Source organism: Octopus bimaculoides, chromosome 9, assembly GCF_046866305.1.
Source record: "Octopus bimaculoides isolate indiv1 chromosome 9, ASM4686630v1, whole genome shotgun sequence".
Taxonomy (NCBI): Eukaryota; Metazoa; Mollusca; class Cephalopoda; order Octopoda; family Octopodidae; genus Octopus; species Octopus bimaculoides.
In genome coordinates, this window is record NC_142936.1 from 17138323 (window position 1) to 17244233 (window position 105911).

The 105911-nt window shown below is 35.5% G+C and overlaps 8 protein-coding genes across 13 annotated transcripts in view; 4 read left to right on the forward strand and 4 right to left on the reverse strand.

The window, feature by feature from the left end:
• Positions 1–2580: 2580 nt before the first annotated feature.
• Positions 2581–22972, forward strand: LOC106881703 (uncharacterized). The gene is made up of 5 exons (XM_089358101.1): positions 2581–3172; positions 3895–4986; positions 7144–7147; positions 18532–18585; positions 20937–22972. The coding sequence occupies exons 2-5, from the start codon at positions 4226–4228 to the stop codon at positions 22464–22466; spliced, it is 2349 nt and encodes a 782-aa protein (XP_089214227.1). The 5' UTR covers positions 2581–3172; positions 3895–4225; the 3' UTR covers positions 22467–22972.
• On the reverse strand, positions 14401–18678 carry LOC106881702 (uncharacterized). The gene is given in 2 exon segments (XM_089357198.1): positions 14401–16154; positions 16156–18678. Coding segments are annotated over 2 exon segments (1785 nt in total). The 5' UTR covers positions 17845–18678; the 3' UTR covers positions 14401–16058.
• Positions 22973–24983: 2011 nt separating the features above from the next.
• Positions 24984–30249, forward strand: LOC106881704 (uncharacterized). Its single transcript, XM_052970324.2, has one exon. It carries the CDS (start codon positions 25271–25273, stop codon positions 26123–26125), a length of 855 nt encoding a protein of 284 aa, XP_052826284.2. The 5' UTR covers positions 24984–25270; the 3' UTR covers positions 26126–30249.
• Positions 30250–33452: 3203 nt separating this feature from the next.
• Positions 33453–37947, reverse strand: LOC106881701 (uncharacterized). Its single transcript, XM_089357199.1, has one exon. It carries the CDS (start codon positions 36807–36809, stop codon positions 35229–35231), a length of 1581 nt encoding a protein of 526 aa, XP_089213325.1. The 5' UTR covers positions 36810–37947; the 3' UTR covers positions 33453–35228.
• Positions 37948–38800: 853 nt separating this feature from the next.
• Positions 38801–61048, forward strand: LOC106881700 (cilia- and flagella-associated protein 119). Its single transcript, XM_089357201.1, has 11 exons — positions 38801–39127; positions 40271–40302; positions 41629–41694; positions 43468–43637; positions 46321–46391; positions 47663–47779; positions 50098–50155; positions 51270–51386; positions 54464–54712; positions 56790–56901; positions 60882–61048. Exons 1-9 carry the CDS (start codon positions 39089–39091, stop codon positions 54661–54663), a joined length of 870 nt encoding a protein of 289 aa, XP_089213327.1. The 5' UTR covers positions 38801–39088; the 3' UTR covers positions 54664–54712; positions 56790–56901; positions 60882–61048.
• Positions 58386–81969, reverse strand: LOC106881705 (cilia- and flagella-associated protein 119). 5 transcript variants are annotated; one of them, XM_052970450.2, is made up of 9 exons: positions 81712–81817; positions 79268–79299; positions 76923–76988; positions 73438–73607; positions 70697–70767; positions 65819–65935; positions 64407–64464; positions 62751–62840; positions 58386–60524 (listed from the first exon to the last, which is right to left on the reverse strand). In XM_052970450.2, exons 1-9 carry the CDS (start codon positions 81751–81753, stop codon positions 60370–60372), a joined length of 801 nt encoding a protein of 266 aa, XP_052826410.1. In that variant the 5' UTR covers positions 81754–81817; the 3' UTR covers positions 58386–60369. The 5 variants fall into 5 exon arrangements, with proteins under 5 accessions (XP_052826410.1, XP_089213328.1, XP_014787661.1 ...); XM_089357202.1 differs by lacking the exons at positions 58386–60524; positions 81712–81817 and adding exons at positions 60531–61254; positions 81857–81969; XM_014932175.3 differs by lacking the exon at positions 58386–60524 and adding an exon at positions 60531–61254 and having other exon boundaries at positions 81248–81871.
• Positions 81970–85952: 3983 nt separating this feature from the next.
• Positions 85953–104040, reverse strand: LOC106881707 (cilia- and flagella-associated protein 119). The gene is made up of 9 exons (XM_014932177.3): positions 103624–104040; positions 101008–101039; positions 98731–98796; positions 96727–96896; positions 95427–95497; positions 93879–93995; positions 92229–92286; positions 89775–89888; positions 85953–86565 (listed from the first exon to the last, which is right to left on the reverse strand). The coding sequence occupies exons 1-9, from the start codon at positions 103684–103686 to the stop codon at positions 86327–86329; spliced, it is 930 nt and encodes a 309-aa protein (XP_014787663.1). The 5' UTR covers positions 103687–104040; the 3' UTR covers positions 85953–86326.
• A 38-nt stretch (positions 104041–104078) lies between these two features.
• Positions 104079–105911, forward strand: part of LOC106881708 (cilia- and flagella-associated protein 119) — a 22222-nt gene continuing 20389 nt past the window's right edge. The window contains exon 1 of one of the 2 annotated variants that reach the window (XM_014932178.3): positions 104079–104200. In XM_014932178.3, coding sequence (XP_014787664.1) covers positions 104180–104200 — 21 coding nt within the window. In that variant the 5' untranslated portion in view covers positions 104079–104179. The remainder of the gene's footprint in view (positions 104201–105911) is intronic. The other variant, XM_014932179.3, reaches the window with a different exon arrangement.

Genomic DNA, 105911 nt, shown 5'->3' on the forward strand with positions numbered 1-105911 from the left:
TTTCATTTCTTCAACAACATCATTTAGTTAACTTATAAAGCTAGTAATGGTGAAAACGAATGTTAATCTGTTTTTTAAAAAACTCATTTCGAAGAGTAAACAATTTGATTATTTATTTGAAAGTTTTCAGAAGAGAAATTTATGAATGGGAATGCATGCCTTTCCAGATAAGAATTAAAAATATGTATTGACGTATAACAGTCACACCGATAGCCAAGTTATTTTTCTACATTCCTCATTATTGTTGGTTTCATGGTAATTGACGCTGCTTCGGTTAAAGATCACGCAGGAATTATAAATACAGTATCAATAAAGCAACTGGAAGAATGCCATATTCGCACCGTCTGTAGCTTTAATGAAGCGTGGGACTGACATACAGGAAGCTTTATTGATCGTGTTTACAAAGAACTCACCTCTAATCATTGGAAAGTGCTGCATAGTTTCCTGTTTAACCTCAGGTTAGTTTTGATTCAAATTGACAAATTAAAAATTTTAAAAAAATCGTTAGAAGGTAATTAATCTGTACTTGTAAAGAGTATGAGTAACAACCAGGTAAACAAAAAATCCATCTGCGAAGAAAACAAAGAGTTGAATTGGATATATTTCACGAAGTTTGGAGATTGGTAAGGTCCTTAAACCAGTATAGAGAATGGTTCGTTTGATTCATTGACTATATAACCTATCATATATATATATATATATATATACCTTATACAGAAATGTTGACATAGGTAATAGACTTTAATATAAATGGATATTAGCGTCAAAACTCTTGTTTAAATTTTTGATATATAACCAAGGAGATCGATCCATAAGGAGTCTACTATAGACCTTTGTGGACGAATTTTTGCTATTTTAGTAACGATTACATGTTTTATCTCACCAATACATTGTGGAGATATCATTATATGAACACACACACACACATATATGTCCAATGTAGTGATTATTTGTTATTCTATAAACATGTTGAGAAATAGAATTGCTTTGACTAGTAGTGTTCGAAAACAGTTCGTCGTAGCAGGCATGTTGAAGATTTTTTAAAAGATGTTTAAAACTTCAGAAAATCCATGACAGCGCTCGAAAACCATGTTAATCATAAGTTTGTAATACATAAGTGTGATAGCGTTAGTTGGTACTATGTTTGTTTAGATCTTGAAATTAAATGACTTGTGTATTTTTTCCTGGTTTCTACTAAATCAGTAAATATATTTTGATTATTGGTGTTACAAGCGAAAGGTTTTAAAACCAGTGTTTTGATATTAAATAATTCAGATACCGTCTGTATGAATCACTATAGTGTTAACATATTTAATAAATGAAGAAATAATTACAGTAGAATAAAGCATAGTTGCTTACTACACTTAAAGATACTTCACTTTATTGTATTGCTCTTAACTGAGAAAGTACAATAATTTATTTGCGTTTGAATCATGGAATTCACTTTGCAAAATCTTAATCATTTACAACAAATTATTATGGATTATATACATCAACGTTTGTTCAATAGAAATATAACAAAATTTATGTAGTTTAATAACGTTGATCACAATCCATTAGAAAAACAATATTCCTCAAATATAGTTGCTATATATTTATGTGTTAAAAAGAAAAACTCTTTAAACTTCACATTATGTATATATAAATTTTATTCTAATGAAAAAAAATTTATTCTCCTACCAACATTATTTTATTCTCCTATCAACATTATTTTAATCATCTCGAAAGTGATGCAATATAGCTGTAAAGAACCTCTTTTATTACCAATAGTGTGTGTCTGTGACCTGCACTACAATTTCTGTAGAAATAGATCTACCAAAGAAACGTCACACACTTCTGGTTTTATGTCTTTCCATAAAGTCTGGACTTAAAAACTTCCCGGCGAGGACATTGTTCCCGAACAGTGCGCCTTGGGAAATGAGTTGATAGAGACATTCATTGTATATCTGTTTAGCTAATTTCATTTGAATAGATGTATTGTGGAGGCGCAATGGCCCAGTGGTTAGGGCAGCGGACTCGCGGTTTCGATTCCCAGACCGGGTGTTGTGTGTGTTTATTGAGCGAAAACACCTAAAGCTCCACGAGGCTCTGGCAGGGGGTGGTGGCGACCCCTATTGTTCTCTTTCGCCGTAACTTTCTGTCACTCTTTCTTCCTGTTTATTGAGTAACCGTCCGGCTGGGGGAACACATACGCCATAGAAACCGGGGAACCGGGCCCATGAGCTAGGCTTGAAAAGGGCGCATAATTAAATAAAAAATTGAACTCTGCAAACTAACAAAACACTTCTTATTTCAACGCAGTTCTTTCTGAGTAGTACGTGTTTCACAAGTGAATAAAAATTTAGTTACTGCAGTTATAGTATCTAATACGGAAACACGTTCGTTGTTTTTAACACCTTTCTCTTAATCTCTGAGGTGAGAGTTAGTTCCCCTGAAAGTTTATTTTGGATTTTCATTACCACATCCGCACACATTATATATATATATATATATATATATATATATATATATGTGGCTGTGTGGTAAGTAGCTTGCTTACCAGCCACATGGTCCCAGGTTCAGTCTCACTGCGTGGCACCTTGGGCAAGTGTCTTCTACTATAGCCTCGGGCCGACCAAAACCTTGTGAGTGGATTTGGTAGACGGAAACTGAAAGAAGCCCGTCGTATATGTGTGTATATGTTTGTTTGTCCCCCTCCCCCCCCAGCATCGCTTGACAACCGTAACTTAGCGGTTCGGCAAAAGAGACAGATAGAAGATCCACTAGGCTTACAAAAGAATAAGCTCTGGGGTCGATTTGATCGACTATAAAGGCGGTGCTCCAGCATGGACGCAGTCAGATGACTGAAACGAGAAAAGAGAATATATACACACACACATACATACATACATACACACACGCGGAGAAACATTTGATTACACGGTGCAGTTTTCTATTCTATGAAACATCATCGCATATGCTTACTGCTCTCCCCCCCACCTCAACACTTTATCACCTGACCAAAATCGACCAATGAAAATCCAATAATTCGATTTCCGTTCTCTCTTTATTCAAAAAGTACCTGTTTCGCCATTTTACTGTCTCTTGGAACCGAGAAGGTTGTCAATAATAATAATTTATTACATACGACTTACTTCTGCACAGTTTTTGTCTACCAAATTCAATTCTCGAGGTATTTAGCTTTAATACTTTATCTTGACATCTACCTGTAACAGCTGCAATTGTCAGGTGATAACCGATAGACGTCAAGTACTTTCCACCGAATTCAACAGTCACCACTTCCTGAAACATATTTTATTCGAGATCCTTTTTGCCGATATTTCTTTCTTTCAATTGTCTTTTCTTCATTCACGAATGTAATGTTTCTTTTTGTTTAATCTGTCGTAAAATGCGTAACCTAACAACTTGCTTTTGATCATAGGGTTGATTTGGGGCTTAAACAACAACCTAACTCTTAAGAAGTCTCTACATTATTATCGTTCAGCTTGCAAGAAATAGCAATCCAATTGTATCAGAACGTCTTGAATATGTACGGACACATTAAATAATGTAGTCTTTGACATGCATTGTCTGAAAGGGTGGGATGGCATTGGCAGGAATACCTTAGGTTTACTTGTCAGAACTGACTTTGGTTACACAACATTTAACGCATCAACAATGACGAATGACATTTCTGGAGAAATTAGCAATTTTATTGCCTACTATTCTGCTGTTTGGTATCATGTTACACAATCCAAAGATGTAGCTTATGCTTGTATGATGTAATTTCGTAAATTAAGTTCAGTTCAGGTAAATGTTTATATTTACATTTTATCAATAGAGAAATATTTCCTTCGTTGAATCTGTATTTTTTACGTATTCTGAATATTTTACACTGTTTCTCTACTTTTTCAGGAATACCAGATCTTATTAAAAAGGAATTTCTAACTTCAGATATATTACCAATATTTTTCATCTTTTAAAGACTAAAGAAAGATATGTGGAGTCGATACAACTAGTTTATATAAATCTATGGTAGAGATTTACTGTGAAATATTTCCTCAGAGTAAAATTTGAAAAGAAGTTTCTCTGTTTCACTGTCTTGAATGTGTACCAGATCTTGAATTCTAATTAAGGAGTTTGCAGCATCTTCAAATATTGACCAGGATTACACTTAGAAGAAATATTCCTGTAAAAACATTTACTCCAAGGAACATAACTCCCTTGTAGTGAGATAGGAAAAAATATGGAAAATGAATTACGTGAGAAAGCGGTTAAACGTAAAACTGAGAATAAAAAGACTCATTTTCCAAAAGTGATTCTAAAAGGAGTAGGAAAAGCATCATATCACTGCGATGTCTGTAACAAAACATTCTCTCTAAAAGGTAACCTCACTACTCACAAACGTATTCATACAGGTGAAAAACCATATCACTGTTCTATCTGTGCTAAATCATTCTCTCAAAGATCCAGCTTAACTACTCATAGACGCATTCATACAGGAGAAAAACCGTATCACTGTGATATCTGTGATAAATCATTTTCTGTAATAGGTAACCTTACTACTCATATACGTAGTCATACAGGAGAGAAACCATATCACTGTGTTATCTGTGGTAAATCTTTCTCTGGAAGTAGTGATTTAACTATTCATAAACGCATTCATACTGGAGAGAAGCCATATCGCTGTTATGTCTGTGGTAAATCTTTTGCTGGAAATCGTGACTTAACAACTCACAAGCGTATTCACACAGGAGAAAAACCATATCACTGTGATATCTGTGGTAACTTATTTACGCAAAGATCTAGTTTAAATACTCACTTACATATTCATTCAGGAGTAAAGCCATACCATTGTGATACATGTGGTAAATCATTCTCTGCACCAGGTAACTTAACTACTCATAAACGTACTCATACAGGAAACAAACCATTTAATTGTGATATCTGTGGGAGATCATTCTCTAGAAATAGTGACTTAACTACCCATATACGCATTCATACTGGGTAGAAACCATATACTTGATATGTGGTAAATCATTCTCTTGAAATAAGGTGTCTATCAGTCAAAGTTGACCATATATCTGCACATGTATGTTGAGGCATGGGCATGTTTTCCTGTTTTTTAAGTAAGACTGGCTAATTGCTCATGTTTGTAAGTCCTCTCTCACTATGATTCTGATGGTACTTTTTGGTTTTCTCCCCCAACTAAAAAAATTGTTTAACCCTCAATAAAACAAAAAGAAAAAAATTAATAACCGCAGGAGTGGCTGTGTGGTAAGTAGCTTGCTTACCAACCACATGGTTCCGGGTTCAGTCCCACTGCGTGGCATCTTGGGCAAGTGTCTTCTACTATAGCCTCAGGCTGACCAAAGCCTTGTGAGTGGATTTGGTAGACGGAAACTGAAAGAAGCCCGTCGTATATATGTATATGTGTTTGTGTGTCTGTGTTTGTCCCCCTAGCTTTGCTTGACAACCGATGCTGGTGTGTTTATGTCCCCGTCACTTAGCGGTTCGGCAAAAGAGACCGATAGAATAAGTACTAGGCTTATAAAGAATAAGTCCCAGGGTCGATTTGCTCGACTAAAGGCGGTGCTCCAGCATGGCCGCAGTCAAATGACTGAAACAAGTAAAAGAGTAAACATGAAAAGTGAAAAGATTAAACGTCTTATTGAATCTGATAATATTTTTATAACAAATCATACGAAACTGAAAAAAATTAAACATCTTATTGAATCTAATAACATTTTTATAAGAAATCATACCATGCCTATTGAGGAAGCCAAGCCTCAATATGTTGAAGTACTGAATCAAAAGGATCTAACGCTTTTAATCCAAATTTCTCATCACCACATAAACTCGATATTTTAGTGGGGAGATAACCCAATTTTTTAATGGGGGTGAGATAACCAAAATGTACCTTGTGATGTTATTTAAAATAAAGGCTGCTGATATGGGTTAATACAGCTTGGCGTTGCTGTCAGAATGCTGAGAAGTGGAGCAAATATTGCAAAGCATCTCACCCAACCCTGTAACAGTTTTGCCAACCCACTGTCCTGGATTGATACATAATTTATTGACCTTGAAGGGATGGAAGACAACATTAACCACAGCAGGATTTGAACTGATTGCAGAGTTTTGGAACAAATACCACAAGGCATTGTATCAAGCACCATAGTGACATTGCCAATTTGCTGCATTTCTCTATAGAAATGACTTAACATTCTTACAAAGTAGAAATCATATCACTAATATCTGTGGTAAATCATTCTCTAGAAATAATGACTGAGCTCTGTTTCTCATAGAAGAAAGGAACTGTGATTGAAAAGGAGGTGGATTAATTGGCATTTCATAAAATCAAGATGTTTTTTATTGCCATAATTCTGAGTAATCAGGGATTTGTAGAAAGAGGCATTATACAGATGAAAACTGTTTTAGTAAAGAAAGGAGAATCAGAAAATTTCATTAATATTGGATGGTTTGGCTGGTGATGGACAGTTTGAAACTTAGTTATGGAAGCACATACCTACAGGAAAAAAAAAATTTTAAAAAGCCCATATCACTATGATATCTGATAAATCATTCTCTCAAACGTCTAGTTTATGTAAACAAGTATTTTCATACGAGAAAAACTCATAATATTTCTCCTAAAAGTATTCACTTATCTATGCATGTATTTATTGATACAGAAGAGTAACCATATGAATGTTGAGCTATTCTATGAAGCAAAAAAATAGCCTATTTAATTGTAAACTTATACCCACTGGAATGAAGATATAACAGTGTAATAAGATCCTCTCAACACTATATTTTACATGATCGCTAATATATATTGGTGAACTAACTTCCCACTGTGATATTTTTAATAACAATCTTCCAGAATTTTCTTCATGTATTTTCCACTTAATTTATTTCCAAAGAGAAGAAAAAGTACTATTGATTTATTTTGACCTTGTGAATAATTTGCTGAGAAATATATTCTCAGAAATCAGGGATAACACTACTACAATTGTTTTACAAACAAATGTACAAACCATAATGAGAAATATAGCCCCACACTGTAATAGGATAAATGCATGACATTTTATGTATTCAAAATTTTATATATGCAACATTTTGTGTATATTCTTTATATTCTTGGTTAAACTTTTGTTCTTGTGGTAGGAAGGTTATACAATGATTAAATTTAAAAAAACCATAACTAAATCATGTATTAATTTCATTAATATTGCTGTTTTTGATTTATATAATTTTATCTTTCTGTTGCATCATTATCATCATAGTTTAACGTCTGCCTTCCATGCTAGCATGGGTTGGGCGATTTGACTGAGGACTGGTGAACCAGATGGCTGCACCAGGTTCCAATCTGATCTGGCAGAATTTCTACAGCTGGATGCCCTTCCTAACGCCAACCATTCCAAGAGTATAGTGGGTGCTTTTACGTGCCAGTGGCATGAGGGCCAGTCACACGGTACTGGCAACGGCCATGCTCAAAAAGGTGTTTTTTACATGCCACCTGTGCAGGAGCCAGTTCAGCGGTACTGGCAACGACCTCGCTTGAATGTTTTTACACATACCAGTAAGGCGATGCTGGTAATGATCACGCTCAAATGGTGCTATTTACGTGCTACTAGCATGGAAGCCAGACAGCTGCTCTGGCAATGATCATGCTCGGATGTGCTGTTAGTGCTCCACTAGCACAGGTGCCAGTCATTGAGTTTGGTTCAATCACGATTTCGATTTTACTTGCCCCAACAGGTCTTCGCAAGCTAAGTTTAGTGTCCAATGAAGGAGAGGTTGGCATAGGTACCAGTAATCGAATTTGGTTCGATTTCAATTTCATTTGCTTCAACAGGTCTTCGCAGTGTGTGTATGTATATATGAGGTGGTATCAAAATGTTCCTGGACTAGTTCTGTAGCGTGCCAACAGATGACAGCACTTGGTTGCATGTGCAGTGAAAGATAGCTGTGACCTTCATGAGGCAGTGTGCCAAGTGACATTGCTGTGTTTACTTTGTAGTCTGTGATTTTGTCATGGACGGGGTTTTGGAACACAGAGCCAATGTGAAATTTTGTATTAAACTTGGGAAGTCTGCTACAGAAACATTGAATATGCTTCAGCAAGCTTGCTGCAATGAGGTAGCAGCAGTCACAATGGAAGAGACCTTCATCTTCACAACTGAAGGAGGCATGACAGAGCTACAGCTCAAGAGCATGCTCATTGTAGGGAATTTGTCCTCCTGGGTCAGACTGTCAATCAAGAGTTCTACTGCAACATTTTGAAGCATTCTGAAGGAGGACATTTTGTGAAAGTGACCGAATTTGTGGAATATGATTGGATTCTTCATGACAACAATGCACTGTCACTTAGCTCTTCCTGTAAGTTTTTCACCAGAAACTACATGGTATTGTTTCCGTACCCACTCTATTTACCAGATTTAGCACCTACGAATTTCCATCTCTTCCCCAAGATGAAAAAGCAGCTCAAAGGTCACCGTTTTAACACTGTTGTTGAGATCACGAGCAAGTCAGAAGGTCCTCAATTTGCTTACAGAAAGCAACTTCCAGGTTGTATTTCAAAAGTGGTAGGAATGCTGTGACCGGGGTATTGCTTTGCAAGGTGACTTTAGGAGATGGTGTTAGAACCTAAGTAAATAAGTTATGTTTTATTAAATATAGCTAGTCTGGGAACCTTTTTATACCACCTTGTGTATGTGTGTATATATATATATATATAATATACACAAAATGTGTTGTATAATTTGTAAATCATCCTCATCAATGTTACATTCATTTTTCCATGTTGGTATGAGTTGGACTTGTTACACAAAGTTTGACTGCTTTTTTTTTTTTTTTTTTTTTTTTCAATGTTTTGTCATCCTAGCTGTGAGGCCCATAATTAGATCTTACCTCACCAATTTTTGTGAATATTCTTAAAAATTGAAAGTTTTAATAAAACTGATTTATTATTAGTCTTTTTATCATTTCGTGTTCAGAACAAAATCTAACCTCAACTTGTATTGATACAACTTTTAAATTATAGAATTCACAAGCTAGATTAATAATGGATTAAATTTGCAAATTCCTCTGAAGTTAATAATATTTGTATTAAAGAACTCATGAGTCTTCAAACTATTATGTTTATGAGGTGCAACTACTTGTCACTTACATAAACAGCATCATTGCTTGACAGTCTGCAGACCTACTAGCTACAAACTTGTCTCTTTCAGATATGGCTACATTAAGATATTTCTATACATAGGTTTCTAAAACTACACCATTTTCTAACACATCATGCCTGCCTTGACCAACTACATGTAATTAATCATAGAACTTTGCTATATCATCTGATGGTCATTCTTTTTCATGCAAGTTTATCCCATATACCGTAAATCCTCGAGTATAATCCGCACTTTTTTCCCAAAATTTAAAGGTCAAAATTTCTAGTGCGTACTATATACGAGGTTAAAAACGAAAAATATTTTCTAAGTGATAAATATGTAAAGGCAATTTACTTAATATTTATTTTTCACTGACTTTATCAGTGTTATTTCTTTATTTTCTGCAAACAAAGTGCACAAAAAAGCTAAGTTTGCATTATGTTATATATACAATAATAATAAAGGACGTTACCGTATATATGTTTACAAACCAAGGACGTTATATAGACCTCCTTGACTCAAGTTAGAGAAGGGGTGCGTATTATACACAAGGTTTAGGGTTTTCAGAGGTACAGCCTCCTAAAAATCCCCTGCGTATTATACTCAAGGATTTACGGTATATATTATCCCATTTATTGCATATAAGCACTACTCTCTATTTAAATGGTAATGACTCGAATATGTTTCCATGAAGAGAAGGATTATTGTGTCAAATGTAGTGCATTTTTCATATGGTTTTGAATTAATTGAATTATCTCATAGCTTTGAGGTTTCAATGATGTGATTGTTTATTTTGAGACTGGTAGTGTGAGGCCAGCTTGAATATAAAGCAGGAAGAATATTTGAGCCAGATCAGGTCAGTTTAAATGCTAAAGGGTTAATGAAGATATATTTTCTTTCTGATCTGTATACTCATCTCATCCTTTATTAATTTTTATGGGAGGACTAAGATGTTTGTTTATTGATTTCTTTTTTTTTGGAATGAATATATTTTGCCACATATACTAAACTTATATATGCATTCATATATTTAAGGTAGGTAGTCTCCATCATCATCATCGTTTAACGTCCGCTTTCCATGCTAGCATGGGTTGGACGATTTGACTGAGGACTGGTGAAACCATATGGCTACACCAGGCTCCAATCTGTTTTGGCAGAGTTTCTACAGCTGGATGCCCTTCCTAATGCCAACCACTCCGAGAGTGTAGTGGGTGCTTTTATGTGCCACCGGCACGAATGCCAGTCAGGCGGTACTGGCAACGACCACGTTCAAAATGGTGTATTTTACGTGCCACCTGCACAAGAGCCAGTCCAGCAGCACTGGCAACGATCTTGCTCGAAAGTCTTTACACGTACCACTGGCACAAGTGCCAGAAAGGCGACGCTGGGCACAGGTGCCATCACGTTTTCGCTTTCCAGAATTTAAAATTGAATATCTTTTCTTTCAAGTCATGATTAAAGTTGCTTTAACACTTCCAGAAATATTTCTTTCAGCAGAAACAGTATCCAAAGCCTTTAAAGGGAAAAATCTAGTTATTTAATGTATGCAAATTGGCAATTGTTGTGTGTGAAAATTTAATCATCATTTCTTTTGCATCATTTTGAGGAGTGTTTGGAGCAATAAAGTACTAAATTCAGGAGTAATGCCCTAACATCCTGGATTCTACAGTCTAAAGATGGCTTGGTTTGGGTTACATCTCTAAATGAGCTTGGAAGCTAATCAATTCCTTGTCAGCATGCATTTGAAATGTATACCAACAGTAAAATACATAATGAAAAGTGGGGTCATAGCATTCATATTGTAGTATTGCATGTTTTATGTTTTACATGCTATTTCACATGATTTAACCTCATGGCTATGGCATATTAAATATGGTTTTTATATTGATCTTTTGGAAGTAAGAAATCGCTTGAGCCCACACCTTAGGATAAATACTTTATTATATGTCTTGAACCATATCAGGACAATTCCCCCTGGCAACAACTAGCCCCTAGGACAATTACCCCCTCTGCAATATATTATGAAGTTTTAAATAATCTGTTGTCCTTGGTGGGTAGACTCATCTTAGTACAAGTACTCAAGAGATTCTTTACACTGCTATTTATTCACAAAGCAATAATAGGACATTGAGTACAATGAAAAGTAGGTTGGGAATAAATACCTCTATTGAGGTGTAAGTGATTGAGATATAACAGTTCTCTCTTATAAACTGATGTTTATCAGAGTGAACTGTTAGAGGAGGGTGCAAATTTAATTGTGACAGACTAATTCTATGCTACTATCAGTTAAGCATAAGGCATGCATTATATACAACAATGATCTATTTTAACCCACTCCTATTTCAGTACCTAGGGTGTTCAACTGATGTTAGTGCTTTATATATAGGGTGTCCACAAGGTCTGGGTACAGGGTGTAAATAAAATCATAATATAAACAATTAAATATAAGAAATAATAATTTCTTAATGAATGTATTAATCCCCATGTACCCAGACTTTGTGGACACCCTGTATGACATATATATTAGAGGAAAAAGGACAACAAAAACGAAGGCAGGATGAGTGTCTCAAGTAATTTAGAATATTTAATTAGAGTAAGGTGAATTTGAGGTAATTAATTCAATTATTGGATGTCTTACAGTTGTTTCTGGAATATCCCAAGTGATAGGTTAGCATCTCCATACACTGCGTATTCCATCATCAGAGACAAAGTGAGTATGTATGGATACCCAGTGTATGGAGATGCTAACCTATCACCTAGGATATCCCAGAAACAATTGTAATACATCCAATAATTAATTACCTCAAATTCACCTTACTTGAATTATTCTAAATGACTTGAGATACTTGTCCTGCCTTGGTTTTTATTGTCCTTTTCCCTTAATAAATACCTCTTAACAAGGAAGCCTGCTATGGATCCCCAGCTCCAACCTCAGCTGTGAACTTGGAACCTAACAAATGACCAATTATAGCATTTACACAGCGTACCTATTCGTTTAGATTACCAGTGAACTAAACCCCTCATTCTTTATATATATATATATATGTAATACAAATAATGTGAGTATATGCATATATACGTACATGTGTGTACATACCTACATCTACATGTATATATAGATGCATATCTGGGTACAGGACGTAACAAAATAACGTGGACAAAATGAAAAACAGAGTACAGAAAACACACATAACATAGAAAACATTTCATTCATCAGCTGCCACCATTCTAAAACTAAGTATTTCGAAGAGTTAGGGCAATACATGTGCACATACACACACTAGAGTGTTACCAGTCATATGGCAGGTAATTTTGCCACCATGGGTTGTATCAGGAAATATGGCATGCATACAATAGTCATTCTTTTCACTGTCTTTTTCTTGTGTTGATCTCAGTTATTTTCCTTGCTTAGTTTCATCCACTTTGTAGTTTTATGAAACAATCAGTTGAAATAAACTCTATACATATGCTTGAGTGATGTTCATTTCACTCAGTAATATGGTCCAAATGTTGTAATTATATAAGCTATATTCTTTACTCTTTTACTTGTTTCAGTCATTTGACTGCGGCCATGCTGGAGCACTGCCTTTTAGTCAAGTGAATCGACCCCAGGACTTATTCTTTGGAAGCCTAGTACTTATTATATCGGTCTGTTTTGCCGAACCGCTAAGTTACGGGGACGTAAACACACCAGCATCAGTTGTCAAGTGATGCTGGGGGTGACAAACACAGACACACAAACATACACACATATATATATATATATATATATATATATATATATACACATAGATATATACGACAGGCTTCTTTCAGTTTCCGTCTACCAAATCCACTCACAAGGCTTTGGTCGGCCCGAGAGTAGAGTAGAAGACACTTGCCCAAGGTGCCACGCAGTGGGACTGAACCCGGAACCACAGATTTTTTTTTTTATTAAAAGAGAAAAAATGAGCAAGGTAAAGGAAAAACTTTCAAAACAAGGTTAAAACGTTTGCTAGTGTTATTTTTGTTTTTTGCTGTTCAGATGCTGACACTACTGTCATCACTCTGTCACACTTTCTCCTAACCTCCAACTTCTCACAGATTTCTTCCTTCACCAAAACTCTCACATCTCCAGTCCCCTTGCTATTTCTCAACCACCACAACTTGTATCTTCTTCCCTTGACCCCCCACAAATCTTGCACCCTGGCCTCTCCACCTAGCCTCCTGCACACATCCACCCTCCTCTTCCTCAATTCTTCACATATCTCCATTCCCCTTTCGTGCAGACTGACTGCATTCCAACTTCCCAACCTCATCCCAAGCCTTTGGCCATCATATTGAACAAAGCCATTTCTCTAATGGAAACAGAATCCTGTATGCTCTCTTAGTTACCAAAACTTTGGTCTTTGCTCAGTTAATCTTGGGGGCTTCTGATTCTAAGTTTTGTTTCCATATTAGGAATTTCTTTTCTAATTGTACAACAGAATCAGCTATAAGAACGAGGTCATCAGCATATAGCAAATGGGTATTATTCAAGAAGAGTGGTCCCGGTGCATGCACTTGCACACTCACGCATCCGTGCTAGCGAGTCGTGACTAGTTAATCCTACGACTACCTAGCTCGAGTGCGCATCATGTGCAAAACATGTATGAGGGTTTTTTCTAAACAAAGTAAATAATTTTTTTACACAAAATAAATCATACACTACCTGTTTTTGGTAAAGAGTCCATTAAAAAGTCGGTCTTTCAAAATCTACTGTTGTTCAATGGTATCAATACAAGAAGGACATTACAAGTAATTATCTTTTGCGTAACCCCTACCAAATTGGTGGACTTGGGTACATCGTAGAAATAGATGAATCTATGATGTGCAAGCACAAATACAATGGAAGATGGGATAGAGAGGATAAAAATAGGTTTTTAGTCTTTGTACCTGACCGTTCTTCCAAAACTCTTCTACCACTTATTAAAAAATTTATCAAACCAGGGATGACTATATATTCTGATTGTTGGAGTGCATACAATGGGATTACTGAAATAGATGTGACACCAAAATACACCCTGGAAGAACGTAAAACGACGTTTTAAGAGTAAGATGGTGGAAGATTCAACAAAAGAAAATGATTTACTTTGTTTAAAAAAAATTATTTACTTTGCTTTAAAAAAAAAACCCTCATACATGTTTTGCGCATACGCACTAGATAGTCATTGTAGGATCAACTAGTCATGACCAGCTAGCGTGGATGGGCGAGTGTGCGCACCGGGACCACTCTTCTTGAATAGTACCAACAAGTGGTCTTAAACTCATTGTTATGACTTGAAGCATGTGTAAGTGGAGACTAAGAACCAAGCCTTGATGAAATCCTACCTGCATATTAAATTTTTCATTATATTCATTGTTGATTTGTACCTTACTTAACAGTACCTTAGTACATAGCTGGTACAGCTGTCACAAACCATTCATCCACTCCTAGCTTCCTCAGGGACTGCCAGATTACAGAGAAAGAAACTCAGTCAAAGGGTTTCTCCAGATCAACAAATAGTAACTACAGCAGCTTATTTTTAACTAAGTACTTCTACAGCTCCTCACTAGGAAGAAAGCATCAGTAATACTTTTTCTTGGCGCAGAACTAAACTGCATCTCCTGTAGTCTAACTCTGTAATTAATTGAGTTATGACTTTTTCTGTAATTATCATGACCTGGTCCACAAATTTGATACCTTGCAATTACCTCTTACCAAGGCATCTCTTTTACTATTTTAACAGCTGATTATAACTAAACAGTGCTATCAACATTGCTGAAAAGGTCCCAAACATGATATCTAAAATCATATCAGGAAAGAAAACTTGAAAAGTTTGACAAGATTTTTGCCATCTGATAACACAGTTTTATTTATCTAACAAGAAATTCAGCCTGGACAACAAGTGAACTTCCACAATTTGTAGTTGATACATAATATGGATCGGTTACAACTTGAGATTAAACAGTTATATAAATCTTTATAAAAGAAGACCTTCACACACCCCAAGGCAATGAAGGTGCTTCTACAAGGTTATTCAACTTGCTACTGTCTTGAAGTAAAGAATACATTTGACAATGTAATCCTAGATATACAAGAAGCTGGAACACCTATTGAATTATATCTAACCAATTTGATGACATACTCCAACAGATCATAAGTAAAAGAACAAACCAGTGTGATCTTCAAATAGTTAACTAATAAAGTGATATGATCAATATCATTAGAGACGACAGACCATTGACATCTTTAATCTGGTCAATCAATGACATCACTGTCACTAACAAGACAACAAACTAATGAGGTTTTCAACTAGTCAACCAAGTAGTTAGATTGTTCTGAATGTCATGTATATCAAGATATGGGAGTTACTATATTTAAGGTTGTGTTCATTATGTATAGAGATGTTATATATTTTACACTTGTGTTTTCAATGGTGAATTAACTTCGCAAATGATAATTTTGATTGTGCTAAAAACACAAAAACAAAAAAATATAAATATTATAGTTATTAAATTTTAATTGACATAAATGTGAATACTTTATCATAAATTTAAGTGATGAGAGTTTACATTAATATCTTTATGTTTCTAGAGGTTATTCTCAACAAATCAAGTCGATATTTTCTGGTGAATATATTTGCTTATGTTTAACAAAATATCTTTTAATTGGGAATAATTTTCCATAAATTTTATATCTAAAAGTTTTACCTTCGCATTTTCTCACTCATAACTAAGGAAGTTGTATCTGTAAGAAACTTAATTACAACAACAGACGTTTTTTTTACCAGGATGTATTTGTGGACTACAAGACTTATTAACTGAAAAAAATGATTTTGAACACATTCCACCATGATGAATGTTCTTCAATTTGTACTCAGTAGACTTATAATATTGGATTTGAAAGAGAAGGATTTTTCAAATTTCACATTTAAAAATCTTGCCTCTATTGTGTAGTTCTTTGTGTGTTTTCAAATCACTGCTATAGTCAAAATATTTCTGGCATATTTTACAGTCGAAAGGTTTTTTTGCCAGTGTGACACTGTTTGTGAACTACAAGATGAGAATTACCAGAGAACGGTTTCCTACATATTTCACAGTGGTGAGGTTTTTCTCCAGTATGAATTCTTTTATGAACTGCAAGACCAGAATTAACAGAAAATGATTTCCCACAAGTTTCACAGTGATAAGGTTTTTCTCCAGTGTGGCTACGTATGTGGATAACAAGATTTGAGTTATCAGTGAAAGATTTACCACATATTTCACAATGGTAAGGTTTTTCTCCAGTGTGACTACGTTTGTGGATAACAAGATTTGAATTATTAATGAAAGATTTCCCACATATTTCACAATGGTAAGGTTTTTCTCCAGTGTGACTACGTTTGTGAATAACAAGACTTGAATTATCGGTAAAAGATTTCTCACACATTTCACAATGAAACGGTTTTTCTCCAGTGTGTATTCTTCTGTGTTTTGTTAAATCACATCTAGAGATAAATGATTTTCCACATGTTTCACAGTGAAATGATTTTTCTCCTGTGTGTATCATTTTGTGTCTAGTTAGATTACTACTATCCACAAAAGACTTACCACATATTTCACAACGAAAGGACTTCACTCCAGTGTGTGTTGTCCTGTGCCTTGTTAAGTTACTATTAGTGATAAACGATTTCCCACATATCTCACAGTGAAATGGTTTTTCTCCAGTATGTATAGTTTTGTGTTTCGTTAAGACACTGTTAGAAACAAAAGATTTCCTACATATTTCACAATGATAAGGTTTTTCTCCACTGTGACTACGTTTGTGGATAACAAGACTAGAATTAGCAGAGAACGATTTCCCACATATTTCACAATTAAATGGGTTTTCTCCAGTGTGAATTCTTTTGTGGGTAGCTAAATTACTGTAAGAGACAAAAGATTTCTCACAGATTTCACAGTGATAAAGTTGTTCTCCAGTGTGTATCGTTCTGTGTGTTTTTAAATGACCATTAGTAATAAATGATTTGCCGCATATTTTACAGGGATAGGGTTTTTCTCCTGTGTGACTACGTTTGTGGATAGTAAGCTTTGAATTTTCAATGAAAGATTTCCCGCATATGTCACAACGATACGGCTTTTCCCCAGTGTGTATTGTCTTGTGAACTATAAGATGAGAATTTTGAATGAAAGATTTCCCACACGTTTCACACCGATAGGGTTTTTCTCCAGTATGTATTCTTTTGTGAACTACAAGACTAGAATTATCAGAGAAAGATTTTCCACATATTTTACAATGATACGGTTGTTCTCCAGTATGACTACGTACGTGAATAATAAGATTGGAATTCTTAGTAAATGATTTCCCACATATTTCACAGCAGAAAGGTTTTTCTCCAGTATGTATTCTTTGGTGAACTACAAGACTATAGTTATCAATGAATGATTTTCCACACAATCTACAGGAATACGGTTTTTCTCCAGTGTGTATTCTTTTATGTCTTGTTAAATTACTGTTACAGACAAAATATTTTCCACAAATTTCACAGTGATAGGGCCTTTCTCTCTTGTGTATTTCTTTATGCGTGGTAACACCGTGTTCTGGAGAGAATGTCTTCCTACAGATTTCACGGTGATATTTAGGAATGTTTCCATGGAATGATCTTTGTTTAGTAAATGTTTCACTATGTAAAGGTTTTTCATCAAAATGATTATCATTCTCCATATTCTCGATGATTTCTTCAAATCTGAAAAATGTATGAAAGGATAATGTATGATGGTTAAGTTTTTTGCCTTGAGTATCATGAGATCTTTTATATGTGTAGAAAATGTGCAATGTAGGAATACTCGTTAGAGACTTTGTTTTTTTTTTAAAAGTGCATATATGGTTAACTATGCAGGTGAGTTAAAGTGAGATTGTTCGTAAATTAGTAATCAGAAATGATATGATACTGTATAGTAAATTATAAATCGCGACTGTTCACCGGGGTTAGTAGAATAGTACACAGTGTCTACTGTGATGACAATATAAATATTATGTACTTTAGATTTGAAAGTCAACTATAAAACCATGAAAGGCCAGGAACATTGTCAGTGTTCGGTGATTAGAATCCATTTTCTCTCTCTAAAATGACTCAAGATACACGATGTAGAATTTAATTATACAGAGATGATGTAACACTGACTTTGGAACATGTAGGTCCACAGGCATTTATGTTCACCTTAACATGAAATAACCACAACATTAGACATAGTTAAATTAGTTGAACTAATTACGAATATACTTAAGCACCGGTGTCATTGGAAAATTTCGTCCGTCTGAATATCTCCGGTGGCATATGTTAAAAGTTCCTAACATAATTTAATACGTTCAAACATGTATTCCATTATGTATTTCAATTTGCTTTTTCAGTTCTATTTAACCGATGGTAAATCGAAAAACATCATCCAGCGAAATGATTATTCGGTATCAACGACGGTGTCTCAAGGGAAATTTGACTCTAAGAAACAACAGTCAAACTTTTACTTGAATTACACTTTAGAAAAATGAAGGTGTCAGTGAAACACTAAATCACGGATATACAAAAAATACGCGATGGCGTGCGGTCTACCACAGTATCCTGTCTACGCTGTGAAATTACTTTTAGCGTACGGTCTACCTTTTCTTACCTTATTACTCTTTAGCATGCGCTCTACCTCCACTATAAGAATTTTCGGCGATTTTACGTTATTAGTAATATTACTGTCACTTATAAACCACGTGGGTTTATTTATATTTCTGAAGAAGATCGTCGGTTTCCGTAAAAAATTATTTTTTTACATATGAGGTTGGGGGGAAACAAATACACGTGCATTTTTTTTGACAACTACGGTTCTCATATCGAAATTTAGCCAACATTTCATATGATGCACCGTACTATAAAATTTAAGCTAAACTTTAAAACTGAAAAAAAAAATTGTTATACTTGGGTTGGTTATCTTTCGCCGATTACATATAAAAAACAAACTTAGCTAGATTAGTTGTTGTTGGCACTCCGTTGTCTACGACGTCGAGGGTTCCAGTTGATCCGATCAACGGAACAGCCTGCTCGTGAAATTAACGTGCAAGTGGCTGAGCACTCCACAGACACGTGTACCCTTAACGTAGTTCTCGGGGATATTCAGCGAGACACAGAGTGTGACAAGGCTGGCCCTTTTGAAATACAGGTACAACAGAAACAGGAAGAAAGAGTGAAAACTTTAGGTGTTTTCACTCAATAAACACTCACAACGCCCGGTCTGGGAATCGAAACCGCGATCCTATGACCGCGAGTCCGCTGTCCTAACCACTGGGCCATTGCGCCTCCACAGCTAGATTAGCAAGATAACAGGAAAAGGGATGTTATGAAAGTTGTTTTTCCTTTGTATATATTTATGCGCATGCGTCATAGTAGTAATATCCGTTGATACTTTGAGACCGTCTTTTGTTCTCTGTTTAATTTCTTAATTAATACACAGGCGCACACAACTGTAAAATAATATCTTTTATGAAGCATTACAGTAAGTATTTAATAATGAAAGTATTACATTTAATCGTATTGTATATTTTCGTTGGTTCTGCAGTACCAGATTTTTGCAGTTATTTCTTCATTATTGCGATATTAAATGCTTTTTTTAAAAAATTTACTGAAAATTTCAAATGATGTTATTTAGAAGCGTATTGAATAAGCTCCCACTTACAAATGCGTTATAAAATGTCAAATACAGCAATTCCTTTATATCTCGCTGTCTTACGATCAAGAATTGGCTTAATAATGGTCTTGTGTGAAAGAGACATCTAAATATCGGATGAATGTACTGTAATTAATGTCATTTGGTGACATGTCTAAATTCTCATTTTTTTAAAATGAATTCCTTTGACTTTAAAAGGTCAAAAGTTGATTCAAACATTTATAAATGAGTCATTATATTGACCAACAACATTGGACTTGTGTATTCATTCTTTCGGCAGACTCAAACGCAAATGTGCTAATCGCTGTTGTGAATGTATTCGAAAGTATTAAGAATAAAAGATTATGTTGTATTCGAACAAAAGAATCTACAGCAAATATTTCTAATAACGAAATACAAAAAGATCTCCCATAAAACAAAGTAAAATAATTGAAAAAAATTAAAATTAAAACAAAATTAAGTTTGCAAGAAGATTTCAATTAAGAGGCGGAGGTAAAGAATACGCACACTATCCATTTTCGGCGTAACAAAAACCCTAACCAGCGGGTGTGTATATTCTTTACTTTCGCACAAGGTTGTATGGTTTCATTTTAATAGCATATTAAAAAGTAAAGTTCATTTGTTTAGATATTTACATTTACAATTTATGAATATCGACGTGTAGAAAGATTGTCACTGTTGAATCTCTGCTTTTTATGTGTCTTCTATATTTTATACTGTTCCTCTATGTCAAAATATCAGATGACATTAGCCTAGCTTTAAAGTATCATCTAATTTAGATGCAACATTAATATTTTTCATCTAATGAAAAATATTAGTGTTACATCTAAAACTAAAGGAATATGTTATACAGAACAAGTATAACTCTCTTTATATAAAGTTGTAGTAGAATTTCTATGAAAATATTCTCTAAGTCTTATTATTAGCAACATTTTTTCTACTTGATTGGAATGTATACCAGATTACATTCAGTTTAAACTTTGATTATAAAAAGGAATTTGTTGTATTTTCAGATTACAGTTGATAGAAATATCGCAGCAGAATTGTTGGTTAGAAATATATCACAAAATTGAAATCAAGAAAAAGCTTCATATGTTGCAATGAGAGATGAAAAAAATTATGGAAACTGAATTTCATGACAACCAAATTAAATGTAAAGAACAATCCGAAAGGATTAATTTTTCTGATGAGTTGATGAAAGAGAAAGAAAAAACATGTAATATCTTTAAAAAGTCATTCTCTCCAAAAACAAACCTCAGTAACAAAACTATTCATGCTAGAAAGAAACCATATCACTGTGATATCTGTGGTAAGTCATTCTCTCAAAATGATCACTTAACCACTCACAAACGTATTCATACAGGAGAGAAGCCATTTCTCTGTAATATTTGTGGTAGATCATTCTCTCAAATAAATCACTTAACTATACATAAACGCATTCATACAGGAGAGAAGCCATATCTGTGTGATATCTGTGGTAAATCATTCTCTGGAAGTGGTGAGTTAACTTGTCACAAACGTATTCATACTGGAGAGAAGCCATATCACTGCAATATCTGCAATAAATCATTCTCTCGAAGTGATCATTTATCTAAGCACAAACGAATTCATACAGGAGAGAAACCACATCATTGTGACATCTGTGGTAAATCATTCTGTCGAAGTGGTGAATTAACTTCTCACAAACGTGTTCATACAGGAGAGAAACCATATCACTGTGATATCTGTGGTAAGTCATTCTCTCATGGAAAAACTTTAACTAACCACAGACGCATTCATACTGGAGAGAAACCATATCACTGTGACATTTGTGGTGAGTCATTCTCTGAAAACGGTGACTTAACTAAACATAAACGCATTCATACAGGTGAGAAGCCATATAACTGTGATACCTGTGGTAAATCATTTTCTCAAATAAATCATTTAACTAAACACAAACGCATTCATACAGGAGAGAGACCATACCATTGTGATGTCTGTGGTAAATCATTCTCTCAAAATAGTGTATTAACTAAGCATAAGCGCATTCATACAGGAGAAAAGCCATATTGCTGTGAAATCTGTGGTAAATCATTTGCTGTAACAGGGAGTTTAGCTAATCACAAATACACCCATACAGGAGAGAAGCCATATCACTGTGATATCTGTGGCAAATCATTCTCTCATAGAAATACCTTAACTACTCACAAACGTATTCATACTGGAGAAGAGCCCTATGAGTGTAATATCTGTGGTAAATCATTCTCTGGAAATAGTAACTTAATTATTCACAAACGTATTCATACAGGTGAGAAACCATATCACTGTGATATCTGTGGTAAATCGTTTTCTCAGATAAATCATTTAACTAAGCACAAACGCATTCATACTGGAGAAAAACCATATCATTGTGATATTTGTGGTAAATCATTCCCTCGAAATGGTGACTTAACAATCCACATGCGTGTTCATACAGGAGAGAAACCATATCACTGCGATATTTGTGGAAAATCATTTTCTGGTAAAAGTGATTTAACTAAACACAAGAGGATTCATACAGGTGAAAAGCCATATCCCTGTGATATTTGTGGCAAATCATTTTCTAGAAATGGTTACCTAACTATTCATAAACGTAATCATATGCAAAATAAGTCGTGACTTATATATATGGTTAATCATTTTTATCACAAGTCTTATAACTGTACATGTATGCATTCATACAGAAAAGTATCTTTGTCAGTGCTGAAATTTTGCTGTGTTAGCTTTGTTCCTTATTCTAAATATTGATATCCATATGGGCATATATCACTATCCATAAATATCAACATAAATACTCTTCCTTGTGGAGGTTAGCACACAGCACAATCGAGTGTATTTTTTATTCATAAATTTTGTTGATTAAATTAATTTTTTTTCCTTTTCATTTTAAAATATCTAATAATTTTACAATTGATTAAGAACACATTTTTTGCTGTATTTACTGCAACTGTCACATTTATTCTGAGGAAAAAAATGTCTCCTTTAATAAATATAATCACACCAGGAAGGTGTGATTGTGCAGTAAACAATCCCAGAATTCAATGTCATATATAACATACTATATGTTCATTGATGAAATAACTTACCACTGTAATATTTTTAATAAAAGTATTATTGCAGATTCACACATGTTTTATGATTAACATATTTCCACCAGAGAGAAAAGGTACTGTTGATTTATTTGACATTCTTAGTAAATAGCTGAGAATTCTCATAAATCAGTGATAAAACATCATGCACAGCTTTTATGTTTGAAGTAAATACACAAACAATGACAGAATATTTTATCATATCAGAATAGGATATCTCTTTTGTCTGTACACATACCATTCAGAGAATGATATTGATGTTGGTCTAGATTTATATTTTCAGAAATAAATTTACCATTAATTCTGTGAAATATTCATGGGTCCCACTAGTTAATATAATTTAGCTATATGGTGAGGTGGGTGGGTAATGTTGTATATAGAAATATGCAAAGACAAAAAGTTGTATGCATTTTATTTTAAATTTGTATAACTTTTTCCATATTTGAATATGTAAGCTACATTTTGATGGAACTATTTATTCCATCTGCAAAAACAATGGGGCCTTGTACTAATAATATTACACCAAATGGAGAAAGAAAGGGTGAAATCCTTGAAAATGCAATTGTACATATACAGTATCTAATATTTAACTTGGATATATTTCACACAGTTTGAATGTATTATAAGTAAACTTTATAATCTTTTCATATGAAATGTCACCTGAACAAACAAAACTAAATGACATTGTCAAATTCATAAAATTACTGGACTGGACATATCTAGACTAACAACAAGCAGATGATATAACTCGCAGACTGAGTTCCAAGAAACCACAAAAGAGACAAGACTGCAATGACCAAGATGGAGATATGAAATATATATATTTTGACAAAAGCTGGGGATTAGACACTGAAAACTATAGTGAAATAAAGGGAAGGCCTTTATCCTGCAGTGTGAGAACAATGGCTGATTTCAGTGGTGTGTAAGTTTATATAAGATTTTGTAAAGATTTGTTGTAATAAAATAGTGTTAATTCAAGGTATTGCTGTCAATTCTATTATGCAGTTGTCTCAACCTTAGAAATACAAAACCAGTAAAAATCTATCATGAGCTAATGTCATTGAGCAGCACCAAATGTGAAAATCTAGGTTTAGTCAAATTTTTGTGTATGAACTTGAACTTGCAACAAACTAATATGTGAGAGACAAAAGAGACAGCTCCTAGAAGGTGTACGCCCTTAAAATAAAACAAATTTATTCTATCGTGAGATTACTACATAATCTTCCTGAAACCATTTTTTTGTTGAGGAAATACTATTAATAAACACAGCAGTATCATGTTTGAAGCAAAGCATTTATTTTAAAACTGTTCGTAATTTAGGCACTAATCCAATATTATTAGGCACTAATCCTATATTATTAGGCACTAATCCTATGGCAAGATTGAACCGACTTCAAATGAGAGTAGCCTGCCTTGCAAGGAATAAGTTTGAACAGAATGTGTTTGTAACACAGTAGTAGCTAGTCACAGTATCAATAGATAAAGCCAGTGGAGGACAAGTTAATCCATGGCCGTTCATGGGAACAACAGTTTTTCCGGTTCCAAGTACTGTTTAGCATCCAGTCACCACAGGAATTGGAAGGAAAACGAACATGACTCGTGTTTTCATGCAACGTTGAAGAAAATTGGGAATGCATAAATAACTTCCAACGCAGAGAAATATGTTTTCAAAGAGATAACGTTAAATTCCTGAATCAAATCCTTTCAAATGAGGAGATGAAGTCCAATCCATGTAAGAGAGGAGGAAGATCCCACTAATGTGAGCTACATAATTTCCTGGGGATAGTAAGAAAGTAGGTACATGCTGCCGCTAGCAGAAAAGAATAAACCCTAATTACTCTATAGAACTGATCTGGTCAAAACCTTCAGTAGCCTGAAGAGGGAGCTGTTACCTGTGTTTGATCCTATCAACGAGAAAGTGTCAGCAAGTGCATCTAGTTTTGGACTAAGGGTGATCCTACAACAGAAATAGAGTAGTTAAGGGGGCTTGTCTCCTGTCAATCAGAATTGTTGTTAGACAGTGCGCGCGCGTGCGTAGTCAATTTACCGGACATGCTCCTCAACCGAAATTTTGTCATGCGCATGTGCGAATAGATATTAATTACAATCCGAATGTGGAAGATTTTTGTTTACAGAGATTTGAATATAATCAACTTGAGCTACTTTCAGCTTCATTGTCTGGAATATATACAAGATGGTTTTGTATTGTAATTTAACTTGGATTACAAAGGTGTTTGCAGCATCGATAGACATCGACAAAGATCTTAGTCGATTCAAATATAACACAAGAAATATTTGTTAGATGTAAAATATACAAAAGAAAAGAAGAAAGTTATGGAAAATGAAGTATATGAATTAAGCAAGTATAAATGTAAAACATCGTCTAAAAGAATTGGTATTTCTCGTGATATAATGAAAGAGAAAAGAAAAACGTCTTATCTCTGTGATATTTGTGGCAAACCATTCTCTCAAAAAGGTAACCTCACCACTCACAAACGTATACATACAGGAGAAAAACCATTCCACTGTGATGTCTGTGGTAAATCATTCACTGCTGTAAGTCACTTAACTATTCACAAAAGCATTCATACAGGAGAAAAACCACATCACTGTGATATCTGTGGTGAATCATTCTCTCAAATAAATACCTTAACAATACACAAACGTATTCATACAGGAGAAAAGCCATATGACTGTGATATCTGTAATAAATCATTCTCTCAAAGTCATCACTTAACTAAACACAAACGTATTCATACAGGAGAGAAACCATATCACTGTGATATTTGTGATAAATCGTTTTCTGCTAGTAGTGATTTAACAATACATAAACGTATTCATACAGGGGAGAAACCATATCATTGTGATGTTTGCGGTAAGTCATTTTCTCGAAATGGTGTCTTAACTAAACACAGACGTATTCATACAGGAGAGAAACCATACCACTGTGATATCTGTGGTAAATCATTTTCTGGAGGAAGCACCTTAACTAAACATAGACGCGTTCATACAGGAGAGAAACCATATCTCTGTGATATCTGTGGTAGATCATTCTCTCAAAAATGTCACTTAACTACTCACAATTACATTCATACAGGAGAGAGACCATATCGTTGTGATATCTGTGGTAAATCATTCACCCACAGAAGTCATTTAGCTTCACATGTATGTATTGATGAAGAAGACTAATTGTTGTGTCGCATTCGCGTTGTGGTAAATTCAAAACAACACGCGCCCTACTTAATTTTTGATCATATGAATATTCACGTTGGGGATAACTAGTAATTTTATGAATCCTATAACTTTCATGTTGGGTAATCTGATAATTTTAGCAACGTGCAGCATACATACCCAACATCAGAAATTAATCGCAGAATCATAAAATGTACTCACAAAGGAATGAAGATAGAACTGTGGTCATAACTTCCCAACAGTATTTTATATAACGATAACTATACTTTGGCGTGGTGACTTCTTAATTCGATATTTTAAACAAAAACATTCTTTAAGAATACTCGTGTGTGTAGCATACTTCCAGAATAGAGAAAAAAATTTAATAAACCAAAATCCTTTCTGATTTGCGTCTCGCAAGTTATACGCAATAATGGAATGTCTCTAAGTATTTAGAAGGCAATGTTTATCTCCTGATATAATGTATATAATTCAAGGAGTGTGCATTTCCCCTATTTTCATTATTTATTTTCTGATTTCCTTCTTTTTTATCTGTAAATTCTTTTTTTTATATATATAGATGTATACGTAAGACTTCCACTAATAGTTTTATGCATGTCTGTATGTAAATGTTAGAGACTAGAAAATTAAACAGATAAATACATTCCCATAAATCAGATAACAGCATTGTGTTAGGAATAAATACACAAACCATAATAGAAAATATTTTATTTACTATATTAGCATATCTGTATTCTTTCACTATATTTGGGACGTTATGCATCCACTGCGTATATTTCGGTTTAGATTTTATCGTGAATGTATCCCGTTAACTGAATAATTTTGCTGTTACTTTATACTTTTATACTCTTTTACTTGTTTCAGTCATTTGACTGTGGCCATGCTGGAGCACCGCCTTTAGTCGAGCAAATCGACCCCAGGACTTATTCTTTGGAAGCCTAGTACTTATTATATCGATCTGGTTTGCCGAACCGCTAAGTCACGGGGACGCAAACACCAGCATCGGTTGTCAAGTGATGTTTGGGGGGGGGGCGTGGCAAACACAAACACAAACACACATATATACGACGGGCTTCTTTCAGTTTCCATCTACCAAATCCACTCACAAGGCTTTGGTCGGCCCGAGGCTATAGTTGAAGACACTTGCCCAAGATGCCACGCAGTGGGACTGAACCCAGAACCATATGATTTATTTCTGATTTAGTTGCATGTGTCATTATAACGGTAACCTTATAAAGTGGATGATATGATTTGTAAGTTATCCTTATTCAATGTCTCTGGCTCACCTCATCTCTATATTTTTAATTAACCTGTAGATGGTTTATTATTTAAGTGTAATCTTATCATTTTGTATATAGAATATCTCACTGAAACTTTTGCTGACAACCATAAACAACAGAATCCACAGTTCAACTACATGATAAAAGTTGCACATTTTCCAAACATCTTCAGTAACTATTTGCCGTGAAGCTATAAAATTTGTTGATATTATTTGACACTAAATAGAGGTAAGCTTGTGATGTAGCCGTTTGATGATACCCAAGCCAGAGTTTGAGGAAAGACATGTTTCCTGATCCCCAACAGCATCTATTTTTAATTTCTTTATATTGATTCTGGTATTTTCGCCTGGCAATGCATAAGCTGTATATAAGTTGTTTTTTATGGAATGGATAACTGAATTGTTGCCATTTTGTCTTGTTGACATTATGTAAAAGATAATTCCTGAAATGTTAGCCAGTACTTTTTGGTCCCCTGACTATTTGTAAGCATTTCCCTCTTGGAGTAACTTTCCACATTTTCTTTAACTCCACAAGGCATGTGTTCTTTAAAACTTTCCTTTTCAGCCAAGCATGAAAACACCTGCTCTAGAAATCATTCTTCCATTACCTTCAAACTATCCATTCCAGTCTAGCCTCTTAACTTCAGTAAACTCTTCTTTCTTCATGGTCATGGAAACGGGCAACAGTATGTCCCATTCTCAAGAAAGGCAATGTCTTTGACCTAAATAACTATCGGTCTATTGTTCTTCTGATATCTGAATATGATGCAAACTGTTGCAAATAATTAGATTCCCCAAGCCTTTCACTCTTTTTCCAGTTGCCAACAGTACAGATTTTGTAGGACTATGTCTACTCAGGACATGTATATTGCTACCTGCTTTTGTGTATCAGTTGCCAGAGGTCCCTAGTCCTTCAGCCATCTCTTTTAGATTATAAATATCTTGTCAGATCAAGTAATTTCAAAATGGCAGTGTGCACTGAGTTTTCTCAATGCACAGAAAGTTCAGAGAAAAACTCAGTGTGCACTTAGTTTTCTCTCCTACAACATCAACTCTTGTGAATCTGCTTGCTATTACCTCTTCAAATCTCTTTGATTTTCAGCACTCAAGCATCATCCATATCAACTTAAATCCATCCACCAGCACTGCCTAAACTAATACAAATAACCAACATGGATACATGATGAAAACATTTTTAAGTAAATCATCAACATATCCTAATCTCTACAGGTGTAAACAAAGTGAAGGACTTTATTATTTAACTATGTTAGGGTGAAACAAATATGAAATTGTACTGAGGTCAAATATATTGCATTTATTTCATTCCAATACATCATAACAAGATTATCATTGTAACTAGATAAAATAATTAGAGTCAGTTTTATTGTCATGTTAAAACAATGGAGAGGATTTGCATTATTGGTAGAAATTAATGAAATAACAAGTATTTAGGGCAGGGGTATGCAATAACCATAATACACTATTGGTACTTAAATCTCAGGTGAATAGAAGGCCAAGTTGACTATGGTGGAAAAATATTCTATGTAATATTATTATTCTTACTAAGGCAGCAAGCTAGCAGGATCATTAGCACGCCGAGCGAAATGCTTAGCAGCATTTTATCTGTCTTCATGTTCTGAGTTCAAATTCTGCCGAGGTTGACTTTGCCTCTCATCCTTTCAGGGTTGATAAAATAAATACCAGTTGATTACTGAGGTTGATGTAGTTGACTTGGCTCTTCCCCCAGAATTGTTGGCCTTGTGACAAAATATGAAACTAATATTACTATTCTTGCTTATTCCAATCAGATGAGGATCAATGATTATACCAAGCAATGTTATTTCATGAAGACAGTCTCAGTGATACGTAAATGGGTGTCTAAATTCTTGTATGTCTGTTGCTTAACATTTTTGTTTCCAATCTTCACCAAACTTTTAAAGATTGTTCTTTTTATGGGTATCTATTTTGGTCTATAGGAACAAGAAATCTCTGTTTCCATAAATCTCTTGATTCTGCTATACTATCACTATTGCCTTAAAAGTAAGCTGGAAACAACAACATGCTTCATCACCTGTAGTCTGTTTCTCTTCCCTGTGACCACCACTACAGTTTCTGCAGAGTTCAGTCTACCAGAAAATTACATTTCTAAACTCACTTGTAATCTCCCATCTTTCAATCAGTTCTGGCCTGAGAAATTTTGGTGAAGATCATCATCATTTTAACTTCCAACTTTTCCATGCTTGCAAGAATCAAACAGATTTGTTGAGGCAAATCTTCTGTAGCTGGATGGCATTTGCCTTCCTTTTGCTATGCCTTTCCTGTTTCCAAGTAAGGAAATATTTCCCCATGACCAGACATGTTTTCACAAGATTAGAATGTCAAGGCAAGGAGATAGTACCATACACATACACACACACATATATATATACATGTATGATGGACTTCTTTCAGTTTTCATCTACTAGATTCACTCAAGGCTTTAGTCAGCCAAGGGTTGTCCTATATTATGATGATGTGTATATGGATAGATGAAGAGGGAACTGCCGTGAAGCCAGTCCTTATAGCAGTATTTGTGAAAGACTTAAAGGAATTACAGATATGGAAGCAAAACCTAGAATTGAGATGCTTTGCGAGTAAACTTGGACACCAAAGTTTCTACTGAAGTACCAATGAAGACAAGATTTCACTGCCATCAGGGTAATGGTGGTGATCAATGTGCAGAAAAGTAGGAAGTTAATACTGTGTACACAATGTGAACTATGGTTCCACATATGGCAGATGTTCACAAGTAGTTTAGTAGTCAGCGACAATAGTAAAATAAATTTCTTTTAGTACTTGGAAAGACGTAGTTGATTGCTTTTGTTACATGGGCAACCTAATCAACAGTGGAGCAGGGTAGTCTGAGAGCATAGTAACTATAATAAGGACAGGGTGGAAAAAGCTCTGGAGGTTTTTACTTCTACTGGCAACAAAAGGATTCTCTTGACATCATACAGTCTACCCTTGCCTTTGAGTGAAAGGTACAGTGTATGCTTGTTTGAAGTGCAATGCTAGATGTTAGTTAGACAAAGACACTGAATGAAGAGGATGTGTAAAGGTTGAAAGAAAAGAAGCATGTTCTGCTTGATGTATAATGCTGGAGTGACGGCTGAGCTGAGAGATAAACTAGGTATAACAATCGGTTAGTGTACAAGAATGAAGACTGATCGTATGGATATGTGATGTATATGGAGGACAACAAGTGAGTGAAGAGTTGCCAGGATATCTAAGTGGAAGGAAACCATGGAAGGTGAGGACATGGGCAGAATTGGTAAAATCTGATCTCATGATGCTGAATCTTATAAAAGAGATGACAAGACGCCATTGAATAGGATCTGACCAATGCATGCAGGCAGAGAAAAACAGATGTAAAAAAATACATTTATGTGTATATATATATATATATATATATATATATATATATACATACATTTTTTTTCCCCTTGTTTCAGTCATTTGACTGTGGCCATGCTGGAGCACCACCTTTATAGTTGAGCAAATTGACCCCAGAGCTTATTCTTTGTAAGCCTAGTACTTATTCTATCGGTCTCTTTTACTGAACCGCTAAGTTATGGGGACGTAAACACACCAGCATCAGTTGTCAAGCGATGCTGGGGGGACAAACAAACACACACACATACATATATATATATATATATACATATATGATGGGCTTCTTCCAGTTCCGTCTACCAAATCCACTCACAAGGCTTTGGTCAGCCTGAGGCTATAGTAGAAGACACTTGCCCAAGGTGCCATGCAGTGGGACTGAACCTGGGACCATGTGGTTGGTAAGCAAGCTACTTACCACACAGCCACTCCTGCACCTATATATATATATATATATATATTTGATGGTTTCTCTCGTGAATGACAAATGAGGGTTCAGTAAAATAAAGTAATCATGTTCTATGGACATGAACGTATCTCTTGAGGCCTGCTGGTGCCTTGCAAATCTTTTGGTAAAGGAAACAAGTTGAGGACTTGGTTTGCTCAAGTGCTTGTGGATCATTTACTATGTGTTTTCTTGAGTGGACAGCAAGGACTGCTTTGCTTCATGCCACAAAGCCACAATTACAGGTGAGGTTTTCATTTAGAGGAGCAGCATTTTGCTAGCGTTTTCATTCTTGCACAAAGTTGGAGTCAACTTTGTTCAAATCTTTGATCTGAGGAGAAGCAGGACTGGTGCCAGGTCCTGCATTCTAATGCTTTGTTTCCCCAGAAATAAAATGGAATGTGTGTGTGTACACACACACACACAAATGTACTGCCATGCATGCATAGCTGTCTCATGCAAGCAAGTATAACTTAGTAGTAAGTACCATACTATCAATAATTGTTTTAGGTTCCAATGCAGACATAATTACTTTTTCAATCTACTCACCCTCAACACGTGGAACATTAGAGATGTGACAGCTATATATATATATAAAAATTAACAGAATGAGATAAAAAAAATCCAAAGCTGTGAATAGTTTTCAGAACATTTACAATGAGAAGATCTTGCAGCTGTTTCCAGGATATTTTAGATATCCCATCATCAGAGATGGTGCAAGAAAATGCTTAAGTAATAGTTATAGAGAAGAGATGAAATACAGAGTGAAGTGGAGGAGTGAAAACAGACGTGAGATACGCAAAGATATTGTATTTGCAGTTCCATTATTTAAGCAGAATCGCGTATATATAAGCTTCCTGTACTTTGTGTGTGAGTTCCAAAGAGAGAGGGAGTTGCATTAGCATTTGGTTGGTACACATTTTCAGCTGAGTAGACTGGAGTAGCAGGAAATTAAGTGTACTGCTCAAGGACACAATGCACCACCTAGTCCAGGAATTGAATCCATGACCTTATCAGCATGAGCTCACACACCTCACATTCATATATTGAAAGAGGTGTGTCTGTGTGTATTAGGTTAGAGTTCACAAAAATCACCTTAGCACCAGCATATGTTTGTTTGTTGGCACTCCGTTGCTTACAATAATGAGGGTGCCAGTTGATATATATATATATATATATATATATATATATATAGATAGATAGAAAGATATACATAAACTAAATCATTTATGCATAAATGCAGATGTGATGCTTTCAGAGGATAGCAGATGGATAAAGCAGTGTCAGGATATCCAGATGGAAAGAAACTGGGAGAGGAAGATATGGATAGACATATTAAAAGCTGATCTCGTGTTGGTGAACCTTACAAAAAAGATGACACATACTGTATTTTAACATGTATAAGGAATCCCTAATTTTTGGGGCTTAAAATTTGGAAAAAGGTTTTGTAAGGGATGATAATACTATCCATGTATACCATATTTTTTTAACCTAATTTTTGACAAAAAGTGGGTTCCTTAAACATGTTAAAATATGGTACTTTGATGGTAGAAATCATCAGGTCTTGACTCGAAGAATTCATTGAGGCACATTTTTAGTTTCATATTGTTGTTGAATGAAATACATTAGGCTGTTGGAGAGTGACTGTTAAAGTTAAAAATCCAAAGGTGCTATATCAAGAGAATATGGTAGGCACAGTAGAGCCTCCCAAATGAGGTCTTCAATAACATTTTTGGTCAAATTAGCAATGTGGGACAAGTGTTGTCTTATTTTACATGACTTCAAAGGTGCAAAGTGAGAGAATTATTTTTCCACAGTAGTGACAGCAACAACACTGCTTGTAACTAAGGATGTTTGTAGCATGCAAATGTAAACAAGCACACAGATACATACACACACAGGTATTCAACAGGCTTCTTTCAGTTTTCATCTGCCAAATTCATTCACAAAGCTTTAAACGGCCTTGCCCAAGGTACTATGTAGTGGAACTAAACCCAAAACCATGTGGTGGGGAAGTGAATCACTTAACCACATTGCTATACCTGCTCTTATATGTATATATATCTTCATCGTTTAATGTCCACTTTCCATACTGGCATGGGTTGGACAGTTTGACTATAAACAGGTCAGCTGCACCAGGTTCCAATCTGATTTGGCAAGGTTTTTATGGCTTGATTCCCTTCCTAACACCAACTGAGTGTAGTGGGTGTTTTTTACATGCCATTAACCTGACATGGGTTTGACAGGTTTACACAAGCACAGTATATCACCAAAGGTCTTGGTCACCTGTCACTGCCTCCATGAGACCCAACACTTGCATGGTGCTTTTTACATTCCAAGTGTACAGGTGCCAGTCATATGGTACTGGCATCAGCCATGACTACAATTTCACTTGACTCGACAGGTCTTCACAAGCACAGCATATCGCCCAGTGCTTGAAGGTTGCTTTTAACAGGCCAGTTATGCAACACTGGCATCGGCCACAACTATGATCTCAATATTGGCAGTGGCCACAACTACGATCTCATATATGTGTGTGTGAATATGACAATTGTATAAGAGTTACTCTGCAGTTAATACAAATCAAAAGTGTGCTGTCAGATATTCCTAAGTAATATGCATGTTATATGACCTCAAAGGTCATGTACAGAGCAAATTACAAGGTAGTAGTAATAGTAGTAGTATGAGGGCATGCACTATAACAATATGTTGCATCCACCATTTGTTGGTGATTCCTTACCCTTGGCAGATGATGCCTTTGTACTACTCAGTCCTCACTAAATTACAGCAGGGATAAACCTTTCTCTACTGCAATTCATAGCTTGCAATTAGGAATTGGTATCAAATTTTTACCTGTGATATTTCCATCTTGCAGATGCTTATTAATTCAGTAATGATGCATGTAGACTTGACCTTATCAGAAGCAAAGCAGTAAATAGAAAATGCGTTAATAGGCAATCTCCAAACTAACATGGATGTCATCATGTCAGAGTAACTAATGAAAATATTGAGTCGTCTGTGAACCCACTGAATTTAACCTAATTAATGAAGCAATATGACCTCCATTACAAAACCCAAAATGCTGGAGTGCTCTAACAGCATCAAATGTATCAAGATGCAGGACTCACTATCTGTATAATTGTGTAAGTTATACATGAAGATTATTTTCTTTAATATTTTATTATAGTGTTTTCATCAGTGAATCAAATTTAAAAAAAAAAATTCAATTCAACTGCCCTGAAGATATCCAACAAATATAAGATTTTTAATTTACACACAAATGTGAATGTTTTGTCACAAATTTCAGTAATAAAATTATACATAAATATCATTCATTTTTTGCCTTTTTACTTCTATGTAGAGAATATTTTTAAAAAATCATCTCAATATTTTCCTCGTTTATATTTATATATGTGGTTGGTGAATGAGAATAATTTCTCACATCTGCAAGGTTTTATTACTTTGTGTTACTACTAATAATTAATGAGTTCATGTGAATGACTTATAACATGAATAGGTTTTTCTCCAGGGTGTATTTGTGGATTATATGACAAGAATGATTACCAGCTGATAATTTTTGCCTCCAATCTACTTTCAGCTGTGAGTTACTGGTTACTCATATTTCACACTGATAAAAGTTATATTTTCTGCTCAACTGTGGATTACAAGAGAAGATTTACTTCACACTGAAAGATTCCCCATATATTTCACAGACATAGCTCTGTTTTTCTTTATTTTGTATGTGTTCATTTATTAACTACAAGTTAATAAATTCACAAATAAGAATTTCTTGAGGATTTTAGTGAAAGAATTTCTCTCAAATGAAAGCATATTTATAGACTACAAGATGAAAATTTGAAGAGAATGATTTCAAAAATATTTCACCAAGATGGTCTCCAATGCATACTTGATGGACTAAAAATTCAGATTTGTAAGAGAAAGATTTTTCACATTTCACAGTCAAAAGGTTCCTCTTCAGTATGTATTTTTTGGTGTGCTTTTAAGTAACCATTAGAAACAAAAGATTTCCCACACACTTCACAATAAAATGGTTTTTCTCCAGTGTGACTACGTATGTGGATAACAAGATTTGATTTATTAACAAACGACTTTCCACATATTTCACACTGATATGGTTTTTCTCCAGAGTGCATTCTTTTGTGTATTGTTAACTGACCATTAGTACTAAACGATTTCCCGCACATCGGACAGTGGAAGGGTTTCTCTCCAGTATGTGTTCTTTTATGTATTTGCAAGAGACCATTAGAGATAAAAGTTTTCCCGCATATTTCACAATGATAAGGTTTGTCTCCAGTGTGTGTCACTTTATGTGTTTTTAGGAGACCATTTGTCACAAAAGATTTACCACATATTTCACACCCAAAAGGTTTCTCTCCAGTATGTATTCTTCTGTGAGTTGCTAAATAACTACTAGAGACAAAAAATTTCCTACATATTTCACAATAATATGGCTTTTCACCAGTGTGTATTCTTTTGTGCCTTGTTAAATCACTACTGCTGATAAAAGATTTCCCACAAGTTTCACAGCACTGTAGTTGTTCCCCAGTGTGACTACGTGTGTGAACTGTAAGCTTAGAATTAGAGATAAAAGATCTCCCGCATATTTCACAGCGATATGGCTGTTCTCCTGTGTGACAGCGTATGTGCAATGTAAGCTTAGAATTCGTGACAAAAGATTTCCCACACACTTCACAGTGGTACGGTTTTTCTCCAGTGTGTAACCTTTTGTGAAGCACAAGACTAGATTTAACAGTAAATGATTTTCCGCATATTTCACAGCTGAAGGGATTTTCTCCAGTGTGTATTCTTCTGTGTATTTTTAAAAGATCGTTAGTAATAAACGATTTACCACATATTTCACAGTTGTAAGGTTTTTCTCCAGTGTGTCTACGTTTATGGATAACAAGATTCGAATTCTTAGCATAAAATTTCCCACATATTTCACAATGGTGTAGTTTTTCTCCAGTGTGTATTCTTACGTGTGTTGTTAACTTACAGTTAGTGGTAAATGATTTTCCACATATTTCGCAATTATAAGGTTTTTCTCCCGTGTGTATTTTTTTGTGCCTGGTTAAATCACTATTATTAGCAAAAGATTTCCCACATATTTCACAGGAATAAGGTCTTTCGCCAGTATGTATTCTTTTGTGAGTTGTTAAATTACTATTCTGGACAAAGGATCTCCCGCATATCCCACAGTGGAAAGGTTTCTCTCCAGTGTGTATCCGTTTGTGACTGGTTAAATTACTGCTATATAGAAACGATTTTCCACACATTTCACAGTGATAAGGTTTTTCTGTGTTATGTATTTCGTTGTGAGTAAAGGTTTCATGTTCTGAAGAGAACACTTTCTTACACATCTCAAAGTGATATTCAGCAGTATTTCTGCATAATGTTCTCTGTTTAGTAAATGTTGCACTACGTAAAGGTTTTTCATCCTTGTTTCTCTGTATAACTGTATCTATAATGGTAGAAACAGTTGTGTGATTAACATCTTCCATATTCATATCCTCTTAAGATCCAAGAGATGTATCAGTATATAATCGATTATGGTTCAGTTTTTTTTCTTGCATATCATGGGACTCTGTTAACATGTGTGGAAAAAATGAGGTTTAGATATTTTTTCTATTTTACCACCATAACGCTCGTTGCGGAATAGGTCCTCCCAAAGAGACGCACATCTTGTCATCGATAAAGATATTTCTAGTTTAATTTTAAGAGAGATAATTAGGACCAGGAAAGCTAATCGCTTAATTGTTGACAGTTTCAATCCAATTTTCCTTGTCCCATTAAAGCTGTTTCGGATGAAATCAAACAAGTGTGGAACACCGACTTTAAAACGTGTAGGTCACTGTATGTTATTCATAAATATTAGCGTTCATCCTAACATGAGATAATCGCTACACAAATATATACAGATCAGTTGAAGTTATAAAGATTAATAAATTACTGATGCGATAAAAGCATTTTGTTTCAATGCTATTTCATACTATAAGAGTACGAAGTAGGCGGTGTCATTGGCAATATGATACCGGTGACATAAGTTAAATGTACCTAATAAAAATACAACTTCTTGATAGGGCCAAATCGTAATCACCGCTGTTGAAAACATAGGAATCTGAAGAAATTCTTGGAAAAATAAAAATAACAGAGGTAGATGCTTTGTATTGTAGATAGTATCTGTACGTGACATATGGTGGAAGCAATAAAGTTTGACAAATGAAAGGTTTACGAAATCAAAAGGATGTATGAAGATATATTGTTGCGTAGTGGAGGTGCAATGGCCCAGTACTTAGGGCAGCGGACTCGCGGTCACAGGATCGCGGTTTCGATTCCCAGACCGGGCGTTGTGAGTGTTTATTGAGTGAAAACACCTAAAGCTCTACGAGGCTCCGGCCGGGGGTGATGGCGAACCCTGCTGTACTCTTTCACCATAAGTTTTCTCTCACTCTTTCTTCCTGTTTCTGTTGTGCCTGTATTTCAAAGGGCCAGCTTTGTCACACTCTGTGTCATGCTGAATCTCCCTGAGAACTACATTAAGGGTACACGTGTCTGTGGATTGCTCAGCCACTTGCACGTTAATTTCACGAGCACGCTGTTCCGTTGATCGGATCAACTGGAACCCTCGTCGTCGTAACCGACAGAGTGCGTAACAACAGATCACAATGAAAAGGTGGACGAGACAGGAACTCTTCGTGTATCATACGTGAAGTTACTTACTCCCACTAGGCTGGTGGAGCTAATAAGGGAAATATTACCTTTATATACTTGTTGCTTTGAGTTTAAATTCATTGGGTTCAAAGAAAAATGCTTCCAACCTCTAGGAGTGACATCACTAAACACAGTTGACTTTCCTTTCATCTATGTGTGTGTATTTTAAGTTTAGGGCGTATGATAATTTTAGACAAAAGATAGTCAATGTCAAAAGAAAAAGAAAATATACCAATGGCCACAGACGGCCGTACTTGATGTCCTAGAATGCCACATGCGGCCTTAAGGTTTAGACCTTGACTTTGGAAAAGATAGCAAGGACTCCACTAAGCATGCTTGTATTTATTTACTGATTGTTTTACTTGATTAACATCGTCTTTCACAGGCGCCTAAGAAGATAGAAGGTGATCGAATGATTTAGAGGTAACTCGTGAGGGTGCTTAGTTGTTCCAGCGCATCAGCCTCACCATCACCCGTGGCAACGCTGCAAGCGTGTTGGCGTGCCTCAAAAGTCATCCCCAAAATTTCCAACTTAAGGTGGTCAATTGTTTTTGTTTTTTCTTCTTCTCACTCTTATGTATATATTTAAGTATAAGTAAAACTTATAGACATAACTTAGGGTATAACTACAGCAATTCACAATGTAAGATAAATTAGTTTGTGGTAAAAAGAAAAGTCTGATGTTTTTAGCAGGCCCTTCCTTTCGCAGACAAAGGATCCCTTTCTCTTATTCATCGTAACAAAACTACGTGCTTCGTCGGATCCTGTAGTCTCGCGTTTAAATTAGAGCGTTTATTTGTTACCTCCCTTACATTTGTTGCCAATAACAACGAGGCGTTCTGTACTTTTTGGAGAAACAGTTTCTCTTCGCACTTCGCCACCACTGCCTCTACACAGTCTATACAGTGTCATTACACCGTCACTACCACCACCTCTATACAATCTCGGTCACTACCACTGCCATTACCTCTGTCGCTACACTATCGCACCGTCACCACTGCTACTACAGAGTACTGCACCAGTACTATCACCTACTCTGTACCGCCACTCTAATATTACATTAACTAAAGCTACAATGGAAACAGTTGGTATGTCGATGGGCAGTGTCCCTTTGGTAAGTCTTTTGGAAATAGTTCTTCTTTAAAATATATTTCTAGGCGCAGCTGTGTGGTAAGAATTTTGCTTCACAACCACATATTTCGAGGTTCAATCTCACTGCACGGCACCTTGGGCAAGTATCTTCTACTATAGCCTTGGGCCAAACAAACCCTTGTTAAGAAGCCGTCGTGTGTGTGTCCTCGCCACCGCTTGATAACTGGCCTTGGTTTTGTTACATTCCTGTAACTTAGCTGTTCGGCAAAAGAGACCGACAGAATAAGTACCTGGCTTTAAAATGTAAAGAAGTACTGAGGTCAATTCATTTAACTAAAAATACTTCAAGGTGGTGCCCCAGCATAACCGCAGTCTAATGACTAAAGTAAATAAAAGATAAAAGATAAACTGTAAAGAAATCACGGAGATGCACTTGCATAGCAAGTGACCTGATCTGAGATCGTGTGCTGGAACGAAAACAATTGCAGCGTGGAAGGTGTTTATAAGCCATTTAAAATAACACACAAAATCCGTTAGATTCACTTCAACATTTAAATTTAATTTGTCAAAATATTTTCGTCGCTTTGAGACCGCGACCTGTTCACTGACAAAATTCTGTGCTTCACATGGGAAAATCATCTAAAAATATATATATAGAACATATTAAAACAAGAGAAACAGTTATAGGTAATTATGAAAGATATGAATTCTGTTTCATCCACTGTTGAGGTAGCAGTTGTTTTATTTTAAGTCAACCCTTATAGAGAAGATCTATTATAAAGGCACTTCTTTTCTTTCTCAAGACAATAGAGTTTCATTTGGAAGAAGTTTGGCTGCTATTTCTAGCAGATCGTGCTGATATGCAATAACCATCACTGCAACATGCTAATAGTTAACATACAGAACTGTCAATGATTTGGCTTTTCTATGGTTTAGAAATGTCAATGATTTGGAAATGTTAATGGAAACAGTTTAAGTCTACCTTATTCATGCAAGCGTTTAAGCTAAACACAAACTATATCAATCAGAGAGAGCCTACAGCTTATACAGGTATTGTTTTTCTAACTATTATTAAATAAATAAAAAGTTATAATTTCTAATTATGTTTAAATTTTGAAATAAGTAACTATCTAGTTAAGTACATTACCATTTTAATTTTTTTCAGCCTCAATCTCACACTGCTACGATTGTTGTTTGGTAAGTTTGTTATAATCAGCATTTAATTTAAGTATGTTTTATCCAATTATTGCAACAGAACAGGCAGTGTCTGCAACATCCCCATAGACATTTAAATACATCAACAAAACCCCAGAATGTTACTGGAACACCAATATATACATCCATGCAACATTACTACGGACAGCCACTACATCATTGATACATACAATCACAACATCACCAACACATGATTAATATGCCATCAATATACCACTAGTACACAGCACTATACCACCTATAAACATCTACTACAATTAGATTACTACACCATCAAATCACAGCCATTACACCAACATACACAGAGCCATTACAAGACTAACACACTAGCATGCTACTACACCACCAATACACATATTCACTACAACACCCTACAAACATCCAGACATTACACTAGAACATTAAGAGCTAACATGTGAGCTTCTATGTGATTGCTCAACATGCTAGAAGTAGCGGCCATATTTCCCTCAAATCACAACTAATTTTCTTAAAAATGAAAGGGTACATTGAATAATGTAGTACTGAATAAATTGTCTGAAAACAATATGCGATGAAGGGCTGGAATGTCTTTGGTCAGAGTTGTGCTTGATCAGAGCTTATCTGTAATGAACAACAAGAAAACCAAGAAGATCACCTGCTATACTCTATAGCAGTCAAAGGCAAACTGTGTCCTGTGGGCTTGCCTCTCATGAATTTACCTTGAATTTTTTTATTAGTGTAGCCTGCCTGATGATGAGTCAGGTTTCATGTAGCCCACTTCTTGAAAAAGGTTGCCTGTGCCTATTCTACAGAATGACATCAAGTATTTGAGATCATACTCATTATCATTTTGCATCCAATTTCCTATAATGGGATGGATTGAATGAATTTTCTAAGGCAATCCTTTACAACCAAATGTTCTTGTCAACCCATTTAGTTGCCACCTACAATGTTCAGGGATGCAGTGTATTTAGTATGAAACTGGGATATACATGGTAACAAGTATTCAAAATACATCTGACAGATATAATCCCTGAAAATATTCATAGTGAATAAATAGACACCACAGCATCTTGTTTTCACTAAACAATAGATATCTCTGATCATGTAATATCAAATAGTTGACTCCATTTATGCATTTTACAATACAAAAGAAATGTCATTATATCTAGAGTTATAAAAACTTAACTTTTACAATTTATTTAAATTCTATTTTAGAAAAGTGTAATTATTTTTATAGAAATAATTCCACATGTGAGAGGAATGGTTAAAATTTGTTGAATAATATATTTAATTTTCCTATTGTTGTTTATATTAAAATAACCACAGGAATGATTTGGACTTAGAAAACTCTGAAAGTCTTTTGGAAGCCCCAACACTGAAAGATGTGAAAGAGTAAGTATCTATTGTTGAAAGTTGAATTTTATCATTCTGGCATTTCTGCAGATTCTTCTTTGGTAAAGGAACTAGACATATTGTTTGGTCACAGTGTTTCAAAGTGTTCACTTTAAAGTGGAATTGTTTTAGTATCTGTAAATAATTGTGGCTAGCGCAGGCATAAGGCCTTAAATTTGGGGAAAGGGTTTTAGTTGATACTGTTGATCCCAGTACTTGACTTTATTTTATCAACCTTGAAAAGATGTAAAGGCAAAGTCGACCCCAGCAGGATTTAAAATTAGAATGCAAAGAGATGGAAGAAAAACCATGAAGCATTTTGTCCAATGCTCTAATGATTCTGTCAATCTACCTCAGCTCTGAAAAAAAAAAAGTACAATCATTTTTAAATATAACAATATTTCTGATTCCATCATTGCTCTTTCTGTCTGTCTCTCTCTCCTTTTCTCTCTCTCTCTCTCCTTTTCTCTCTCTCTCTCCTTTTCTCTCTCTCTCTCTCTCCTTTTCTCTCTCTCTCTCTCCTTTTCTCTCTCTCTCTCTCACTTTTAAATCTACTGTAACAAACTATACTTTTCATGAACCAACAAATGAACATCTATGTGTAAGCTGATAAAGGAGCCTCTTTACATTTAGATGAATTGTTAGAAATAGTAGGCAAATCTTCCTCAAAGCACACCACACCTCAAATCTGAAATACTGAAGGATGCATTTGATAATTTAGTCATATATACACAACATCTGAATAAAAGCAGGATGCTCATAGTTAGTATATCTGTAACCATATGTCTCTGATGAAGGTTGATTAGAATTTAAATAAGAACATTAGTAGCTCTGGTCCAGTTAGCTGAATGAGACCTTAACTTAAGCACACTCATTGCACACAGTCATGTTACTTGTTGATCCTTCTCTGTTTCTCTTGTTAAACTGAACTATCCCCTCCATTACTAAACCTATGTCTGGAACATAGCAAAAGGTTATTACATAAAATAATGACAGAAGGATTTAATTTAGATATAAACCCTTTAAAACAGACAGTTTTGTATCATAACATCAGGAACAGACTCAAGTCCCAAACAGTTCCAAAACAGCTCCCAAGACTTTTTCCTGGTAAACTGAGTCTGTGACACCATTTTTGTACCCAGTCATACATTGCTTATAATTTATGTCATTTCAAATACTCATAAATATACTTGTAACTGTTGTTCTTTCTCTCATAAAACTCAATCTTTGTATCTTCTACCTTTTATCTTATACTTGCTTCCGTCATCAGACTGCGGCCATACTTTTGGATAAGATAGTATGTAGCTACGCTAAGTGGAGGCGCAATGGTCCAGTGGTTAGGGCAGCGGACCCGCGGTCGTGGGATCGCAGTTTTGATTCCCAGACCGAGTGTTGTGAGTGTTTATTGAGCGAAAACACCTAAAGCTCCACGAGGCTGTACTCTTCCACCACAACTTTCTCTCACTCTTACTTCCTGTTGTGCCTGTAATTCAAAGGGTCAGCCTTGTCACACTGTGTCACGCTGAATATCCCTGAGAACTACGTTAAGGGTACACGTGTCTGTGGAGTGCTCAGCCACTTGCACGTTAATTTCACGAGCAGGCTGTTCTGTTGATCGGATCAACTGGAACGCTTGACGTCGTAAGCCACAGAGTGCCAACAAACAACAGCTATGCTAAAGTATTATCCCAGAGACAATATAACAGTTTTTGCAAACTTTTTTTTGACAATGATCAGATATTTCTTTTCCTTTCTCCTCTGTTTGTCTTTTAGGATCCTTGCTGAAATTTTTAAACTTTATAATTATGCAACAGTACAAAAAGAAGGGATTCTTCTTAATCTTTACACATATGCTGTACAATTTGCAAGAGAAGAAGACTTCACAAATGAACAGTTATCTGCCTATTTTTCAATTGTGAAACGTGTTCATGAAGTCTGTGTAGGTAAGTTTATCAAAGCAGGATCCTTGTTACCTTTAGTTTTTAACTCCATTTATCTTTATTATTGATTTTGTTTTTGATGTTGTTACTGTTGCTATTAATTATCCTTGTTCACCATACAGGGATGGCAATGGCATGTATAAGGGAAACAACAGTCTCAGCATGACAGATATGTTCAGGACTGCCATATAGCCTCTGTATCACATATGTTGAGGAATGTCTCACACGCGCACACATGCAGTCCAAGTACCACTGATATATTTAGGACCATTACACACAGTCTGAGTAATAATGATATCTTAGGGCTCACACACAGTTCTAGTATCATAGATATGCTAGGGACCATAACCCACACAAAGTTTCAGTACACAAATAAATTAAGGACCCCTCACTCACATAGACATATTAGGAATCATCACACACACACACACACACACAAATACGGTGGTGCTCCAGCATGACAGCAGCCACAAGGCTGAAATGTGTAAAAAAAAAGCAAATAAAGTAATATATATATATATATATATATATATATATACACACAGGGTTGGCCAAAAGTCACCTGACAGTAAATCAAAACCCATCTAATTCCAAGATTAAAACAAAAAAATTATTTTATATAAGACTTCACTAATAAATAGATAAATGTTTAAAATAAAAAACAGTGATTTTAACTCACAGCATTCAATTATTAAACATTCATAATTGGAATGAATAAATAAAATTGAATGTTAAGTATTTCTGGAATTTTGATTTACTGACTGGTGACTTTTGGCCAACCCTGTATAACAACAGATGGATAATTGTTCATATTCACTACAGCTGTTTCCAATGAGTTTTTTTTATTGATGAATAGAGATATTACATCATGTGAAAAAAAAAGAAAAAAACGTTTTCAGCAGGTGAATATACACAAATTACCCATTTAGAACATTGCAAGAGTCATCAGTTTGTGACACTTTATGTTTACCTGACTAGTAATAGTCAAATGAATCAAATATATATATATATATCAGTGCCCTGGACTGGCTCTTGTGCGGGTGGCACATAAGATGTACCATCCTGAGCGTGACCATTGCCAGTACCGCCTGACTGGCCTTGTAGGATTTTCGAGCGAAATCGTTGCCAGTGCCCCTGGACTGGCTTTTGTGCGAGTGGCACATAAAAGACACCATTTCGAGCGTGGCCGTTTTCGTGCGGGTGACATGTAAAAGCACCCACTACACTCTCTGAGTGGTTGGCGTTAGGAAGGGCATCCAGCTGTAGAAACTCTGCCAAATTAGATTGGAGCCTGGTGTAGCCATCCGGTTGCACCAGTCCTCAGTCAAATCGTCCAACCCATGCTAGCATGGAAAGCGGACGTTAAACGATGATGATGATGATGATGATGATATAAATACATACAATATACATTTAAACACATACGAGAGATGTCCATAATAGGACATCTAACCCGCTAGAAGGAGCAGTCAAACTCCAAACCACAATTAGGGATAGTTTCGAAAGCTCCTTCTAGTGGGTTAGATGTCGTATTATGGACATCTCTCTTATGTGTTTAAATGTACACTATATGTATTTATATCAATAATATATAGTCTACTGACTAGTTTTTTTCTTCTCGCTAGACCACTGGTAGCAAATAGAATTTCTAAAATTTTTTGCTACCCTGAAATTTATTAATATATATATATAGTGGGCGTAAAAGCACCCACTACACTCTTGGAGTGGTTGGCGTTAGGAAGGGCATCCAGCTGTAGAAACTCTGCCAAATCAGATTGGAGCCTGGTGTAGCCATCTAGTTCACCAGTCCTCAGTCAAATAGTCCAACCCATGCTAGCATGGAAAGCGGACGTTAAACGATGATGATGATGATGATGATGATATATACACACACACACACATACACACAGTCCTAATACTAGAGATATGATAGCAACTACCAATATATAAAATCTCATCTTTACAGATATTTTAAGGACCACCACACACATAGTCTTAGCTACACAGATTTGTTAGAAGCCATCATACACAGTTCCTGTACTGCAGAAACGTTAGCACGCCGGGCAAAATGCTAAGCGGTATTTCGTCTGCCGTTACGTTCTGAGTTCAAATTCCGCCAAAGTCGACTTTGCCTTTCGTCCTTTCGGGGTCGATAAATTAAGTACCAGTTACGCACTGGGGGTCGATGTAATCGACTTAATCCCTTTGTCTGTCCTTGTTTGTCCCCTCTATGTTTAGCCCCCTGTGGGCAATAAAGAAATAAGAAATGTTAGGGACTACCACATTCAGCATCACAGGTATGTTAGGGAGTATACATACAGGTATATTAGGTATTACCAGACACATCTCAGAAAAGAAAGGTGTGTTGGATAATGTAAAATTAGATGCATTATGCTTAGTTAAAAGAGTGGTTAATTGTGATTGGAACATCTTTGGTCACAGGCCTTCTAGTCTGTTCTGAGGCTAAGCAACATCTAGTGTAGTTTAATCAAAACCAACTAACACTTAAATTTCCTTTGACCAGAGATATCCCAGCATCAATCTTACCTTTGTCACATTATTGACAATAATCACGACAACAACAATAATTACAACATTTATTATTCAATATACCTATGTAAATTTGTCCTTTTAGCTGCCAAAGCATTGTATTTCATACAAATTCTATTTATTCTATCCTTTTCAGAAAGCCCATTTGGTAACTTGGAAGAAACGTTCACATATTTTAAAGACCTCCTTGTATCTCACAGTGTCTGTGTAAGTTAAACTCCCACCACATGTATGTCACATGGTCTATGACACTTTTTCTAATATATCTTACACTGTATATCAGTGATACTGTAACATGTATTTTGAGGGAGTGTAAGTTACTTGTCTTCTAATATATGACATACTGTTTATGTTACTTTCTCTAATATAAATCATACTATGACACTCTGTAAGATATCCTTGCACAATTTTTGACATTCCCTCTGTTACACATATCACAGTATCTGTGGAAGCTACACTCCCACATACACATGTCACACTGTCTATAATTCTCCCTTTAATATGTCTTGCACCATGCATAGGTGACACCATGACATATATTAGAGGGAGTGTAATTTACATGCCCTTTCATGTATGTTATCCATTTGTAATGCTTCATCATGCTGACTCTCTCTCTCTCTCCATTTATTTAGTTGCTCTTCCATTGAACTGACGAGAACCATCTAATTGTCCTAGGATTGTCAAACTTTGTATGTATCTAGATGGCTAGTTAATCCTCTTCATACACAAAAATGTCTTTGGCAATGTAAGCAGGAAATGCAGGCAACAGCTGGAAGTCTGAAGGCATTTTTCTTTCTAGTTTGCCTGCATTATTCAGCTCCATTCATTCTGTTCGGACACACATATCTAGGAGCCCTTAGGAACTGTTGCATGCTGTTCACATCTATCCAATGCTACTATCTCCCACTATTTATGATTGATGTTGAAATTCTTCTGTGTATCCTTCTCACGAGTGTTTACTATGCTGGAGTCATTGAAGCCCAGTTTGTTTGAAAACCACTAGTCTGACATACAAGCTATATAACCTTCCCAGTGCATTTCTGACTGCATCAAAGGCATGTGGATGTTGGGCAGTTCAGCAAGAGTACCACTGTGTTAGAACTCTTGTCCTGTCACTTAAGGTTGTTTAACCCCAGGTAAATACTGATCCAGGACATATATGATCAAAGGTATTTCAATTAATAAGATATAAGGTATCTCTTACATTATCCAATGTGCTCTCCATTTTCTAAGATAGTAGGGTAAAATTTGAGTGACATTTAGTTTCTAATTCTAGCAGTTTTTGTAACCCTGTTGAGGCTGTCTTACTATCTTAATAAAGGCAGGACACATTGGCTAATGTAACTCTAGATACTTCTTGACTGGATAATGGACAGAATGGTCACAAATGAAACACCTTTGATCTCTACTGGATCACATCTGATCTGAACTAAACAACACCATCTGGTCACCACCCTTTAATTGGTTTCTATTTCTAGCGTCCACCATTCAGCATCGAACTGTTTTCATCAGAAGAAATAAAGAAGATCTCCGACCATGTGATTAAAACATATTTTAGACATTTTAAGCTCTATAAGTTTGCATTCACTCAACAGGTAAGTCTATCTCATCTATATATAAGCTGCTTTCTTTACTGTTCCCTTCTAAGATCTTCAGACTCCCTCCCTACCCTGTGTCCCTGTTTTATTTTGAATTAATTTGGATTTTGTGTTTGTCCCACCTATGCCAGCATGGAAGGCAGACATTAAATGGTCATGATGTTGTCACCTTTGTCATTCTTGACCAGAATTATTCATTGAAGTAATTAATATTTTCTTGTCTTTATGCGGTGAGCTGGCAGAAACGTTAGCACACCGGGCGAAATGCTTAGCGGTATTTCATCTGTCTTTACATTTTGAGTTCAAATTTTGTCAAGGTTGACTTTGCTTTTCATCCTTTCAGGGTCGATAAATTAAGTGCCAATTGCATACTGAGGTCAATCTAATTGACTAGCCCCCTCCCCTAAAATTTCGGGCCTTGTGCCTGGAGTAGAAAAGAATATTTTCTTGTCTTTCTTGAGATAATCTATTATTTAATTTTTTTAAATCAATACTTTAAATATGTTAACAAGATAGTACATGTAATATATTGTATATCTGTCACAGAGTATACATAGTAGAATAGATATCTACCGTAGTGTATGCCTAGTGTTGTGTATATGCAGTGTAGTGCATTGAAGTTTGTGAATATTCAGGTCAGTGTGTATTTAATGTAGTGTACAAAGACGTCTCAAAAATAAATAGACACTCCTCATTATGCCATTTGATTTGTGCAGACACCACCTGGTTCTTCAAACTTGTTAAATACATTATGCACAAATCATGTTTTCTAAATTTTAGATTAAGTATTTAAATGCATCAAATGACATTTTATTTCCAAAAGTGAACCCTTCAAAAATAATGGTGTCTATTTACTTATAAGATGTCTGTGTATATCTAGCAAAGTCTTTATCTAATGTAGAATATTTCTAACATTCATCTAAAGCAGTGTATGACTGCTGTAATGTATATCTGATGTAGTGTATATTTAGTGTAGTATAAATCTTTTTGCAGTATGCATCTAGAATAGTGTCTATCTAAATCTAGTGCATTTTTAGTGTACTGTATATTTATTATAGTATATATATATATATACACACTTCATTCCATAATGGCTACCTCTGAAGAGCGCAGGGTTACATAATCAGACTGATATCTAACACTTCTCGGAACTCCTAGCCTGAAACCAATTGGTAAGATCAGCCATAATGGACACACACACACACACACACACACACACACACACGCACACACACACACACACATGTATATACTACCTTTCTTATGTATTTAATATATCCTTGAAAGTAAGGTGGTGAGCTGGCAGAATCGTTAACAATGCTGGGCAAAATGCTTAGTGGCGTTTTGTTCATCTTCACATTCTGAGTTCAAATTCTACCAAGGTCAACTTTGCCTTTCATCTTTTCCAGAGCTAATTAAATAAGTACCAATTGAACACTAGGGCTGATCTAATTGACTTGCCTCCTCCTGCACAACTGCTGGTCTTGTAAGGTTGGTAGGGTGTCTTTTTTGTGTATCAGGAGATACACTGTCCAATGTGTCCGTTCATTTTTCTTATTGTTTTTTTTTTTTTAAAGCATTTGCTCATTACAAGGTCCTTAGATCACTGAAAACGTAAGAGCTACTAGAATAAAATGGACACTAGACAGAAGTCAATAGGTGATGATGTACATTATACTTAAAAGACTGGAGGTCACATTGAAGAGGAAAAAAAAATCTGGGGAAGGGAATTCCAAAGTTCAGAGGTGCGAGGGAAGAAACTGGTACTGTAAAGTGCTTTACGACACTTAGGAGGTTGCACAGTATATTGATGAGATTTGGTTACTATTTCTTGTGGCTTTAACGCTATGAAATGGATACTTTTTTTTCATAGAACAACTTAATTGTGGACTAAACTCTTTTTCGTTTCATTTTGTTATGGAATATGACCTTGACCTCTTTAAATTCACTTTAATATTTTTATTACTTTCTTTTTTACCATCTCATTTTATTCCATTTTAATAGCTCTTTTATTGTTAACACATTCAGTATATTTTATTGCCACCCTACTATCTTGTATTTCATTTAAATCTTTTATCAATTATTTTATTGCTGTTTTTTTAATTTTCAATCTTAAATATGTGTGTGTGTGTGTATTAAGTTTACATGGCATTAATGCCATTTCCTCTTTCCCTTAACTCTCCGCCAGTTGTGGTTTGTGGGTCCTGTTTGGGTTGATCTGGAGTAAAGGGAAATATATGTGTATTTCTTTATACATTAACCAATTAATCTATTTATTTATAATATGGACTGTCAAAAAACTTTACCAATGTCAGGTGCGGCTTGATTTAGTTTTGAACTACACTGGACCATCAGATTCCGATGCAAGCCAAGGTAAGTGATAATGGTGATGGCAATAATGTAATACTGGAGGGGTGATGGTGTTATGGTAGTAGTATAGCAAAGGTTTTCTTTTGGTCTGGAGATACTGTGATTGTTTCAATTTGTTGCTTAATGTACGATTTGATGGCATTTGTATACATTTTCACTGCTGTAAAATGATTCTACAGATCCATACATTTGCACAAATTATACTACGTTCACAATGCCTTGAAATTAATCATGAAATGATATTTTTCATACATTTATCTTTTATCTTTTACTTGTTTCAGTCATTAGACTGTGACTAAGTCTTGAAGAATTCATTTTTTAGTTGAATGAATCAACCACAATACTTTTTTCTTTAGCCTGGTATTTATTCTATTAGTTGTTTTTGCTGGACTGCTAAGTTGCAGGAACATAAACACACCAACACCGGTTGTCAAGCAGTGGTGGGGCACAAACAGACACAGACACACACACATATATATATATATATATCCAATTTCTCTCTACCAAGTCCACTCACAAGGCTTTGGTCAGTCTGAGGTTATAGTAGAAGACTCTTGCCCAAGGTGCCATGCAGTGGGACTGAGCCCAGAACCATGTGGTTTGGAAGCAACTGTGCCTATGGCCATGCTTACCATAAGCCTCAGAATTTATTTCACCTCATGACACACAGATTTATGTTATTTTATAAATTTCATTAATTCAGTTTTTTGCCAATGCAAATTATCAGTTTCCTTAGACTCTAGTTAATAATAGAAGTGGTTGTCATTGTGAAATGTATAAGAATTATATATACTTAAGAATGGTCAATGTTATGATTCTCTATTTTTTGAATGCTCACAAATACCATATCCTACTGTTTTGTGACCATGCAAGCAAGCAATACTATTCCTATAACTTCTTACAATGTCAAGTTATCTCTTTTGGCATATGATGATGAATGATGTCAAAAAGAAAACAAAAATAGGCATAACTAAAAATTTAATTGAGTGTAGGTTAAATAATATCTGTAAGGTGTTTCTTTGGAGGAAATAGAAGTGAATCAAATAAAAAGCTGCTGTCTTCCTGAAAAATTCTTTATTATTTTTTTTTCTTTTTCTTTTGTAAATTTCCAATGAAGAAATACAAATTGAGTCTGAGAAGGAGGAAAAAGAAAAATCTGAGTCTGAAGAATCTCAAGAAGAAATAATTATAAATGCTGAGAAAGAAGTAGAGATGCCCCCTGAATCTGTAAAAGGTTAGTTAGCAGATACCTTAAATCATCATCATCATCGTTTAACGTCCGCTTTCCATGCTAGCATGGGTTGGACGATTTGACTGAGGACTGGTGAAACCGGATGGCAACACCAGGCTCCAATCTGATTTGGCAGAGTTTCTACAGCTGGATGCCCTTCCTAACACCAACCACTCAGAGAGTGTAGAGGGTGCTTTTACGTGTCACCTGTACGAAGGCCAGTCAGGCGGTACTGGCAACGGCCACGCTCAAAATGGTGTATTTTATGTGCTACTCGCACAAGAGCCAGTCCAGGGGCACTGGCAACGATCTCGCTCGAAAATCCTACGAAGGCCAGTCAGGCGGTACTGGCAACGGCCACGCTCAAAATGGTGTATTTTATGTGCCACTCGCACAAGAGCCAGTCCAGGGGCACTGGCAACGATCTCACTCGAAAATCCTACGAAGGCCAGTCAGGCGGTACTGGCAACGGCCACGCTCAAAATGGTGTATTTTATATGCCACTCACACAAGAGCCAGTCCAGGGGCACTGGCAACGATCTCACTCGAAAATCCTACGAAGGCCAGTCAGGCGGTACTGGCAACAGATAAAGATAATAAATTTTCTAGGTTATTAACCTTATATCATCACAAATATGTATGATGTTTATACCTACTCTACATGTTCATTGGTTTAATTTCTGATGATCATCAGGTGTCTTATTCTTAATATACATTCAAGGTCCAAACTATGTTTGCACTGTAATAGGTACATTTTTATCCACTAAGCTACAACTATAACTTTATCAGCTGAAGCATCATTATCATCATAACATGGTATTATAGATGAAAATTCATGAAGAGACAGTCTAACTATTTTTTCTGCTTGTTCTTTTAAACCACATGTGGCTCTGCTACTATGTAGTACTCCTTATTCATATTGTTTCTTCATTGATAACCTTATATTGCTGAAGGAGTTTAAAGTGATTATAATTTGAGTTCCAACCTTTTATGGTAATTTGTGGTAACATTTAGTGCATCTGCATCTATCCGTCCCTTTATCTATCTTACATTTTATCTATCCACCTGCATGCATGCATGTATGTATGTATGTATGTACGTGCATGCATACATACACACACCAGACATGTACATACGTACGTATGTACATACATACATACATTGTTGTTGTTGGCACTCTGTCGCTTACAACGTCAAGGGTTCCAGTTGATCCGATCAACAGAACAGCCTGCTCGTGAAATTAATGTGCAAGTGACTGAACACTCCACAGACACGTGTACCCTTAACGTAGTTCTTGGGGATGTTCAGCGTGACACAGTGTGACAAGGCTGACCCTTTGAATTACAGGCACAACAGAAACAGGAAGTAAGAGTGAGAGAAAGCTGTGGTGAAAGAGTACAGCAGGGTTCACCACCATCCCCTGCTGGAACCTCGTGGAGCTTTTTAGGAGTTTTCGCTCAATAAACACTCACAACGCCCGGTCTGGGAATTGAAACCGCGATCTTATGACCGCGAGTCCACTGCCCTAACCAATGTGCCATTGCGCCTCCACACATACATACATACATATGTATCATGGATAGAAGTCTAATCAAAGCATGTTTCTGTTTTCCCCAGCTAGAAAGGAAAGAATATAAGGTGTTAGCAAATTTTGTGTGCAAGGGATGCATGAGGAAAATTCATCTTCATAGTATTCAGTCCTATTAAGTAAGAGTACTTAAAGTGAGAAGGGAGACAGAAATTGTCCAAATAAATTCATAGAGTTCTCGAGAAGGTCAATGCTTGCTGGAAAGCTTACAGTGTTTCAGCTTGACAACCTTTCAATGTAGTTCATATTACTAGAATCCATTCAGTCCATTCAGATAATACCTAAAAGACAACAGAATTCAACTTTTTTTTACTTGCCTTCTTTCCTCATCCAGTCTATATTCTCCCTTGTACCTTGTGAGTATACTGTAGCATCCTGTCACCAGCACCTTTATCTTCCTTCCAGTGACTCTCATTCACCCTTGCATAATGTAGGGGAAGCCATGTATCTCCTTTATAGTAAGACGCCTACACTTTTCCTTCTATCATATTTTAGCCTTGAACATCTTGCATAAAGCAGCCATCTATCCCTCTCTCAAATACATGCCCACTCAGATGAGCAAGTTTTTTTCATTCCCATTCTTTATTTTGTCTTATAAGTTATTTGGTGATCTCAGTAGTGCCAGTGTCATGAAAAAAAAAAAAATAGCACCCAGTACATACTGTAAAGTGGTTGGCGTTAGGAAAGGAATCCAGCCATAGAACCCATGCCAAAGCTGACATTGGGGTCTGCTGCAGTGCAATGGCATGTCAGAGCCTGTCAAACCATCCAACCCATGACAGCATGGAAAATAGACATTAAATGATGATGATGATGATGAAATTTGAGAGAAAATAAAGGTTTGAATCAGTATGTATAGACATCTTTTAGAATATAGAGACATGAACTTCTTTGATGTTGGCTGAGATAGCAAATGATTCTATAAGTTGTAATTATTTAACTAATCAGAACCAGTTTTAATCATGATGCTCACTGGGTTCTGACTCTGAATGCATGCTAGTGATAATATATATATATATATATATATATATATATATATATATATATATATATATATATATATATCTTTAGAATATTTTAAATTGAAAAAGATAATAATAAATACTTTTTAAATTATATCGACCTGAGAGTCAGATTAAACATTTCCACTGGCCACATCCATCCTATGGGCTGTATCTTTGACACCCCTAATTTATTCATTGACTGTGAATAAATTAGAAAAAAAAGTTATGGCTTTGTTAGGATGGAATAGTCACATGACCTTCAGCAAACTTTTGGATCCGCAGAGGTTGTGCAGTTAACAATCAGTTTAAATATTCAGGATATGATTGGATCATTTGATCATTTACCTCTCAAAGGTAACTACATAATTATTTCTTTTCTTGCTGTTTCATTATTAAAATTTTTTTTCTTTCTTAGTCAATTAGGCATTCTCTTATTCATTCATTCTCTCACACTCAAATTCAAATTCTCATTTTCTCTTACATTCTAGAAGAAGAGTTTAAAGCTGAAGTATACCTGAAAAAGCTGATCACAGAATTCTTACAAGTGGAAATTGATGAAATAAAATTATCAATTAAAGAGAAACTGAGAGAATCTGAACAAATGTTGAGCAATAAACTAGAAGAAATTAGCACTCAAGAAGAAGCTAAAAAGATAGTAAAAAAAATGAGCAAACATGGGAAGAAATAATTTAAGGATCTCCAAAAGGAAATAACCAGACATTGAAATATATTACAAGGTAATAGGCTTTTTGTTTATAATAATAATAATTATAACGGTTTCAAATTTTGGCACAAGGCCAGTAATTTTGGGGAAAGGGTGAGTCAATTACCCCCCCCCCCCCCCGTGCTCAACTGGTACTCACTTTATTGAGCCCCAGAAAGAAGAAAGGTAAAGTTGACTTTGGTAGAATTTGAACTCAGAATGTAAAGACAGATGAAATGCTGCTATGCATTTCGCCCAGCATACTAACAATAATAATAATAATAATAATCCATTCTACTAAAGGCACAAAGTCTGAAATTTCGGTGGAGGGGACTAGTCAATTACATTGACCCCCAGTGTTTTACTGGTATCTAATTTATTGACTCTGAAAGGATGAAAGGCAAAGTTGACCTTAGCGGAATTTGAACTCAAAATGTGAAGATGGATGAAATACCACAAACCATTTTGCCCAGCATACTAACAGTTCTGCCAGCTTGCTGGTCTACTCAACCTGAAGAAAATTCTAACTGGGTCCCACCGCAAGGCTATGTGCTGTTTATCTTGATATGAGATCACCATGTTGCACACATATAGTTGTGATACGCGTGCCTGGTGTACCCTTATCAGACAAGTATTCATGGTGGGTATATTGGGTTTCATTTGTACCCCATTGTCACTTTGATGGCATGCATTGCTCTCTCATTCAATAATACAATACTCTTTTACTCTTTTACTTGTTTCAGTCATTTGACTGTGGCCATACTGGAGCACCGCCTTTAGTCGAGCAAGTCGACCCCAGAACTTATTCTTTGTAAGCCTAGTACTTATTCTATCGGTCTCTTTTGCCGAACCGCTAAGTTACGGGGACATAAACACACCAGCATCGGTTGTCAAGCGATGTTGGGGGGACAAACACAGACACACAAACATATACACACACTTACATATATACAACGGGCTTCTTTCAGTTTCCGTCTACCAAATCCACTTACAAGGCTTTGGGTGGCCCGAGGCTATAGTAGAAGACACTTGCCCAAGGTGCCACGCAGTGGGACTAAACCCGGAACCATGTGGGTCATAAGCAAGCTACTTACCACACAGCCACGATAATAATAATAATAATAATAATAATAATAAACCTTTTTACTAAAGGCACAAGGCTTGAAATTTTGGGGAAGGGGACCAGTCGATTACATCGACCCCAGTGTTTCACTGGTGCTTAATTTATTGATTACGAAAGGATGAAAAGCAAAGTTGGCCTTGGCAGAATAATAATAATAATAATAATGACAGACTTTTCTTTATTAGCTGCAAGGGCTTGATAAGATACAAAAAATATAAAACTTTTACTTGAGGTTACAAAGTAAGTATAAAGTGAACTATAAAAACAAAAACAGTTACAAATTATGAAAGGGGAGTATGAGACATTGTACAATATATGGTAGGATATTTTAAGAATTTTAGAACTTAAAAGTACACACACACACACACACGTGCATATACATATAAATACACATATGCACAAATATATGAATACATGTACACATGTGTGCATATATATACATATTTACATAGAAAAAAATTAAAAGTGTACAATTAAAACAGAATAATTAAAACAAAGTATAATTAACAAAAATAAGCAATGAATGACTTTTTGGTTAGGTTGAATTGGGTACTCTATGATCCCGTTCACTTAAACACATTTCAGATTCTATTTGAGTGCAAACAAATGTATCACTAAGCATTTTTTTGTTTTTTTATATATATTTTGATACTGAAAAGCATCAGCATCTTGATGCTATTTTTGTAAAAGTTTGATATGATGTTTTTATTTTCTCTTTTGCATGATGTTTATATTCTCAACTTAACAGTTCTTGTGTCATTCCAACCCCTTCAGAAAGTCTGTAACTTCAGAATGTAAAAAAAAATGTTAAATATTAATTACTTTTGTCTTCTACATTTTCTTTGTTATTTTGCAGAGGAATGATTTTGCTGTCTTTAAAAAAAAAAAATTGTTTCTCATAAACATAGAACAAAGAAAATAGATTAGACTGTTTTGTGCCTTTTTTGTGATTTTTTCATCTATTCACTTTCATATTTTCTTACTACAGGTTGATACTGTTAGATGACAGGGTATTTTCCTCATCTATTTGTTATGCTGGGCTAAAAGATATTTGCTTTGCTATTCCCAGAATTTTGAATGGTGGTGCTTTGGAAACTGGGGTTTGTAGTTCTTTTGTTGTTGAGTTTCGTTATTTTCATTTTTTGTGTGTTTTTGTTTATTCCTCCCTATTCTTTGGGACATTCAGCTCTAATGTGTGTTTTACACTGAGAAATATAGCAACTGTGTTTTCTTAACTATATCATTAATCTTGTTGCCTTCTATTAGGCACAATTTCTGTATATCCCTGTGGCCTTCTGGGATCATTACAATGTACAAGTTCATTTTGACATCCACTGACCACAGGGTATTGGATTACCTTTCATCATCTTTAGATAAGTCTGCATTGATCATTCTCCTATACAGCTACACAAAAGTCACTACTAACTATGGGTCATATCTAATATCTCTTATTGTCACTCTCATGTCAGATTGACTCATGTACTGTAGCACAAATGTATAGTCAAAGATATATATGACAATTTTAGCCAGTGTTTTAGCTGCATTTTCAGTTTTAAAGGTACAACAAATAGTGCCATAACTTCTGCTTTCTCAATCAAGATAGCTTCTCCCAATATGTCTTTGGGGGACTGTTGTACTAATTGATATGTGGAGAATTTTCATCTGCTTGTGTCTTTTCATAAGTAGTAATATATAATTTTCTCTCTTTGCCTCTCCTGGATTATATCATGTGGCGAAAAAGGCTGTTTTGTTTTACAAAACTCCTCCATTTACATATTTTTTTTGTAATTGTGATGTAAACATTTTGTCTACTCATTTAGTGTTGAGAGAAAATTTGTTTCCACACAGCTGCAATATGAATGGACTATAATGTTTGAATTTGTTTAAGAGTTGCCAATGTTGTTGTTACTGTTGCTACGTTCCAAATAACTTATTTGAGTAATTGGGACATTTTTTTCATTCTTTGCGCTACTGTACATTTTTTCTTGCTTTTGTACACTTACTTGTATGTTTTGATTTTGTGTTGCTTTTTTTGTCATGTGACATAACTATGTATGGTAGCCGTTTTGGATTTGAAAATGTAATGTATGTAAATAAAATTCTAAAAGTTTGTGAGGAAATGCTCTTTTCTTTCTGAGATCACAATGCACTGCAGAAGACTGGAAGATTTTAAGAATTGGTAAGTGTGTGCAAAGTGGGTACCTTGGTAGTTGACTCTTGATTTGGAGAAGAGAAGAGTGGAAGCCTGCTTTGATCTACTGGAAACATTTGAAACCAACACAGGGGACTAAACATAATCCCATACATGGCTAGCCAACTTAGCAGCCTTATTTTTATGAATGTGTCAGGAAGAAGACTGGTGGTTTGCATAACAACTTTTAAAATTGCCTTGGCATAAACCTGTGTAATTTTTCTTCTCAATTATGTATCAATTAAGCTCTTTTGTTGCTTTTTGCAGCCTTTTCAATGATTTTTCTCTTAGCAACTGGTTTAAAAAATTTTCCTCAGATTTCTTGGTTTTCAACAACAGAGATTGCAACTTTTCACAAAAAGCACTCTTTCAAAATTTTAATTCCTACCCAAACTCAATTTCTTCATTTTTAAAATTTTATTTATTTATTTATTTATTTTTTGAAATCCTCATGATAAAATACAGAAATTATGATTCTGAAAATAATTTTTTTTAAAATTTCAGTTTTTTAAAATTTCCCACAATCTTGGCTTTCTGAACATCCACCCACTCCTCTTCATAACCATCCCAATATTCCAGATGTCTTTAAGAAATCATAGCTGTAGATGTCTACATGGTAATTTATGTGGACATAAGACTCATGCACAGAGGTGCATGTACACATAAACATACATATTTATAAATACTAACAGACTGATTTAAAGAACTTGTACTAATGTAAACAATGAAACAGTAATGCTGGGAGCTGGCAGAGAAAGAGACACAGTCTGATATAAATGGAAGATTTTACAATGAAAATTAGTGTATTGCTTCACTTAATGGAAAAACAAGACACTGTGACATATATAAATAGATAGGTAGTGTTCTCACTATATTAATTAACAAGTTCTGATTAGAAACATGGGAATTTCAAGTGCAGGTCTGTGAAAACAACACAATACAAACTTTATAAAGGACATATATATATATATATATATATATATATATATATATCATTTTCTGTTTTGGTAGTGTGTGTGTTTCCATTTCTTTCAACATATAGACAATACAACACAGACTTTCAAAAAAGACTTTCACTTTGAGCAATTTGTGAAGGTACGTGCATGACTAGCAAAAGTTTTTACTAGCGGCGAGAAAGAGAGAGAGAGAGAGACAGACAGACAGAGACAGACAGACTGACAAATAGGTTGACAAATCTTTCAAAAGAAACAGCTTATTGGGAAAAAAATAAGAATCTCTATTTTTTCCATCTGTTCTGTTTGTCTGTCTCCCTCTTTGTCTTTCTTTATATAATGACACAGGTATGTACTCACACACACAGGCATATTCTAACAACAGGACAATATTAAATGACTCTCTCTCAGCATGTATGAATGTATGTATAGAAAGATATAAATTTCTCAGTATGATCGTTAAAGGCATTTAATTAAATTATAAAGCTGACACTTTCAAAAATAAGAAATTCTTATTTTCAGTAGTTGTATCTTAATAAGAGTGAAGGTACATGGCTCAGTCGTTAGAGAGTCAGGCTCATGATTCCCAGACTGGGCTGTGTACTGTGTTCTTGAGCAAGACATTTTATTTCACATTGCTCCAGTTCACACAGCTGTAGAAATGAGTTGCGACATCACTGGTTGCCTTTCCCCTGGATAACATTGGTGGTGTGGAGAGGAGAGGCTGGTATGCATGGGCGACTGTTGGTCTTCCATAAACAACCTTGCCCGGACTTGTGCCTCGGAGGGTATCTTTTTAGGTGCAATCCCATGGTCATTCATGATTGAAGGGGTTTTTTACCCTACCATTTACCTTCATAAGTTAACTTAATTTTTTTAATGATCCTGTTGAGAAATATTCACTTGTGTACAAACATACGCACATACATACATACATGCATACAACCATACAGTCAGATAATATTGCTGTCGCATATGTATACATGTACCTGTGTGTGTGTAAACACGTCATACATACAAATAGAAAGAGAGAGGGGGAGAGAGGGAGAAAGAGATAAACAGAAAGATGCTGGCAAAATAGAGATAGATATTTTTGTTCTAATGTCTTTAGTGATAGTGTTGAGAGATATAGGTATGTGTCTGCATAAATTCATATATACATTCATACAAAGTGAGGGAGAGAGACCAAGAGAGAGAAAACAGAGTGAGAGAGAGAGATGGAGAAAGAGAGAGAGAGAAAGAGCAAGAGAGTGGGGGAGTTGTGAACTAAACCAGAAGTTATGTTACGGACAGAGTTCGCAAAAATTATAATAATAATTACTTTTTACCTTTGTATATATCTATATAGAACTTCATACACATGCTTTCGAGTTTATGCACTGTACTGAAGAACTGAGCCCCACTTCCATCAATATGTTATTAGATCATATTAATGGGCCGTTAAGCCTTCTGAGTCCTGGTGCTGCAGTTCCTGTAGCACCCACTTTAAGATAGTACTCAGCATGGCATATAGTATCTCTTAGTAATCTAAAACTTGTGGAGTCCATCCTTTTCCAGGTGTAACAGCAGTCAATTTTTTCTGAGAGAGAGAGAGAGAGAGAGAGAGAGAGAGAGAGAGAGAGTGGAGATATATGATGGTATCAAAAATATGTAAAATCTAAGGAATGTAAGTTCAATACATGGTTTGCATAAATAATGGAAACTGATTTAACCAAAGATTCAAAAGTTGATGACTCGGGGGAAAACATGAATTCATAAATTCCTAGTAATGATATTTAACATGAAGTTAGTATCAGTATAATAAATCATTTTATTATTGATATATTCATCATGAAACTAAGCATAAAAAATGTAAATTTATTTTATTTCTTTCTGTTACATTATATATTCTGACTTCAAATTCCATCAGAGTCAATTTTGTATTTCATCTTTCTAGGGTTGATAAACTAAGTTCACATCATTCATTGATGTTGGCGAATACCATGGAACAGAAGCTAAATTTCTCAGAAACTGAATTTCCATTCTTTGTTCTCACTATTTCTCTTATCATTTTATATAATTAGTTGCAGTAAAAAATAAATGTTGTCTTGTTGTATGAGTATATTTCTGTGTTTGGTCTTGTTATTTCCTGTGGTGTTTATTCATTTTTAATGACTTTTTCTTATCTTCATGATAGCCGGCATTCCCCAGTTTATTTTTCACCATCTGTTCAGAGTGTTTCAGCTTTTCATTAACTGACAATTTTATTTCCCTGATTTTTTCTTGTAACACTTCTGTGATAATCTTTCTCAAGTATTTCTTAGCTTCCTCTGCAATATGTGAGAGAAATTAAATGATGAAACAGTAAGAAAAGAAATAATTAATTAGTTAACTATGAGAGGTTATTGTGGGTACGGTGAACAATGTATGAAATTTCCTACAGGTATTTAAACTGATATCAGCTGTATCAATTTGTCTAGTTTCAGAGTTTATGGGAGCACTGCCCCTCCATCTTGGCAAAAACATAATAGTTAAAAGATACCACATTCAATAATTAGATGCTCAAATGACCTTAGTATTCTGACCAGTATGACATAATAAGTGGTTAAGTAATCTTAGTATTCTGACCAATAAAACAGTCAATAAATTGTCAAACATTCTCAGTATTGTGACTAATAAATCACAGACAAAATAAGTAAGAAATTCTTCTATTGATACAAGGCCTTGTGTTTAAATTCAATTACTCCCAGTAAATCTAGTTAATTTCAGTACATAGCTAGTACAGAGGTGAGATGGTTGAGTGAATGAACTATTGGCTTATCTATTCTTGCTCATAGATGAGGAGTTCAAATCCAAGTTGCTGTTTCATGTGCAGAACATTCCTTCAGAGTATTTGGCTGATAGAAGAAATAGATAAGATATCAACTAGGAGTGTTACCTAAAATAGGCTGCCATCCTATCCAGGTGGATGGATATCGCTGAAGCACAATAATGCCATAAAGTCACAGCTGAGTTGCTTTATTCCTGTTTCCTAGGAAATCTATATACACAGTACATAGCATTATTAACTTTTCTGTTTTACACTGTATAATATAAACAAAACATCATAGTTTTTAATTTACTCGGTCTGAAGGAAGAACAGTGCCCATAACCTTTGGAAGCTTTCACAGACTGTGAGACCAATGTTATTAATGGTCAATACAGAAGCTCGCTTGTTAACTTATAGTAAAAGTATTAATACCAGAGTCAGTTTTCTAACTATATACTAACATGGTAGAAGATAAAAATATAATTTCTAATGCAAACACAAAGGGAATGTATGGTGTTTATGCCTTTTCCAAAACCATTACTACCAAAGGAAAAAAAAACAATTTCAAACTGGAAGCAAATCCAGATGGCAGATTCAGTTCAGCAAAAACTTTCCACAACATTACTGTCTTTTTAAGAGCAGCACATTGAAGACTGGTAGGGAAACTGTGCAAGAATCTGTTACATATGTCATATGCAACAATCCATACACACTCTGAAAATTTACACCTGAATGTTAACCTTTTAGAGTGTGTAGTTACATTATGTTTATATATGCTATGTTAGCAGTGGCTTAGTGGATATGAACATTACTATCCTTAGTTTAGAAATAAAAAATTTCTACTTCAAAACTAGTTTGGGACACTGAACATATCTCAGGATTATCAAGACACTTGACTGGAGATTAAACTAATCAAAATACTGTGTAGATATAATTATTGTAAATATACAGTGTAAATATGAGGTTAATAATCTGGAAAATTATCTTCTGAATCTACTTAAAGGGTTGTTAACAAACCTTTTTCAGAAATCCTGGCCGGCTCATTTTCTTTGTCAATATTTTCATCTGTTGCTTGGGAACCTCTATTTTCAGATATCTGATGATCAACTTTGAAATTAAAAAAAAAAAAGAATACATATTGAAGTTTTTGATGTTATTAGAATTTATAAACTTCAAGATAACATGAAATAACTCATATTAGAGCAGTGAAAATCAAAGCAGAGAAATCTATGAATAGTAGTGTGTGAATACTGGATTAAAAAAAAAAAAAAAAGAACATTTGGATAGGAAAAGTCAAAGACAGCCTTTGACCTTTTATTATACAAAGGATTTTTTAACCCAATATTTATACACTATTATTTATAGCTTTAGCTGCTTCAAGTTTCACGATTGAAGTATTGGTGGAATTCTGCTTTAGACAAAGCATATAACCCCTCATAACTTTTTGATTTTTTTGGAATTTTTGGAAAATTTTTGCAAATTTGTCTTCAGCATGTGAGAAATCATACAATTATGCAAAAAAAAAAAAAAAAATTATTTTGATTTTTTTCTAAATTAAAAAAAAAAGAATTAAAAAAATTTTTCAAACATTTCTTTAAAATCACAGTTTAAAATATGGGCAGTCTGAATTTTTGGCTAAATCCCAGAAATAAACCATTAAATGTCTTTATGGAGAAAAAGCTATTGTAAAACATCAATACGCCAGAGTATCAAACTAACAGTATGAGGCAGTTGTGAGATATGCTAAAAATAACAGCTGAATACTCCTTAAATCACAAAAAATTTTCTGAAAATTCCTGTGTGTAAAGCAGTATTCTACTGAAGTATTTTCCAAAATGAATTTTTTGGGGAAGCAGTGCCTTTATATCTATTTCACACCTATTTTCTCCAAAGATATGCTTTACAAACAAATATTATTTAACCTTAACCTAACCTCATTTTAGCTTTCAAACTATTTATGCTTGCTTTTGCTTCTTATAACCTAGCATCATCGTTATGCGCCAGAAGATATAACTTAACATTGTAGATGTTATCATAATAATAATATTATTACTGGCTTACATAATCATAAAATAATGAAATGTGAAATTTCTGAGCATGTGTAGCACCTTCGGCAAATGTCTTCTACTATAGTCTCATGCTAATCAAAGCCTTGTGAGGGAATTTGGCAGATGGAAACTGAAAGAAGCCCATCGTACATATTTGGGTCATCCCATAAATAATGCATTTTTTATACTTCTTTTATTTTTCAAAATTAAAATAAACAAAGTTCTTTCTTAATCTAAAATATACTCTCCATCATATAGAGACTTGTTCACAATCTTTTGATTTTATTGATAAAACTCTTTTTATCATTTTATTGAAAAAAAAACTAATAAAAAAAATTAAATAAAAACAAACTAGAATTTGAGGAAATTAACAAAGTTTGTATTGACAAAATCAAAATCAACAGAATTTACAAAAGAACATGAATCTGTGTTGTGTGAGGAGAGTTCTGAGATTTCTGCTAGAGTCACTGAATAAAGAAAAAATATGTATGAGTTCTATCAATTTGTTTGTTAACTATAAAGCAGTATAAAGGTTGTATGATATGTGTAAATGAACAAATTTTAAGAATCAGCCAATACATATAAATACAGTGTAAACATAAACAATTATCAAGCTACTACTTACCTTGGTTTGTTATGGATTCAGGTTCTCCAATGTAGACTAAAGCTAAATCAAGCTGCACCTGGTATTGGTAAAATGATTAATGGTTTATGTTATAAATATATTCACAATGTGATCATCATCATCATCATCATCATCATCGTTTAACGTCAGCTTTCCATGCTAGCATGCGCTGGACGATTTGACTGAGGACTGGTGAACCAGTGATTCGGCAGAGTTTCTACAGCTGGATGCCCTTCCTAACACTAACCACTCAGAGAGTGTAGTGGGTGCTTTTACGTGTCACCCGCATGAAGGCCAGTCAGGCGGTACTGGCAATGGCCACGCTCAAAATGGTGTATTTTATGTGCCACCCGCACAAGAGCCAGTCCAGGGGCACTGGCAACGATCTCGCTCGAAAGTCCTTACACATGCCGCGGGCATAGAAATGTACAAATTAAACCGTCTGTCAGTATGACTGCATGCAAGTATGTATGTGTGTATGTATGTATGTATGTATGTATGTATGTATGTATGCATGTATGTAGGTATGCATGTACGTACATATGTATGTATGTGTATCGGAGTGATCAAAATATCAGAATACCAAAAGCTTGAAAGACTGAATATTCAGAATGCTAAATTTTAAAATATTTTAGACATAAATATGAAAATCAGCATTAAAAAGCAATTATTTACAGTTTTAAAATATTATATATTTAAGAAACATTGTAGCAGATTCATTATTTTTTTTATTATGCGACATAAAAATAACTATTTTAGAATATAACAAAATGTTTTAAAAACTGTTTATTTGAGAAACAGAAAATATTAGTTTTTTTTAATGCTACATCAGTACAATTATTTTATGGGAAAACAAGAGGTAAAATGGTTTTTAGAAACATTTCTTTACAGTTTTAACATGGAATTTTAGAAACATTTTATAACATCTACTGCTTTTATTATGCTATGTCAAAATATATAATAAAAGTGTATTGTAGGGATCCAATATCACAGCTATAAGTGAAAACTTCAATAGTTTATTTATAGAATATTTCCTTTTTTAAATTTTCTTATTAAATATTTTCCTTTTTCTTTTCATAACCTTTGGAATGTGAAGTACTTCTCATGACTTCAGGTCAGCGAGATAGTTGTGACTTGTAAACAAATTCTTAATACCTCTTTTCAAATATTGTATAACATCTCTTACGCACTCCCTTTGTATCTTGTAAATGTGTTTTTTTCATGCTTCACATTATCCTTTCTTTTTGGTAACCCCTAGTAAAACTTCCATATTTTTTGTAACTCTTAGATCTCTTGTGGTTAATAAAGAAAAGATTATTACTACTGTTTTTATCATTATATGGTAGGAAGCATATTTAATGGACTTAGCATTTAATGAGAAAGATTAAATATGGATAATGAAATAGACTTACCTGTGGAGTGAATGCATACTTGTAGAGTTTGAAGTGTCTAAAATATGTGTTAATCATATGGAAAGATATCTTCCTTACTTCACCCAGTGTAAACAATTCAGTACTAAATGGTGGACACTAAAATATGAACAAATAAATGTGTCATGGCCAGTTGTTGTTTAGCAAACCAATAATCAGATGCATTCTAGCTATGATGACTGATTATTATTCAGGGCATTTAGGGGTACATTACACTGTGTAATACGATTTTTGTCTTTGGAGATCAACTGTTATTTCCTATTTGCTTACCCCTAGAAAGTATGCAAAAAAGGACTAATATTTCCTCCAAACTTTGCTTTTCTTACATTTATTCAAACCCCAAAGAATCCCTCTCAAGACATGGCTATGATGCTCCCCTACTACTCCTGTTCATGATCAGAGATGCACATATTATCAGCCACTAAAGGACATGCTCAAGTGGTTATGGTCAAGCAAATGACAAGCAAATCTGTGGTATTGAGCAGAATATTTACTATAATGATATTTCTGCTTCAGCAGCGCAGCACTGAATCTGCCTGAAGTGTAATGGAATATAGGTCAGTTTCAAAACATTGATGTTCAGGACACAAAAGCAAGGGAGTAGTAGTCATTTCCTTTGATTTCTAGATAGAAGCAAATAGGAAATAACACTTACTGACCAAAAACAAAAACAATAAAAAATTTTGTTATACAGTGTTATCCAATGTGTTCGGTCTTCTTTAAAATGGTAAGGGAAGTCTTTATAGTGTCACAAAAATTACTAGAAATAGTTGCCAAATATTCCCCCGATTCCATACTACCATCTTAGAAAATGGATACATTGGAAAAATTGCCATAGAAACACTACATCTAAATAACTGGAACATCTTTGGTTATATCAATGGATCAATGTTTACATGAGTTTAAACAACAACTACAACAATTGCACGAATTACTCAGTATCACGACTAAATTGTAACAGAACAGCTGTCAACATGTTGAAACATCAACCTTATCTAGTTGGCCCTATTTTCCAGCTTAGAAATAAGGGGGAATTTTCCTCATCCTTTGACTAAATTATAATCACTGTGAAGGTGCATGGCTCAGTGGTTAGAACATCAGACTTGCAATCATGAGGCAGTGAGTTTGCTTCCTGGACTGGACTGTGTGTTGTGTTCTTGAGCACGTCACTCTATTTTGCGTTGCTCCAATTCACTCAGCTGTAGAAATGAGTTGCGACATTTACTGGTGCCAAGATGTATCAGTGTTTGCTTTTTATCCTTTTTAATCACTGAAAGTGACATGATGACTAGTGTTGGAGTCAATATGAAGTAAATATAAGATTCCTACATACACATACATCCACTAAGATATATACACATAAATACATAGAAGTGTTAATACATACATATTTACTATATATATATATATATATATATATATATATATATATTAGAAAAAATAATAAGGTACTCAGATATCTGGATGGCTGCACATTTACAGATTTTTATTAATATGTCACATGTTTTTATAAATTGCATCTATTCTTGTAGATTCTCCAAGAATAGATGCAAGCGCTAATTTATAAAAACATGTGACATATTAATAAAAATCTGTAAATGTACAACCATCCAGATATCTGAGTACCTTATTATTTTTTCTAATATATAATTCCTGTACATTACCTCCAAACCTTCTAATATATAAATATATATATATATAGAGGTAGTTGATAGCTTCTGCTATCTGGGTGACCAAGTTAGTAGTGGGGGTGGGTGCGCTGAAAGTGTAACTGCTAGAATAAGAATAGCCTGGGCCAAGTTTAGAGAGCTCTTACCTCTGCTGGCGACAAAGGGACTCTCACTCAGGGTAAAAGGCAGACTGTATGACGCATGTGTACGAACAGCCATGCTACATGGCAGTGAAACATGGGCTGTGACTGCTGAGGACATGCGTAAGCTCGCAAGGAATGAAGCCAGTATGCTCCGCTGGATGTGTAATGTAAATGTGCATACCCGTCAGAGTGTAAGTATCTTGAGAGAAAAGCTGAACATAAGAAGCATCAGTAGTGGTGTGCAAGAGAGACGATTGCGCTGGTTTGGACATGTGGTGAGAATGAATGAGGATAGCTGCGTGAAAAAGTGCCACTCCCTAACAGTTGAGGGAACCCGTGGAAGAGGTAGGCCCAGGAAGACCTGGGCTGAGGTGGTGAGGCAAGACCTTCAAACATTGGGCCTCACCGAGGCGATGACTACTGACCGAGACCTTTGGAAATGTGCTGTGCGTGAGAAGACCCGGCAAGCCAAGTGAGATCATTGCCAGTGCCCCTAGACTGGCTCTTGTGCGGGTGGCACATAAGATGTACCATCCTGAGCGTGACCGTTGCCAGTACCGCCTGAATGGCCTTGTAGGGTTTTCGAGCGAGATCGTTGCCAGTGCCCCTGGACTGGCTCTTGTGTGGGTGGCACATAAAAGACACCATTTCGAGCGTGGCCGTTTTCGTGCGGGTGACACGTAAAAGCACCCACTACACCCTCTGAGTGGTTGGCGTTAGGAAGGGCATCCAGCTGTAGAAACTCTGCCAAATTAGATTGGAGCCTGGTGTAGCCATCTGGTTGCACCAGTCCTCAGTCAAATCGTCCAACCCATGCTAGCATGGAAAGCGGACGTTAAACGATGATGATGATGATGATGATGATGATGATGTATGTATGTATAAATATATATATATATATGTACAAGGTCTGATCAATAAGTATCCGGACTGCTGCCATAGTAACAAACCTAAAGTACACACAATGAAACTACTTGGCACAGATTAACCTTGACCTCGGCTGTGCATGCACACTAAGTTTTAACATTCTAGCTCACTTCTGCTATTTACAGCAGTGTTTTGAAATAGCGTCTGTAGCGTGTGTTTGTCGTATTGACCATGACAGCGAGTTGAGCTGAGAATCTTCATCAAATTTTACCAAAAGCTTGGCCATACCTGCTTCGAGGCCTACGCAAAGTTGCAGAAAATGTATGAGTCACACCCTAGTGTACAAGTGGTTCAGACATTTCCAAGATAGCTGAAAAAATATCAATAGTGACGAATGTTCTGGGACACCCGCAGTCAGCAGAACTGAGAAAGACATCACAGATGTGCTTGCACCTGTGAGGGGAAATCACTGAGCCACCATCTGTGAGTTATCAGAGGATCTGCAGTTATCAGAAGATATCTAGAGGCTTCCCAATAAAGAATTTGATTTGAAATGACTCCAACCAACTGTGAAACATGGCGGTATCTTTATAATGGTATGGAGAACTGTCACCAGCAATCGTCGTTCTGAGCTGATCGAATGTGTTGGACCCATAAACTCTGAAAAATACATCGAAATACTTAAGTAAGGACTAATTCCGATGTATTCACACGATAATATAATGAAAAATGAGTTTTTATTCATGGAAGATGGGGCTCCATGCCACACAACGAAAAGGAATCAACAATGGCTGACTGAAAATAGGATCAAAAAGCTTCTTTGGCCGAGCCAATCTCCTGACATGAACCCAATTGAAAATCTTTGGAGTATACTAGATAGAGCTGTACGAAAAACTCGACAGAAACCTAAATCTAAAGATGAATTGTTTCAATTGTTGCATAAAAAGTGGACAGAAATTCCACCAGAGACAATCACAAAGCTCATCAGTTCAATGCCAAAAAGAGTTTCTGAATTAAAAACTGCAAAGGGAATGTCAACTAAATACTAAAGTATGTAGTCCTATCTATCGATTACATTTCAATTGTTCACTTTGCATATTAGATAAAAGATTTTGAAAATTAAGGTGTCTATTTACTTCCTGTATGTCTGTGTGTGTGTGTATATATATATATATATATATATATATATATATATATATATATATATATATATATACATACACACACACACACACATATAATATTTATATACATATGCCCATGCACATACATGGTTTTCAGGCTAAATTTGGAAATATTTTATATCTCTTTTTTATAAAAACAGTTTGATGCATTGGTAAACAGTCATTGGTGAGCATAATGATTAAAGTTGTAGAAGAGAAAAGGTTAGCTGATATGGAGAGGTGGAAGCCATTTGAATATTGGAAAGGAGTTATTTGTATCATGACGATTCATGTCGAGTATCAAAATGCTGACATCATGACTGCTGCTCAATGTTCTGTGAACAGTGTAAAGGTTGTAAGATGTGACATGGACAGCTGTAACAGAGACTATGAAGTCATAGCCAACAGGAAGGAACACAGCAGGTATTCAGACTGAGTCTGCATGCTGGAATTGATCCAACAACTGATGAACAGGGCTTTAGGCTCAATTCAGATGACTATGTTTAGCTGTTGGGGACTGTGGTCAAACCCTGGCTGGAGAGGGTTGCTGCTGGAAGGCCATATGTGGTAAAATTCAGAATCTCTATTGACTTCACTCGCCCCAATTTCTAGTCTCTTAATTCTGCTAATTATAATCCCATGGATTACTATGTGAGGAGTGTGGTTGAGAAAGACACCAACTATTCTGCCAGCAACACCAAGGCCAAGCTGGTGGCTAAGATCAAGGAGGTGCTTGAGCATCTCCTCAATGTCACAGTGGGAAATGAATGTGCCAGGTTCCAGAGCCATCTTGAGGCTGTAGTAGAAGCTGAGGGTAGCTACTTTGAATAAGCTGGTTTTTAATCTATTAAAATTCTTTTATTTTCTGATGGAATATTACATAGGCAGTATATCACATATTAAAGGAACTGTTATAGTCATGTAACATGCAATAGAGAGAATGTCATGTACAGTATGACATGCATTAGTGGGAGTTTCTTCGACAGGGCAACAAATATTTGAGGTACTGTAACTTACATAGACACTATGACACAAGAGTAGTTCCTTGAAATATGAAAATGTTTCATCCAAGTTAATAAAAGAGCTTTCTGAAAAGGATAAAATAGATTTTGTATGAAATATAATGTGTTGGCTGAGAAAAAAAGACAGATTTACTTTGGTGTATTGAATAATATATATTGTTGTTACTAATGTATTACTAATGTTGTTATTATTAGCGGTATTTCGTCTGCCGTTACGTTCTGAGTTCAAATTCCGCCGAGGTTGACTTTGCCTTTCATCCTTTCGGGGTCGATAAATTAAGTACCAGTTACGCACTGGGGTCGATGTAATCGACTTAATCCCTTTGTCTGTCCTTGTTTGTCCCCTCTATATTTAGCCCCTTGTGGGCAATAAAGAAATAAGGTGAGGTGATAATAGATTCTATATTTGGTGAAGAGGAATAGGATAATTCTGTTAAAGATAGAATGATATTTGTGGTTACATGGGAATTAGAGTCTACTGTTTAAAAGAATGCTTTAGCAAGGTCCTTAATGTTTAAAGCGAATGCAGGTGTATACCAGAGAATAGATCTCCCACCGCTTTTATTAGGCAAATTTGGTGAGGTGTAATTTCTAGTGTATGTTAGAGGAGATTTGGAAGGTTTGATGTTAGTATTCTTAGATCGAGTGTTATCCAAATGTAAATTCACCCCCACACATAACACTCATATACATACCTCCATGATTAACATACACCCTTGTATATCGCTCCTATCTACCTAACCTTAGAACTCTATAAGATAAATGTTAATTCTTTAATTTATTTTAAAACTTGAACCTATTAAATCCCCTAATATTTATTTGTAACTCTTATAATCCTTAATAATTTAATATTCAACTGGTTTCTCCATTCACAACTACCTACACACTCATACCCTCATAGATAAAAATATTTCTACAGCCACTGACTTAAGCCATAAAACAGACACAAACACTTACTACTAGATTTCCTCCCCAACCTCTACAGACTAGAAGAATACCACTGGCACCTACTATTCTCATTAAATCCCTTTCATTTTACTTTTTGTCTTTTTCACATTATCTTCCTCTACCTCCTCTTCCTCTCTCCATATTTACCCTTATATATTTATTTATTTATCTTCTTGGTTATTTTTGTAAACTATATTCTTATATACCTTATTTTATCCTTAATACAAATCTTTGTTTTCTTCTCCCACTCTCTCTATCTCTCTTCCTATTTATTTATTTTTCTTTCTCTTTATCCCTTAATAGCCACCTCTGCTACCACTCTCTTATGGAACGTTGATATGTTCGCATTTATTTCTGGATATTTACACTATTAAGACTTTAACCTATATGAATTTACACAGAGGATTGTACCTAAGGACTTATGGACTGACATCTACACAATCGGAAAGTTGAATTGGGAACTTTTATGTTTCTTTTTTCTTCTCTTACTTTTGTTTCTTCACCTCCTTATTCCTTTTCTCCTGTCCTTTATGTTGTCGTTTCATTAATCTATACCCTTCTCATTTTCCCTATTTGTCTCTGATGACAGAATATCTCATATTTTAGGATGTCCCAGAAACAGCTGTAAGATTTTGAATTTTTCCAATAATAATAATAACGTATATGATTTGAGATGTTTGTCTTGCCTTAACGTTTGTTGTCCTCTTTAACAATTATATATATATATATATAATTTCTCCTTCTTTTTCGTCTTTTTCTTTTTACTTATATTTTATTTACTTTTCTGCTCTGATGAAGTTTCATGATTCAATTTGGTATAACTAATCATCTACAATGATAACTATAATTACTATTATAGTGGCGGTTAGAGCTGAGAATCATGCTAACAGAAACAGCTGTAAGTCGAGGATGTAAATCAATTGTTATCCATTTTCTGTTTTCCTTTGAACTACGTTCTTAACAGAATATACTATAACTATTGTTGTAGTGAAAATGGTACACTCTTTCCCATGTGACAAAGTGGTATGACTCAGCCACTATAAAGTCAGACAGTCAGTTGTTGTAGGTCAGTAGTAGTAGATTCATTGTGTGAGTTCTCAGTTGGAGTCAGTACCAGTTACATGATATATATGAGTTCGAGTTACTGTCAAGCTGAGATTTTGAACTTATGGAGACAATATCTACATATCACCTGAGGAAACACAACTAGATCTCATAATGCAGGGAAGCGGTTGCATAATCAAGTACCTGCACACCTGGAGAACTACATTTTGTGGAAACAATTTTAGTGATTAAAAAATAAATGTCCAACTGTATTCCTTGTAGACCCCAATTTTTTTCAACTCTCTCTCTCTCTCTCTCTATATATATATCTGGTATTGGGATTTATAGTACTGGCCACTATGTGTGTTTGTGTGACGGTCCCAAATGCATCTTTGATATTGGGACTGTGTGTGTCTGGAACACTGTATGTATCTAGTATATCTGGTATTTATAAGACTATTTTTAAGTGTGTGATCATCCCAAATAGTCATGTGATTCTGGGGCCATATGTGTATATGGTTGGCATTAATATATCTGTCGTACTGGAACTGTATATGTGTAGTGTTTGTCTCCAATGCTGGGACTGTAATATATATTACTGTCCAACCTTGTCCATTTTAATGTCTAACCAAGAATAATTAACAACAAAAATAATATCAAAAACAAAATCTATAAAAAAGATACAAGTTCTGTCTATATCTTGAATACTGATTATTTAACCAGGATCATGCACAGTAGACTTACTTGTACAGAATTCATGAGCATCTTTCACAATGGAAAAGTAGGTAGACAACTTATCAATTGTGAAGTCTTCATCCCTTGCATATTGTAATGTATATGTGTATAGGTTGAGCAGAATTGCTTCTCTGAGATCTTCTGCATAATTGGTGAGATTGAAGATTTCAGCAAGGATACTAAAACCACACAGAAAGCAGAATTGAAGAAGAAAATATTATTAAAATAACTTTGAAAAGCAATTTTATAATCTCAAAAATATATCTCTTGTTCTGTTTGGAGTTTACTAACTAACAGTGTTTTGATGTCTCTTGCAGAGTAACATGGTATGGTAACCTATTATCTTATTTTACCCAGATACACTTATGATCTAAGAGTCTTAAGAGAATTTTCTAGAAATGGTATAAAATGTAAACAATGTATGTGTAGTGAAACTACCTATCGTCACTAGATACAAAACTGCTAACGCGAATGTAGCGGAAAACATTAACCTTGTCATCACGTGACTGATCATTATTCGAATCGGCAACTTCTTTGAACCGTTCCCGCCAGAACGCAAACTGACCAATCACAGCCCTTAATAAGGTCACGTGATAGTGTTTTCCTACTACCGTCTTGGAGCCCTCTTAACGCTTTAAATAGAACAACTCATATCCAGCAAATTTGTCTCGGTCCAGTTTCTCTTTGAGATCTGTTCCGTGTACCACACGACAGCAGCAGCAACAATCAGCCAGCGACCACTTCAACAGCTTCGTCCAGCCAACGATGACCACTGCCGTCGCCACATCAGCGACACGATTCTACGATTACTACTAACCAGCGTCTACACGACTTTCTATGTACACCAAACTAAACCACCGCGGCACATCTCTCTCTTCGATTCTGTTAGGTGACTCAGCTTCACCACGATAAATAAACAGACAAAAGATCTCAGCCAGCGACGAACATCTGTATAACAAGAATCACGGCCCGGCATCGATGCCACGACATCACAACTAGTGATCAGCTCTGCCACATTCAGCCTTCCCTCCTTTCACATACAGACTCATACTATTGGGTACACAAGAACTGGTATAATTGCTCACGTGTTATTGACTCTCTTTCTATCTGCTGTAATAACTCACATACACACACATGTATCACTCACATACATACTTTTCTTTGTATGAGGGCCTGTCTTTGATTATGTTATTATATGTCACATTCACACTCTCACACAGACATACATCTTTAACGCTACAATAAATATTTCTGTTATTCATCTTATACGGTTGTGGTCTTTCATTACTGGTCATCTATGTTATCGTCGTATAACATATCATGTATATCATCATTGATATATATAATTTTGTGTTCGACCGTGTGACATGTTTAAATAAAAGGAGTCCTCTGTTTTTCCATTCGTCACCATTTCTCCTTTTTGAGTTCGCACGGTCGTTCCTTACAAATGTATCAATAAACGACAACTACACCGTACACGGATCAATTTTAAATTTCGGAGAAGCATTTAATCACGATAAACCGAAAGGATCAAACTTCACATGGGATGGTTGTCTAGACGTAACAACTGCACCACAACTCGGAGTAGAAGGAAATGTACACGGTGAATCGGTAGGCGAAACGAGAAAAAGAAAACGACAGTTCTGGAAAGAAGATTTAAATTACACAGAATACGGAGACTGATCACCATAACCTAGTTAAAGACGGAAACGGCAATATGGTTCCCGCCAGTGGAAACATGGTTACGGCAAACAGAACAGTCATTAACAAAGTCCTATATACATCGGAAGACTCGCCAGAAATGATACTCATCAACGTGCCACAGATCGTCAGACCCACGGTAGCAGCGCACAACAATACTTTGCATTCGATATCACGTACACCATAACACTAGACGCATACTACGAAGCTATGCAACATCCGCAAAAAGTAGCCACCATATGCCACAAGGCAGCTGAGAACACTACTTATCCAGGATTTGAATATAATCTATTCTGCGCTACACCACCTTGCAGACACTTGAACAATCTCCCGCCAAAAGGGAAACGGCACGGGAGAACTACTTACATAGATGCGGATTCAGCTGGCGACAAGGCACTTAAAAATTGTTCAGGACACTTTGTAAACAAGTAAGTAGACAGCGCTTGCCTGTCACTTGCTAATCACCTTCCAGGCCCTAAACACTATAAATACACACAGGCAACAGTGACAGCCAGCAGTCATGGACACACCAGTCAACAACTTCAACATGAGCGAGAACGACGACAAAAATACATTCGACCAGGCAGTGAAGTCGGAAGAGTTGAAACCATACACGTGGGTGTACAGACTCAGAGATGAGAACGAGATAACTTGGGATGAGACGATCACCATCAGCGCAGCGACAGACACCTTCACACACGACTACACGCCGCAGACGAATTATTTCATGAACATTCTATCGAAACATCCCAACATAACGATATTTCACAAGCGTTCCATTTCGGCGATAAAACATTGCTACGACAGACCACACTTTCACGTAATATCATGGCATAAAGACCATCCGACAAACCTACATAGCTTTTCACAACTTAAAAATTTGTTAAAAAAACGACCTCGGAAAACTGTACAACATGGCAGCTATGAAGCTATTCACACCATATGGATTCGCAAACTACCTAAACAAAGACAGCTCCATCAGATGGGTAGTATCTGCTGACAACATCAAAACACTCGGACAAAAGATGATGTATGAAAAGCTCACATGCAAATCATTGAATACAACAACAAATTACTCACAGGAATCAGACGAAGACAAACAACTCATTAACAACAAGACTGTAAGAGGATCTAAATATGATTTTATTAAGAAAATCATGCAAAAATGCTGCATCACAGACCTCGGCGACATCATTAAGTTCTGCAAAGGAACACAAAAACAAAAATACAAACAACAATGGGACAACATCTACAGAAACACACCTAATATTTCAACATTAATACAATCCGCCGCAACTGATACCAACATAGAAGCACTTTCTACACCGATCTGGGAACAGATTAGGCAAAAAAAAGACTATTTTCAATCAAATGCAAACAATTACCATAATATCCAAAGATCGTTAGACATTTACGAAGAATGGCTAACACACTACAATATTGACGCTGATAATTTCTCCAAACACACATTCGAGGTTTGTCATAAGATAAACCCGAAAGTTAACGGGCTGCACATAACCGGAGTTTCCAATTCTGGGAAGAGCTATATACTACGTTCGATAAGAAACGGATTGATCAACTGTGGACGCATGCGATGTCAGGCATCGGACAACTTTACATTTGGTTCCTGCGTAGACAAAACAATCATTTATACTGACAAAATTATTATGGATATCAAAGCAGCTCCTCTTTAAACTGAAAAACTATGAAATACTGAGACAAAACAATATGCCAAGATGAATCTGCAGAAATGCCAATATGATGAGATATAATTTTCAACAACAGATACTTACGTTTTCACATTTTGCAGTGTTAGGGCATCCTTAAGTGCTTGTGATTGGTCTGGGTCCAAGTCTTTCCTGTAGTTATTTCATTATAAACAACAAAAGACAAATATATTACTCAACAAGCTTCAAACTATTTCACTTTCATATGAAATTATTTCTACAAAACTAAATTCTCTGTTTAAATATTATTTGAATAAATTATGAAGGTAATTTTTTTTTTATATAAGTTACTTTTAAATCTTTAAGTATGACAACTTATTTCTTCTGTATTGTAGTGGCATAAAGGGAGTCAAATCAGAAGAAGGTGTTGTGGTGATCATTCATTTACCAAGATTCATCATCATCATCATCATCGTTTAACGTCCGCTTTCCATGCTAGCATGGGTTGGACGATTTGACTGAGGACTGGTGAAACCGGATGGCAACACCAGGCTCCAGTCTGATTTGGCAGAGTTTCTACAGCTGGATGCCCTTCCTAACGCCAACCACTCAGAGAGTGTAGTGGGTGCTTTTACGTGTCACCCGCACGATACGTGTCAACAGAAATTTATTTGTCAAATCTATTTCAGATACATACTTAATGCCGTCCTGTTAAATGTAGAGGGAGATATTCTAAACCCTTCAGAGATATTCTAAACCCTTAACATCAATTTTTATTAGAGAAAAAAAAAACAAAAAATCAGTTTTTGCTCTAAAATCACCTAAAAACACCTTTAAAAAGTGCCAAAACTATAAAATCCATTAACTTCAATTGCAACTTGATTTAACGGAAGTTAAATGTAACAGAAGTTAATTAGTCCGATAATGATTTCCAAAGTTAACTTAAAAGTTAAATTGTTAACGAAAATGTTTACTTCATTAATTAATTACAGGTGCATGAGTGGCTGTGTGGTAAGTAGCTTGCTTACCAACCACATGGTTCTGGGTTCAGTCCCACTGCTTGTCACCTTGGGTAAGTGTCTTCTACTGTAGCCTTGGGCCAACCAAAGCCTTGTGAGTGAATTTGGTAGACGGAAACTGAAAGAAGCCCGTCGTATATATGTATATATGTGTGTGTATATATATATATATATATATATATATATATATATATATATATATATATATATATGTGTGTGTGTGTGTGTGAAAGTTTGTGTGTCTGTATTTGTCCCCCCAACTTCGCTTGACAACTGATGCTGGTGTGTTTACGTCCCCGTAACTTAGCAGTTCGGCAAAAAGAGACCGATAGAATAAGTACTAGGCTTAGAAAGAATAAGTCCTGGGGTCGATTTGCTTGACTAAAGGCGGTGCCCCAGCATGGCCACAGTCAAATGACTGAAACAAGTAAAAGAGTAATGATTAACAGATTAAGTTTGGTGCCCAGGTTTGTTTCTAAAGGTATTTTTAGGTGGTTTTAGAGCAAAGACTGATTTTTTGTTCTTTTTTTCTATAATAAAAATGAATGTTAAGGGTTTATTCATAACTGACGTTACATTTTTAAAGAATTAACTGATTAATGGTTATCAAATTAACTGATTAACGGTTGATGGCTAATGTTAGTGATGATGCTTGGTATGATGGTGATAATAGATAGGCGATAGGTACCTCTGTAGAAAGACAAATGACCACCTGTCAGAAAGATTGTGAGGAAGCTTCAAAGGGAAAGACATCACATATGTGCATGTGCATGCAACCTTCACCCTTCTCACACGCACAAAAGTACTGATGATAAATAAATACATACTAAAGGTTGGTAATAGTACCAACTGTGATGGTAATAACTAATGGTAGGAACGAAAAATAGCAGTTATGCTGGTGGTGATGATACAGAAAATAAAATAATAAAAGTGTATGTATGCATTAGTGAATTTTATTTTTTTAAAAGTTTCATTTAAAAATGTTTCTCATTTGCATCACATGGATCCCACAAGAGCTGGACCGAATGAATCTGTCCCCACTACCACTGGCTACACCTGTGGGTGTTGTGGCAGTGTGTATTGGCATTGTAGTGTCTGCGTGTTTTGTTGTAGTGAGAGCGTGTATTGTCGTATGTATTACTGTTGTGAAGTATGTACTGGTGGAGGTTATGTTTTGTTGGTGTAATATCTGTCTATTGGTCTTGGTCAAGTAATGACTGTGTGCATTAGTGATGTAGGGGCTGTTTATGAGTGTTGTAGTGGTTATGTGTATTGTTGCTGTAGTTGTGCTCCGGTTAGTATGTAGGTGATGTGTATGGGTAGTTGGTGTGGTAGCTGTGTTTTCCTGCGTTGTTGATGTCTTTAGATGTGACTGAGGTGTTACTATGACTGTCTGTTTGGTTAGAGTAATAGAACCTTTTTAGAATTAGATGCTGATATCATCTTACTTACCAAATGACTACCTTGATCCCCAGTTTTGGAGGCTGGAGAAAAAGAAATAATTAATGTATTATTTTAATTATTCGAGTATCTAAGAACAACGTTTTAGAGATGACATTTATAAATAACATGCATATGGATGAAGACAGCTGAATAAAGAAGTTTTAATTGTGGAGGGTACCTGTGGAAGGGGTAGATCCAGAAAGACACGGGATGAAGTGGTGAGAAAGGGTCTTCAGATGCTGGGCCTCACAGAGGAAATGACAAAGGACAAGGATTTTATTCAACATATTCCCCTTCTCAAATTCATACAGTTATTGCAGCAGTCCTTCAATTTTTCTAAACCCTCTAGAAGAACTCGGATGATTAAGCCGCCAATCAGGCCTTTTGCAATACTTATAAGGTCAGAAACTTTTCAGCGAACCCTCATATGTGCATGTTTGTAGACACATATACATATACCGTTTATATGAATCCCAATATCAACAGTAATATTATGATATTTATGCTTTTTTAGTCATCAGCAAAGTTGACCATTATTATCAAGAATCACAATGTATCATTCATAATACCAATATTCCAAGAATTAACAAATATTTTAATATAGTTAACAGCAACAAAGGTGAAACAGCTATCAGTTTGAGGGAAATTCCTTCATTACAATAGATTTTTACACTGGCATAATGCCAAAATTATATAAAGAGTGGGGGTGAGTACTTAAATGATTGATAAACAATATATTATTGGTGCTTAACTTGTTGAATCCTGGATGGATGAAGAGGATACATGAATGTAATAAAACAAAACTAAACACTACAGGGCTGGCAATTTACTGACTCTAGCATTTACTACTACTAACAACAACAACAACAACAATAATGATAATAGTAATAATGGTTTCAAATTTTGGCAAAAGGGCAACAATTTTAGGGGAGGGGATGAGTCGATTACATTGACCCCAGTGTTCAAGTGGTACTTATTTTATTGATACTAAAAGAATGAAAGGCAAAGTTGACCTTGGTGGAATTTGAACTCAGAACATGAAAATAGATGAAATGCTGCTAAGCATTTTGCCTGGCATGCTAACGATTCTGCCAGCTCGCCTTATCAGTATCATTATTCATCATCATCATCATCATCATCACCATCATCATCGTTTAACGTCCGCTTTCTATGCTAGCATGGGTTGGACGACTTGACTGAGGACTGGTGAAACCGGATGGCAACACCAGGCTCCAATCTAAATTTGGCAGAGTTTCTACAGCTGGATGCCCTTCCTAACGCCAACCACTCAGAGAGTGTAGTAGGTGCTTATTATTAAACAATAATCCCATGTCAGATTTGTCTTGCAAATAGCAGCCTTATTGGACACAGCACACATCTTAAGGAAAGTATCATCTGTCCGAGGTCCTTGAAGTGACTTTTTTTAAATAGCATAAATATGTTTATGGCGAGAAAAATATTCTTTACTCTAGGCACAAGGCCCGAAATTTTTTGGGGAGGGGGTCCAGTCGATTAGATCGACCCCAGTATGCAACTGGTACTTGATTTATCGACCCCGAAAGGATGAAAGGCAAAGTCGACTTCGACGGAATTTGAACTCAGAACGTAAAGAGAGATGAAATACCGCTAAGCATTTCGCCTGGCATGCTAACGTTTCTGGCAGCTCACCGCCTTATGACGAGAAAAATATTGAAAAACGTCAATACATGTAAGAGTGACAAAGAAAATGGGGAAGGTGGTCGTGGGATGTGCTAGAAACAAAAGCCAAATCTCCCTTAAGTCACACACTTTTTCGTCGGGAAATATTTTCAATTTCTTTTTTCTTTCCGCAAAAGCCTCTCCCACCATGAATTTTGAGTGCATAGTACAAAAATAAATAAATAAAAAAGAAAAGGAGAAAGAAAAATATTGATCAGAATCGGTGGGGGAGGTAAGTTTAGACAAAAAATCATAAATTTTCAAATTTATTCTTCCTAAAAAGACGCTTACCATCTTTTTCCGAGTCCGTGGTCAAAAAGAATTGGGGAAATCCCGTCAAAAACGGAGAAAATTCAACTTTTGTTGGGTAGGCTTCCCGATCTGAAATTCCGCTTACTTTTGATACTTTGACTAGAAATTGTACATGTGAAGACGACGATGACGATGATGATTTCAAACTATGAAAATTGTTTTGTTCTTAAACTGAATGTTACCTTGCTCCTATTTTTAGAAGGAGACCTGTTTACTGTGTCGAGAGCTATGAATGATAAGCGGCACCTGTACACGTCGTTGCTATATACGCCTCACTCTCAGAGCTGGTGGTAATGGAAAAATCTGTGTAAATATAATTGCTGTTGTTGTTTATCATCTGATCGGGTAGACCTATATATCTCAAGTTCTTTCAATATCACTTAATCTTCTTGTATTCCTCACAGCAACTAATTTATTACACTTGATGAAAGTTTTGTACTTACGAATATTCGTTGCAAAGTCGCAAGTCTTTTCCAGCGATACATCGTTTACACTTTAAAACGAACAACGCTTTTTTTTTTTTTTTATTTGGTCACAAAATTATTTCCCTTACATTTGTTGCTATTAACAACAAAGCGTTCTACATACCATTAAACAATTGGAACCATTTTAAGTCGTCGTCGTCCTCGTGGTCGTCATTGTCGTCGCTGCCACCACCACCACCACGGTGATGAACGGAACAACTTTCACTAGCTGTAATATGTCTGAGGCAGCGACTGACCCATCGGTAACGAGGACTGGGAATGGCGAGCGGCAGCTGTGCATGTTACCGTCTCTCTGAGAGACAGTGGATATGGAAACAATTTGGACAAGGATAGTTTTCTTGTTCAGCCTCTCTGATATGGCAGACCTATGGTGAAAGACATTCCAGACATGACCATACAGTCTTTTCTTACGTGTAGAGAAACCAGGGCAACATTGTTTATCATGTCCTTCTTTTTTCAAGATAGTAGGGTGTGACTTGAGGACGATTTGGCTGCTATTTCTAAAAAAAAAAAAACCCCACAAAACGAGCGACTAAGTAGAGGCTCCCTGGTGAAGTGTCCTCTAAGCCTGTGACAGTGAATTCGTCTGGCAAACCTTAATGGCATTACTTTGCATGTCAAGTTTCACACTCTCCTTTTGTATACTCTTACTTGTTTCAGTCACTTGATTGCGACCGTGCTGGAGCACCGCCTTTAGTCGAGCAAATCGACCTCAGGACCTATTCTTTGTAAGCCTAGTACTTATTCTATCAGTCTCTTTTGCTGGACCGCTAAGTTACGGGAACGTAAACACACCAGCATCGGTTGTCAAGTGATGTTGGGGGACAAACAAACGCACAAACATATACACACACGTATATATATATACATATATACGACGGGCTTCTTTCAGTTTCCATCTACCAAATCCACTCACAAGGCTTTGGTCGGCCCGATACTATAGTAGAAGACACTTGCCCAAAGTGCCATGCAATGGGTCTGAACCCGGAACCATGTGGTTGGTAAGCAAGCTACTTACCACACAGCCACTCCTAACCCTAACCCTCGAAGATAAAACAAGCATATGCAGCCTTATTCTGCCATTACTTGGAACAGAAAAAATATAAAGCATATAAATATTTTAAATGGTGACAATCAACAAACGCATGTACAGCATGTGCCTCTCATTTTCTCAAACACTGCAAGTTTACAATTGTGCCAAAGTACAACAATGAAGTGTTTTCATTCATAAGGATTACACTGCCAAAAATATGGAAGCCTGACATGGAAAACTACTGAAAATTAAGCGCACAAAGTGTACCTCCTGCCCAAAGGCACATAATCAATTTTCTACGCTTGGATTCCACACAGACACTTGCTTATCTGGTTTCCATACACTTTCTATAACCTTTTCACATGTCCTTCAGCACAAGCTTCAAACAAACTATGTATATAAAGACAATTTTGTCTTTCTTATTTCATTTGTTTACATTGCTTGCATTTTCATTCTGCATTATTATTTTTTGTTTTGCTTGGGCTTGTAACACTTGAATTTTGTTATGAACATAAATACTCTTCTTCACATACATATTAACATGTCCTCTCTGCTTTTTATCTCATATGCATTCACCTTGCACACTTCAAATGCATGGATATAACACCTGCTTGTTTTTTCATTCATACTGATGACAGCACTGTAGTGACGTCATATTGGCGCCAAAAGGCATAGTCGCCATTGCTGAATCCTTAACCACGCATGCGTGGGTTTCAACATCGAAGCGTTCCCGCTATTAGTCTGTCTCTTTACCAAGCCTGACAGCGACCAAGCAAGACGTCTAAGCAAGCTCTCCCATTTGAGTGTGGTTGAACCAAGTTGTCTCTATAAAGACACCAACTCGAAGAACCGTACATCTACATTTCAGGCTACTCTAAAACCGGACAATTGGAAGCTGTTTTATTTTCCACCATACAATAAATATTTGTTGTTGTTGATCAGTTTGGAGTTTCTACGTTTAGTTCACTTCTAATTTAATATAGGAAAGTTAGGTGTATATCTAATGATATATAACCCACTTTCCTAAAGCACTTTTCACTCTGCAAACTTCATGTTGACCACTTGGGAAATCTTACTGGATAACAATGTCCAACTTTTTGCAGTCAACCTTGTGCACAAACTCATTCATAACCTGCAGCTTCACATGCATCTGGTGTTTGATTTATGTGCATACACGTTTTTATGCTGCTCTTTTCTCTTTAACATGCAATCCATAATGTCATCACATTACACTTTGTTTTATTATTTTTTTTTGTTTTTCATTGCCTGTATTTCACGTTAATGTTTTCGTTTTCTTGGAACACTCAACTTTTCCTACATTATCCTCTGGCTTAATGTTGCAACTTACATAGACATTCATTCAATACTACAATACAGTTTATTGAATTTGATCATTACCACTTCAACAACCTAGAATGCTGGCCACATCTTTAAATATCCTCCATCTCCATCACATATCCACATCAGTGCAGTCTTCTTCATGCATACTACACCTGACTCCTCTTATATCCACCTTTTCTATCAGCTCATTTGTGCACCTTTGTTTCTGCACACCAGCACATTCAGCCTCTGTTATTCTCAGCTTGTGAAAATCCTGCACATTCAGGACCCACATTTATTGATCATGCAATATAATACTTCATACACAAGTATCATACAACATGCACTTCACTATAAGAGAGAAGTCTTTTGTTGCTAGAAGAGATAATAGATCTCCAAATTTTTTTCCAACTCATTCTTACTTTGGCTATTATACTTGCAGAACATCCATCTCTACTGCTAATTAGGTCACCAAAGCCACAAAGGCTATCAACTACATCTAAAAACTGATCATATGGTTGGATCATATAAGGAGAAGGAGGCGCAATGGCCCATTGGTTAGGGCAGCGGACTCGAGGTTTCGATTCCCAGACCGGGCGTTGTGAATGTTTATTGAGTGAAAACATAAAGCTCCACGAGGCTCCGGCAGGGGATGGTGGCGAACCCTGCTGTACTCTTCCACCACAACTTTCTCTCACTCTTTCTTCCTGTTTCTGTTGTGCCTGTAATTCAAAGGGTCAGCCTTGTCACACTGTGTCACGCTGAATATCCCCGAGAACTACGTTAAGGGTACACGTGTCTGTGGAGTGCTCAGCCACTTGCACGTTAATTTCCCGAGCAGGCTGTTCCGTTGATCGGATCAACTGGAACCCTTGATGTCGTAAGCGACGGAGTGCCAACACACAGCACACATATAAGGAGAAATTGTTGCAATTGGTTGACAATTGGGAATGTTGAAAATAGATATATAAAATATTCTAAAAATATGCACATAATAGAATTAATGTATATTTATAGCTGAAGCATAAAATTACAAATTTAAATTCAGTTTAAGATGTTATATCTACTTAACAATGTGCTTGGAACAGTCAAAAAGGATCAAGTAATTTGAGAACAATTAGCCTCATTTGAAAATAAATACTTCAACTGCATTTAAGACATACGAGTTTAAAGCAGAAGCTTGCTGAAATTGAAAATATAAAATAATTGTTGAAACTGAGGTTTGTTTGGTGAACCATAATATCACCAATAATTAAGAAAAGAAAATGAAAATGTAGAGATCATCTTTTGAGAACAGAGTGAAGGAAGATTAACAAACAAGCCTTGAATGGAAAATATTTGGAAAAATGAAAAGACAGCTTCATAGCAAATTTAGACAGAGTGAGTTAGAAGAATAGAAAGAAAGATGGATGGATAAATAGACAGACAGACAGATAGATAGATAGAGAGAGAGTGGGTGAAAGAGACAGAAATGACAGGTTATATCTGATAGCCAATGAAGTAAATCTGAGGCGTGGTTATTGCAAGTTGAAAACTAGAAAAATGTATGATCTAAGGAATATAAGTTCTTTGGGAGAGGCATTATGCCAGTAATAAACACACGCACTGGTTCAGTCCTTTATTAACTTATAAACAGTATACTGTTTATAAATTAATAAAGGACTGAACCAGTGCGTGTGTTTATTACCGGCATAATGCCTCTCCCAAGGTTTAATTGTATATCTTTCAACACACGTATCCACATCAAGAATCTTGCACACAAAATACACATACGGAATATAAGTTAAAGATATGGTTTTCATAAATAATGGAAACAGATTTAACCATAGATTCAAAAGTTGAAAACTTTTCATAATTTCGTTTAAATTTTATTTTACATAAAGTTAGTACCAAAATTTAAATCATTATAATCTTTTCATTTTTGTCATAAAACTAAACATTTATTTTTATTGTGTGTTGCATGATGCATTATTTTTTCCCATGTGATAATTCTACCAAGGTCAATTTTGTATTTCATCTTTCCAGGGTCAATAGGTACCTTCTAGTCATTGACTGATGCTGATTCTATTGGCCATCACCCCTTGTTACAATGTTAGAAATTGGAGTATATTAGTGAATACTTTGGAACAAAAAAAGTTACTTTTCTTGTTAATTTTTTTTCTCATTACTCTTGTTTTTCTTGTATATTTTACTGTCACAAAGAATAAATATCCTGTCACCTTAGTATGTACTTTTGTCTTTTGTTTTGATATTTCCTTCGGTTGTTAGTTTTCTCCCATATCTGCCAAATCTTCTTGATGAGAGTCTTTTAAGAAATTCATTGTAGCCAGTATTTTCCAGTTTATAATTCAACATCACTTCAGATTCCTTTAGCCTTTTGTTCACTGTCATTTTCAGTTCATTGATTTTATCTTCTAAGAATTCTGTGATGATTTTTCTCAAGTATTTTTTAGCTTCCTCTAGGATATGTGTGAAAGCAACAATTAAATGATAGAAAGGTAAGAAAAGAAATAATTATTTAGTTGTCCTTGAGAAGTTAGAAATCAATTGATCTTACATATAGACCATCACACAAACAATTTTTCCCACATACATTGATTTACACATATTTAAACAGATTACCAACTGTGTCAGTCTCTCTGGTCTCAGGTGTCACATTCAATAAATAAATGATCAAATGATCTTAGTATTCTGACCAGTATGACATAATAAGTGGTTAAATAATTTCAGTATTCTGGCCAATAAAAAACAGTCAACAAGTTCTCAAACATTCTCAGTATTGTGACTAATAAATCACAGACAAAATATATAAGAAATTCCTCTGTTGATACAAGGCTTTGTATTTAAATTCAATTAATCCTAGTAAATATAGTTAATCACAGTACATAGCAGGCTGAGTAGATGAACTATTGGCTCATCTATTCCTGTTCAAATCCAGGTTGATGTTTCAAGTGCAGAACACTTCTTACATCCCTTCAGAGTATTTGGCTGATAGAAGAAATAAATAAATCAGCTGGGAGTATTACCTAAAATAGACTGCCACCCTATCCAGGTGGATAAATATCTCTGAAGTGCATATAGCACTATAAAACCACAGCTAAACAATATTTCACAAAAGTTGCTTAGTTCCTGTTGCCTAGTAAATATATATACCTAGTACATAACAATATTCACTTTTCTATTTTACACTGTATAATATTTACAAAACATCATAATTTTTAATTTACTAGGTCTGAAGGAAGGACAATGCCCATAGCCATTGCAAGCTATCACAGAGTGGTAGGACCAATGCCATTAATGCTCCTCTTGAGCCTTTGCAAGTCATGCAGAAGCTTCTTTGTGGACTTGTAGTAGAAGTTTCCTATTACAGTTGTTGTTGTTGGCACTCCGTCGCTTACGACGTCGAGGGTTCCAGTTGATCCGATCAACGGAACAGCCTGCTCGTGAAATAAATGTGCAAGTGGCTGAGTACTACACTGACACGTGTACCCTTAACGTAGTTCTCAGGGATATTCAGCGTGACACAGTGTGACAAGGCTGACCCTTTGAATTACAGGCACAACAAATACAGGAAGTAAGAGTGAGAGAAAGTTGTGGTGAAAGAGTACAGCAGGGTTCGCCACCATCCCCTGCTGGAGCCTCGTGGAGCTTTAGGTGTTTTTGCTCAATAAACACTCACAACGCTCGGTCTGAGAATTGAAACCGCGATCCTATGACTACGAGTCCGCTGCCCTAACCACTGGGCCATTGCGCCTCTACCCTATTACAGTAACAAGATTTAAAAAATACAAAATCTAATGCAAACTAAAGGAATATGTGATATTTATGTCTTTCCCCAAGCCATTACTACCATAAGAGGAAACCATTTTCGAAAAGGAAATAATGTAACAAAATATAGAACAAGAAAAGTCATGAAAAGATACAGGAAATATACGATGTTTATGCCTTTCTGTCAAAGAAGCTCCCTTCTTCCCTCCAGTTAGTCTTATACAAGCTCCCTTGTTGATTCCATTGACAATGAAAAGGCTCCAGTGACCATAAAGAGATTTCCTAACCTAGTTGCAGTGGTTACATTGACTCCCTGGTTGGCTCGTGAAGCTACATAGAAACTCCCTTGTTGGAACTTATGACACTGGCAGACCTTGTTAGGTCTCCCAGTCACTAAACTGAAACTCACCCATTGTTCTCAATGACCATACAATAACTCCAAAGTTGGCTCCAGCTACTCTATAGGAGCTTACTGGGTGGATCCCAGATTGTGGTCTAAGGGAGATGATCCTTTGCACTGTGCTTGATCTTCTTTGTGTGTACAAAAACTATCCATGAGACTTTTCTCCTCCATTTTGGAGAGAGGTTATAGGCCACTACCCATTAGGGTCTAATGAGATGTATGTGAATGGATGCGAAATCCTGGGTAACCTTATGAACCGGCCATAATTCTCTCTCTCTCTCTCTCTCTATATATATATATATATAAGGGCATAACTATACAAGAATGCCTCACTTTATTATGGTAGTTAACGTGAGACATTCTTGTATAGTTATGCCCTTATATATAGATAAATATGATTTAGGGAAAAACGATAGATTCTTCCGTATGAATTTTTTTCACGATAACTACTTGATAAATTCTTATATAAGAGTTTATCCTATTATTGTATATATATATGTATATATATATATAAATATACTAATCTGCTATATATATAAATATACTAATCTATATATATATCTAATCTATATATAATTTAATATATATACTAATCTATATATATACTCTCTCTCTATATATATATATATAAAGTGATAACTAAAAGAGATCAGTCATTCTAGACTTTACATGAAACATCTATTTTATAGATTTAATGTTTAAATATGTGACATGAGTTGTTATTAAGATTATAATGCACCAGAGTATTAACCTTTTAGAATGTGTAGTTACAATTTTTATTATATGTTATGTTTTCATTGATAAACTAATAGTAGTGGCTTAGTGGATATGAACGTTACTATCCTTACTTTAGAAATAACATTCTTGTTCCAATTTAGTTTGGGGGTCATGTACACATCTCAACATAAAGACACTTGATAATGACAGGAAATTAAACCAATCAAAATGTGGTTTAAATTCTTTTACTTGTTTCAGTCATTTGACTGCGGCCATGCTGGAGCACTGTCTTTAGTCGAATCAAATCGACCCCAGGACTTATTCTTTGGAAGTCTAGTACTTATTCTATCGGTCTCTTTTTGCCGAACCGCTAAGTTACGGGGACGTAAACACACCAGCATCGGTTGTCAAGCGATGGTGGGGGGACAAACACAGACACACAAACACACACACATATATATATATATATATATATATATATATATATATATATATATATATATATATATATATATATATATACATATATACGACGGGCTTCTTTCAGTTTCCGTCTACCAAATCCACTCACAAGGCTTTGGTTGGCCCGAGGCTATAGTAGAAGACACTTCCCCAAGGTGCCATGTAGTGGGACTGAACTCGGAACCATGTGGTTGGTAAGCAAGCTACTTACCACACAGCTACTCATGCACCTATGAATAATGTAAATATATAATTTAAATATATGGTCAACAGTCAGAAAAATTACTTCTGAATCTATTCAAGATGTTGATAAAATACCTTTCTCAGAAATCAAGGCCAACTCCTTGTCATTGATAGCGTTTTCGACCACTGCTTGTACAATTTCAGTTTCACATTTCCCTTTCTTCTCCTTTAGAGAATCAACTTGTATTTCTTCATTTGAAAAAGAAAAAGGAACATGGTAAAAATTGTCATGAAGACAGTTGGCTTACTCCTCATTTACATCTGTTTTCTCCAAGTGAACACCTTTCAAATGAATATTATTAATAATAATAGTAATAAACCTATTGTATACAGTGCTCAAATGCACTACAACTCACCAGAAAAAAGTAACCAAAACTGCATGAACAGTACATAGAATATGCACAGGAAGTGAACAGTGAATAAATCTTAACAGAAAAAAACAGGCTTAGTGGGCATCAGGTGTACTGTTGGTGAAATTCAGGAATCATGGACGTTGCCAGTGCTGCTGGACTGGCTCCTGTGCAGGTGGCACATAAAAAATAACATTTTGAGCATGACCGTTGCCAGTACCGCCTGACTGGCCTTCGTGCTGGTGGCACGTAAAAGCACACACTACACTCTTGGAGTGTTTGGCGTTAGGAAGGGCATCCAGCTGTAGAAACTCTGCCAGATCAGATTGGAGCCTAGTGCAGCCATCTGGTTCACCAGTCCTCAGTCAAATCGTCCAACCCATGATGATGATGATGACGATGATGATCATGATGGAAGTTTTGAAGGATGCAATGTCCTGACAGATAACTGATGCAGGTAGTTTATTCCAGGCTTCAGCAAAATTTAACCTAGTCTCAATTTTGTTTTTATTTATGCCTGTTTTTGTTTTCTTATAAACTGACACCATTGTCATGTGCTAGAAGGAATAACTTGATGTTGTATAACAACAGTATTACTGTATATAAAAGTACAAAGTAGTAAATTATGAAATTTGTGAATAATTGTAATGAAGTTTCTTCTTCTAACTTCATGTCCTAGTCAATAGTTGGAACGAGTACAACTCAGTTATCAATTACCTGAAGGTTAATACAATATTAAATCACAAAAATCATAAAGTCAAATATCATTAGTCAAATTTACATATACAAACTTGGCTGCACTTCTCCATCACTTTGATACAGGTTTCTGTACAGAACACCTTGGTCATGTGATTCTACCATAACATCAAAATAACACAATGTTTTTGAGATAAACTGGACAGAAACTGTTGTCAAAAAAACGGTACTTGTTCTTATTCTGTACACTTAACCCATTAACCAGTTTGATGTCACTACATAACCTTGGATATCGTAGCAGAGTTCATACTGTTGAAAATGTTTAGAGCAGATCTCAGTATGATATTTAGTCCTTCCTGCAGTAGCAATATATGTATAGGAAAGTTGGTTATACATCATTAGATGTATACCTGACTTTCCTATATAAAATTAGGAAATATAATGGAACACTGAACTCCAGACATTCAACTTATACAACACTTTATTTAGGTGGTAAATATATACATCTTTAGCTCTTGTTGTTACAGCTTCTGTGTGTGTGAGTATAGTTGTTGGGACGTTGTTATGTAGATGTGAGCGAGCTGTCGAGTGTAAGTCCGAAAGATGGAGGGTGACAGCTATACACGTAAAGAGACTGTCTCCAGAGTTGGGATGTTGGAGACACTGATTGACACGTCTATGCTCTATTGCTGGCCAGCAAGAAAGATATAGAATTAAGCGGGAAAGCTTGCTTGTTTAATTCCACGCATGCGCACGGCGTTACTACATATGTGTCTTATTTTAGCAGAGTTCATATTGTTGTAAACATTCAGTCAGTCTCAATATACTGTTGTGATCCTTCTTACTGTCACAACCTGTAAGTCATATTTCGGTAGAGTCCACTCTGTTATAAACATTTAGAGTAGGTCTCTCTATATTTTGCACCTTCCTATAATAGCGTCTGTGTGTCATGATTTCTTCCACCCTTACCTAACATTCTTAGAAACCCTATAACTGTTATGTGTTCTGCCCTTCGTCTCTATATTATGCTTTTTCCTAAAATAGTGACTGTGACATGGTTTCTTTAATCATTATCCAATGTTCTTAGAAGCCCTGTTACTGTTATATGTGCTACTCTTCATCCTCTGATTAAATCATAAAAGAAGAAGCATTCCATTGATCAATCTTCAATACACAAAGACACTGACCCTTAAAATATCATTGATACAGAAAAAAAAAAAGTATCTGAGGAAACTAATGATGGTTTGTATTGGCTAAAACAAAATTGATAAAATTTATAAAATGACATAAATCTATGTATCTTAAGGAGAGGTGAGTTCTAAGTTTTATAAGGGAGGCCTTGTATAAAGAAAAAATACTCATGAACCGCTATCATTTCATAGTTAACTACAAAGTTAACTATAAAGGTTGTATCATTTTTGCAATTTATAGAATCAGCCAATACTTATTTACTATGGTGAAAACATAAACAATTGCTCCTTACCTTGGCTTGTCATGGATTCAGATTCTCCAATGTAGTTTAAAGCTAAATCAAGCTGCACCTGGTATTGGTAAAATGATTAACAGTTCACAGTAAAATATATTCATAACTTAATGTATGTAGAAATGCACAGTTAAACTATCTGCCAATCCATCCATCCATTCATCTATCTGTTTGTCTGTCCATCTCTCTCTCTCTCTTTCTCTCTCTCTTTCTCTCTGTGTTTGTGTATGTGTGTGTATCGATAACAAACTACTGTGGCTGTCACTCACAACTGAGAATGACTTGGTAGCATGTAGGTTTTCCCTAATTCTTTTTGGTTCCTTTATAGTTATGAGTAGATACAGATGCACCTTCTCATCTCTCATGCTTATCCCTACGAAGGCTGCAATGGTACTTTCTTTACCAATCTTGAAAAGATGAAATGCAAAGTTAACCTTGGTGGGATTGGAACTCAGACTGCAGAGAGCTAGAATAATACCATGATGCATTTTGTCTGATGCTCTAATGAATCTGTCAATTGACACAAACTCTAACACACACACACACACACACACACAAATATATACATCATACACCTATCTAACAAGCATTTACTCTCACAAGGTGTTTTGTTGTTGTAGCCACATGAAATTCTCTCTATAAATTAACAAGAGACATAAATGACCATTCACAGACGAGTTAGAAGACTCAACAGGAGTTACTTAGAAATGGTTAATTTGCAATCTTGAAACTTAAAAAGAATCATTGAAAGAAAAGCAAAACAAAATAAGGTAGGATTTTTATTTCTTATACTGCTGTAAATAAACAAAGCGCATTACTACTGTTTCTTACCCAGAACAACATTGTATTGTTTCCACGCCTGCCCTATTTGCCAGATTTAGCACCTGTAGACTTCCAGCTCTTCCTCAAGATGAAAAGGCAGCTCAAAGGTCACCGTTGTTGAGATCAACAGCAAATTGCAGAAGGTCTCTGACTCACCTACAGTAAACAATGTCCAGGCCGAATTCCAAAAATGGCAGGAACACTGAGACCAATGCATTGCTGCGCAAGGTGACTACTTCAAAGGAGATGATGTTAAAATCTTAGCTAAATAAGTTATTTTTTATAAAACGTAACTAGTCTGGGAACTTTTTAATACTACCTTGTAGTTACATTAAAGATTTCGATGTCAAATGAATCAGGTGGAATGATGAAGGTATATAGCAAGCTCTTTCACATCATCTTTCATGTTGCATTCTTTTTATTTCTTTCATTTTTTCCCATTTAAATCGAGAAGTAACGTTCAATTTGATCTGCCATATAAAATCTCATTACTTTTATAAAAATCTTACTTGATCTCATAGTTGTCAGGTCAAATGATACTCAGATGGTTACAAAATGCTTTCTTTATCACTGGATATACACTACCCTGTAAATATCTAATATAGTGCAAATCTATTGCTGTGTACATCTCATGTTGAGTGTATATTTGGTGCAGTATATATATATGTATATATATATATATATATATAAATCTCTCTCTCTCTATATGTATATATCTATCATCTATCTTGCCATGTATTGAACATATATGAGGGCTTTATAAGGGAGCAGAATGTAAAGAACATACATAGATAAAGATCTTACATATAGATAAAGCAATAAGTTTACCTGTGGAGTGAATGCATACTTGTATAGTTTAAAGTGCCTAAAATATGTGTTAATCACATGATAGGATATCTTCCTTACTTCACTTATTGAAAACAGTTCAGTGCTGTATGGTGGACGCTAGAAAGAGAAAGTAATAAATGAGTGGTGGCCACTCATTTATTGTTGTTGTTTAGTTCAGGTTAGATCTGATTCAGCAGACGTATGGTTAAAGATATTTCATCTGAGACCATCTTGTCTTTTACTATTGGGTCACATTATCCAATATGCATTTCTTTTATTAAAACAAGGAAGTTTCCACAGAAACTAAATGCTCCTCATATTCTACTCTACCATCTTAGCAAGTGAAGAACACACTGGATAATATAGTGATAGATACACTGTTTAAATAATTAAAACACCTTCGATCATGTGTCTGCTGGAGCAATGCTTACCTGGGGTTAAACAACAACTACTATAACAATTGCATACATTACTCAGTATAAGAATCAAACAGTAACAGAACAAAAAGTATTTATATGAAGCATTTTCCAGTTTGGGGATAGGAAAAACTGGAGTGCCATACTAATACTTTGACTTAATATTGATCACAGAAAGGAACTTGATGATTTGTGTGGAGGCAAATATGTAGTATAAATAAGATCATGCATACATGCACACAGAAGTGTAAACAAATGCGCATATTTACAAACATTGGAGAAATATAAAGGACTTGTACTGTTGTAGACAATGTAACATTAACAAAGGGAACTGGCAGAGTGAGAGACAGTGTGATACATGTAAGGAAAATTACATACGAGGAAAATTAATGTAGATACTGTCTCATTTAATGGAAGAATAAAACAGTGACACATCTTAGAGAGATGTATGTCATAAAGTAATTGAGAGATGTATGTCATAAATTGAGAGACAGTATGATACATGTAAGGAAAATTACATACGGGGAAAATTACTGTAGACACTGTCTCATTCAATGGAAGAACAAGACAGTGGCACATCTTAGAGAGATGTATGTCATAAAGTAATTGAGACAGATGGTGAGATATAGGTTACCAGAACTAACACAAACAGTAAGACATATATTAGTGGGACTGCAATACACAAAGTAATTTATTGGGTCATCCCATAAATGATGCCCCACTCACCATATTCGCCAGACATTGCTCCATCTGATTATCATTTACTCTACTTATTGTTTAGTCTTCAAAATCATTTGGATGGAAAAAATATGAATTCTGTAGACGAGGTCAGAATAATACTGGAGGAGTATTTTTTGTCACAGAGAAGTGAATTTTGGAAGAGGGGCCTTGCAAGTCTACCAGATAGATGGAAGAGCATTGTAGAAAAACATTATTTATGGGATGACCCAATATAGGGGCATTGTAACATATATGTGAAAATTACAGAATGTCATAAAGGGTGTGTTACAGTCACTATGACATGTATTAGCGTGTGTGCCATAGACAGTGCAAGAAATATTCCAAGGTATGTCATGACATGTATTAGAGAAAATGTCACAGTATGACAAACATAAGGGTGAGTTTAACTTACACTGACGCTATGATGTAGGAGTAAATCTTTGAAATGTGTAAATGTTTCATCCAAGTTACCAAAAGGACTTTCTGAAAAGCATAAAATAGAGTTTGCATCAAACACAAATCTTTTGGGAAAGTAATAAAAAAACCCCTCAAAAAACAAAAAAACAAATTTATATAGGTATACTGAAAAATAAATGTGGATTCTACTATTATTGTTGTGAATGTTGTTGATAATGTGAAGGTTGGATTGATGCTGGGATATCTCTGAATAAATAGACAATTAGTAAGGAAAAAGTCACTAAACATTGTTAATGAAATTGTTCAATTTAGAATTTAAGTATTTGTTGTTTTGTCTGAACTAGACATTGTTAAAGAAACTGTATTGCTTAGTTTAAATTTTAAGTGTCCACTGTAGTTGCTTCAACTAGATCAGTTGCTTTTGTTGTTTAACCCAAAGACAGCTCTGATCAAGAAGGTCTCTGACGAAAGGTGTTTCAGTTATAACCAACCAATCTTTTGTGCACATAGATTCATAGATTATTTAATATGTTCTCTTCTCAAATAGTAATGTGCAATTTGAGAGATATTGGTTTCTGTTTCTAGCATGCCAAGCAACTATATAAATTATTCTTTGTAGGTTTACTTACCAGATTAGTTGTCTTTGGTGATAACACTGTCGTTGTAAGAGAGTAATGCATGTTAGAGGAATAGATATTATTTCACAGACCACTATGGTCAAATAGGTTCTCATGATGCTACACAGATGAAAAATAAATCATCTCTTGGATAGAATACTAGTCTAATGCATGTGTCTTTATTTTTACGTAAAATTAACACTGGAAGCTAATTAGACACCCATCAAATTTACAGTACTCTGCAGCTTGCAGTATATATCTATAATCAATGCTTTTAAAGGAATTTGGGAGATGAAAATTAAAGTAAACCTTTCTATGTGTGTGTGTGTGTGTGTGTGTGTGTGTGTGTGTGTGTGTGTGTGTGTGTGTGTGTGTGTGAGAGAGAGAGAGAGAGAGAGAGAATGTGTGAGAATGTTGACGTTCCATGGTTTTGCTTGTGTGAAATGGTGAATAATATTCACATTCTTCCTTGACATTATGACCAGTTGCTCTGAAGTTTTAAAGATATATGGAATAAGGTAAAATCTCTTACCTGAAAAACAAGTAAGTGGAAGTAATGGGAAGAGCATGGAACTATAAAATTCTTCCTCAAATACATCCCTGTCTAACTCATGCCAACATAGAAAAACAGATGTTAAATAAATGAAAAACCAAATAATCACACCCTCAAAGACTTACCTGTACAGACTTCATGAACCTGTTTTACAATTGAAAAATAGGCAGATAACTGCTCAGATTTGAATTTTTCTTCCTTTGCATATTGTACAGAATATGTGTAAAGGTTGAGTAGAATCTTTTCTTTATATACTGTTGCATAATTAGTGAGTTTAAATATTTCAGCAAGAATACTAAGAAACAGGTAGAAAGTAGAATTGAAAAAAAAAATATAATATACACTATCAGATTACTTTTCAAAATGAAATTTTATAATCTTAAAAATGTACCTCAAATTTTATTTGGAGTTTGTTAAAACTGCTGAGAAGTCTCTAGGAAAGTACCTTGCTATGGTTGTTTATAATCTAACCCATGTAGGTACAGTGTGGCTGAATGGTTATGGAGTTTGCTTCACAATGAGAAGGTCCTAGGTTCTATCTCACAGAATGGAATAATGGACAAATGTCATTTTCTATAGCCTTGAGTCAACCCATGCCTTGTGAGTGAAATTTGGTAGACGGAAACTGCACAAAATCCTGTCAGGTGAATTGTATCTGAAATTTAGAAGGTACAACCTTGTAACATATCGTGTCACACTGACTCTACCTGAGAATTATATTAAAGGGCACATGTGTCTGAGGAAGGCTCAGATGCTTACATGTTAATTCAGTTGATCAAATAACTGAATCTTCATCATCAGATGGTGGAGATCCACCACCCTATTCAGATGTATACAACTAAAGAATTTTAAGGGAGGGAGAACAAATGTTGCATGTATAATGAGTACATTTTATGAAAATGATGATGATGATCATCATCATCGTCATTTAACGTCCGCTTTCCATGCTAGCATGGGTTGGACGATTTGACTGAGGACCGGTGAAACCAGATGGATACACAAGGCTCCAATCTGATCTGGCAGAGTTTCTACAGCTGGATGCCCTTCCTAACGCCAACTACTCAGAGAGTGTAGTGGGTGCTTTTACATGCCACCGGCACAAAGGCCAGTCAGGCGGTACTGGCAACGGCCATGCTCAAAATGGTGTATTTTATGTGCCACACACACAAGAGCCAGTCCAGGGGCACTGGCAACGATCTCGCTCGAAAGTCCTTACACATGCCGCGGGCACAAGTGCCAGAAAGGTGATGCTGGGCACAGGTGCCATCACGATGATGTAAAATGTAAACACAGTAGGAACGGATGAAGGTGCATGGTTTAGTGCTTAGGGTATTTAGCTCACAACTGTAAGGTCATGAGTTCGATTCCCAGTGGTGCATTGTGCAAGACACTTTACTTCATGTTGCTCCAGTCCACTCAGCTGGCAAAAATGAGTAATACTTGTATTTCAAAGTGCTATGGTTGTTGTTTAATCTCAATTCAGCTTTCACCAAGCACATAGATTATCAAATACTCAGACATGTGATTAAATGCTCATTATTTAAACATAGTCTGTCTTGGTTCACAGTTTCCATTATGTTTGTCATTATTTAAGATTTTGTAATATGATTTGATGAATATTTGGCTACTATTTCTAGCAAGACATGTAAGCATACAAGTGATCTCTACTTGGATTGTGTGTAGAAGTTTCTGTGTTGGCTCAAATAGAATTTGTTACAGTAAGATTAAAAAAAGCAGAGGATAGGGTTAGATGGAAGTGGAAATATTGTCTAATACAGAAGATATTATAGAGGCACAAGGTGGCAAAATAGTTAAAGCATCAGAAAAAAATACACTGTGATATTTTTTATGGCTGTTCACATTCTGAGTTCAAATCCTGCCATGGTCAACTCTGTCTTTCATCTTTCCAGGGTTGATAAAATGATGTACCTGTCCAGTACTGTGGCTGGTTTAATGAAACCATCCCCACAAATTTCTGGCATTGTTCATTTATAGATGCTAAAGCAACCCCACTTTAAAATGAAAACTATGAAGTACAGAAAATAAACAATATACCTGGTTCCACTGCAAAGGTGAATCTGCAGAAATGCTAGTATGATGAATTCCAGTTTTCAACAAAAGATACTTACTCTTTTACTTTTTTTAGTGTTGGGGTTTTCAAAAGTGTTTCTGATTGATCTGGGCCCAAGTCATTCCTGTGGTTATTTCAACACAAGCAACAAAAGACAAAAACGAAAAAAAATTAAATATATATCTCATCAAGTTTCAAACCAATCCATTCACACATGGAATCATTTTTATAAAAACAAATTCTTTTTCATAAAATATTATTTGAATAAGTTGGACAGGTAAATTTTTTATATCACTAAATATAGGAGAAATAAAAATAAACACAGGTTTACATATTAGTTCTTATGTACATTTCACTATTATGGTTGCTTGGAACCTGCATTCCAAGTGCATATGGATGCTTAACCAGAATGGATCATCAAAGAACTTTATTACATTGTTACAGTGAGCTAATGTCAAGAGATGGATAGATGGAGAGGCAGTAATTACTTAGCTACTACACTGGTAGCAGACTGGAATATGATAAACTACATGGAATTCTAAGTACAATAGTTGCAGTTGTACATCATCTATTTGTGTACACACAAGGTATTATCTTTAAATTTATAAATGTTTCTGATTTAGGCACAAACTCAGCAATTTTGAGGGAAAAGTTTAAGTTGATACCATTGACACCAGTACTTGATTGATACTTTATTTTATCAACCCTGAAAAGATGAAAGGAAATTTAACCACAGTGGGATTTGAACTCATAAGAGTTGGAACAAATACCACAAGGTATCTTTTTTCTGACACTCTAACGATTCTATCAGCTTGCCAAGCTAAATATCTCTAAATATATTATCTCTTCTCTAGGCACAAGGCCTTGAAAATTTTTTGGGGAAGGGGGCTAGTTGAATACATCAACCCCAGTGCGTAACTGGTTCTTATTTCATCGACCTCGAAAGGATGAAAGGCAAAGTCGACCTCAGCAGAATTTGAACTTAGAATGTGGCAGCAGATGAAATACTGGTAAGCATTTTGCACAGTGCTCTATTGACTCTTCCAGCTCGCTGCCTTAAATATCTCTAAATATAACGACAGATATTTTTGTATAGTAGTGGCTAAATAGAGTCAAATGTTTGATATTTGATGACTAGAAATACCAATTAATTGATCAGAAGAAGAGGGTGTTGTGTTATTCATTTATATATCAAACAATATTGACAGAAATTAAATTTGTCATATCTATTTCAAATACTTGATGCCAGCCTTTTGAGTAGAGAGGGTGATCTTGGAGGTCTTGTATCACAGATTAACTCTCAATTAAGCAGAGTTACGTGCAGTGATGTTCCAAACATAGCCATCCAATATTATTTTCAGACAACATATTTAGTATTACATTATCCAATGTGTACTTCTTTTTTTGAGATAATTTGTGGTTTGAGGGAAATATGGCTGCTGTTTCTAGTATGTTGAGTGATCACATAGAAGCTCCCTTGTTAGTCCATAATGCTCTTGTATATTGTTATATCTAGACGTTTGGGGTGCTGAATGAGCTAAGTTGCATTGGAGAGCTTGCTAGTGTGTTGGTGTTGTACAAGCTTTGTACTAGTGGTGTAGGAAGCGTGTGAATTGTTGGTGTAGTGGTTTTATGTATTGGTTATGTAGTGATTGTGTGACTGTGTATCGGTGTTATATTAGTCTTATAGATTATCCTATTTGTGTCTAGATGCCTCTGGAGTGTTATAGTGGCAATATGGATTGATATTGCTGCAGTAGTGTTCTTGTATAGTGTCAGTGTGTCTGGGTGTTTGAATGGGTAGGTTGGGTTGTAGTGCATGGATATGTGCTTTGGTGATGTAGCAGTGTTAGGTGCTGGTGTTGTAGTAGTGTTTTGGTGTGGTGCTTATGTTGTAGTAATGTGGTGGTGTGTTGTTGGTACAGTAGTAGTGTTTCAGTGGAATTTGTCTTGTTGCTGTAGTAGAGTTCTTGCATGTTGTTGATGTGTTTATATGCCTTACCAGCACCAAACTGAAGAATACCTATGACTATCTACTCCTTTTCCTGTGTGCAAAAAATCCAGGACTATCCAACGTGTTCACTTTTTTTAAGATGATAGGGTGTGATATGAGAGAGATCTAGTTGCCATTTCTAGCATGTTGAGCTATCATTGTGTGTTGTACATGTGTCTAGCTTTGACTGGGGTTGTTTCTAGTGTCTGTGTATTGGTATTTTAGTAGAGCTCTGATGTTTTATTGATTTACTTAGATGTGTATGCGGTATTACAGAGACTGCTTGTAGTGTTGTAACAAATAGAACTTATATAAGTTTGATATAGATAACAACAAACTTACCAAACAACAATCTTGATACGGTGAGATTTTGGCTGGAGAAATGAAATAGCAATGTAGTTAACTAAACTGTTAATTATTACATGATGTATAGTTAGAAATGACTGCTTTTTAATTGACAACACACTAATTGACAGAAGTGATATTTAACTTAAATACTCATATGTTTATAAAGAAAATGCAGATAAAGCATGGAAATAGTTCTGTAGCTGGAGGATTAGGTGAAAGTATTTAGCACATGGACACAGTAAAGATGATGATAGGAAATCTAGGCACATCAGAGCGTCAGGTGGGTTATGCTAGTTCAGGGAAGCAGAAGAAAGCATCCTGGTAGTTGCTATGGATAGTGATGCACCACAACCATATGTGTATGACATGGTGATCTCTTATCAAGATAAACAGTGCATGACCTTGCAGGTAGGGCCCAGTTAAAATTTTCTTCAGGTTGACAAGCCCATCCTGCTCAAATGGTCCCTGAATAAGGGTTGTTTAAGCATGTTGAACAAGACACCCATGTTTCCAGAGGTGAATTATTCAAACCCTAAAGAATTGCTCTCAACACATGGTTATGATGCTACCTCACTACTTCTGCTCATAATCAGAGATGCACTTATCATCACCCACCAAGAGATGCTCAAATAGTGAAGGTCAAGCAACAGAAAAGCAAATCTGTGGTATTGAGGAGAATATTTGCTGTAGCCCATCTTTTACACCAAGACAAAACAATGTACATGATAACACTGCCAATCAGTTAAGATCAGGAGCCATGAGAACCAATAATAATAATGGTTTCTGTTTTAGGCATCAGACCAGCAATTTTGAGGGTGGTGGTAGTGGCAAGTTAGTAAATACCATAAATTCCAGTAATTGACTTGCAATTTATTTTAATAGCCTCTGAAAGGATGGGGCAGGTGGACAATAGTCGATTATATCGACCCTTGTGTTCAACTGGTACTTATTTTTTACACACCGAAAGGATGAAAGGCAAAGTCGACTTCGGCGGAATTTAAACTCAGAACATTGAGATGGTCACAAACCTCCCGTCGCGACACTGATTCTGCAGAACAGGGTTGAGTGTGAAAACCAACTTTAAAGTGTAAATATAGATGTTTTTGAATACACACTCATACATACATACGTACAAATACACACATACATACAAATAAACACATACATACAAATACCTGTCACTCTCTTCCAAATACGATCGACAGTCAAACATTTATTCCCTACAAACTGAATTTTTGGAATATCTTTCTTAAAACGCATTTACTTACTACCATATGTATAGAGAGACACAATACACATTAATAGACACATACATACAAATACCTGTCACTTTTTTATTTAGTGTGTGTGTGTGTGTGTGTTGCCCATCTTAATATATAATGCTGAATTTGTGTATCTGTGTGAAGCCTTTTTAGAAGTTTATAGAAATCAACATTTTCCACTTTTTCATAAAATTTTTTTACATCAATGCAATTTTCTCGATGTGAACTTTCCAGTGCAGTAATAAGATTTTTAAAATTCCGTTTACTTTGTGTGATTTAAGGGAGATTTGGCTGTTGTTTCTAGCAACTTTTATATTTCTTCCCTTCTACCTGTACTGCGCTCAACATATAATATAGAGGGTAACAGTAAAAGATGGAGGGAGAGAGAGAGAGAGAAAGTGATATATACAAAGTCATAGATTAACTTGCTTTAAGACTATTCTTTCCTTCTACCTTTTCACTCTTACTTCATTCTTCTTCTCTCCCATTTAATAGCTTTCTTCCATCCCTCTACCTCTCTCTCTATATATGTGTATGTATATATATATATGTATATATTATATATATATGTGTGTGTGTGTTCGTGATATTATTTCAGAGCAAGTTGTTTTACATCTATTACACTATTTTTCTTTTGTTTCTTGGCTCCGGTGAGGCGTCTGAAACATTCATGATGTGAATGTTCCAAATCCTCTCCGCACCCACCCCCGTCCGCAAGCGCGCTTTTTGTTTTTTTCATATTCGTTCACAGCAAGTTGCTTTATACCTATTACATTAATTATTTTTTGTTTTTGAGCTCGGGTCAAACACTATAGTTTAGAGGCCATGGACTGACGATGTGAATGTTCCGAGTCCTCTCCCCACCCCGCCTTTCACGAGCGCGCATTAAAAAAATTTTTAATATTCGTTCAGAGCAAGTTGTTTTACATCTATTACACTATTTTTCTTTTGTTTCTCGTCTCCGGTGAGGCGTCTCGGAACATTCACGATGTGAATGTTCCGAGTCCTCTCCCCACCCCCACCCCCGTCCGCGAGCGCGCATTTTTTTCTTTATATTCGTTCCCAGCAAGTTGTTTTACACTAATTTTTTTTTTCATTTTTGAGCTCGGGTCAAACGCTTTAGTTTTGACCAAAAAGTATCCATGAGGCAACAAAGTCGGTTAGGGATATACACCTGTAGTTATGCCAGTCGATGCCATCAATCCTAATGTTTGACAATCAAAATCCTAAAGGAGGAAGGGGAAAGATGATGTTGGCGGCGTTTGATCGTCGAACGATGAGCTCTACCAATACTGTCAATCCACTATTGTGCTTTAAGAAGAAAATAAAGTATATTCAACAGACTTACCACAGAACTACTGTCCGATGAACAGGTCATTCTTTCCGATCTTGAAGTAATTAATTTAGACATTGGAATGGTGGTGGTAGTAGCAGAAGAGTATAGTGTAGTGTTGATTTCGTAATAGTGGTATTTGTGGTTGTAGTGGCAGTATGGTTGTAGTGGTTGTAACGGTGCTGTGACTGTTAGTTGTTGGGGCGATAGAGGTGGGATTGTAACATAGACACGGCAGTGGCAATGTAATTATAATGATGGGGTTTTGACAGTGATAGTTGTGGTGGTGTCGTGACAATGGTGATAAAGTGATAGTAGTTACAGAGGTAGTGGTGATGTGGTGCAAGTGGTATTGCAGGTGTATAGTGCAGTGATAGAGTGAAAAAAAAGCAACGGTAGCTAGTTGTAGAGTAGTTGCAATTGTAAATAAAAATATTTTATGATCAATTATTTGAAATCTGAAAAATACGGGACGCTTCGTTGTCAATAGCAACAAGTGTAGGGGAGACAACTTTGACATCGACTGAAAAAAACCGTTACAGTTAACTATTGAATAAGAAGGAAGCTAGTTATGGCTTGGAGTCAAAAAACAGTAAGTGCAAAATTTTACAAAATATAATAAATTAGTATGCCGATAGGCCCTGGAGAAGTTGAGCGGTCCACACAAACTATTTCTTTTTAATAAGTAAACGTTCCGTATTTTCATGTTTTAGATCGCTGTACACCCTCTCCACTTTAATCTCTAAATTAACTTTACAATAGAAATAGCTAGTACGTCAGTAAGCAATAATATTACTGGGTCGGTGAAATAGCTACCTGTCAAGTAGTGGGGTTGTTGTAATTGACTAGCGCCTTCCACCAAAATTTCAGGCCTTGTGTCTATAGTAGAAAGGATTATTATAATCATTATTTATTATTATAATCATTATTCATTATTATTATTATTAAGGTGGTGAGCTGGCAAAATTGTTAGCATGTCAGACAAAATGCTTAGTGGCATTTCTTTGGCTTTACACACTAAGTTTAAATTCTGCTGAGGTCGACTTTGACTTTCAACGTTCTGGAATCAATAAAATAACAACCAGTTGAGCACTGTGGTTGATGTAATCAGCTACTCCCCTCCCCTAAAACTTCAGGTCTTGTGCCTAGACAAAATTATTATTATTTTCCTTTGATATCATGTCATTTAAGAAACTCTACTGGGTGTCACCCAAATCCTTAGGGCAACTATTGTCATGTAATAATAATAGCATAATGTAGCTTAAAAAAGGTATAAAATTAATTTATACTTAATGTATAGATACATAAGACAGTAAGCTGACAGAATTGTTAGCATACCGGGCAAAATGCTTAGTGACATTTTGTCCATCCTTACATTCTGAGTTCAAATTCTGCTGAGGTTGACTTTGCTTTTCATCCTTTCAGGGTTGATAAAAGAAGTGCCAGTTGTGCACTGGAGGACGGGGATCAATGTAATCAACTTACCCTCTCCTAAAATAGCTGGCCTTGTGCCAAAATTTGAAGTCAATATATAGATACATAAGGCATAAGAAATGGATATATAAAAGAAGGGAATTTACTATTAGTTATGAGTATTACAAAGATAATAATAATTTATGTAAAATATGAATTGTACTGTGGAGACGATCTTCTTTTGAATTACCAGAGATGTTTTAAAGAAACTCATTTATGTCTTTCTTTATGACTCCAAGCATGCCAATTACAACTGGGGTTGTTTGTGTTTTCAGTTGCCATGCTCTGCTTATCTTGATATGGAGGTCTTTATACTTAGTAAGTTTGTCATACTCTTTAGCAGATACACTTTTGTCAGATGAGATATTTTTTTATCTTTTACTTGATTCAACCATTAGACTGTGACCATGCTGGGGCACCATCTTGAAGAATTTTAAGTTGAGTGAATCGACACCAGTACTTTTTTTTTTTTTTCTTTAAAGCCTGGTACTTATTCTATTGGTCTCTTTTGTTGAACAAGCACTGCAACATTCCAGAACATATTTATCTTTTTCTTTCACATGTTTCAGTCATTTGACTGTGGCCATGCTAGAGCACTACTTTGACGAGTTTAGTGAATGAAATTGGCTTCAGTATTGTCTTAAGCTTGGATTAAAACAAAACAGAATCTATCAGTCTCTTTTCACCAAACCTATAAGTTTTATTTATCCCTAAATACTAAAACAACTTCTGCTTCTCAGAGCTAGAGGCTATGTACTATATCTGCCTTAACCACCTAACGTGCTCATCTCTCTTCCTATCATCAACTTTATATTCCTCATATGTCTTAT

Coding starts and splice junctions, on each gene's coding strand:
- LOC106881705 (XM_014932174.3), bottom strand. CDS start 81,753: ATGTATCGCTGGAAAAGACTTGCGACTTTGCAACGAATATTC. Junction 76,989..79,267: donor GGGATCAAGGTAGTCATTTG/GTAAGTAAGATG, acceptor AAATAACTACAG/GAAAGACTTGGACCCAGACC. Junction 61,255..62,750: donor GGCCAGGATTTCTGAAAAAG/GTTTGTTAACAA, acceptor CACATATTGCAG/AGGAAGCTAAGAAATACTTG.
- LOC106881700 (XM_089357201.1), top strand. CDS start 39,089: ATGGAAACAGTTGGTATGTCGATGGGCAGTGTCCCTTTG. Junction 41,695..43,467: donor ACACTGAAAGATGTGAAAGA/GTAAGTATCTAT, acceptor TTTGTCTTTTAG/GATCCTTGCTGAAATTTTTA. Junction 50,156..51,269: donor AGATTCCGATGCAAGCCAAG/GTAAGTGATAAT, acceptor TTTCCAATGAAG/AAATACAAATTGAGTCTGAG.
- LOC106881703 (XM_089358101.1), top strand. CDS start 4,226: ATGGAAAATGAATTACGTGAGAAAGCGGTTAAACGTAAAACTGAGAAT. Junction 18,586..20,936: donor TCCAGCGAAATGATTATTCG/GTATCAACGACG, acceptor TTGCAATGAGAG/ATGAAAAAAATTATGGAAAC.
- LOC106881704 (XM_052970324.2), top strand. CDS start 25,271: ATGGAAAATGAAGTATATGAATTAAGCAAGTATAAATGTAAAACATCG.
- LOC106881701 (XM_089357199.1), bottom strand. CDS start 36,809: ATGAATATGGAAGATGTTAATCACACAACTGTTTCTACCATTATAGAT.
- LOC106881707 (XM_014932177.3), bottom strand. CDS start 103,686: ATGTCTAAATTAATTACTTCAAGATCGGAAAGAATGACCTGTTCATCG. Junction 101,040..103,623: donor CATCGGACAGTAGTTCTGTG/GTAAGTCTGTTG, acceptor TCATTTCTCCAG/CCAAAATCTCACCGTATCAA. Junction 86,566..89,774: donor GGCCTTGATTTCTGAGAAAG/GTATTTTATCAA, acceptor CACATATCCTAG/AGGAAGCTAAAAAATACTTG.